Raw genomic sequence first — 144179 nt, 5'->3', positions numbered from 1 at the left:
TATTAAGAATGTCCATATAATATACCACTGGATCTGGGAGCTCAGAAACTTTTTCAACTATCTTTTCCAGTTCAACCTTGTCAAACTTTGCAGTATAGCTGCAAAAGAAATGTGAACTTCACTAAGTCAAACTCATGAAAAGAGAAGCTTCATGGTGAAGTGAAGCCTTCCAAAATAATACGCAAAACATATAAAATTTATAAAGGGAAGTAAAAGAGCACCAACTCTTTAACCGCAGCATCGCCTCTTTTATGAACATCATCAACAATGGGCTGGACCTGATAGTATATATAAACGAATCTATCTAAGCACCTCATATGAACACAAAACCAAAATCAATATTCAGGATTATTAAAGAAAAAGCCAAAAAAGCTTACTGTGGTGAAAATGGAAGAGAAATCTATACGAGGACGAGCCTTCAGGCTTTCAACCTCAGTTTGAGTAAGTTCTGATAACCTGTACGACTTCATTGAACACTTTAAACCTTTACAAAGAAATCCTGTCACAACAAACAACCAATGAAAATCAAGAAAAAGAAGAAACTATTAGGAAGACATATCTTACATTAATTAAAATGAGAATGAATTTTTTTTTCCCTGTTTGAGCCGGGGGTCTGTAAAATAGAGTAAGGAATTCAAAGACACAATTTCCTCACAAAAACCAAAATCTACATGAACCACAAATACGCAATATGTGAATTTTGTCCGACACAGGTGCTGTGAGATGCAAAATCACACAGAGATACTACTTTAGCAGGCACAAGAACCAAGTTACATGAAATGTTTACCAATCAAAGGATGATGATTGATCCCACAGCCACAAGCATCAATATTGATAATCAAAAAAAAAAAAATGAAACTAATAAAAAATTTCATACTCATTTGATGGATGTTTAGAACCTCTAGTCACTTACTAACACTTGAATTAATATGCCATTAGCAGAAATAATCACAGAAGAACCGAAAAATGTTATTTTCAGTCACATAGCATACCCATGTTCCCACACTCAACAACCATCCACCTTATCAAATTAAGACCCATTCCCCACTTTCCCAAACTCATATATCACTAAAAACAAAAATCACCATTACTCAAATTCCCATATTTTTCCAAAGTGAAATCCTAAACAATATTTGGGGCCGGGCACTATAATAAAAGTCTATACTAGGATTCCAAACCAGTTTTCAAGTCAGCACTGCAGCACTATAGTAATAGTAATAGTAATAGTAATAGGACCATAAAATCACTAAAAGTTTGAACATGTACCTGAAGGGAAGCGACAAGAGCGGCTTGAAATTGGTTTGGGGGCACCGAATGGGTGAAGAATTAACCGGGTCAGGTAGGGTTTAAGGAAAGTGGGTTTGGTCGGGTTAGAGCAAAGAAGCTGAAGCTGTCTGTCCATTACCACCACCTTCATTTAATCAAAAGTATTATATGTAATAATATTCTACCATTACCATCACACACACACACTGACACTGACACCAACTCGCTCAAGCATATTATTAAAATCAAAATTAAAAGGGTAAATTCCAGTACACCACCTGAGGTTTGGGCTAATACCAACTAAGTCCTAAACTTTTCAAAAGTGACCATCTTGGTCCCTAAACGCTGTTAGGGACCGTTACTTTACTCTCAGCCTTTCTTCTCCCTCAGAATGTTTATGTTCAATTCTAATATCTCTTGAGTCTTGAGTTCTATTCAAAGTGATTATACAAACATATACACTTAGCCATATAAAACCTTAAACCCCCAAAAATCTCTGATCACAAAGCATACAAACATATCCATAATCATTCATACTCCAACAAAAACACTATTTTAGATCAATTTTCAGACAAAATCCAAATAAAATAAAAAAATACCCACAGATGACCATACCCAAACCCCATCTTTCAAACCCAAATCAAAAATCACCAAATCTTTGTCACCCAATCCCTAAACCAACCAAGACCTGAACCAACAAACGAGGAGGAGAACGATCGGTGGCGTTTCCGGTGTGATTCGTTACCTGTGGTAGTTGCAGGGGCCGTGGGTCTCGTTCCCTTGACGTTTGGCACACAAACCTAGACTCAAACCCAAATCCAAACAGAAGCACAAATGCAAACTCTCTCTTCCATGGCTGTGGAGCACCAAAGCTAGCGTCCGTAGCACCCGATCGGAGCCTGCAGTGAGGAACTCGCAGCAGCGGTGGTGAGGATATGAGAGGGAGAGAATAGAAAGCGTTTAGGGTTTTGAGAGGAGAAGCTGAGAATGAGTAACGGGCCTAAACGCCGTTTAGGGACCAATTGTATTCAGGACCAACTTGGTCTACTTTGAAAAGTTTTGAACTTGGTATTAACCCAAACCGAACTTTACCCTCGTTATATATATATATATATAACCGAAACTTTTGAAACTCCCACAATTTTTTATATCAGTATTATTTAAATAAAAAAACAAAAATTATAATTTTGTCAGCATTATTTAAATAAAAAAACAAAAATTATAATTTTACTATAAAATCGGAAAAAAAATTCTCTGCCACTTAAAAACAAAACCTGATAATACTTCTTCTTCTTCCCCTTCTTCTTCCCCATTCCATTTCTCTATCATCCAATACATGCCTCACGGTCAAACCTTCGTCGTCATCCAAAACGGACCCTGCGGCCAAAGCCCTTCTCCATCATCCAAAACCCAGACCCATATTAGCTCCAACAAAACCCGATCCCATTCCCCTTCTCCGTCATCCAAAACACCTCTGAAGTGATTCACTCCAATCGCAGATACAGGTCGACCAAACCCCTTCTCCGTATCAGACCATTCTCTTTGTATTTCTCAATTAATCTTTTTCTGTCAATTTAGGGATTTTGTCTTTAATTAGGTTTTTCTATCATTTTAGGGATTTCACTTCCTAATCCTTGTGTTGGGTTTTGGCCGTCAACTGCAACTGAAGCCAATCTCCTCTGTAAAGGAAGTCCAAACCCGAGGTAAGAATTCTGATTTGCTCTTCAATTGAAAACCTACATGCCAAGTTATTCTTCCAATATACTATTCTTTCTCCACTTCAATTGTTCATTGAATTTTGTTTGTGGTTTTGACTTACTAATGGTTGTATTTATTAAATAGTTGTAAATCCTTTGTCTTGTAACTGTGTTACTGATTCTTGGGGGAAATGTTTTGATGATCCATGTTTAGTTTATCAATTTATCGGTAAAAATGTATTTGGTACTCCAAGAACCTAGTTTTGGTCTGTACAAAACACCCGTATCTTGAATGTGTTTGGCTTTTGATTAGGAAGCTTCTATACAAAAAAATTAGATGGTTCTAATGTGAAATGAGTCTGCCATCATGATATGTTAGATACTTGATGCAGAATCTGTTTTATAACTTATATTTATGACAATGATGGTTAATATCTTAGACATTGTTACCTGACCGAGGTGTAGTTATATGCAAAATGGGACTTGACCTTTTTTGAAGGCTAGGTTATTTCTGTTAGTATGCTAGATTATTTTTATGTGTGTTGTTTCAAGTCCACCCTTTGGAAACTATGTAGATATTTATGTGTGCTGTTATCTATATTTGTTAGTGGGAGTGAAACTGTGGAGCACTTTGGTTTACTAATCTCTTTAAATTGTGTTATTTTAATTCAAAACTTTTGAATAAGGTTCTAAATGATGTATTATAAATTTTTGGGTGTCAATGTCAGTTAGTTACTATTTTGTTATATTAGATGTTACCCATATGATAATTTTAGACAAGCTATGAGTTTTCCGTGTTTGAAAAACTGAATCTTTATCCAAATATACAGAGGCTTAAAAAGTAAAATTCCATTTTAAATTTGGGGATTTAAAAGGATTTAGTTTTTTGTATTTTGATCAGTTGGTTTTGAATTACGTGATTGGGTTAGATTTTGTTTTAATTAAGGTTTTGATTTAGACTTATTCTTCTTCATCTACTGTAATTTCAAAAGGTTGTTTATTCATTTGAATGAAATTGATACCTCTTTTTGGTTGTTTAATTGTTCTGATAATGATTGATTTTGTTTATTTGTTTGGTGTTTTCAGGTTCCCAAAGCGGTTTATTTAGGCTATTATCGAATCAGCCTCAACCTCTAACTCATGGTTTGAGTTTTTCACAAAGACAGTGCTCAGTAAAGGCGTTACACGCTAAGCCAAAACGTAATGATTTAATGGCCCCTAGTGAGTGCAAAAGTTTGAGTTTGAATTTTTTTTACAAAGTCATTATCTTTTTCCATCATTTGTTATTATTTTAATGATTTAATTTAAAATAGATTTCTTTAAACAACTTCATTTCAAGCAGTATCATCCTTATTAGTTTATGTACTTTGATGACGTGCTTCCTTATGCTCTGAAGAGTGAAGGAGGTTGTGTATGGGGCTTGCAAAAAATATGATGGGGATGTGCAAAGTGATGTGTTAGTGTAAGATTTGTGTCTATATGAGAATAATTTGTGCTTGACATATTGTTCATTGTAGCTTTTGCTACTTTTGTTGTAAATGAATGGACCTAGGGTTGTATTTTAAAATTTTGTTATTTAAGATCCAAAAAAGGTCTCCATATGTTTTTTTTTTTTTTTTTTTTTTTTTTTTTTAAGGTATTGATATCTTGGATTTGTATAAAAATGTTTGCTTTCTTTGTAGGGTTTGGTGTTGTTGGCACACAAAAAGCTCATTAGGGAGAAGCTTGCAAAAGAGGCTAAACAGAACGTCAAGCAGGGGAGGCCAAGAGGGAATATTACTTGGTAACAAGTATTTCATACTGGACTGCATTGTTCAAGAGCTACTGTTGCATTAAGGTTGCATCAATTAAGTGCTACTGCATATTGAGACAAACAAATTTAATTCTATGCAACACTCAATCAAATTAAATCATTTTGAGTTCAAGCCTAAGGTAGACTTGGCAGTGTATGAAAATTGAGGAATAGATGTCTTGATTTGGTTGGATGAAAGTTTTTGAATTAGCAAAGTGAATGTATTTTTATATTGCTGATTTTTTTTTCCCATTTAGACTGGAGTCTCATGCATTCCTTTTTTTTCAACTCTTTTAAATAATAATATTATTACTCTGCTCTTTTTTCTTTGTTTGGTTGATGGGATGTTATTCAAAATATAAGTCAATTATTTTTTAAAATTGCACTTAATTTGGTTAGATGGTCCATACTCCTAAATTTCAGATTTCTATTTTTGTCCTCTTTGCTTGGTTAGTGTGGAAGTTCAAGAAGGTTAAGGAATTATGAAATGGGATTTTGGCAATTTTCTTTTGCTCAACGATTGGGATTTGCCAAATTGAAGCTAATGTTGAATTTGGCAAAATTAATTTTATTTTGGATTGGCGCAAGACACCATTATTTGATTGGAATATTTTTAGACTTAAAGTAATATCTTAAACTACAAATGAAAAATGCATTCAACAGAAGAAGAAAAATAAATCAAGATGATTATTTTATAATCAATAGCTTTCCCGTGCATCGCACGGGTTGGCGACCAGTTAAAATTAACCTCTGAGCACATATGTAAGCGCGGGTTCATCTTCTATTTTTTAAGATAAAAAATTAATAATTTATATTTATTATGATTTAAAATATCTAAGCATGTGATGAGTGTTATTCATTTGTGGGTGAAATAATTTTTTTAGCATATGCCTAGATATTTTTGTTATTGAAAAATGTAGTAATCCAAAATTATAATGAATGTAAATTATTAACTTTTTTCTCAAAAAAAATAGAAAAGCGTATGAGCACGAGCATAAGTGCGTGCTCAAAAGCCAGTATGCACTTAAATATAATCACAATCTTTCATAAAAATAAATAAACACAATTGCATTTGGTGGTAATGATTATTCTTTTACATTAGACTTTGGAACCCCCTCTTTTACATTTGACTATGGAACCCCCAATGTAAAAGAGGAATGTATACATCCAAAACAAATTAACTGAAAAATGGAAAATATAATCTAAATTGAGAGAGAGAGAGAAAAAAAATAGAAAAAAGTAGATAAGAAATTGACCCTACAATCTCATGTTTACTCCCCCTATAAAGTGTATTAGACTCCAATTGCAAAATTAATTTAAAAAAAGAAGAAGGAAGGAAAAAAACCCCACAATTGTTAACACAGTAAACTAAATACCACAACCATAAAAGAACACTCCCTGTTTAAAGGGTATTGGACTTTAATGGTGTTGTTATCAATATGGAATTTCTATTGATCCTCGAAGTTACATATTTATAAGGGAAATTGCAGCATTAAAAATAGAAAAGAAAAAAAATGGTATTCATAATCTTATAATATTCATTAAAAAATTAATAAAATTATAACAATTAAATTTAAGCTTCGTGTAATGACTTGCTAAAAAAAAAAAAAAAAAAGAAGCAAGTCTTTACATATTGTAACACCTATGCTAACTATCTTAAATAATAATAATAATAATAATAATAATAATAATATTAATACGCACTTGTGATGAGGCTCTTTTTTTTTTTGGGTTTAGTGTCACGATTTTTCATTGTCCCAATTTTTGGAATATGACACTAAACCCCCAACAAATACGAAAATCATGTTGCTTTGAACTGGAAAAAAAAAAATTAAAAATAAAAAATTTAGCACCCCCAAACCAATCTTCCCAACCTTATTCCTCAAAGTTTTAATCAATTCGGCAAGATCAACTCTCATGATCACCACCAGTTGATCATTCTCCTTTTTGAGTTTCATAGAGTTCACGTCTGCATAGCAAATGAAAGATATATAAAAGTCTAGAATTTGACATATTAATGATTTAGTTTTTAATATGTGATTTTCCAAGAAAATATTCAATGTAGTGGGCATATTTTATAAAAACTTTTTAAAAATTCAATAAACTTCTTCTTTTTTTTTTTTTTTTTTTTTGGAGAAGCAAAAGATTCAATAACTTGGTGACCTAGCATGCAAGTGAATTTAAACAGAAACTTTGTGTTAATCTTATGAGTCACTTTGAAAAACAAAATGAATGAATGAAATTTCTAGACTGGCATTAATAGAAGCCAAGATGAAGAAGTATAAATGAAGGGAACAAAAAAAAAAACTCATTTGCCATATTTTTCACAAAAAATTACATGCAAAATTATTGAATTAAAAAAAATAAATAAAATAAATAAACAGTTTGACATCAAAGAAGAGAAATAAGTACCAAATAAATAGAAAATTGTCATGTGGCAAGAGACAAACAAATACAATATTTTAAAACAACAACTAAATGTAAGAAATAGAAAACTAAAAAACAGGAGAAGTAAAAGAAGAATATTTGCTTATATACTTATCCAGATAATCTTGGAAGTCAAGTAATCAAGTCTTTTGTTATTCCAGTGCAGTAATATTCTATTCAGTTTTTTTTTTTTTTTTTTTTTTTTTTATATATATTTCCAGAAGAAGAAGAAGATGAAGAGGAAGGAGGATATAGCATGCAACTTAAATAAAAAAAAAATAAAATAAAAACCGGATAAGCAAAAGAGGTTAAAGAGAAGTTTAAAATTTTAAATTTGATAGTAAAGCAGTTTCTTAGGAGTAAAACATGGGAGAGTAGAATTCAAGCAATTTGTTAGGAGTAAAATGTGGGAGTGGAATTCAAACATGTTAAGGGTTTTATTTTTTTTTTTTTTTTTATTTTAATTTGAAAAAAAAGAAAAAGGGGTGGCTGGGGTAGTTTTTTTTTTTTTTTTTTACAAAATGTAGGTTTTTTTTTTTTTCAAAATAGAAATGTGGTAGATAATTTTTTTGATACAACATGGCTTTTTTTCATTAGTTTTTTTTTTTTAATTTTTATCAATTTAAGATTTTAAACCATTTCTTATGATTTAGAGATAAAGATAAGTTTATTAAATTAAGGTATTTCATTAGTTGTGTTTTTCTTTTTCTTTTTTAATGAACATAAGGTTTTTTTTAAAAATAAAATAAAATATTAGAAACGTGTGTTAGAATAAGTGGGTTAGTGAGAGTGTTCCTATTTTGTAGGTAATGTTTTTTTTTTTTTTTTTTTTTTTTTTTTTTTTTTTTTTTTAATTTATCTGAATGTGGGGACCGGCCCAGAATAACAAGTTGGCTGGGCCTTAGGCCCGTCCGAGGACGATTCTGTCTGAGGAGACGTCGCAGCCCATAATCCCTGCCCAAGCCAACTGGGGCGAAGAAAACACGTCCGAGGAGCAACTCCTCCTTGGACATTCCAAAGTCCGGATCAATGATGCATCCCAATTACTGTAGCCCTCACTCCAAACACGTAAAAAGAAAGAAGACTCAAAATATCCCAGTAAAGGCTGTCACCACCACATTAAATGCACCACAACTACTCTCCTGGCCGCATTAATGAAGAGAAGACCCCTGAACAGTGTTACCTTGGTCACTGCAACTCACAAAGAACTGGTAAGGGCGTCTGATGGGACAGGTGCTCAAATGGGGGCTTGGATGATCAACAAGTGTAGGACCCAGATGATAAAAGAGGGCCTATATCATATGTAAGAGTCCCCCAGAAAGGGGGACGGAGAAAAAAGGGAGGAGAGAGGAGAGAAACGCAAGAAGTCATTGTATGAAAGCCTGTCCATGAATAAACCTTCCACTTTTACATCCATTTTCTTGATTTACGTTTCTACATCCACTAAGGACATGCAACGAACCGTCTGAGCCAACTGGAACCGAGTTCTTCAGCCCATACTCTACAAATTTCATTGTGTGGGACTTCTTGGGCCAGGGCCTAATCGTCCAGGACTGGGTTAACGAAAATCGTGTCCCTACAATTGGCGCTGTCTGTGGGAAGAACTAGGGTATTAGCTAGCACAACGGTCAAGCATGGCAGAACTAGGTCCACACCAGGAGAATCCTCACCAGGCTAACTCCCAACAGACACAACCCATTGAGTCCCAGAGGCAAAATAACCCTGCCAACCCAGGCGACAGAGGGAATCGTGAAGGAAGTGTGCATACTATCCAGACGAGCCAGAGTCACACCCAGATAGGTAGTCACGTATCCCAGAGGCGAAATAGTCATCAGGTCATGCAGCGAGAGATAGATGACCTGAAGAGGAAGTTACGACATGTGCAGCGAAAACGATCTCCCTCTAGCTCAGGTGAGTCCTCTAATGGGGAGGATGCGAGTTACCGACGGAGGTTAAAGACCCCCCCAAGTGAAACCTTTTCTTACGAAAGAGAACCACGCCCTGTACGGAAGTATGAGAGCCCATCCAGCAAGGGTTCGGGAAATGATGCTATGAAGAGGGCGCTAGACCAGATTTCAAGGTCACCCTTCATGTATAGAATCGAAGAGGCAAGCTGCCTCGACACTTCAACCAACCAGCGTTCGCCGTCTATAATGGCCGAGCAGATCCGGTAGAGCACGTTAGTCAGTTCAACCAAAAAATGACTATCTACTTGCAAAATGAAGCCCTGATGTGCAAAGTCTTCCCATCCAGCTTGGGACCAATGGCGATGAGGTGGTTCAATAGCCTGAAGACAAATTCCATAGGCTCGTACAAGCAGCTCACTCAGGCTTTCTGCTCTCGCTTTATTACAAATACCAGAGTCCCTCGACCCCTCAGTTCGCTATTGTCCTTATCCATGCACAAAGGAGAGACCCTGAAAGCATATTCGGATAGATATTGGGAGGTATATAACGAATTAGATGACAACCATGATAATGTCGCTATCAGCACATTCAAAAACGGTCTCCCCACCGAGCATGGCTTAAGGAAATCTCTTACTGGTAAACCAGTTGCCAACGTTCATCAGTTGAGGGATAGGATCGACAAGTACAAAAGGGTGGAGGAAGATCAGCTGCAAGGAGGGGGAAAGGAGAAGGTCGTTCCCCCCAAAGCAAATGATTTTAGGTCGGAACGATATAACCATAACCAGCCGATGAGAGATTTTTCGCGACAGGCTGGACAGAGTAACATGCAAACGGTGAATGCCGTGTTCAGGGAGCCAGTACAACAGGTGCTGGAGAAAGTAAGGAACAAGCCCTATTTCAGATGGCCAGGAAAGATGGCTGGAGACCCTTCCAAACGTAACCAGAACCTGTACTGCCACTATCATCAGGACCATGGGCATACCACTGAGGATTGCAGGAATCTATGGAATTACCTAGATCAGTTGGTCCGAGAAGGGAAGTTACGTCATCTTCTGCACCCCTCGAGCGGCTATCCTGGTCAAGCAATGCAAGAGCCTCGAAAGGATGTGTCATTAAGACCCCCCACCGGAACGATACATGTCATCCTCGCCGCACCAGGAAGAACTGGGCCACCCCTCTCCAGGGTACTGGCTATTGATCGGCTCCCCTCCGAAGACGGGCAAAGGGAACCCAAAAGGTCAAAAAAGGGAAGCTCTTTGATACTAGGATTCTCGGACGAGGATAAGAGAGGAAATATCCAACCTCACGACGATGACTTAGTGGTTACGTTAAGAATTGGAGGCTTCGATGTGAAAAGGGTGTTAGTAGACCCAAGGAGTGCGGTAGAGATAATGTACCCTGATTTATACAAAGGGCTGAACCTGAAGCCGGAGGATTTGACAGCTTATGACTCCCCCCTTATCAACTTCGAAGGGAAGACTGTTACGCCAAAGGGGCAGATCAGACTACCCATACAGACTGGATTAGAGGTGGTGGAGGTGAATTTTATCGTGGTCAACGCTTACTCACCCTACACCGCGATAGTTGCCAGGCCATAGATCCACGCCCTGGAAGCCGTATCCTCCACACTTCACCAAAAAGTAAAATACCCATCTAGAGGACAAGTAGAAGAGATTCGTGGAGATCAGGCCATGGCCAAGCAGTGTATGGTGGCCGCCATCTTACATCGGTCCCATGCCGAGTCCTCGGCCCCTAAGAGCTTATAGCAACCAGCCGCCTCGGCAAGGCAAGACGATGGGCTAGCCGAGGAGATAAGGTGTGAAAATTTAGATAAATTCACTGTCAACAACGATCCGGAGAAATTTTTCCAGATCGGCTCCGAGTTGCCTTCTCAAGAAAAAGAGGAACTGGTTAGATTTCTCAGAGGAAATGTCGATGTGTTTGCATGGGACGCCTACGACGCCCCGGGAGTTGATCCTAGCCTTATTTGTCACCACCTGAACGTTAACCCATCTTCCACTCCGAAGAAGCAACCACCCCGACGCCCCTCAAAGGAACATGCTAGTGCTGTAAGAGACGAAGTGGCAAAACTGAAAAAAGCAGGGGCTATTAGAGAGGTCTTTTACCCCGAATGGCTGGCAAACATGGTGGTGGTAAGGAAGAAAACAAGGAAGTGGAGAGTCTGCGTGGACTTCACGGACCTAAACAAGGCGTGCCCAAAGGACCCATTTCCCTTACCTCGAATCGACCGATTGGTGGATGCAACCGTGGGTCACCCTCGAATGAGTTTCCTAGACGCCTTCCAGGGCTATCATCAGATACCCCTTGTGTTAGAAGACTAGGAGAAGACGGCTTTCATGACGCCCATCGGAAACTATCACTATAAGGTGATGCCGTTTGGACTAAAGAACGCAGGGTCAACCTACCAAAGGATGATGACCAGGATGTTCGAGCCACAGCTGGGCAAAATCATTGAGGTTTACATAGACGATATGGTTGTAAAGAGTAAAGTGGTGTCTGAGCACGTGAAAGACCTTGAAATAATCTTTGCTATCTTAAGGGAGCACAAGTTGCAGCTCAATGCTTCCAAATGTTCATTCGGGGTCAGGTCGGAGAAATTCTTGGGGTATATGGTAACCCACAGGGGAATAGAAGTAAGTCCCGATCAAATCAAAGCAATTAACAGCCTACAGGCTCCTCGGAATCCGAAAGAAGTGCAGAAGCTCACTAGCATGATCGCAGCATTGAACAGGTTCATATCACGATCAGCGAATCGATGTCGACCTTTCTACCTCTTGATAAATAAGTGGAAAGGGTTTGAATGGTCGGAGGATTGTGTTCGGGCCTTCCAGCAACTTAAGGAATACCTATCACGACCACCCATCATGTCCAGCCCTGAGGCAGACGAGGTACTGTTTGCATACATCGCTGTAGCTCCCCATGCTGTAAGCCTGGTACTGATACGGGATGATAATGGGGTGCAGCGACCGGTTTACTATGTGAGCAAATCATTACATGAGGCTGAGGTGCGATACCTACCTTTGGAAAAGGCAATTCTGGCAATAGTACATGCCACCCGGAAGCTCTCTCACTACTTTCAGGCGCATACGGTTATCGTTCTAACTCAGCTTCCCCTTCGAGCGGTGCTTCAAAGCGCCGACTACACAAGAAGGATCGCCATGTGGAGTGCGCTTTTGGGGGCCTTTGATATTAAATATATGGCCAGATCCTCCATTAAAGGTCAGGTCCTTACAGACCTGGTCGCGGAGTTTGCTGAGCCCTCTATAGAAACAATAACCGAGAAGAAAGACATGGATGGAAAATCGGTTGGTACAATTTCAGCAAGGGGGACCTTGCATTGGAAGGTCTACGTGGATGGCGCGGCCAACCAGAGAGGATTTGGAGTTGGGATAGTTTTAATATTGTCGGACGGTGCTACCATTGAGAAATCACTGAGACTCGAGTTCTCGGCTAGGAACAACGAGGCCGAGTACGAAGCCTTACTTCAAGGGATGACGATGGCTCAAAGATTGGGCGGAAGGGTAATAGAAGCATTCTCGGACTCTAAATTGGTCGTCGGCCAAGTGATGGGTGAGCTGGAAGCTAGAGATGCTAGGATGCAAGAGTATTTAGGACAAGTCAAACGCCTACAGTCGAGTTTTGAATCCTTCAATCTGACACACGTTTCCAGGAGCGTAAACACCCATGCAGACTCACTGGCCACTCTCGCCACGTCCTCGGCGCATAATCTGCCGCGAATGATCCTTGTCGAAGATCTAGTCCAAGCGAGTCCCATTAGAAGAGACCCGGCCCAGATCCATCAGATCAGAAAGAATCCTAGCTAGATGGATCCCATAAAAAACTTCCTCCAAAACGACATCCTACCGGAGGGAAAATTGGAGGCCGAGAAGATACGGAGGAATGCTCCTAGGTTCTGGCTATCGGAGGACCACAAACTGTATCGGCGCTCCTACTCTGGGCCATACCTACTCTGCATACATCCAGAAGAATCCGAGCCTTTACTTAAAGAGTTACATGAGGGAATTTGTGGAAGTCACACCGGAGGGAGGTCGCTAGCACACAAGGCGCTCACCCAAGGATACTGGTGGCCGAACATGCAAAGAGAAGCCCAAGAATACGCCAAGAAGTGTGATCAGTGCCAGAGGTTCGCCCCAAATATCCACCAGCTCGGAGGGCTCCTCAACCCCCTCTCCAGCCCCTGGCCGTTCGCGCAATGGGGTCTTGATATTGTCGGTCCTTTCCCCAAAGCTGCAGGGAACAAGCGATACATAATGGTTGGAACCGACTACTTCACCAAATGGGTGGAGGCCGAACCTTTGGTCAACATTAGGGACGTGGATGCCTAGAAATTCATTTGGAAGAACATCATTACCCGCTTCGGAACTCCACACACACTCATTTCGGACAACGGTCTCCAATTCAACAGCAAGAACTTTAGGGAGTATTGCCGCGAGTTTGGGATCATTAACCGATACTCCACTCCCGCCTACCCCCAAGGAAATGGGCAGGTTGAGGCCGTGAACAAGGTCATAGTGAATGGACGGAAGAAAAGACTGGATAAGGCAAAGGGGAGATGGGTAGAAGAGCTCCCACACGTCTTATGGACCTATCGGACAACGCCGCGACGGTCAACCGATGAAACCCCCTTTTCGATGACTTATGGGGCTGAGGTCGTGCTCCCAATCGAGAACAACTTTCCCACATTGAGGTCTAACTCATTTACCCCAAACAGTAACGACGAGCTGTTGGGAAGGAGTCTAGACTTAGCCGAGGAAAGAAGGGAAAAAGTAACGATCCATATGGCCTATTATCATCAGAAGCTGAGACAAGGATATGATGCCAATGTTAAACTGCAACCTTTAGGTCCGGGTGATCTCGTGATGAGAAAGATTCTCGGCAGCGCAAAAAATCCCTATTGGGGCAAGCTGGGGCCCAATTGGGAAGGACCGTATCGCATCACGTCCGTGGCCGGGATAGGCGCTTATTATCTAGAAGATTTGGATGAAAAAACTATACCTCGACCGTGGAATGTAAATAACTTAAGAAGATACTATTATTAATGAAAATGGCTTTGCCCATGTTTTGTTTCGTGATTATCCTGTGCCCACTGGTCTATTTACAACTATTCATAGTTTTAAACAGAACCTAAGTCCTGCATGGCTCCTCGGACCACAGACTTAGGGGAAATTATTATTTATGACAATTTATCCAAGTTTTAAACAGAACCTAAGTCCTGCATGGCTCTTCGGACCACATACTTAGGGGAAATTATTACTTATGGCAACTATTCATAGTTTTAAACAGAACCTAAGTCCTGCATGGCTCCTCGGACCACAGACTTAGGGGAAATTATTACTTATGACAATTTATCCAAGTTTTAAACAGAACCTAAGTCCTGCATGGCTCTTTGGACCACAGACTTAGGGGAAATTATTACTTATGGCAACTATTCATAGTTTTAAACAGAACCTAAGTCCTGCATGGCTCCTCGGACCACAGACTTAAGAGAAATTATTACTTATGACAATTTATCCAAGTTTTAAACAGAACCTAAGTCCTGCATGGCTCCTCGGACCACAGACTTAGGGGAAATTATTACTTATGGCAACTATTCATAGTTTTAAACAGAACCTAAGTCTTGCATGGCTCTTCGGACCACAGACTTAGGGGAAATTATTACTTATGACAACTATTCATAGTTTTAAACAGAACCTAAGTCCTGCATGGCTCCTCGGACCACAGACTTAGGGGAAATTACTACTTATGACAATTTATCCAAGTTTTAAACAGAACCTAAGTCCTGTATGGCTCTTCGGACCACAGACTTAGGGGAAATTATTACTTATGGCAACTATTCATAGTTTTAAACAGAACCTAAGTCCTGCATGGCTCCTCGGACCACAGACTTAGGGGAAATTATTACTTATGACAATTTATCCAAGTTTTAAACAGAACCTAAGTCCTACATGACTCCTCGGACCACAGACTTAGGAGAAATTATTACTTATGGCAACTATTCATAGTTTTAAACAGAACCTAAGTCTTGCATGGCTTTTCGGACCACAGACTTAGGGGAAATTATTACTTATGGCAACTATTCATAGTTTTAAACAGAACCTAAGTCCTGCATGGCTCCTCAGACCACAGACTTAGGGGAAATTATTACTTATGACAATTTATCCAAGTTTTAAACAGAACCTAAGTCCTACATGACTCCTTGGACCACAGACTTAGGGGAAATTATTACTTATGGCAACTATTCATAGTTTTAAACAGAACCTAAGTCTTGCATGGCTCTTCGGACCACAGACTTAGGGGAAATTATTACTTATGGCAACTATTCATAGTTTTAAACAGAACCTAAGTCCTGCATGGCTCCTCAGACCACAGACTTAGGGGAAATTATTACTTATGACAATTTATCCAAGTTTTAAATAGAATCTAAGTCCTGCATGGCTCTTCGGACCACAGACTTAGGGGAAATTATTACTTATGACAACTATTCATAGTTTTAAACAGAACCTAAGTCCTACATGGCTCCTCGGACCACAGACTTAGGGGAAATTATTACTTATGGCAACTATTCATAGTTTTAAACAGAACCTAAGTCCTGCATGGCTCATCGGACCACAAACTTAGGGGAAATTATTACTTATGGCAACTATTCATAGTTTTAAACAGAACCTAAGTCCTGCGTGGCTCCTCGGGCCACAGACTTAAGGGAAATTATTACTTTTGGCAGCTATTCATAGTTTTAAACAGAACCTAAGTCCTGTATGGCTCCTCGGACCACAGACTTAGGGGAAATTATTACTTATGGCAACTATTCATAGTTTTAAACAGAACCTAAGTCCTGTATGGCTCCTCGGACCACAGACTTAGGGGAAATTATTACTTATGACAATTTATCCAAGTTTTAAACAGAACCTAAGTCCTGCATGGCTCCTCGGACCACAGACTTAGGGGAAATTATTACTTAAGGGAAATCATTTTAAGGTGTGCGCGCGGTCTAGCATCATTACAACCCTTATTCAAATTCGCTGCACGGCATCCTTTCTATCTCGACCGTTTATATTTATTTATATCGTCGCAAACGTTAAATAAAGGGATGGTACTAGTATACATCCATAAAAAACAGAGAGAACATTCTATATTAATATTCTGAGGTCAATACAAAGAGAGGTCCTTACAAAAGAACACAAAAACAGGACGACTCTCATTCAAAAAAAAAAAAAAAGAGAAGTACAAAAATTAAAAGCCTAAAAGTTAAGCCTTGGCAAGAGGATCCTTCTTCTGCTCTGGCTGAGGAGGAGGAGCCTCGGAGATAGAGTCCATGGCAGGATCCTTCGCTTTATCAAGCACAGGGAGGGCATTAGGCGCCGCCAAGTCCTGCTCGCAAGCTGCTTGAGCGCCATCAGGATTCTCTCGGATCTCCTGAGGATAGAAGACGTTCTCAGGCAGTCTCAGCGCCGAATCCGCAGGAATTCCTACAGCATCAAGGGCGTGAGCCCATGAGATGCTGCAATAGTCCCTACACACCTCGGGAATCTCCTCGGATAGCCTGGCCTCCGTTTCTTGGATCCCGAGCTGATGAGAAACTTTCTTTTTAGCCTCTACGGCCTCTCGAATCAGCTGGGCCTCTTCTTTAACCCTCCGTATCTCGTCCCCAGCTTTCTGTAGGGCGGCCTTAAGTTCCAGTACATTCTGCTTCTCAGTAGCAAGATTGGTTTCAGTTACGTATAATTTCTGGCGCAGATCCTCGGCTTGGGTTTCAGCATTCTTTAGGCCAGCCTCCGCGCTCTTGCGCTGTTTCTCCGATTCTTTGAACTTCTCCGTCAGTTCAAGGATCTCTTGCTTAAGGGACCCCACGGTCTTCTCCACCTCAGTCCGAGATTGAACCTCAGCTTCAGCCAAGCTGCGGTTGATGCGGCAGAACTCCTCAGCCACAAACACCTGCTGGGTGATCTGCCAACAAAACAAAACCAAAGTTAGGAGAGAATGCAACAACGTTGATGGCTTAATAAAAGGGTGCAAGAATGGCTTACCATCGCAAGGTCCCTCTTAAGGGACAGAAAAAGCTCGGGCTGGGAGAACCGCTTGTAGGCCTCCATATCCCGAGGAAGGAGCATTGGCTGCTCCAGGGTCTCAGCTATGTAGCCCACTCTGCCCCTGTTGTACTCTCGAACCGAGGCAGTGTAGGGGATAGCAACCCCGTCTAGCTCCATCTTCGGACTCCATTCGCAGGGATTAACGCGCACCTCAGCCCGATTCTCCTCATCTCGGCTCTCCGTGGAGTTAGCCCTTTTACTCCTCTGCCCCCGAGTGGCTTTCTGCTGCTTGGCCGGGCGGGGGGGCACTTCACCTTCCTCAAGAACGTCAACCGGCCTTTTCTTTTTTAGGTCAGGGTTAACCTTGAGGCCAGGGTCGGAAGGAACCTGAGGGGCGGTCGGGGGAGGGTCCTGGGCTTGTGACTTAGCAGGCGCCTTTGAAGACTGACCCTTTCCTCGGCTGGACATCAGTTCTCGTAAAGATTTTCCCTTGCCAGCCATATTGCTTACTTCCTCGTCTGAAGAATTGTCCGAGCAAGTTATAATGATTGGAGCGCCAACCACGGAGTTTTGATCCTGCTCTCCTTCAGGATTCGAGAGCTCGACTACAGGGGCTTTGTCAACCTCCTCTTCAAAATAAAACTCGTCTATTTCCTCCTCAAGGGAAAGATGAGATGATTCGGCCTCTTCCGCAACTGGCACGGCGGCTTCGAGGTCTTCTGGAAGCAGTTGCACGACCGGTGGAGGATCCCGAACTCCAGGTAGCACGACTGGCTTAAGATCTACTCGGGCCAAACACCCAGGCTTGGACACATCAATCCTAGCTAACCGGGGGCTACCAGCTCTAATGGCATGGCCAATGGGTTGGAAAGCACGGGTTAGTGGTTGATAGCCCAAAACCAAATGACACGCCCGCAACTGCCCGTCCTTGTGGACGTAGATTTCTGACCTTAAAAGATAATTTAGGGCCGGAACGTTCACGTGGCTCAGCCTGGGAGGAACCAAAGCTCTATCTGCAATACAGCCGAGAAGAAAATTAGAACTAAACTAAAAGATTTATGACAAGCGGAAAAGAGAGTAAGTCCGAGGAGCTAAGCCCCTTCCCTAAAGGATTGGGCCAAAGGCGCCGCACCTGGGGTTCCTGCCTGAGTTGGACAATGAAGACCATCGCTCCATTCTCCTGAGGCAATGAGGAAGTCATCCCTCATAGTCTTATTGGATATGGGGAGACAGGAGATTAGCCTAACCACCTCGGATCGAGATTTAAGGTAATACCCTCCATTCTCGACGTAGTGGCACTCGTACATGCGTACCACGTCATGCCAGGTCAGACCCAGACCCATTCGCTCGTTCAAGACATCTATGTAGCCTAATACCCTGAACATGTTTGGAGCGCACTGGTGTGGCGTCAACCTATAGTGGAACAAGTAGTCCCAGGTAATCCTACGCATGGGGAGCGTCATTCCCCTTTGAATAAAGGCAATCATGGGAATGACCACTTCACCCACGCCTCTATCTAACAGTACTCCTTCTGGGGGACAGTACTGCAGAACCACCCCCAGCGGGATATGGTATTTTGCCCTAAAAGCCTCCATAGTAGCCGGAGTGTCTACTAGTTTTTTGAATCTACCCATCTAAGCTGGACTGGAGAAATGGAAATAAAGACCGAGGAGAAAAATAAAATCCGAGGAGAAAATCGAAGCGACGAAGCGAACGGAACTTACGGATATCTCCACAAATGACCAGTGAGGTGATCGGAAATATCTTCTAGGGAGGGCGCTTCGCAGAGACGATTGTGGAGATTTGAAGGAAGGAGGTGCTCAAGGATTTCTGGACGCTGGAGTTCTCTGGAGCTCTCTGTTCTGATGTGCGGATAAAAAAGAAAAAATGAGCCTCTCAGGCGCTTTATATAGCAGGAGGGAGAGAGAAAAAATCCCTCCCGCTCGCGAATTCAAGGAGCAATGCTGGCCGTTAGATCCACATCTCGCCGTTGGATGAAGGAGACATAAAGCTGTCTGGAGTAAATGGCCGCGCCTCGTAAATTGTGGCGTATCAAAAGTAACCGCCCACGCGCGTGGACCAAGAGTTCATCCGTTCCATCCTTCATAAATGTCAAAACCCCGCTTTTCTCCTCGAAGGGAGATCAAAACCGGAGTTTTGAGGGGCTATTGTGAGGACCGGCCCAGAATAACAAGTTGGCTGGGCCTTAGGCCCGTCCGAGGACGATTCTGTCCAAGGAGACGTCGCGGCCCATAATCCCTGCCCAAGCCAACTGGGGCAAAGAAAACACGTCCGAGGAGCAACTCCTCCTCGGACATTCCAAAGTCCAGATCAATGATGCATCCTAGTTACTGTAGCCCTCACTCCAAATACTTAAAAAGAAAGAAGGCTCAAAATATCCCAGCAAAGGCTGTCACCACCACATTAAATGCACCACAACTACTCTCCTGGCCGCATTAATGAAGAGAAGACCCCTGAACAGTGTTACCTTGGTCACTGCAACTCACAAAGAACTGGTAAGGGCGTTTGATGGGACAGGTGCTCAAGTGGGGGCTTGGATGATCAACAAGTGTAGGGCCCAGATGATAAAAGAGGGCCTATATCATATGTAAGAGTCCCCCAGAAAGGGGGACGGAGAAAAAAGGGAGGAGAGAGGAGAGAAACGCAAGAAGTCATTGTATGAAAGCCTGTCCATGAATAAAACTTCCACTTTCACATCCATTTTCTTGATTTACGTTTCTACATCCACTAAGGACATGCAACGAACCGTCTGAGCCAACTGGAACCGAGTTCTTCAGCCCATACTCTACAAATTTCATTGTGTGGGACTTCTTGGGCTAGGGCCTGATCGTCCAGGACTGAGTTAACGAAAATCGTGTCCCTACACTAAATTTTAGGACTTTTTAAATTAATAATTTTACATGTCTAACCCTACTATTTAAGCATTACAAACTAGTAACTTTGAGGATATTTTGGGCATCAAAATTAAGGAATCCAAACAGGTGAAGCACTTTAAATAATAGTATAGATAATATTATTAGTGAATTCCATTCCAGAAGTGTTACTGTTTGATGATGCCGTAAATATCACCAGTGAGCTACATGATCATTGCACACTTGTAACGATACCTACAAAGAAAAGAGAGAAGACCTAACAGAGAGCACCGGTGTGGTGCTGGCCAAACACCCTCTGAAGGTCAAGTTAGAACTATTCTCACAACTCTAGAGTGCTAGAGAAGGGTAAATTATGCGTACCTTGATTTGTGAGGGTATTGGGGCTTTTATAGTAGTAGAAGGTTGGCCTCTCTTCCTTGGTGTAAAAGTCTTTTCCTTATAGGAATCCTCTTGAATAGTCCCAAACGTGATGGACAACACTTTCCTTGTAGAGAAGATCTTTATTTACGTGTGTATCTTCCAGAATCCTTCTCATGCTAGAATTCCATTTACCTAGGGATTCTATAGTGATTAAATGTGTGTTGCAAGTAATTTCCATCTGGGGTTTCTATTGTATGGGCCTCTGCACAAGTTTGGGCTTGCCTTCTATCAGCCCATAGACATGGATTCGTCAGGCCCATTTAAAGAAGGCCCGTCAAACCATATTTTTACCCTTATCAGTTGCCCCCTTCACCCCATGGGTCCGTCATCCTTTAGTGGATGGACTCGGGGGGTGACGATTCAAGACTTTGGGGGGTGACGGTTCAAAGGTAAGTGGGTCGACAGTTTAAATACAAACGCCGTTAACTGCGCCAACTCCTGACAGGTTGTCCAAAAGCCATTATGATACATGGCACATGTCGTTTTTTGACTGGATTTTACCTCGAATCAAAGCATCGCTTCGACTTTTGTGCACTCCCTCTATAAATATCGATGCCTTTATTTCTTATTTCTCTATTTTTAGCTGAAACACACTGTCAGAGCGCAACCGTCATCCTTGTCAGAGACCACTCTGTCCAGTCGCTATATCCGTCATTAACACTCTTCCTCCGTTCATTTTTAAAAATTGGTAAGTGCTCTCTTTTCACAAGTCCCTTTCACCAACAAATATACATTTATACTTTATTTTCCTAGACTTTATAAAGCCGTCATCACTTCTAGATCCGTCAGAGTCTTAGGTTTTGCCGTCACGTGTAGGCAATGTCTAGTGCGTCAAGTAACCAGTCATTTGTTTGTGATGGGGCGGATTACGAAGAAGTATACCCGTCTAGTCAAAAAGACCAAGAGAGTCCGGGCAAAGAGAGGAGTCTGTCTGCCTCTTCCTCGTCCTCAACAAATGAGGATTTGGAGATGGTTGACCAAGAAAAGGTTTCTGATGACGGCGAGGAACCAACATTAAAATCTGTCATAGGTGCTGATGGACTTAGGGAGTTCATCATTCTACCGGAGTGGACGATAAACAATTTTGTGTCCACCATCAAGGAGAATCACTTCAAAACTCTTAGGGATAATTTCCAGATTCCTAATAACATCTTTATTCGTCTCCCCTATAAGTCAAAGAAATGTTACTATGAGGGGGTACAAGGTGTTGGAATGTATGAACAAATGCTGAAGGCTGGACTTAGGTTTCCGCTAAGCTCCCTTCACCGTGAGCTCTTCAAATATTTGGGCCTATCCGTCAACCAAGTGTCTCCAAACGCCTGAAGGGTCTTTATAGCAATGGAGGTCTTGTACGGTGCTATGACTGACGATGCCAGGAGGCTGACAGTGAGGGAATTCCTTCACTACTACCGTCCGGATGAGATAGACAAGTCACGGGGGATATATAGTTTCGCTTCCAGGAGTTCATTGTTGAAGGTTATATTTGAAACACCAAACTCAAATAGGGATTGGAAAAGCCATTATTTCTTCTTGGAAGGTGACGAGTGGATGTGTCGTCCAGGGGAGACGGAACACATGCCCGTCGACACGACTTGGGGCATATTGCATCCATCCTGTATGCACCCGTCCTAGTGTGTGAATTTTTACAATCGTTTAGTTTATTATACTTGAACAGTTTTAACCGTTCACTTTCTTTGCAGTCAAATGGCGTCCTCAAGTTAATCTCGAGGAGTTCACTTTTCTTGAGAAGATTTTTTCCAAGACCAAGCCGGAGGAAAGGACTTGGGCAAAATTGGTCACACTCAATACCATCCATTGGTATTGCGACGGTCCTGAGCCAACTCCAGCAGCCGTCAGATACGAAGAAAAAATCCATAGACGTAAGTCCGTCACCCTTATTTTATCTGAACGGTCTTCAATTTTATCTTTGTAGTTTAACTTCACTCGTTCACCTTTTCAGAAATGGACAACGCCAAGAGGAGAGCACTGATTAGGTCGCAGGCTTCAAAGAAGAAGGAGATCGGTGACGTGGCTCCCAAGGGGACGGGCATAGGCAACCCGTCCATAAAGAGGAAGCAACCAACAAAAGGGGACCATCCTGCTAAAAAGGTTAAAGTCCATTTGGAACCCGTTGTGGGTTTAATGGCTAAGGGTGTGAAGACGGTCACCCCAGTGAAGCATGGGGCTAGTAAGGGAATGATGAAGGCCCCGTTCAATAGCCAGGAGAAACCGCCTGTCCTCCTCCGCGAAGACTCCAAATATGCCTTGGAGCAGCTTTTGTCTATCATAACATCTGAGGACTATGAGGACTTAGGCAATCATTCCACGGAGGCGATGGGGGAGACGAGTCTCTTTGCAATTGCTCAGGTAATTATTTTCGTCGTCTTTCCATCCGTCCATTCTACTTATCTTCCAATCTAACCACTCTTTCTCTTTTGAATTCAGTCTATGATTATGATGAAAGGGCTGATGGAACGGTGTCTTAACCGTGAGACGACCTTGAAACGTGTACGAGCAAAGGTGGAGCAGACGGAGGACGAATTGGGTCAACTCAACAAATGGAAATCCACTATGGAGCAAAAGTTTAACCTCTCAGAAAAGGTGAGGAAGGAGCTTGAACAGAGGACGGAGGGGGCGAGGAAGGCCATGGAGAAAAAAGAAAAGGAGATTCAAGACCTAAAGGATAAGCTCCGTCAAGCTAAGAAGGTGGCGATACGTGAGTACCGTGACTCTGACGCCCTACTGTCAGAGCTGGGAGACTCTTTCCTTCGGGGTTTTGATGATGCCCTCCGTCAGGTCAAGAAGGTTTACCCTGACCTAGATGTGTCAAACGTTAAGGTTGAGGATCCAATTCAGACCTTTGTCATGCCCATCGCCTTAGAGGACACGAAAGATCTTTTTGCTGAGGATGCAACTAAAGGTGACGGAGAGTCGGCCCAGGCACAGGACGTTCAAGTTCAAACCAATCTTGTAGATGACAACACCCGTCATGAAGAGGATGCAAGCCCACAAGAATAGGTTTTTTTTTTTTTTTTTTTTTTTTTTTTTTTTTTTTTTTTTTAATTTGAGAACAATCCGTTATTTGTATATTGAACAATTGCCCCTTGAGGGTTTTACGTAACTTTGTCTGTCAATGGTATTTTCTTTACTTGTTTCATTGTTGCTATGAACGTAGTAGTTTATTTGATCCGTCCACTATGGGAGGCCTTTTAATATTTCATTCCTTACTGTGTCCGTCCACATTGTGCTATAATGTGTCCGTCTTAATGTCTCTGGGGGCCGTTCACGAATTGGTCCGTCGTTTTGATCACTCTAGGTGGTCCGTCTATTTCGGATAAAAGTTATATCCTTTACTCACCGTCCTTTATATGGACTAGCTAGTATTTTCATCCTTTATGCATGAACTTTCTACTTTGCAAGTTTCCATGTATACCCGTCCACTTTTTGGGACTTTGGAATTTTCATGGAATGACCCGTCCAGTTTAATTCATATCCGTCCACTTTTTGGACTGTCAGTTTATGTCCGTCCATTTTTTGGACTAATTTTCATCCTTCTAGGGATGATCCGTCCAGTTTGTGGACTCTATATCCGTCCACTTGTTGGACTTAGAATTTTCATCCCGCTTGGGATGATCCGTCCAGTTTATGGACTTTATATCCATCCACTTTTTGGATTTTTAGTTTATGTCCATCCATTTTTTGGACTATAATTTTCATCCTTCTAGGGATGATCCGTCCAGTTTATGGACTCTATGTTCGTCCACTTGTTGGACTTAGAATTTTCATCTCGATTGGGATGATCCGTCCAGTTTATGGACTTTATATCCGTCCACTTTTTGGATTTTTAGTTTATGTCCATCCATTTTTTGGACTATAATTTTCATCCTTCTAGGGATGACCCATCCAGCTTGTGGACTTTAAGTTTTATCCTTCCACTTTTATGGACTCTGAATTTCACCCGTCTAGGATGATCCGTCCAGCTTGTGGACTTTGTTTGTGTCCGTCCACATTTATGGACTTAAGAGATTTCACCCGTCTTGGATGATCCGTTCAGCTTGTGGACTTTATTTATCATCCGTCCACTTTTATGGACTTTGAATTTCACCCGTCTAGGATGATCCGTCCAGCTTATGGACTCTGCTTATTATCCGTCCACTTTTATGGGCTTTGAATCTCACCCGTCTAGGATGATCCGTCCAGCTTGTGGACTTTGTTTGTGTCCATCCACATTTATGGACTTAAGAAATTTCATCCTTCTTGGGATGATCCGTCCAGTTTGTGGACTATATAAGAATTCAGGTTGAAAAGACAGTTATGTCTGAATATTCAATCGTGTATTTGTAGAAAAGTACCTGCCCCCTTGGGCTTAAAAAGATACTCGAAGTATTGTAGCAAGTAAAAAAGTACCTGCCCCCTTGGGCTTAAAAAGATACTTGAAGTATTGTAGCAAAAAGTTAAAGTAAAACTAATAATTGTAGTAAAAACTAGGAAGAAAAACTGGAAATAGCGTCGTTACTCTTCATACTGTCTCTACTGATAGTACTTCCGCAGGTACTCCGTGTTCCATGGGTGCTGAAGCTTTTGTCCGTCTAGAGTTTCGAGGTGGTAGGTACCCTTCCTCTGCCATGATGCGATCCTGTAGGGTCCTTCCTAGTTGGGGCATAGTTTTCCTTGCGAAGGATCTCTAGTAGCGCCCATTACCTTTCACAGTACAAGATCTCCGACCTGAAAGTCTCTACGCCTGACATTGGAGTTGTAGTGTTTCGTCATAAGATTCTGATACCGCGCCATCCTTTGCTCCGCTGTTATTCGTACCTCATCCACTAGGTCAAGCTGAAGTTGCATGGCTTCTTTGTTCTTATTCTCGTCGTAGCTCTCTACTTGAAAGCTTGTGATGATCCTACTTCTGCTTCTGCTAGGATGACAGCTTCACTTCTGTATGCTAGTCGAAATGGTGTTTCTCTAGTGGGCGTTCTTGCTGTAATTCTGTATGCCCACAGAATGCTTGGCAGCTCATCCGGCCTGAAACCCTTTGCCCCCTCAAGCCGGGTCTTGATAATCTTGAACAAGGACCTGTTTGTGACTTCAACTTGCCCGTTGGCCTGTGGGTGTGCTGGCGACGAGTAGTGATTCTTGATACCTAGCTCCGAGTAGAAGTCCCTAAACGCGCTGTTGTCGAATTGCTTTCCGTTGTCGGAGACAAGCATTCTAGGTATCCCGTACCTGCATATGATATTCCTCCAAACAAAGCTCTGAATATTTCTCTCCGCAATAGTGGCTAGGGCTTCTACTTCTACCCACTTAGTGAAGTAGTCGATACCAACTACCAGAAATTTTAACTGCCTAACTGCTGCTAGGAAGGGGCCCATGATATCTAGACCCCATTAAGCGAAGGGCCAAGGGGCCGTCATGGGGGTTAGTTCCTCGGATGGTTGCCTGATTAGATTACTGAACTTTTGACACTTGTCACAGGCCTTGACATAGGTCTGTGCGTCCTTCATCATTGTAGGCCAGTAGTATCCTGGTCGGATCAATTTGTGCACTAATGACCGTGCTCCCGAGTGGTTTCCGCAGATACCCTCGTGGACTTCTCTCATTACGTAATCTGCTTCTTCGTGGCATAGACACCTCAGGTACGGCTGAGAGAACTCTCCTTTGTACAAAACATCTTTTATCAGCACGAATCGTGATGATTGGACCTACACCTTTCTAGCAGCGTCATTACCGTCTGGTAAAACACCAGTCTTTAGGTATGATATCAAAGGCGTAGTCCAATTGGTTTTAGAATTTAGTTCCTGCACATTTGTTCCGTCATCAATAAGTGAGGAGACTTGGACAAATGACAATACCTGTTCGGGGACAAGCATAAATTCTGCCGAGGCTGCTTTTGCTAGTCGGTCGGCGCATTCATTTTCCCCCCTCGGGACTTGAACGAACCTGACTTCGAGGCTGCTGATTCGATTCTTTACCTCTTCTAAATACCTCTTCATCCTTTCATTCTTACACTCGTAGCCGCCATTAATCTGACTTGTTACTACCTGTGAGTCGCAATGTACGACCACGTTTTCAGCACCTGCAGCCTTTGCGAAGTCTAGCCCTGCCACCAAGGCTTCACATTCTGCCTCATTATTGGTTGTGGGGAAATCTAGTCGGATCATGCACTCGATCTTATCTCTCTTCAGGGTTTGGATCACTACGCCAGCCCCTCCTACTCATCTATTTGAAAATCCGTCCGTATAAATATTCCACTGTCGCGTATCCTTTGCCCCCTGGCCATCTCCAAGAGTGAATTCGGCGATAAAATCAACCACCACTTGCCCTTTTACAACCGTTCACGGACGGTACTGTATGTCAAACTCGCTGAGTTCTACTGCCCATAAAGCCATTCTCCCTGCTACCTCGGGGCTACTCATAGCTCTTCTCAAGGGCTTGTCCGTCAAGACAACGATGGTGTGTGCTTGGAAGTATGGTTTGAGTTTTTGCGCAGCAGTTATCAACGCGAAAGCTAACTTCTCCATCTGAGGGTACCGCTCTTCCGCTCCCCGGAGCACTCGGCTTATGAAGTAGACTGGTTTCTGAGATCCGTCTTCCTCTCTCACCAAAGCTGCGCTAACAGCGGCTTGTGAAACAGCTAAATATAGGTAAAGCTCTTCTCCTAGCTTGGATGGACTGAGCAATGGTGGAGATGAAAGATATGCCTTCAAGTTGTTAAACGCCATCTAGCATTCCTCCGTCCATTCAAATGATTTTTTCAGGGTGTGGAAGAAAGGTAGACATTTGTCCGTCGCTTTCGAGACGAACCTGTTAAAGACCGCGATTTTGCCATTTAAACTTTGCACTTCCTTGACCGTCCTCGGCGGTTCTAACTCTATTATGGCCCGTACTTTCTCCGGGTTGACCTTTATACCTCTTTAGGATACCATGAAGCCCAAGAATTTCCCCGCCGTCACTCCGAACACGCACTTGCCTGGGTTCAACTTCATGTTATATAACCGGAGGGTGTCGAATGTCTCCCGGAGGTCGCCTAGATAATCATCTTCGTGTAGGCTCTTCACCAGCAAGTTATCAACATAAACTTGTACGTTCCTCCCAATCTGGTGCGCGAACATCATGTTCATTAATCTTTGGTATATCGCTCCAGCATTTTTGAGTCTGAATGGCATCACCTTGTAGCAGAATAGTCCCTAGCTAGTGACAAAAGAGGTCTTCTCTTGATCGGCTTCTTCCATCTTAATCTGGTTATAGCTCGAGAAAGCGTCCATGAAGCTCAAAAGCTCGTGTCTTGCGGTTGAGTCTACCAAAGTATCTATCCGAGGGAGTGGATAGTTGTCTTTGGGGGAAGCTTTATTGAGGTCCATGAAGTCTACGCACATCCTCCATTTTTCGTTGGCCTTCTTAACCATGACGACATTTGCCAACCAATCAGGGTAGTACACTTCTCGGATGAAATTTGCCTCAAGCAACTTTCTTACTTCCTTGGCAATGGCTTTGTCCCGCTCCTAAGCGAATACTTGTTTCTTTTGCCGGATTGGGGAGAATGTGGGTGATACATTCAGTTTGTGAACCATGATTTTGGGGTCGATCCCTAGCATATCCTCGTGACTCTAGACGAACATGTCTTAATTGTCTCTTAAGAATGCCGTGAGCTCCTGGCACACTAGCCAACTTGCCAATGTACCCACTCTAATCGTCCGTTCTGGCCTTGAGTCATCAAAGATTATTTCTTCTAACACTTCAACTAGCTCTGCTACTGTCCGTCGTTCCTCTATGCATATTGTTTGCTGTTGATCATCCATTTCTAGCATAGCAATGTAGCATTCTCGTGCTGCCACCTGATTTCCACGCAGTTCTCCTACTCCATAATCCGTTGGGAACTTGATCATTAAATGGTATGTTAAAGTTACAGCCTTCCATGAGTTGAGTGTGGGTCGTCCGAGAATGGCATTGTAAGCGGACAAATAGTCGACCACTAGGAATGTTACTTCCTTAGTGATCTGCTGGGGGTAATCTCCCACCGTTACTGTCAATATGACGGTACCAATGGGGAACACTCTCATCCCTCCGAAGCCAACTAGAGGGGCATTAACCAGGACCAATTGTTCTCTGTCAACTCTCATCTGCTGAAAAGTCGAGTAATACAAGATGTCTATCGAGCTGCCGTTGTCAACCAGAACCCGGTGCATGTTGTAGTCTCCTACCCTTAGGCTGACAACAAGCGCGTCGTCATGTGGGTGGTGCAGCTTTCGAGCATCTTCTTCTGAAAATCCAATGACGGGGTTGTCGATCCGTGCCATCTTGGGTACAGTACCCGTGAGCTGGACGTTCTGGACCATTCTTAGGTAGGTTTTCCTGGCTTTTTTGGACGATCTAGAGGTTGCCGTGCCCCCTACGATCATTCTTATGTCTACAATGGGCGGCCTTGGGCACTCATTCTCCCGTCACAGGGTTTGCTCTTGGGGCGGATCCGCTTTCTCCTTGCTCACGAACCTCTGTAGTTTCCTTTGTCTTATAAGGGCCTCTATCTGTTGTTTTAGATTGTAGCAATCAGTTGTGTCGTACCCGTGGTCTCGATGGAAGCGGCAATACTTATCCCTTGGTCTCTTGTTGGGATCTCCCTTCAACTTGCCGTGGAACGTCAGAGTTCCTTCGTCTTTGATATGCATCAAGACCTGATCTTTTGGGACAGTTAACGGGGTGAAGCTTGTGAACCTCCCAGTGGGGGGTTTGGAGCGTCTATCATCTCGTCGATCTCTGGTCCTAGCCATTTTGTGCCCCCTATCCTGTCGTGTATCCGCCCGTCTTTCTCTTTTCCTGGGCTTATCTTCGCGGGCCAACAATGCGTCCCTGCGTTCATATACTTGGTAGCCCTATAAAGCACTTCCGACATGGTTTTTGGATCATTCTTGTATAGAGAAAATAGGAACTTACCCTTTCGTAGCCCATTGGTGAATGTTGCCACAAGCATCTCGTCGTCCGCCTCGTCAATTGAGAGGGCCTCCTTGTTGAAATGAGTTATGTAGGACCTCAGTGTCTCGTCCTCTCGCTGCTTAATGTTCATCAGGCATGCAGTTGAATTTTTGTATTTGTGTCCTCCGATGAAGTGCAAAGTGAACTAAGCGCTCAGCTCCTTGAAAGTACTGATAGAGCCAGGTGTTAACCGACTGAACCAAATTCTCGCAGCACCCTTCAGCATTGTAGGGAAGGCCCTACACATGATCTCATCTACAACTCCTTGAAGGTGCATCAAGGTCTTGAAGGTCTCCAGGTGATCTAGAGGATCCTTGACTTCGTCGTAACTGTCTATATGTGGCATGCGAAATTTATGTGGTAGAGGGAAGCAATTGATGGAGGCAGTGAACGGTGAGTCGGTTCGATTGACTAGGTCGTCAAGATCGCTGGATACTCTTCCCTTGAGGGCGTTCATCATAACTTTCATCTGCTCCTTCATTGCCTGCATCTCCGCAACAACAGGCGGAGTCACATCCATGAGGGTTGGGAGGCTTAGGTTTTGTCGCTCCAATCTGCTTGGGGTGTTACTACCCTCCGGTCTCTCCTCGTTCCTACGATCAGCACTGGCACCTTCTTGATTTTCTTCTTGGTTTCCCGTCGTCGCGTTCTTCTGTCGCAACTGTTCTTCTAGAGTCTAGTTTTGTTTGGTGAAGCGCTCCACTGTCGCTGTGAGGGCTAGGATCTGTCTCTCCAGGGCAGTAGATTGTGGCTCGTCTTCCTGAACATTGTTGGTGGTCTCCATCGAGCGTGTAAGTACCATGCAACCCTTTGTCCGAGTAGCGTTTGTATGGCCTACAAGATGTAGTTGTGATGCTACTCTTCCCCACAGACAGCGCCAACTGATGATGTCGTAAATATCACCAGTGAGCTACACGATCCTTGCACGCTTGTAACGATACCTACAAAGAAAAGAGAGAAGACCTAACAGAGAGCACTGGTGTGGTGCCGGCCAAACACCCTCCGAAGGTCAAGTTAAAACTATTCTCACAACTCTAGAGTGCTAGAGAAGGGTAAATTATGCGTACCTTGATTTGTGAAGGTATTGGGGCTTTTATAGTAGTAGAAAGTTGGCCTCTCTTCCTTAGTGTAGAAGTCTTTTCCTTATAGGAATTCTCTTGAATAGTCCCAAACGTGATGGACAAGACACTTTCCTTATAGAGAAGATCTTTATTTACGTGTGTATCTTCCGGAATCCTCCTCACGCTAGGATTCCATTTACCTAGGGATTCTATAGTGATTAAATGTGTCGCAAGTAATTTCCATCTGGGGTTTCTATTGTATGGGCCTCTGCACAAGTTTAGGCTTGCCTTCTATCGGCCCACAGACATGGATCCGTCGGGCCCATTTAAAGGAGGCCCGTCAGACCATATTTTTACCCTTATCATTGTTAGTTAGGACTTATTACGACAGAAGAAGAGAAAAATGGACGATTCAGATTAAGCAAATGAGACTCAACATCTACGGTTCAACGCGAATAATAATCAAATGAAACACAGATACATATGTAACTGTTATGGAATGTGAAAAAGACTGAAAGGACCTTTGAATTTCGAGAGGAACAATGGTCACGTGACCGGCAACGGCATGTTGGGGGTGTTGGTGTAGTAGGTAGGTCACGTGGCAAACTAGAGAGTAGAGACACAGCGGTGGACGGGACTTGGGACTTGGGGAGGAGACAACATACAAGATTTTAAGCCCAACAAATATTTTAGTTAATTTCTTCTTTTCTTTTCTTTTCTTTTCTTTTTTTAATGAAAAAAAAAAAAGAGAGAGAGAGAGAGAATGACCTGAGTTGGTAGCTATATTTAAATATACTTTTTTTTTTTTAAACTAAAAATGGTATTTCTAACATTTGAAACAGTTTTCTACACATTTTTTGTTACACTGTTTTGGGGAAAAAAAATTTCTACCTACCAAATAAATCCTTACTAATTTTATTTGGGGCAATTTACAATTTACCCACTTGTAGTTTAATCAAAATTTAAATTACCTACCTGTGGTTTGAAATTTGACACTTTATTCACCTGAGGTTAACTTAGTTAAGGTTTTGTAAGTCACCTCCGTTAAAAACAAGGCTAAATATGTAATTTTGCTCCACTTTTATATCTCTCTCCTCCAATAACACAAAAAACATAATAAATATATAAGAACAAAAAGATGTTGGTAAAGATCTTTTTTTCTTTTTTTTTTTTTTCAATTGGTTTTCTTTTCTTAATATCGTGGGTTCCTTTAACTAGGGCTGTCCACAGGTCGGGTTGAGTCAGGGTTGTGCCCAACCCATACTTGACCCGAAACTTTCGAGTGGGTGAAAACGAAACCCGAAATTGACCTGAAATGCTAGTCAGATTGTTTGGTTCGAGTCTCGTTAGGTTTTGAGTTGTACCGGTCAGTTTCAAGTTTTGTTGTCGATGCTGTTATTTGGCCAAATCTATCAAGATCTGGCCAATATTTGGCTAAATCTGTTGAGATCTAGCCAAATCACAACAAGATCTCGCTGGATCTCATCGGATCTGATGGTATTTCAAGTAGTTCTTCGTCGAGGAACTCCAAATATCATCGATTTTTGTAAGTTTCCATAAAAAAACCTTCAAATATCACCGGAAGATTTTGGTTTTATGATCGGGTTGGGTGGCTCAGGTTTTGGGGAGGAAACCCACCAACCAACCCAAAGGTGTCGAGTTCTGTGGGCAATGACTCGCCACCAACCGTTAGAATGGTCGGTTCGGGTGGTTTTCGGTTCGGTTTCGAGCGGGTTGCTCGGGTTGGTTAGGTTTTCAGATTGGGTGGACAACCCTACCTTTAACACTCGTCTTAAGCCTAATTAATTAGAAAAATGAAGAACAAGGTTTCTGTTATCATCCAAGAAATTATGGCTACGTTGAGTTCTGTAGCTAAAGCCAAGTTAATAGCTATTGATAAAACGCAATTTCGTCTCGCCAGTATGCTCCTTATCAGTACAATGGACGACCTTGAGATCCTGTATCAAAGAAAGCAATAAGCAAATAATGACACTAGTTTGGGGCCTGCCAAGGACCCTCTGATGCTTAAATTAGCTTAGACTCTTTAGAAATCTGTAATTTGTAGAGTAATTTGTGTGTGTTCCATATATCACTTACTTGCCTCTCTTGACTTTATATAGACTTTGTGTGAGTAAATGCCCAATCTGTTGGCCTCTCTAACATTGTACCACAACTGAAGGATTTATGGCTCAATAATGACCACTTAATCCCAACCCTTTAATGTCTGTAACGGCCATTAAATGCATAACATTAGATGGCAGGAATGACTCTGTGCTCATTTATCATTTGGTCATTGAATGCTGTCTGGAATTAATGCGTTTACGCTTGTCCATACTTTTACTCGTCATTAACATGGATGGTTTGCAAATTCGGACGATCATTTATCGCAATCTGTCAGCTATCATGAACAAAATAAGCGCATTCAAAGCTCACCTTATAATGTTCTCTTTGTTAAAGCAAAAGAAGGTTATAATGGATTCACTCTCCCACAAGATCCATAGACTTCTTTGACAGAATAACAACGAAAACAACGACGAGGTAAAGAAGACTTAGCAAATGTTATCAGATGGAGATGGGTAAACATGTTTTGACAGATGCACTATAACTTCTGCTAGTTTTCTGTTTCCTTCAATTACATTAATCAGAGACTAATGGATTGCATAATTTTAATTTAAAAGGACATATCTTAAGACATGTACACCAGATCAATAGTATGAAATGGAGAGGATAAACAAAAGAATCATTCTCAAAATCCTCTTAAGAGAGAAACTGATGGAGAGAGATAAGGTGAAAGCATTTTTGCTCTATTTTTTTTTATTATTGTTTGTTTCTCTAGAAGAAATGACTATAGTCTCTAACAGAGAGATCCAACATCTTTTTTATCTTATTTAATCTTATATTTTTATGTTTTTTTGTGTTATTGGAGGAAAGAGACATAAAAGTAGAGCAAAATTACATATTTAGCACTTTTTAATAGAGGTGGGCTATGAAACCTTAACTAAGCTAACCTCAGGTAAGTAAAGTGTCAAATTTCAAACCATAGGTAGAGAAGTTGTAATTTGCCCTTTTATTTAATAGAGCTTGGCATTTTAAATAATTGGAAGTTGCCTTTAGAAGTATTAGAACACTATCATCTAAGGATGCAAAAAAATACCTATTTTACATCCTCAAACACCATTTTATCTATTTTACCAACCTAATTCACAACTCACAACTCACCCCACATCCCAATTCTTATTTTTACATGCAACCCAATTAAATAATATAACTACCCAATAAAATAATATTAAAGAAAAAACTCATTTCTCTTTCTTCTCCCATTTCTCTCTTTCCTCTCTTCCTCTGTCTATATCTCTCCAACCTGTCTCTATCTCTCTAGCAAACTAGCAACAACTACCACTACCCCACCACCACACACACCCCAACAACCACCAACAAAACAACAACAAAAAAACCCAGCACCCAAACAGCAATCACTAATCACCAATCACAACCACCACCCAAACACCAAACCACCACCAATCCGGCCACCCAAACACGAAACTAACACTGATTCAGCAATCCAAACACCAACCCACAGCCCATCCCACACCTACCAAAACCCACAACCCATCTGACCCTCAATCCCCATGCCACCACCATCGCATCACCTATGACCACCAGAGATCCACAACCCTCATCTCCACCACAACCCTATTTAACCCACAACCCACGTCTCCACCATAGCCCCACCCAACCCACAACCAACAAAAAAAAATACCACCAAATCGAGAGAGAAAGACGAAGAAAGAATAGAGAAAAGAGAAGAGTTGGAGAGAGAGAGAAGAGTCGGAGACAAAGAGTGAGAGAAAAGAAAAGAAGAAGAGAGAAGAGTGAAAGAGAAGAGAGAGGAAAGAATAAACATTTTTTTTATAAATTTGCTGTAGTGTGGTTCTATATACCCATACTTACTGTAGCGAGGATGTAAAAAAATTCAAGTTTACACACCCGGATGATGCTTGTTTTTATGAGTTTGGTGGGTAAAATAGCAACTTGGGGGGTTTTACACCCCCAATACTAATGCTCTTAGAAGACATGAGATGCTTGACGAATTAATGTGATTTGTGCTTTTTAAAAGTGGTGACTCAAATGAAAATGTCATTACTCTAATCACAACAAAATATTCATATTAGTGACAAAAATTGTAACAAATTTTAACATCATTAACAACTTTAAATTTTCACATCCATTCATTTCAAACCCAATGCAAATAGCAAGTATTGTTCACAAAATACTACAAAATTAACTCCTTTTTTTTAAAGGTGTTAACCAATTGAACTATAAGACTCATAGCTATAAAATCACTATTCAAATTTTTACAAATGGTTAGAATATCATCTTTATATAAGCATTGTAACTTATTGATTTTAAAATATTTAAAAAAAAAAAGCATTGTAACTTGTGTTAGCCAATCTCTCTCTCTCTCTCTCTCTCTCTCAACATCATTGTTTTAAAAAATCGGACTGCCTGATTCAATCAAGAATCAAACCCAAAACTGGTCTAGTAAAAATTGGCAAAAACTCGATCAAAATCGGTGAAAAACTAGTCAATAATCAGGAACACTTAGGAACCGGTCCATTGGTTCCTCAAAAAAAAAAAAAAAAGGAACCGGTCCATTTTCTGGCTCTTTGACCATACCAATTTTTAAAACCATGCTCAACATAACTTCTTTGTATTTGGTACAACTTTGTAAAAACAAACAAAGAAAACAAGCATCGAAAATTAGAATGGGGATACACATGGAAAATGAAAGTGCACATATTATCATCATTTGTGAGCCCAATTTTGTTACCCTTTTTCTTACACAAATAATTCTCTTGTTTTCTTCACAAAAAATTATTTTATAAATTTTCTTATGCCTAATTTTAGCCTTATTTCTCAAAATCAAAACTGATAGAGCTATAATCTCTATCCTAGTAAACCTCAATTTCTAGTGTTGTTAATAAAGTCTTTTAGCATATTCTTATTTATCGTGATACAATCCAAATGATGGATTTTTACTCGTGATGGCGGATGATTTCATAAAGAGAAATGTTACATCCACAATATTTTCATAACACTTTCACAATAAAATCATACGTGGTAAGTTGTTATTGGTTCTAATTAATTGGAACATATCACTGAAATTACATTTTTACCCTCCAATAACAACTCGTAACAACCTGCCACTTAGAATTTGTTGTAGATATAAAATTTCTTTTTTTTCTTTTTCTTTTTTAGAAAAGAACATAGAATTTCTCTTCCACAAGTAAGTCCTTAATCATAGGGAAGGCATACATATTACAAAAGATTTTTTTTTTTTAAATTTATGTATGGCTTTTTTTTTTTTTTTAATTATCCCAATTCCTTTTTTTTTTTTTTGACCGATTATTGTTATCCCAATTGATACGCTTTACAAAAGGAATTTTCTTGAATTAAAGGGCACATCATCAATAATAATTCCGTTTAAATGAACCAAGATGAAAAACCATACCCCCTCAAAAAAGAAGAAGAAGAAAAACCATAGGATATAAGCATTAAAATAAATGTGATAAAAAAGATTTAACAAGAAACAAAAGGAGGAAAAAGAAAAGAAAAAAAAGGGTAGGATCGGGCAAAGAAAATAAAATAAAATGGGCCTCAACTCAACACCTGAATTAGAGAGTGAAAGGTTCCTCAAAAAAAAAAAAAAAAGAATTAGAGAGTGAGTGAGAAGGGCTGAACACAAAATCTTATACCCTAACTACTGCTATATCTTCGGTTTCTTTCTTCTTCTACAAGAAACACCCAACTCTTCTGCACATAAAATCTGTCTCTCACCCACACTGTGCTTGAAAAGCCTGAACTCATCAATGATTACCAAAAAAAGCACAATGGTACTGCCTCTTTTCAAGCTTGGAACACTAGCCCTAAGAACTATCTCCAAACCCATTGCTAATAGGCTCAAAAAAGAGGCTGGCTTGCACCCCACGTTCCGCCAGTTCATCATCAATATTGCCCAGGTTTTTTTTTTTTTTTTTTTCACCCTTTTCTTTTGTTTTTAAAATTTTTCTTTCATACATAATCCTCATTGGCCTGCACCCTTTTGTTTTTTTTAGTGATTGACTTTGCATGGATTGTAGAAAGGCATGTCTAAGATATATCTGAAAGCATTTTTTTTTTTAAATGACCAAACCAACAAAATCATAGGGTCGGTTTTAATTCCTCATACAGTGATGTTAATATCTTGATTAAGGATCTCACACTACAATAGTGGGGGTTTTGTACACGGTCTTTTTTTATAAATACAACCTAATTGTGCTACAGTAATTGACTATGTCACGGACAATAATTTACTTCATCTCCTTGATTTGATCTTTAGTCATAACATATATAGAATGGTCTCAATGTCTGTCTCAGACCACTTAGACCTGTCTGACTTAGAAAAAAGATAGGCCATGGCCAATTTGATAGAATTCGAATTATGTGATTTTTGAATATTCAAGACTATTGAATTGTGTCTTAATTTTTAGAATCTGCATGATCTCACAAATGTTAATTGCAGTATTAGTCTAAGGTTGGTATGACATCTTCAGGGTTTCAAGAAGAATATTGAATTTCAGTTTTTTATGAGTAATGGAGTTAAGCTTACTGCCCAACTCATTAGACTTTTATAGTTTTATTACTACTCAAACAACCTCACGCGGATTAATTTGTGGCTTTGTTCATCCTTTTTCTCCTACATAGTTCCTGTAATTCTTTCTGCACACATACAACAAACTGAGCATCTTGGATATCCATTGAAATGGAATGTTTTCAATTTGTTGGGATAACACATCTGAAGCCATAATACGTGGTCCATAAATTCATGGAGTGGGGGAATAGGGAAGATGTATTATTTCACAAGTTGGTGTTAATAATTCAAACAATAAAATTCGTGACAACCTTAACATGACAATTGGGCCTCAACAAAATAAACCGATGCCAAAAATTAATAGAATCCTTGTTACTTATTGGCATGTCTGCGCCTTTAATAAAGAGTGGTCTTGGATTCAATCCATAGAGAGAAGGCTGCCCCTACTATATAGCCTATACATGTTGACTAAAAACTTTTTTTTTTTTTTTTTAATCTCAAGAAAATACATGTTGACTAATTTGCCATGTTATTTCCAAATACACTTTTTTTTTGGAGTTCACGATTACACCTTCCAATTTCATGGTTATACTATTTGGAATCAGGCAAACCATCGCTTCACAACGACAGTGCAAAGACGCTTATATGGACATGCAACTAATGCATTGATCCGCCCTCTGGATGAAGGAAGAGCTGTTCAACTTGCTTCTGAACTTTTTGGGGAACTTTTTGTGTTCACGGTAATTACTATACCCTCTCTCATACTCTATCCTCATTATCTGCTTCAAAAAATAATTTATGTTATGCAAAGACAAATATATGCAAGCTTTCACCATCACTTACAGAGTGAGACCTAATATAAATTCTATACCATTCATCCTGATGTGGGATGCAGAAGCGTTAAGAAACAAAACACGTCTACTTCTAGAAAACAAGAAACAAAACACATTTGCTTCTGAAAATAACCTCGAATCCACAAAAGTTCCTTGAATCCACAAGGAAAAAGGGTCTGGAATTCACCAGAAAATAGAAAAATTCTGAATTTTATTGATTGAATAATTGTTTAAAAAAATGTTTATAGATTTAAGGGCCTATTTGAGGGCTTCGTAAGACTTGACAAACAAGAAAATATATTATAAAATAACTCCTAATTGATACCTAATTATAACAAGAACCAAATTTGACCTAAAAAGCATTAAAAACACCTAAAAACAAGAAAATAAATGCCCTAAACCTAAATAACGAAAATTACAAAAAAAAATACCAAAAATAATAAATTACAATAATTAAATAGTAAATTGTGTCATACATCAGACCCCTCCACTTGAAAGTTGAAACAAACTCGTACTCGAGTTCATCTTTGAAATCTAAAATCTTCTTTTCTAAATAAACAAATACTTTGAATACTTGAGCCCCTTGATCTTCTTTCTATACTTGCAACTCATCAATGGAATCAACAAATCAACTTGAATTTCTTTTTCCTTGGTCTTCATGTAATTGTAGAGATTTATCAAATAAGAACTGACAATTGAATCAAATCTACCAACCCCAATAAAATCAATAAACTTCGGTGTATCGCTTACAACCAAAGTAAAAGGATCTTAAGTTTGATAATCATATGATTTGATTTCATTGAGACCCCTGAAACTTTACTCTTCAATTTCTTTTTATATGGTTTCTACCATCTCAACTTCAAGATCTTTCTCTATAATAGGATCTTCATTATTCTCTTCCACAAGAATCTTGATTTTAGGATCTTCTTCCAAAACAAGTTCTTCATTAATTTCCTCACAAATCTCTATATTTTGTTCTTTGACTTCTACATAATCTTCAAGAACATTATTTTCTTCAACATGCAATTCTTCCTTTAATTGTGGAATATATGGCTCTTCAAAATAATTCAAGTACGAGCTTCTTGGCTAATGATAATCTTGTTTTGTATACGACAAAAGTTCATCACAATCCAAAGAATAAAAGTTTATAGCAAGCATCTTTTTCATCTTTGGCCATGAACGAATTTTGTCTTTACTTCGTCTAATTCTATCAGTATTTGTTCCCACCAACATAAGGCATATTCATTAAGTTTATATAAAGCAAGTTTAACTTTTCTCATCTCACAAATATTCTCATAGTCAAATAAATCCTCTAGATCCAGTAACCAATCAAGAAAATTTTCTTTATAAAAATAACCATTAAAACTTGCAATTCTTCTATAAGGTCTATATGAAATTTGCTTACCAATAGTTTGCCCATGAGTTATGTCTCTGCAACAATTATCCCTATTGTTTCCATGCCCCAACGACGGCATTCTAGTAAAGATATTTGTGAGTGCTAGTTGTACATCACATAATACTTGCTAAGTTTTTTTTGTCACCGGAATTGCTACCGTTTCATACATCAACCACCAGACCAGGTAAGTCAAGGCTCTGATATCAACTGATGCAGAATGCGAAAGTGTCAAGAAGCAAAACTCATCTACTTCTAGAAAACAAGAAACAAAACACGTTTTCTTCTTAAAATAACCTCAAATCCATGAGGATTCCTTGAATCCACAAGTGGGGGTGTCCACGAGTCGATCCGGGTCGGGTTTGTGCCCAACCCAGAACCGACCCGACGACATCGTATTTCCGACGAGAAAACCCACCGCCGACCGCAAAAACTAACAGGTCAGGTCGGATCGGAGTTGTTTGATCGGCGGTCGGATCGGTCAAAGTCGACAATGATGCTGCCAGAGATTCCATTTTGATGGCGATCTGTATTTTTCACTGCATCTTCGCTGGATTTGTACAAAAATCACTAGATCTAAGCAAAAAAACATCAAATCGTCACCTAATTTTTGTAAAACTCACAAGATCTAAGCAAAAATACACCAAATTGTCACCGAATTTGAGCAAAAACCATCGGAGTTTTGCCGGATTTGAGCAAAATCCATCATATTTTTAACGGATTTGAGCCTTATTTAAGCAAAACCCACTAGATTGTAGCCGGATCTAAGCGTAAACAACGAGATCTCGCCAAATCCAGTGGAGATTTCATGGATCTAGCTGAAATCTCGCCGGATCTAAAAAATCTCACCGAAAAATGCTATATATCTTGGTCGGTTCGAGTTTCTTTGGGTTTTGGGGAGAAGATCTGAGACCGAACCCGACCAAATCGAATTCTGGAGAAGAAAACCCACCACCCACCACCGGAGTAGTCAGATCAGCCGGTGGTCGGCCTGGGTTCGATCGGATTTTCCAGGTGGGTTGGGCCACTGGTTGAGTTGGACACCCCTATCCAGAAGGGTCCCTGAATCCACAAGAAGAAAGAGTCTAGAATCCACCAAAAAATAAAAAGACAAAAGTCTGAATTTTATTAATTGAATAATTTTTAAAAAAAGTTTACAGACTTAAAGGCTTATTTAAGGGCTCTATAAAATTTGACAGATAAGAAAATATATTTTAAAATAACTCCTAATTGATACCTAGTCATAATAGGAATCAAATTTGACCTAAAAAATATTAAAAGCACCTAAAAACAAATAAATAAATACTACCCTAAACCTAAAATAATGAAAATTACAAAAAAAATTACCAAAAATAATAAATTACAATAATTAAATAGTAAACTGTGTCCTAGCTACATCACATCCCCCAAAAAAAAAAAGGTTGTATGTAACGGTGGGAAAATTAGGTTCTTTTAAGTTGATAAAGTTCCCCTGCTTGTCTACTTAGGTTGCAGGTATTTTATTGATATATGAGGTGCATAGAAGTTCTAGAGCAGAAGCTAGAAAGGAAGAAAAAAGGAAGCAAGAAATGGAGGTAAGTGACATGGCAACTGTTTCTCCGTCACACTACTTGATGCTTAAATTATGAGTTCCTAGTCAAGATTTTAGTAACTCTGGTATAATAATAAAAAAGTAACGACTGTACTTTTTTATATGCTTTCCAATATGTTTTAACTGTTTTTTGTAGAGAGTGCATGTTGAATTGGCTGTGTTGCGAAGTATATTTTGATTTTTGAATTTATCTGTAATCAAATGCGAATATACTGATCACAAAAGTTCCAATCTAATGGTAAGCTACATTTTATTTAGTATGTGCAGTGAGTACAAATTCAATCAGTCAAAAGAAAAACGAAAGAAGAAAAAAGATGTTACAACTCAGATGGCTGTCTATTCATCCGTAGAACTATGTCTGATTAACATAATGTTCAAAAGGGTTTCACCAAAAAACCATTATGACAGCAGTAAAAACCAAAAATCTTTATAGCCCTTCTTGGAAAATCCAGTATAGTCTTGTAGGTTGCATCTGTTTGTCAGTTTGTTGGAAGTCAGCTAAAAGCTCTATCAATGTTGTTATCGATGTCGTTATCTTTATCAATTTTCTCGAGATTACTCTATTTTCCTGTTGTCATCGTTTTGTGACAAATTGAAAGAAATGCAACGTGCAACTTTTGTTTCTTAATGTCATATTCAACACCATGAGAGTTGGTTAAGATTATCCATTATGCTCCCTTAGATATAAACTGTAACCACTTTTTACACTTTACTAGGCACTGAAGCAAAAGAACAAAGATTTAGAAAGAGAATTGGAAGTTCTAAAGTACAGACAATCTGCGCGAGGAAGAGGCTATTTAGATTTTGTCAAACTCTGGCAGGCCGGTACATTGGAAGGACATAAGTGGGGAAGACCTAGTTATATGAATGCAATGTGACTCTTACACCATTATGTATTTTTTCTTTTGGTTCCATGAATTAGAAGCTTTGGCTCTTCCTTGGCTTTAGATATTTTTTGGCCAAATTGAGTTCTATTGCTAAAAAGTTCATAAATGAAACCAACACTGAACTGATATTAATTAAAGTTTTCGAATATTCTATTGTGGTTTTTTGAAAATGCAGAATTAGGAAGGCTGTTCTTAATAAACTAGTTTCGGAAGTAAGAGCATTAATGCTGTTAGATGATGTATCATATGTTTCATCTTGGTGACATGCAACTATCAAATTAATATCGGCGTCTAAAAAAAGTAGGCCTTTTTGTTCTCCATATTGATCTATGGGAAATTTTAAAATATTCTGGTTGTACTCATTCATCTCACATAAATAGTGTATTTCACCATAAATTAAATTAATGAGATCTAATATTATGTGAGAGGAAGGAGTAAGACATTTACTGTATCCTATAATAAAAACACCACAACTTATTTAACACACGGGGCATTGGAAGTCTCAGTAGGCACTAAGCCCGTTTGGGAATGCTATAGCAATTAGAGTTTGCTAGGGGTGTCAAATGGGTGGGTTTGGGTCAGTTTAGGGTGGGCATAATTGGGTTGGGTATATAAAACTCATTTACCCATTAAAACCCATTTAACTAATTTGTTTCTAACCCAAACCCAACCCAACCCAATTATTGTGAGTAAACCCCAACCCACCCAATTACCCAATTATCAAAATTACCAAAATGCCTCCTAAAGTGAAAAACTCAAATCTCACTGCTCCACCCAGCCTAATGACCTTCTCTAGTTCAAAAAGTGAGTTTGGAAAATTTCATCAAATCTCCCAAAAAAAAAAAAATCACAGTAATCCAAAACTCTAATTTTCATCAAATCTCAAACTCCAATTTTCTCAGCAACCAAACACTCCCCAAGCCCCAAGAAATAGAAGTGGAAAGTATAATGCCAGAGACTCAAACTCCCACCAAAAAAATCTCTACACTCCTCTCACAGTAATCCATGCGCCGGCGCATGTCAGAGATCTCGGTGATTCGCTCCTCGTCCCTGGGGATCAGCTCGTGCACGTTGATCCACGCGCCGGTGTGCTGCCTAATCGTCTTGATGATGCTCCCGGACTTCCCGATCACCCCTCCGGCCTTCAAGTCATTGCACAGAATCCGGAATGACGTCGTCACAGTCAACAACGGGTCCGGCTGGGGCTTCACGGCTCGACCCGACTCGCCTCTGTGGCGGTGGTGAGGCGGGCCTGGTGGAGCTGGAGCCGCCGCGTTGTGGTGGTTGTACCGATTTTTTTGCCTTGCTTTGTCTCTTTGTTCTCTATTTGTTTCTTGGGAAAATGGGATTTTTTTTCAAACTTGGAAACCTTAGAAAATGGAAGAAGAGAAGAGAGGCTGAAAGAGGAGCAGGGGATGAGTTTTTTATTTTTATTTTGGATGGGAAGGGATGGGTTGAATTTAGATTAATTGTTTTTGGGTTAAATGGGGTTCAATGGGTTTTTACTTAAAACCCAATAATTAATGGGTCTAATTAGGTTGATACCCATTTAACCCAAATAATAATTGGGTGGGTTTGGGTTCAATTAGAGTGGGTGGGTTTGGGCGAGTAAATGGGTTTGGGCTTATTTTACCACCCTTAGAGTTTGCTAGCAAATGGAGAACACCAGCACCCATCCTATTAAAGATACTAACAACCTAGAGAACGACTTTTTGAAGGAAAATTTGAGGAAGAAAATGTATGCAGAGGTTATCTCGGATGCCACCATGCAGGAATTAGAGGGAGGTGAAGACAAAGATTTAGCGGATGAGGGTTCTGAGGACGACGTCGAAAGGACTGACCGGGAACAAACGAGCGAGGAGCAACACCGCGATGAGGATGACGTGAACACAAAAGCATGGGAAATCATAATCACAGCAGAAATGAAGCGTAAGATGGTAGGGCCCTGGCAAACTAGTGTCATCCTCAAACTTATGGGTAAACAATTAGGTTATCATGCTCTTCAATCCAGGTTAGTCAGTATATGGAGACCAACAGGTAACATGCAATTTATTGATATTGGTTACGAATTCTATATTATGAAATTTGAAGCTCTCAAAGATTATCATCATGCACTCATGGATGGTCCCTGGTTTGTGGGAGATCAATACCTCCATGTCCAGGCATGGGAGGCTGACTTTCATCCATGCACAGCCAAAGTGACGACTACGGCTGTTTGGATTCGGTTGGAACAACTGTCCATAGAATATTACCATCCGGATTTTTTTAAAACATGTGGTATTAAACTAGGAAAACTTCTTAAGATAGATGCTATAACCAGCTCCGCCATTCACAGACGTTTTGCCTAATGGCAGCGCCACGTGCAACTCAAGATGTTCCCAGGAACACCTTGACCTGAAAAAAAAATAAAACTTTTTTTTATAAATTTTTTTTATATTTGCTCTGTATTAGGAACACCCTCAATCACAAAATTAGGAACACCCTCAGATTAAAAAAAAAAAATTATTTGTTCTACTTTCAAGCCAAAAAAAAAAAAGCCAAAAAAAAAAATTTTGTAACAGAGCCAAGACCACGGCAAGCCCAACAGATTACAGAGGTAGCAAACCCATGGATTCTACCCAAAAAAAAAACCACTAAAGGCCTAAAGCAAACCTAAACTCAGTCCCTCAGAGCAATGCCACTTAAGCCTCAAGCCAACAAACGAAGATCGGATCGGTCATAGCTTGCTCGTTCGCCCCTCCGCGTTGTCGTCGCTCATTGCTAACCCTCATCGGAGGACGGAGATCAACAGATCACTCGTCACCTCGTCATTGCCTCAGCAGCCTCAGCCTTCAGGCCTCCCTGCTCGACTGCTCCGGTGCTTCCTCCCTCAAGGTATTTCATTTTCTCTCTCTTTTTCTATTTGACTCTCTCTGTCTCTGTCTCTGTCTCTGTCTCTCTCTCTCTCTCTCTCTCTCTCTCTCTCTCTCTCTCTCTCTCTCTCTCTCTCTCTTTGTGAACTGAAATGAAAATTATGAAATGAATGAAACTCTCTCTCTTTTTATTCTTTAATAAGACTAACTCTCTCTCTTTTTTGAACTAAGTCTGTGATTGGCCAAACTTTAGCTTTATTAATTTTTTTTATCTGTTTTTGACTTTTTGAATTTGGCTTTACCAATTTATCTTATCCGTTGGTGTTGGTGTGTGTAGTGTGCTGGTGTTGGTGTTGGTGAGATATTTATTGTCTTTAGTGTAATGTGTGATTGTGAAATTTTCTATTGGCAGGGGCATCAGGCATGAGGCGTGCTTGTGTGTTGAGTAGGGTGGGGGTAGATGGGCACATAGGGCCGGGTTGCACATTACACTGCCTTAGTGCTTTAATTATTGTGCTACACAGCAGCACATGGGATGTGTAATGTGCACATAAGTGGCTCTTTTAGTGTAATGTGCACATAAGTGGCTCTTTTAGTGTAATGTGCACATGGGGCAAGGGCTAAACAATATAACAAATTAAAGTAGTATAATTAATCATTAATGACAAACAAATTAAAGCAATATAGTTTATTGTTAGGCTAAACAACAATAATTAAAGCAGTATAATTAACCAATACATTATAAAAGACAAACAAATTAAATTATGTTAACCTAAACAATAATTAATAATTTTATAATTAATGAAACAACAATATAACAAATTATAGTTTATAAAAGACAAACAAATTAATGAAACAACTAAACAACAATAATTAATAATTTTATTAATATTTCAGATGAACTTATAGTTTATTGTTTATTCTTTTGCTAGAATTATGGACAAAATATTTGATAAGAAAACCACGTACCCAAGATTCATCTCCTATGCAAGATTCATCTTCATTTTCTAAGCGAGTTCATGTTGACTTTAACTTAGAAAATCTTCCTTCAGATCCTGGGCTACGAGAAAAGATATCATCTTATCATCATAATCATCATGATGAAATAAGAAGATATTATTTAACAAAAGACTCTTGTCAACCTGTTTTACACTGTGATGATTACACTATATCATATTTTTCTGGAAAGCCCCGTCGATTTATATCTAAATGGTATAAAAATAGATACTGGTTGGAATATAGTATAGACAAGGATGCAATATTTTGTTTTTATTGCTACCTATTTGAGCAAGATGTTGGTAAGTAAGGAGGAGGTGACACTTTTGTAACGAAGGGATTTAAACTTTGGAATCAGAAAGATAAGTTAAATTCCCATGTTGGAGGAGTTAATAGTGCTCATAACCAAGCTGTCCAGAAGAGTGAAGATCTATTGAAGGAAAAGCAACACATTCAAAGTGTTTTGGTTACGCAATCAAATCAAGATAAAATTGAATATCGGATTCAATTAAATGCAATAGTTGATTGCATAAGATTCCTTTTATGCCGAGGATTAGCTTTTCGTAGTCACGATGAATCTCAACGTTCAAGTGATAAAATAAATTTTCTTGAGCTTCTACAATTTTTGGGGGATCACAATGAAGTGTTGCAAAAAGCTCCAAAAATTTGCAAGCTTACCCACCCTGATATTCAAAAAGACATTATGAATGCAATTGCACGTGAAACACTCAAAGCCATCATCAAGGATCTTGACAATGGGTTCTTTTCAATATTAGTCGATGAGTCACGTGATATCTCAATGAAAGAACAAATGGCCCTCGTTCTTCGTTATGTGAACAAAAAAGGAATTATTATAGAGCAGTTCCTTGGTATTGTACATGTAGCAAGTACCACCGCTTTGTCACTCAAACATGCGATTGAATGTTTACTTTGTGAACATAATTTGAGTTTATCAAACCTACATGGGCAAGGTTATGACGGGGCTAGTAATATGCAAGGTGATATCGATGGTCTCAAAACTTTAAATTTGAAAGAGAATAAGTCAGCATTTTATGTCCATTGTTTTGCTCATCAACTTCAATTGACACTTGTTGTCATTACTAAAAATCACATTAACATTGCTGAATTTTTTTATGTGGTTAGTAATTTAGTAACTGTTGTTGGAGGCTCTTGTAAGAGACAAGATGCTCTTCAAGATGGACAATTTGCCAAAATTAAAGAAGATTTAGAGAATGGTGTATGTAGAAGTGGGCAAGGTTTGAATCAAGAGACAAATCTTAAACGTCCTGGTGATACACATTGGGGATCATATTATGGGACTATTCTCAACTTGATTTTGATGTTCTCTGCTGTTGTTGATGTACTTGAGATTATTGAAGAAGATGGCATCTCCGATCAAGAAGTTGAAGCTCGATTTATTATGAGGTCAATTTTATCTTTTGAATTTTTCTTTGCTCTACACTTGATGAAAAACATTTTAGGGATCACAAATGAGTTGTCAATAGCATTGCAAAAAAAAAAAAATTCAAGATATAGTAAATGCTATGGATCTTGTTAAAGTGTCTAAGCAACGATTGCAAGTGATAAGAGATGATGAATGGATATCTTTATTGACTGAAGTGTCTTCGTTTTGTACCACACATGATATTCCTATCTTCAACATGGATGAAATATTTGTAGTTAGTGGGAGGCCACGACGCAACACCCAACAAAATACAAATTTACATTATTATCGTGTTGAGCTATTCTACACAATCATAGATATGTAACTTCAAGAGCTTAACAACCATTTTTCAAAGGCGAATACTGATTTGCTACTTTGTATGGCTTGCTTGAATCCAAGTAATTCATTTGTGGCTTTTGATAAGGAAAAGTTGATTCGTCTAGCAAAGTTCTATTCATCTGATTTTCTTAGGACAAATATCTTGGCACTTGACTCTCAACTACAGAATTACATTTTTGAAATGCGCAGCAATGACTTGTTTTTAGAGCTTCAAGGAGTTAGTGAACTTACCGAAAAGTTAGTGAACACAAGGAAGCATAAGACTTATCCATTAGTTTATTTGCTTGTGAAGTTAGCTTTGACACTTTCTGTCGCTACTACAACAGTTGAAAGAAGTTTTTCAGCAATGAAATATATAAAGAATGAACTGCGCAATTGAATGGGAGATCAGTAGATGAATGATTACTTGGTTGTGTATATTGAAAAATATTTAGCTTGTAGCATTGATAATGAGACTATCATGCAACGATTTTAAAATATGAAAACTCGTAGAAGGCAATTGTAAACTTTATGTATTTGCATGTTTTTTTATTGTTGCTGTTGTCAATATATAAAATTTTCTTTTTATTAGATTGTGTAATTTATGCTTGTTAAGGAACACCTTGGAAAAAATTCCTGGAGTTGCCACTGGTTTTGCCTGACTATGCGTTCAGATAGACATTAATAAGTTGTTGCCAAAATGTATTAAAATTGGTACATTTTGGCAAGATATTGTATATGAAAATGTACCTATTTTATGCTATTGATTGGCCTAATAAATGCCATTGTCCAAACGAACCCATTAGATACCATCATCCACCCAGACTCAACATGGACAATGGAAGAGAAGCCATAAAGAGAACATTCAATATCCCGAACGATTATGAATCAGCAAGAAGACCATTGGGAGACCCATCAAAGCCCACATTGAATGAGCCCAAAGGCGTTACAAAAGAGGCACTTATGCCACCATAAATAGGGTACAATGGCTAGAAGAAAAAGAGATATATATATATATATATATATATGCACTTTAGAACTAAACAAGGTACATACACACAAAAATACTGATACTTTTACTATTCATTCTAGCCTCACAAGCCCTCTCTGCCGATTTCATTCACTGACTTTATCATCGGAGACTCTGTGGCCGGCACCACACCGATGACCACTCAGAGAGGACTCTGTTCTTAACCTTGTAGGTACAAAGACGAAACTCGTGCTAACCTATCTAAACGAACCTAATCAACTGACAATCTCAGCATCATCAGTTTGACGCTGTTTGTGGGACAACAATTTTGTACTTAGATTCGAAAGTGTAGTTCCATTCAAATCGGAATGACGATGAAGACAACTATAGAAGGAATGACCACCGACGACCAAATACCCCTGAGGAAGCGAATTCAGACCTCCTCAGGGAAATGAGAAGAGAGATGGATGAGCTAAGAAGTGCAATAAGGGAGAAAACAGATCGAACTTAGACAGAATGGTTAGGAGGACGGACTTGCCTTTCATAACGAGGGTCCTGGAATGCCCAATGCCGTCAAAGTTTCATCTCCTATAGCTCAAATCATTCGAAGGTCTAAAAGATCCGCTGGATCACATCACCATCTTTAAGACAACTCTGGGTCTTCAACAGTCCCCTGACAAGATACTGTGTCGTTCCTTCCTCACCACTCTCAAAGGAGCAACGCGAATGTGGTTCAGTAAGCTACCAACCTCGTCCATTGACAGCTTCGAGCAATAAGGCAATTCTTTCGTACACCATTTTGTTAGTGGACAACACATAAAAAGGCCAGCAGACCATCTGCTCACCATCAGGCAAGGGGAGAAGAAAACCTTGAGGTCAAATATGAAGCGTTTCACCAGAGAAATCTTGGAGATAGATGAAGCGGACAACAAAGTATAGCTAATGACCTTCAAAGTTGGATTGAAATCTAGAGAATTCGTGGTTGCACTCGCGAAAAGCCCTCCTCAGACGATGGCGGAAATGCTGTTGAAAGCTCAGAAGTGCATGAACGCCGAAGACGCCCTAGCAACAATAGGGGATGAGGAGAAGCCCAAAGAGAGAGAAGGAAAGGGAGAAGACCGGAGGGGACGTAAAAGAGCCAGGGGAGACCGTTATGGTACTGATGGAAACAAGTGGAGAGATGATAAAACTCCTCAGACGATAAAATTTACCCCTTTGGTTATGTCTGTTGACAAAATTTCAATGTAGATTAAGGACGAGAATTACCTTAAGTGGCCAAGGCCACTGCATTCATCACCCAATGTGTGCAACAAGAAGAGATATTGTCATTTTCACAAAGACCACGGTCATTACACTGAAAATTGCAGAGACCTGAAAGAGCAAATAGAAGAACTCATTCGGAAGAGGAAGCTGTAGAAGTTTGTGAAGAGGGGGGAATCCAGCAAATTATGAAATGATAACAAGAAGAAGCATGAAGCTGTTCCCAAGGATGAGGACAACACGTTCAACCGTCCACAAAGTGCGATAGGAGAAATAAAAATGATCACAGGAGGACCGTCCATAGGTGGATCTTTTAAATTCCTCAAGAAGTCACAACAGAGGCAGGTAAATAGTGTCCATAGGATACCACCCCTTAAGTAGAGAAGGACGGATAGGGACATCTTGTTTTTAGGAGAAGATGCCAAAGGGTTGAAGCAGCCGCATGATGACCCCTTAGTTATCATGCTCATGATAGAAGGATTTAACACCAGGAAAGTCCTTATAGACAATGGCAGCTCTGTAGACATTATCTACCTCTTCGCTTTTCAGCAACTGAAGGTAGACCCTAAAAGGTTACGGCTTTTTGAGTCCCTCCTCGTCAGCTTTAGTGGAGATCAGGTGTACCCCAAAGGTATAGTGGTATTGATGGTCACGGTGGGGTCTTACCCCCAACAATTAACTCGTCAGCTCGACTTCTTGGTCGTAGATTACCCCTCCTTGTACAACGTGATAATTGGAAGCCCCACACTCAACCGCTAGAAGGCAGCAACGTCCACCTACTACCTGAAGGTAAAATTCCTAATGAAGAATGGCATGGACGAAGTAAAAGGAAATCAAGTGCTAGCCAGGGAATGCTACCAAGCAATGTTAGCTGCAAAGGAGAACCATACATGGATGATTGAGGAGAAGGAAGAAGAGAAAGTGGAAGCCTTGGAAACTATGGAACTAATAGATGGAGAACCAACGAAGACCACGAGGATAGGGACGACTTTGAGTGATCAGATGAAGAAAAGGCTAGTCTAATTCCTTAAATGGCAATTTGGATATTTTTGCATGGAGTCATGAGGATATGCCAGGCATAGCAACTGAGGTCATCCAACACTGCCTGAATGTAGATCCAGAAAGGAAGCCTGTCCAACAAAGACAACAAGTCTTTACCCCTGAACTAAATAAAGTAATCATGGACAAGGTAAACAAATTGCTGGCGGCAGAGTTTATTCGTGAGGTCTACAATCAAGACTGGCTGGCCAATGTTATCCTAGTAAAGAAAGCAAATGGAAAATGAAGGATGTGCGTAGACTTCACAGACTTGAATAAGGCCTGCCCGAAAGATAGTTTCCTCCTACCAAAAATAGATCAACTTATAGATTCCACAACAAGACACAAGCTCCTCACATTTATGGACACATTCTTGAGGTACAACCAGATCAAGATGTCAGAAGAAGACCAGGAGAAGACTGCTTTCATCACTAGCTAGGGGCTGTACTACTATAAGGTTATGTCCTTCGGACTGAAAAATGCAAGAGCGACCTACCAGAGATTAGTCAACAAAATGTTCAGTAAGCAGATCAGAAGAAACATAGAGGTATACATGGATGACATGCTCGTCAATAGTAAGGAAGAATCTGCACACTTGGACGACCTTAAGGAGACCTTCACTATGCTCAGACAATACTAGATAAAGTTGAATCCCAGCAAGTGCACATTCGAGGTTACATATGGGAAGTTCCTAGGGTTTATGATGTCCCAGAGGGGAATAGAAGCTAACCCAGAAAAGGTGTGAGCCATATTAAAGATGACATTGCCAAGAATGGTGAAAGAAGTTCAAAAATTAACAGGGAGGATTGCAGCACTCAACAAGTTCTTCTCTAAAGTGATAGACAAGTGTTACCCTTCTTCAAGACTCTGAAACAAGCTTTGACCTGGATAGAGGAGTGAAAGAAGGCCTTCCAGGAGCTGAAACACTACCTGAGCAATCCACCACTCTTGAGCCAATCAAAAGAAGGAGAAAACCTATAACTGTATTTAGCAGTATCAACTATAGCCGTGAGTACAGCCTTGATTTGAGAAGAGAATGCAACATAGCTCCCGGTCTACTATGTCAGTCAAGCATTCCAAGGAGCTAGGGCAAAATACCCACGGATCGAAAAGGTTGCATTCGCCCTGATTGTAGCCTCTCGTAAGCTGCGCCCCTACTTCCAGGCAAATACTATTCTAGTAATGACAGATCAGCCCATAAGGAAGTCGATGAACAAGCCCGAAGATGCAGGAAGAATGGTGCAATGGGCAATCAAACTTTGCCAGCAATTAAGGCACAAGCGTTAGCCGACTTTGTCACCAAGTTCACAACCCCTGACTAAGAAAGAGCACAGGACGAGGCAGAGAGATGGACGATCAGGGCCAATGGGTCGTTAGCCCGTAAAAGAGGCGGAGTAAGAGTTATCATCATTACTCCCGAAGGAGATACGCTTAGATATGGAGTTCAACTTTAGTTCCCCGCCACCAAAAAAATGAGGCGAAATACGAGGCAATACTGATGGGATTAAGGATCAGAAAGGCATTGGGAGCCAAAAACCTGCCCTTCCAGAGTGATTCTAAGCCAGTTGTAGGGCAGATAAAAGAGGAATACGAGGCAAAGGAGGATAGGACACAGAAATACCTTAGGCTGATAAACCATCTGGCCCAAGAATTTGATCAGGTAGAGTTTGTACAGGTCCCCAGGAGCCAATATATAAAAGCAGGCGTCGTCAGAAGTGGGGTCGACGATCATAGACTTGAAGATGGAAGTCCAAAAGTGTCCCAGCATTGAAGAATTTCACACTTTCATAGTTCAAAGCGAAAACCGCTAGATGACCCCAATCTTGTCTTTCCTCCGAGACGGATGACTTCCAGTAGATGTCGAAAAGGCCAAGAAAGTCAAGAAGTGAGTAGCCAGGTTCACCATCCTGAACGATGCCCTGTACAAAATGGGGTTCTCTATGCCTTACTTAAAGTGTATCAAAGAAAGTGAAGCTTAGTACATCCTAGAGGAGATTCACGAAGAAGTATGTAGAGACCATGCAGGCCTAAGATCCCTGGTAAGTAAGATCGTTAGAACAGGTTATTTCTGACCTACCATGCAGAGAGACGCAAAGGAGTTCGTTGAACAATGCAACAAGTGTCAAAGGTTTGGGAATGTTCAGCGTATCCCAAGAGAGAAGTTGACGCCCATAACCTCCCCGTGGCCATTCACCCAGTAGGGGATTAACATCATGGGCCCACTACCCCAAGATAAGAGACAGGTTAAATTCCTATTAGTCGCAATTGACTATTTTACTAAATGGGTCAAAGCAAAAGCACTACCAATTATCACAGAAGTGAAGATCCAGAACTTCGTGTGGAAGAATATAGTTTGCAGGTTCAAGATGCCACGGATGATAATATCAAATCATGGATGACAATTCGACAGTCAAGACTTCAAGAACTTTTGCTCAAGACTGGGAATCAAGAACAAATTCTCATCTCCAGGGCACCCTCAAGCCAACAGTCAGACAGAAGTGACAAATCAAACATTGCTGAAGATCATCAAAGTTAGGCTAGAGGAAGCGAAGGGCGTGTGGCTGGAGGAGCTGCCTAATGTCTTATGGGCATACAGAACTACATCGAGGACCCCGATAGGAGAGACGCCCTTCAAACTTACTTACGGCATAGAGGCAGTGATTCCAATCGAAGTAGAAGTCACCAGCATGAGAAGAAAGGCCTTCAACAAAGAAAGTAATGACAATCAATTGAGAGTCAACCTAGACTATTTGGACGAAGTAAGAGATGAAGCATCCCAGAATATGGCAAGATATCAGCAGAAAATGGCAGAGTACTACAACAAAAGAGTGAAGCTCAAAAGACTCAATATAGAAGACCTCATCTTGCGCAGAGTTACACCAGCAACCAAGGATCCAACCCAAGGAAAGCTTGGACCTACTTGGGAAGGACCCTATAAGGTCATCCACTACTCGACACAAGGCAGCTACCACCTTGAGACAATGGATGAGAAGAAGTTACCCCGGCCATGGAACATGGAGCATTTGAAGAAATATCATCAATAGATGTAAAGTACCATTGTATTCATGAAAATAACATCTTCATTTGAAATAAATCAATAAAAGTACCATTCAGCCAATATTCCAACGGATTGTATGCAAGTATAGAGCACTGAAAGTAGCCAAAGTGATAAGATTCCTTAAGTGGATGTAAATCACCTAAAAAGGCTGATAAGATTCCTTAAATGGATGTAAATCACTGACGAAGCCCAAGTGATAAGGTTCCTTAAGTGGATGTAAATCACCTAAAAATGGCTAAGTGATAAAATTCCCTTAGACGGATGTAAATCACTGACAAAGCCAAAGTGATAAGATTCCTAAAATGGATGTAAATCACCTAAAATGGCTAAGTGATAAGATTCCTTAAATGGATGTAAATCACTGATGAAGCCAAAGTAATAAAATTCCTTAAGTGGATGTAAGTCACCCAAAAATGGCTAAGTGATAAAATTCCCTTAGACGGATGTAAATCACTGACAAAACCAAAGTGATAAGATTCCTTAAATGGATGTAAATCACCTAAAAATGGCTAAGTGATAAAATTCCCTTAAACGGATGTAAATCACTGACGAAGCCAAAGTGATAAGATTCCTCAAATGGATATAAATCACCTAAAAAGGAATAAGAGCTAAAATTCCTTAGACGGATACAAGTCATGAACAAAAGCAGATGAGGATTCTCGCAAAAACGCAAGTCACATGCAAATCACCAAGAATGTCAACATGACGACCATAAAAAGAATAGAAGAAGAACCATCAAAGGTATGAAAATAAACCATAGCATAAACATATTTTTTCCATGATCAGCTATTGAAGGCCAAAAACACTGGGCAAAGGACATTATCTTGAAAGCAGTAATTTAAGCCCAAAAAACACTGGGCAAAATGCATTGTCTTGAAAGTAGAATGTAAAGCCCAAAAAACACACTGGGCACCCAAAAACAAAATAAAAACAAAAAATATACTAGATAGATTTTTTAAGTAGCAGCCTCGTCACCACCAGCCACGTCATTAGGAGTGCTCTCTGGAGCATTCCCTTCAGGAGCAACAGCTGCAAACTGAGAAGCCTCGTCCATCTCCATCTCTTTGTCCACCTCCTCGAGGTCCAGACCCTCCAAGTCCACGCTAGTAGGGTGCTTGATGAGATATTGTCGGAGGAGTTCAAAACCTTTGTAATACCAATTGAAAAGAACAGTGTTGTACTCCTCAGTTTGTTGAACGGCCTTGGCAACATTGGTCTTGATTCTCTGATTCACAACTTGGAGTTGCTCGTCCTTCTTCATAGTCAACTACTTCTCAGCCCTCAAGTCGTTGGCCAAAGCCTTAGCCTTCTCCTTGGCGATATTAGCTTCGTCCATGGCGGAAATAAGTTCCCTCCTTAACTTAGCATTCTCTACCTCTAAAGCCTCCACTTTGGACCCTACTGACGTCGCCTTTGCCTCATGACTCAAGTACTCCAACATGATGTGGATCATCTCTCCCAGCACCTGAAAAGGAGATTATGTAAAACACCAAATCTTCAGACCCATGCGCAAGATCAGAAAAGGAAAAAATGAGTAATACAAGTACATCACCTAGACGAGCTTGTGGATATGATGACCCACGATCTCATTGGAGTGTATACCCGAGAGTACCTTGAGATTGTCAGCAATAAAAGCATCATGCGCCCTCATTAGAGCCAGGCCGGCGTTATCCCAAACACTAGACGACCGTGAGTCAGCCTTCTCCTTGCCCTTGTCCGCCACACGCTGCCTCTTAGGACGAAGGGTGATTTCTTCCACAGAGGCAGCAGGAGACGCAACCCTCGTGGCCTTAGGGACGGAAACAACGAGGGTGACGAGAGTTCCCTTCTCAACCACCCGTACCACCATTTTCCCGATGTTCGAGAGAGGCTCATTCTTTTTGGCCCTCATCTTAGTGTACGTACATCTCTTAGTTGAACTTCGTTGTAATCTCTATAAAAGAGAAACATTTTTTGTTAAAAAAAAAAAAAAAAAAAAAAAAGGAATGAAGGGTTTTCTCTAGGCGAACCAAACAAACACTTACTCTTTTCTTCAATTTCAATAGCACGTAGAACAAAAGAGGAAGGCTTTAGACCAAGGCAGTGACAAGCCAAAGTTCTAGGATCGACCAGGTCGTCAAATTCATCAATCGTTTTAACATATTTAGTAGCAGCTTTGACGCACTCCTTGTACTTGCTCTTAAGCTTTGGACACTTCTTAACTGCACAGACGCAACAAATAGAAAGGTTAGTAACAAACCAAAGAAAAAGAAGAAGGAAAAAGGACTTGCTGAAAGACGACACACCTAGACTCGAGACTCTCCAACGACGAAGCAACCTAGGAACTTCGCCCCAAAATTTTTCAGAATGAGTCTCCCATCCATCCCCAGACACGAGAACCTCGATTTCTAGTATTAGAAGGACGATGGTAGATCAGTAATGATCCTAGCCTTCCTGACCCAAGGCACAAGTTCGTAGTACCTGTACTCCTTTGACTCCTTTAAATGATACAAGTATATGAATTCGTCCACCCTAATCATGTCCCCTTCAGTAATGACCATCCATATTTCCATACAACTAATTACGATTCTCCACGAGTTCAGAATAAGTTGCCTAAGAGCAATGTTGAAATGATTCAGGAGCTCCATGATGAAGGGGTGGACGGGAAATCTAAGACCACAATGGAAAGTATCTTCATAAAAGCACACTTCCCTGGGCGAGAAATGACCAGCCTTTTCCTCTTCGTGGGGAAGACGAATTCTAACCCTCTTGGGAAATTGGAACCTATCCCTAAACCTAGAGAGGGTGTCAGAGTCCAGAGCACACACCTCCCCAAGGGCATGGAAAGCCCTAACCTTTCTTCAGCCAGAAGCAGCAGTATTCACCTCCGCCTCAACAGGTTTGTCGCTAGACAAAAAACTAGTCTCCAGTTCACTAGACCTCACCTCAGACATGACTCCTTGGTTACCCACCGACTCCTCAAACCAATTTACAAACTGACGCAATAAAGGATACAAATCGGTCAGTACCAAACCCAAACTGTTGCCCCCAAATATGAACTCTTCAATTGGAGGGCAATAGGTATGGAAAGAACCTAAAGACGCCCCTAAGCACGCAAAGAGAAACAAAACAGAGGGACAGAGTTGCCTAATTTCAGAACTCCCAAGCATGGAAACTAAAGAAAAGAAGGAACGGATTTCTAAACAGAATGAGAAAAGGCAAAAGAATGTTGCTATAGAAAGGAAAAAGGAAAGGGAGAGAAAATCGTACCTCAAAAACTCCAATGCTCAGAAATCCAAGCTCTGAAAAATAAATAAATAAAATAAAATAAAATAAAATTACACCAAAGGTTGGGAAGCTTAGAAAAAGGTGCGAAAATGGCAAGAAGTGAGAAGGTGGAGAAGAAAGCAAAGAGTTTTTAAAAAACCGAGCCTAGAAAATTAAAAACCAACAGGAAAACCAAAAGCCCCTCAAACCAAACAAATGCATCTACCACTAGGAGCACACCACGCATGGCACCGCCATTACGCATTAAATGCGAATGGAACGGAATCCTAAGGGTCACATCTAAACAAAAAACCTTCCATATTCTTGTGGTCGTCATTACATGTAAGGACGACCACAGAATTGGGGGGGAGGGGCAGCTCATAAGCCCAATAAATGCCATTGTCCAGACAAACCCATCAGATACCATCATCCACCCAGACTCAACATGGACGATGGAAGAGAAGCCATAAAGAGAGCATTCAATATCTCGAACGGTTACGAATCAGCAAGAAGACTGTTGGGAGACCCATCAAAGCCCACATTGAATGAGCCCAAAGACGTTACAAAAGAGGCACTTATGCCACCATAAATAGGGTACAACGGCTAGAAGAAAAAGATATATATATATATATATATATATGCACTTTAGAACTAAACAAGGTACATACACACAAAAATAATGATAATTTTACCATTCAATCTAGCTCTTACAACCCTTTCTGCCAATTTCATTCACTGACTTTATCATCGAAGACTCTATGGCTGGCATCACACCGGTGACCACTCAAAGAGAATTCTATTCTTAACCTTGCAGGAACAAAGACGAAGCATGTGCTGACCTATCCGGACGAACCTAATCAACTGACAATCTCAACATCATCCGCTATACTTGTAGGCATATAGGACACAAAGAAACACACTGTTCGGAGGCCACGGGGAGGGAGGGGTCGTTGTTGCCCATACCAAATTCAAATGGGACGGACGGAGGGAAGGTAGTGCTAGACACTTCCCAAACTCCATGGAAAACTATCCACATGCATAAACCACGTGCATGACCCACATACGCTGACACTCAGCGCACTCGTCCACGTACACGTGACCTCTCTCCACCGAGTATGCAACGTGGACAATTTAAAAATGAGTCATGTAGGGTCCGTTTGGATTGAGCTTATTTTTGCTGAAACTGAAAACTGAAACTGAAAACACTGTAGCAAAATATTTTTTAAATGTGTGAATAGTACCGTGGGACTCATTTTTAATAAAAAAATTGTGAAAAGTGGAATTTGTGGGTCCGTGAACAGTGCACAAATGCACTGTTCACAGTTGAAAAGTCAACATATACGGCTGAACAGTAGTGAAACGCGAGAAAACAAAAAAAAACAAAAAAAAAAGGGGACGCGTTTACTGTGTTACTGTAGCATGGGTCCCATGCCCAAAACGCAGACGCACTTCAGCAACAAAACGTCCAAAGCAAACGGGCACGTAATTTCACCGTGTTGCTCTATGAGGCTTCCGATACCATGACAACGCATGCTCCAATCTCAGCCAAGGTGGCATCAAGTAGTGAAAATGAAAATTTATTGATGCCACCTGGGAGTAACTTGGATAACATGCAAGATGCATGCATGGATGGGGGCACTTCAAGCCGTGAGATAGTGCCACGTCTGGGTTCACCAAGTGCCAACCCAAGGGGTAAATATCCCTTTGTTTTACCTGCGCCAAAACAGAGTACCCACCAGCCCAAACGGCCCCTTCTTCGAACCAACATTCGTCCACCCAAACACCCACGGATCCAGACCTCCAATTCACTCCCCTCCATCCAGGCAACCCGAGTCACTTAACCCAAACTCCCATGCACATGCAAAACCAAGTTCCTCATGACCCAATAGTGGAGATGAACAACCTCGAGCAACTCTAGGGCTGGTTATCCCTCGAACACAATACCAACGAGAACATGAGTTATGTGTGCATTCCGGTGCACACACGGGCAACGATAGCATGGAACCCGATCACCCAGTCACCAAGTCTGCCACTCCATCTCGAACCACCACTACAAAACAATCCTCGGTGGTTGGACAGGAGCCACATCTGGGTGAGGCATGCAGTACATCCATACCGAGCCCCGATGGCATCCCATGCAGCACCACCAGTTCGACAAAGGAATGTCCAGGAGAGCTCAGCCAGTGTGGACTGTGGAGTCTCTGGAACGACAGCCCGTAGCCATTTTTCACTTTCTCGATTTAAGCAAAATAAACATTGTGCTAAGGAAGTAGGAGCAAAAGCTGTACATCGTCATGTTCTCCAACCCAAGCCTACCATACATCATGTCCGTCATGCATTGGGCAAGGCTAGGAGAGCTAGAGCCAATGTACCGGATAAAGACAACGACAACGAGGCATCAATGCAGTATTCGGTCAACAGTGAGGACTCCGAGGACCGTGGGGGTCCCCAATGATTACCTAAACCCTAACTGTTCCTCAATGAAGCTAATAGCATGGAATTGTCAAGGAGCAAGAAGTCTTGCTTTTAGGAACCACGCACACGAGATATACCGTAGGCATCGTCCCCAAATCTTGATCATAGTTGAACCCCGCATTGCTGAAAAGCGGGCACAGGTAGTCATTGATAACCTCCCCTATTCCCACTCTCGGAGAGTTGATCTAGTTGGCTTCTCGGGTGATATTTGGATGCTGTGGAATGAGTGTAGCCAATTCCGAGTGGAAATTCTCACTACGAGTGACTACAGTATCCACGCGTTGGTTAAGGTACCACCCTTTTTTCTTAACAGCTATTTATGCCTCGCCTTGTTTTAGTAAGCGGAAAATTTTGTGGAATCATTTAAAAAATCTTGCTATATCGGTTGATTTACCTTGGATCTTGCTAGGTGGTTTTAATGACATGCTAGATGAAACTGATAAAATGGGGGGCTTGCCTTTAAATAGAAATAGGATAGCTGCCTTTAGGGAGTGTGTTGACCAATATGGCCTTCTAGATTTAGGTTTCCTGGGACCTAGGTTTACTTGGCCTAATAAAAATCCGGTTTGGCATTGGAATATTAAAGAACGTTTGGATAGGGGGCTAGGCAATGCAGAATGGAAATTCCAGTTTTCAAAGACAGAAATAAATCACTTACCTCGTATTAAATCGGATCATTGTCCTATTTTGGTAGATACTGACCCTAAGATAGGCAAAGTTCAGAAGCCTTTTAAGTTTTAAGTTTGAACAAATGTGGCTCATGGACCCATCTTTTTCTACTCTCGTAAAAGACAGTTAAGTTGCCTCAAAAGCTTTTCCGTCATCCTCTTCGTCTATGTCTCTCGCTTTCACTAACGTCTAACTTTCCTTACGAGTCATATTAACAAAGTCCACTTCGGAAACTTATTCCAAAGTAAGAACCGTCTGGTAGCTAGGCTTTGAGGCATCCAGATTGCCCTAGCTAGGAAACCATCTGCTTTCCTTTATTCCCTGAAGCAACAGCTGATCCAAGAATACAACCATACTCTACATCAAGAGTATTTGTTCTAGCAATTAAAATCTCGTATCATATGGTTAAACCATGGAGACACAAATACCAAGTTTTTTCACTTAAAAACTCTACAACGCAGAAGCCAATCCTAGATTGTTACCCTAAAAGATGAAACTGGCCTCTGGCTCTCAAGAGACGCGTTAAATAATCATATAAACCATGCATTTAAAAGTCTCTTTACATCCACGGTGTCTCATCCGCGATCATCTGTTAGTCTAGGTCAAACCCGGATACCCAACAGTCCCTTTCCGAGTCAAGACCACTTGCTCTTGGCTATCCCTTTGGCTGATGAAATTACTAAGAATGTCCTAGCCCTTCATCCGTTGAAAGCTCCAGAGCCGAATGGTTACCACGCCATTTTCTTTCAAAAGAATTGGCACATTATTAGTCCTAGTGTGATTCAGGTCATTCAAAAGATTTTTGAAAATCAAGTTCTCGCACCAGATTGGGGTGTTACGAATCTCATTTTGATACCAAAAGTAGCTTCCCCGGATATGATCACTCAATTCCAACTGATTAGCTTATGTAATTCTCTCTATAAAGTTGTCTCTCGTATTATCTTGCATCGGCTTAAGCCTTTTATTGCTACGATTATCAATCTGTGCCAAGTAGGATTTGTGCCAGGCCACCAAACTAGTGATAATATATATTATCCTTGCATAGGAAATTATATGCACTCTAGTGCGAAAACGGGGACAAGTTAGGTACGTAGCTCTCAAATTTAGATCTTGAGAAAGCTTATGATAAGTTAAAGTGGACTTTTATCCAGAAATCTTTAGAATTTTTTCAAGTTCCATCGGGTTTGATTAAATTAATCATGAACATGATCAGATCAACAAAATACCATATTCAGTGGAATGGAGTGCCTTTGCCGGAAGTGAGTCCGAGCAGGGGAGTGCGTCAGGGGGACCCCTTATCCCCATATCTCTTTATTCTTTGTTTGGAACGCCTTTCTAGACTCTTGGAAGAGGCAGTTCGAGACAAGAGAGTTCACCCTATAGGATTTCGAGGGCAAGTTCGTATATCCCATCTTTTTTTCGCCGACAATATATTTTTGTTCACCAAAGCTAAAGTCAGTAACTGTCAGAACCTCTAGGGTCTTTTGCAAAAATTCTACCATGCTTCGGGCCAAATTATTAGCATTCATAAGTCTTGTATCTGGTTTTCTCCCACCACCCCCAGGAGAATAAAAACCCTTCTTGCTGGCATATTTGATATACCTACCACGACCCAGATCGATACCTACCTAAGGACCCCTATATTTTCCACATGACGTACGGCCACCGCTTGCCAATATTTAATAGACAAAATCAAGAAGCGCCTTGAAGGATGGCAAGCTAAGTACCTCACCATGGCTAGTTAGGCCACATTAATTAAATCTTCGGTGGCATCTATCCCTCTCTATGCCATGCAAACCACTATGCTTCCCAAAAAAGTGAGTAGGACTCTTGATAGACTTAGCTGCAGATTCTTATGGGGAGATGCGAATCAATAGCGAAAACATCACACAGTGAGTTGGGACAACGTAACGACTCCTAAAGAGGCCGGAGGGCTGAGACTACGAACAACACGTCATATGAATCTGGCAATCCTAATGCACCAAGCCTTGCGCCTTCAAGAGAATCCTACTATGCTTTGGACACAAGTTATAAAAGACAAATACTTCTCAACCACGAGTTTTTTTGAAAGCGTCTGTAATCCCTGCAGCTCACATAATTGGACTGCTCTGCATGAGGGCATGCAACAGCTCCATAGTGGGATGCAATGGATTGTAGGCGATGGACAGACCTTTCTTGTTTGGCAGGATAATTGGCTTTCAGGGGGTACCTTCCAAAGTCGCCTTGCTTGGCCAATTTCGCCAAATGAAGAACAACGTTTAGTAGCATCTATGCATCATAATCATACCTAGATGTTTGACTGTCTTCAAGTTCCTCTCCCAAAACACTTAGAGCAGATTATCCAAGGTATACCTATGCTCCAGGTCACGAGCATCCCTGATGCGTTGGTGTGGCCCCACAACAATGGTATTTGTACGGTCAAGCCAGCCTTGCAATACATTTTCCAAAGCAAGAAAGTGCCCAATGATAAACCTCTGTGGAATTGGATTTGGAAGCTTTTGTGCCCTAAAAAGATTCAATTTTTCATCTGGAAAGCCATGCGAAATAGGATTCCTACTAGACAATATCCTGCTTTTTCTCAACCATATATAAGTGACCAATGTCCTTAATGCAACTCTCCTGAAACAACACTCCACATCTTGAGCTCGCCCATGGGCTAAGGAGGTCTGGGTTCATTCACCGAGTATCCTATCCCTTAATTTTTTCCAACTGCCATTACAAACATGGTTAAAGACCAATTCAATGGGTAATGCTGTTATCTTGCCCCTAAACCTTCCCTGGAAGATCTATTTTCCTATTTTGTGTTGGAATCTATGGCTAGCACGCAATGAGCGTATATTCCACAATCAATCGAGCTCCCAGAATAGACTTGTTTATAAAACATTTTAGGCAACTATTGAATTTTATTATTTGGTAGGCCCCGAAAAAACTGTCCTAGGTACAGTATATCACCCTGTTATATGGACTGTGCTGATTGGCCCTTTTATTAAACTTAATATAGATGGAAGCGCTTTAGGAAATCCAGGAAGGGCAAGAGCTGGAGGCCTTTTATGAGATAGTTCAGGAAAATGGATTTCGGGTTTTTCTTTGAATCTGGGCATTACGTCCAATAATGCTGCAGAACTGGGCACAATTCGACAGGGACTTCAATTGGCTTGGGATTTGGGATTTAAATCTATCCACCTTGAAGTAGATTCTATGATAGTCGTAGATTGGTTAACTGATGAGAATCTTATTTTCCCTCCTAATGTGTTTCCTTTATTATGTGATTGCAGGAGCCTTATGGCGCAGGATTGGGAGATTCGGGAGTGCGCCGATGGACTTGCGAAATGGGGAAACCACCAATAGCAAGTTTTGATAATGTATGACGTCTACCCTACTTTTGTGTACTCATGTTATATAAGGGACGTGCTAGGCCTAGGGACTAATAGATGCTGTACCCGACGGCCGACTTTAACTATTGTTGTATGAACAATATTTATTAAAGAAATAAAGTCTCCGTTTCTACCCAAAAAAACAAAAAAAAAAAGAATTAGAGTTTCAAACTGTACAATTTTTGCAGTAAGGAGTTTTAACTGATTTTATATATATATATATAAATATTTGGAACTTTTGAGAAATTACAATGTGCTTGTGTCTTGAAAATTACAATGTGTTGGTGTCTTGAAATTTGAAAAAAAAAAAAAATGGAAGCGTTGTGCCCCATACATATAAGCCGACAAGCCCTTTTCCGAATTCAGGTAGTACTTCCAAGTTTCCAACCGACTTATAGTTAGATTTGGCAAACATATATATAAGCTCTTATTAAGACAACTAATTGAGAAACACAAGGCACCACATAGAAAAGACTGAAAATTCTCTTACTGTGCGTGAGAAAATTTTTAGGCTGCAGTAAGCTCGCACCTACCTGTTTTTGTTGGAGAAATATTAGGTATATTACCTTTTCTTTTTCTTTTTTCATTAATATATGTTATTTTATTGTTATTGTGAATTAATGTGGTGGCATATATATATATTGATAATTAGTAAAGTGGTAATAAGTCTAATATGTGATAACGATTGATCTCTGATGGTTGAATAAGAGAAAAAAAAAATCATGAAGAGTAGCATCATGTTATATGTGCATAGCTTTAAATAAGAAAAAAGAAAATTGTAACGTAAAATTTGTGGCATGCAGCGCAAATGTGTATCAAAATTACGTACAGTGGCACTTTTCCTATAACTCAACTTTATTGGCTGCTTGTAATATCGCAAATCATATTTGATTTAGGATACCCAAATTGTAAGATTTCATTCAGGGGCTTACCCCACCCAAAAAAAAAAAATTCAGGGGCTTACAAGGGTGGCGTTTGGCTATTGCGTTTCTTGCGTTGTGTTTTTTGCCTTTTTTTTTTTTTTTTTCCTGGACACGCGTCTAGCACGGTTCATTGTCCATGAATAGTGATTTTAAGTTTATGAACAGTGCCAAACGCGTGAACAGTAACTTTTTTATTGTTTTCAGTTTTCAATAAAATAAGCGATATCCAAACAGACCCAAGTCTATACCTTTGCCCACACATATTCCCTCAAGCAAGGCAGAATTTCTTAAAGGTAGTCCCTAAGATCCTAGTTAGTAAGTTTGCAATACAGCAATTACCAATATTAAAAGCAAATAAGAAATATGATGATATCAACTAGTTAATTTTAGTTGCCTCCTATATATATACATAAACACTAGAACTCAAATTTTTCCATTCTCCTCACTACAACAAAGTTCAGTTATTTCAACCCTCTTTTATCAAGGGTTTACTAAAATCTGTCGATACAACCTATAAATACAAATGCGGTAGGATATATTACTTAACTTTATTTCAAAAGTTATTTAGACCTTCAAAATAAATTAAAACACCCTTGAAATAGATGTGGAAAAAAAAAAACGCGTCAGTTTTTTCAGCCCACAGCCCTTGATAAAAAATTACAAATTTTTCAGCCCTTGAAAAAAACCCACAACAAAATTGTCATCCCTTGAAAAAGCCCAACAAAATTTATAAATATAGCCCAAACATAACCAAGAAACACAGATCTTTCGTTGAAAGCCTGAAACTGAGAAATCTCACAGAGCGCATGGAGATCTCACAGAGCGCATGGAGATCTCATCGAGCTCGACGATCATGGAGATCTCATAGAGCTCGACGATCATCGATTGGGTACGTAATCGCACAGCTCCGATTAGGTACGATCTCAATTTTGTGACTCTTCCTCTCTCTTGGCGTTGTGTTTCTCAGCTCCGGTTAGGTACGAATCACAAACCCTAATTTCGTCTTTGATTTTTTTGTTTTTTTGGTTTACCCACACTTTTTCATTGATTTCCCCATGATTTTCATTTCACATTTCTCAGAAAACTGAGCTCATCATCGATTTCCCTATTTCGATTTCTAATTGTTCGACCTTTGCAATTTCATTATTTGATTTCAAATCATAATCTCTGTTTCCTTTACAGTTTTCATACAAATATTGATTGAGTTTTTTTAGACACTCTCTAAGACTTGATTTATTGTGTTTGTGTATTCAAATTTAGTTTTCTTTCTCTCCGTGTGTGTGTGTGTGTGTGTTTATTTCAATCTGCATCGTCCAACTTGTTGGCTTTGGTGGTGAGTGTTGACTTTGAAATGTACGGATCTACTGGGTATCATTGTTAGCTATTGGGAATTTGTGTTTAGTAGTAGAGGAATATTAGTAGTGCTTAAAGCTTACTTGGGTTTATAGTGAAATAGTAGTATTTTAACAATTCCAGAGTGGAGTTACCCTAAAACTTTGGAGACTCAGAGGACCTTAATTCGTAATTTACTATTTTAAACATTGTGTTTGGGATGATGGGTTTATTGAAATGCTATCGGTTTTTCTTTTGATGGTAATTTGGAATGGACACAGGTTTTTGTTTAGATAACAGAATGGTTAAGGCAAATTTAGTTTTATTTCTTGTTTATTTATTTTTCTCCAGTGCTTTGGTTCATATTTTATGGTTGAAAAGGATGGGCTCCAATAGAATTATAAATATTTTTGTTTGACAGGCTATTCGGACGCTGATCTCAAAGGGTGCTAGATCTGGTTCCAATCCAGGTAGTTAATTGAATGAGTTTTGTCTTGCTAATCCTCATTTCTTTTTTACTTAGCAAAAATAAAAGATCTATATTTTTTCTTGTCATTTATTAGGCCCCAATAAGTTGTTTCTATTGGTTAAGGCTCCCTGTTCTTTCAACCTGCCTCTGCATTTTCTTCCCAAATGATTTTAAATATAGCAAAAAGGTAACAATTCTCCTTTATTTATTTATTTATTTTGGGTTAAGTAAAAAGTGCAACAGCAAAGCTATATAAATAGCATGCCTTTTTATCAATTTTTTTTTTTTTTTTTCTGTTGTATGGTGAGTCTGCTTGCTTTTATGTGCATAAGATAGTTGTATTCCTGACATGATAGTGGATAGTCTTGATAAACTATTGTTCTCACTTTTCATTAATTGTAAATTTACTAGAGAGATTGCTATGTGCTATTGCTATGGTTGCTTCTAGCCAAATTCACTTATAGATTGCAGTAGAGTGTCCTATTTGAAGTAGGAAATAGGACACTGTTATTGTCTCATATAAAATGTCTCTTTTACCTTCCTGAAATTATGATTGTGCTGTAGAATGGACTGAATAAGTCTACAGAGTGGGTTAGACAGCGGATCGTCTTTCCACTTAATATTATGGATGCTTATCACTCTTTTAATAATAGTTGGGTGAATTCATTATGTGTTACCTTTACTTACTGAAAGCATTAGACTGTTACCTTTTTGTTCGCTCTTTTGGCAGTTGACTAGATTCTATTATTTCTTCTTTTGCAGCTTACTTGGACTTGCTACAACTTCTATCAGTGCATTTTTTGGGCAGGTGAGTTATCCCAACAATTTAAAATGATCAATTTGACAATCTGAGTTCTTGCTGACATAAGGTTTTAATCATTGGAAAAATATTAGTTGATAAAGTTCTTGGTGATGATAGAGTAGAGACTGAATATTAGCTTGTGTTTGTTTATAAGATGTGTTGATGCAACATAACTTTTCTTCTATTGGGAATGTATTTCCAGTGCAAAATGAATGAAGTCAAAATCTAAATTTGGAAATCGTTTTAGGTGTATTGAGATTGATAAATAAAAGCTGCAGAGTGCTGAGAAATTATATTAAATAATGATTAATGCAACTAAGTTGGTGCCTCAAATATTAACCATCTTGTTTTTGTCTAGTTTTCAAATTTCTTAGAATTTTGGCCCTATTTCTGAATCAATGCAAACATATACGTTGGATTAGTTTGTTGTATGAGCTTATTTGTCTGGTTGGATAGGGTACATGCCAAGTTCCCAAGCCTCTGTTTCTTTTTTTTCTTTCTCATTTTGTTCATAAATACCTGTTTTAGGACATGACTGTGGGCTTCTACACAAGTAAATGAATGCACTTTGGATGTTTGTTGTTAGAATCCCCTTGATCTCCCATTATTTGATATTTACTTATACTATTTTTGGGCTGTTCTTGTTGTCTAGTTTCTGACAGTTCTTAGCAATCACTTCTTGAAAAGTTTCTGCTCAGCTTGCCAATGAGTTTCTGATTTGCTGCATTAACACGTATATGCACTAAATAGTAAATACACTTTCTAAATGGCCAAATAAATTTTTCACCAAAAAAAAAAAAAAAAAAAAAAACTGTTTCTAGTCATAGAAACAGTGGGTTGGTAGATTGTTTCTGGTTCCTCTTGTATCATATCCTTAGAACTTAAGATCATCAAGTACTTTGAAATATAATGTCTACTGGATTTATATAATGTCTCAAAATCTACATTGAAATATTCTTTTATGTAGGCTTTTCCACTAGATTTAGTACTCTTTTCCGGTTGAGGACAACTTAAGGTGTGTCCCTCATTGAAGATTTAAAAAAAAAAATTAATCCAACTTTAGATGGAACGGAATTGGGTAAAGCTCAGGAATAGAGCTCTTCTTGAGTATAGACAAGGAATTAAAGACTTCCTTGATTTTGCGTTTGAGCATACAATAATGGGGGATAAAATTTATTGTCCGTGTAAGAAATGCAATAACTACTTTGCAAAGACCAGAGATGATGTTGAGGCTGATTTGCTTACTATTGGTATTCTCCCAAGTTATACTCATTGGTTTAGACATGGTGAGGAGAGACATTTTCAAACATGTGATAGTTTGGATAGTGATGATGAGTCAGACGGGGATGACTTGAGTGAGATGGTAGAAGATTATTGTGCAGCCTTTAATGCAGCCAGTTGTGTAGCTGGAGATTCCAGTGGTGACAGTACTCCTGAAAAGCCTAATGATGATGCAGCTAACTTTTTTCTGAAACTAGGAGATAACGAGCAGAAACTTTTTCTAGATTACAAGTATACAAAACTGTCTTTCATTGTGAAGTTACTTCATATTAAATGCCTTAGTGGTTGAAAAATCATAAGATAGTACAAGATTATACATAATAGTAAGCTATGAGATTTAACATGCATGTTTGTCCTTCAGAAGAAAGTATGTTTCAGCTTGATTTACAAGTGTTCACCTTGGAATATATATATATATATGTTGTTATATCTAAATTGACTAATTTTTTTTAAATGTTCACGTTAATGTACACTTTTGTACACACAAGTGTCCATAATTTCAAACGCGTTGTCCACGTTTTTTAAGTATGTCCACACTTAACACATGAAAGGATGTGTATAGACGATGTACAATAACGAGTGTTTTGCTTATTTATTTATTGGGGGATTGATAAATGAAATGGGATTTTTGTTTGCTTTCTGTTATTCAAATGTGACAGATAAAGTTTTTAGTCCTACGTGCTCGGCTCAGAAGGTTTATGAAGAAGGTGCTAAGGATGTGGCTCTATCTGCACTTACTGGAATTAATGGTTAGCTGCAGCTTATTTTTAGCATGCAACTTGTAATTTTAATTATGTTTCTCGAGTGATAACTGGTTCTTTTGGCCGATTCTAAGTACTTCCCCACCTTTTTTTGCAGCAACAATTTTCGCATATGGGCAGACTAGCAATGGCAAGACTTATACCATGAGAGGAATCACAGAAAATGCTATTAAGGATATCTATGAACATATCAGAAATGTAAGTTCTTCTAGGACCCCCCCTTTTCATTGAAAAATATCATAAATAATTACACACTTGTAAATCAAGCTGAAACATACTATCTTCTGAAGGACAAACATGCATGTTAAATCTCATAGCTTACTATTATGTATAATCTTGTACTATCTTATGATTTTTCAAGTTGAGTTTATATCTGTTCCCCCTTGTGTAAAATTATTTCAATCTCGCAGCACCAGGAGAGGGATTTTGTTGTGAGGGTTTCTGCTTTAGAGATCTAAAATGAGACTGTTGTTGACCTTTTGAATCGCGAATCTGGTTCCCTTCGGCTTTTGGATGATCATGAGGTACCTGCCCATGAAGAAGTTTTTAGATAGATTCATTATGTGTTTACTGTAACCCTTAATTTCTGTCTTTTTTTTGTTTTTCTATTGAAAGTTCAATGTTGTGATATTCTGTTCCTTTAGTCTGATTGTGAAATTTCCATTTTTGTTTTTTTCAGGTGGCTTTGCTGTTAATTTGGGTTGCTAATATAAGGAAACATGTGAAGAATTTAGAATTTGGGAAGGGACACGTATATAAAGCTGTGCATGTAACCGATTTTTATTTCCTTTCATTACCTTTGGCCTTATATATGATGTATTAGGATTTGTTCTATTCACCTACTATCATGTCAGATTGTGCAAAGAACCTTGTTTTTACAATTTAAAACTCTTGCCCCTGTTGACTATTGAATTAGATCATATAAATATTGATGGGTTAATCTGACTTTTGGTATCATAAATTCATACAATTATGAATTTTTGTGTGTATATATATATATATATATATTTGTGCATGATTGTGTTTTTCTTTTTAATAAAATAAAATCTTGTTTTGAGGGTCAAGACACCCCTTAAATAACCATATTTATCAAGGGTTGTAGATATAATTTTTTTAAACCTTGGTAAAAGGTTATTTAAGGGTCTTTTGACCCTCAAAATAAGATTAGAGCACTTATTTTAAGGGCCATGAAGGCCGTTAAAATTTCTTTTTCGACGGTATATATTTCGAAGGTTATCAAGGGTCAATTGGACTCTTAAAATAAATTTTTTCAAGGGTGTTTAATACTTTTTTTAAGGGTTTTGACCCTTGAAAAAAGTCAAATTTGTTGTAGTGCCTGTTGATATTTCGGTTCTCTTGGGAAGTTAGGGTTATCAATTTTTAGGCCAAAATGGCCAAATGGCCATAAAATTCTAACTATGTAGTTAGTAGTTCTGGTTTCCAAACTATATTTTTTATTAGCATCTCGAGTCTAAGAGACTCGATTTAGGGTCTATAAATCGAGTTTTTGGGACTCGATTTTCATGGGTTGTTCACGTCTGATGTGGCACTTTTTCCAGGTGGCGTCTACATGGAAATCGAGTCTCTAAGACTCGATTTCTAACCCAAAAATAATATTATTAATGACCCAAAATGCAGAAACAGCGAAAAAAGCGCGGAAAGAAAGAAAAAAAAGAAAGAAAGAGAAGAAGAAGAAGAAGAAGAAATGGAGATCAGCTCAATCCAGGCCGCGCCAGATCCAAGCCGGCAACCCAAGCCGCGCGCGACCCAGGTCGCAGTGCGACTGTTCTTGGGTTTTTTTTTTTTCTTTCTTCTCTGATGAACACATTCTTCTCTGGGTTTTTTTTTTTTTTTTTTTCTTTCTTCTCTAATGAACACATATTTTCTGTTGTTGTGGTTTTCTTTTCCTGTTGTCCTTGTGGTTTTTTTTGTTTTCTTTTTAAATGTAAATCGAGTCTTAGAAACTCGATTTCCATGTAGATGCCACGTGGAAAAAGTGTCACATTAGACGTGAACAACCCATGAAAATCAAGTCTCAAAAACTCAATTTATAGACCCTAAATCGAGTCTCGTAGACTCGAAATGCTAGTAAAAAATATAGTTTGAAAACCAGAACTACTAATTGCATAGTTAGAATTTTATGGCCATTTGGCCATTTTGACCCAATTTTCAAGTTCTTCCGATTACAAGGTGCGCCACAAAATCGGTTGTCTAATCCTTGATGCAGTACCAAGCGCGTCTAGTTATCCAGGTAACTCTAAGAAAGACCATAGTACGAAAACATTAGACCAAAACCTAATCAATTGGTGTTTCATCCTTTAAAATTTAATTACCCTAACTAATTTTAAATTCATCCCTAAAATATGTTGCATCTCAAGTTGGTCCCTGTGTTCGTCATCTTCCCTTGCACCATCAAGTGGAGTAATAGAATTGGTTCATGTGTCAGTGTCAATCTCTTTTGAAGTTGGGGATTCCATTAAATTTTTTTTTTTTTAAATGATAAATAATCCTCTAGTCTCTACTCAACAACTCCGTCTACGTGAGCAACCATGCTACCTCTCCACCAGGACCACCACGAACTATGCTTTGTAACTCAATCAACCACCCCACACCATAGTTTTCAACTAAGCATTGCAAGTGAATTACTCCCAGTTGTTCAATCATTTAACATTTAGGGTCATTTATTGTAAATTGATGATGCCAAAAAAATCACCAATGAGCTACACAATTCTCGCACGCTCGCAATAACACCTGCACAATAATAAGAAAGGACCAAACAGAGAGCACCAGTGTGGTGCCGGCCAAATACCTGCAAAAGTCAAGTTAGAATGTTTTCACAACTCTAGAGTGTCAGAGCTGGGGTGAATTATGCGAACCTTTTACTTAAGGGTCTTTGGGTTTTTATAGTCGCGTAGAGCCAGACTCCTTTACTTGCGTAACAAGTCTTTTCCTTATGGAGAATATCCTCATTAATGTGCGTATATTCCAGAACTTTCCTCGTGTTAGAATTTTATTCAAGTTGGGACTCTATGAACTAGGGCTAATCGTGTGTTGCAAGTATTTTCCATTTAGAGTTTCTTGGAAACCACATAAAGACAAGTTGGATGGCACATGGTCGTTTGATCCATCCACTCTATGCCCGTTCATATATGATCTGTTTACCACAAGCCCACTCGTCTAACATCGTCAGGTCCATCTAAGTCAATCCGTCATCTCTAATTTTTTCCTCTTCATAAATGATCACTATGAGTTAGGCCAATAAAAGTTGATTGATCATTTTTTTACCATTGAGAATTGAACCAAGAATTCTCTTTCTTCAATCAAATTAATGTTTGAGACTCAATATTCATTATTCTTCAATCCAATCGCTAGCTGTTCACATTTTTTTTTTCTTTCATTTTTCTTACAATGAATAAATCTCTTACTTATGTACTTAGATATCCTGTATTTCTCGAAAAAAAAAAAATAACAGTATGATTGAGGGGATTTGCAATGACTTCGCAGTAGAATTCCCAAATTTCTACCTCATTTAATTTACACAGTATCTTATTATTTCATAACCAAAGCAAATGGGCACAATAAGAAATTGGCACACATGAAAGATGAAAAAGGCCTCCTTGTGTTTGTGTCACAGCAATGCAAAGCCATGCAGAGCCACATTCTGCAAATGGGCCTTCTAGCAAATATCATCAAGATAAGTAATCTCTGAAGGTTATGTGACAATCAGTAATTCATCACAAATTATGCAATCACTAACATAACTCACGTAAAAACACAACAAATAATTTCCATACGGTCATTCTCCAACTGGTGCACAAATTGGCTTTGTTGGAAGAAGATATAAACTACAAAAAATTTCATTTTTGTAATTATCATTGATATTTGTGCATAAATTATTATAGTTAAAAAGCTATAGAGAAGAAGAGAGAGGTGACTCACTCTGGTATTGGGCTCGAGATCAGAACCTGACTCGGACTATCCTTTGTAAGTCGGCAAGCCTTTGTTCCTAATTCAGCTAGTATTCTGTATTCCTCCAAACCGACTTATACTTAGCGCTCTCTCTCTCTCTCTCTCTCTCTCTCTCTCTCTCTCTCTCTCTCTCTCTCTCTCTCTCTCACACACACACACACATATATATATACATATATATATATATATATATATATAAACTCTTACAATAGACAAACACAATTCAAATTCTCTTGCAGTGCGTCAGAAAATTTTAAGCTCGCTCCCACCCGTTTTTGTTGGAGAAATATTAGGTATATTACATTAATTATTTTTCTGTTCTTGTATTTTTTTTTTTTTCATTAATATGTTATTTTATTGTTGTTGAGAGTCATTTTTGAGAATCCAAATAGAAAGAAGAAAGCCCAACAATAAGGGCAGCAAAGAATTGGCAAACAGATAGCAAAACCATTAGGCTCAAGCGGCAAAAATAATGGATCACAAGCCCATGAAATAAATAAATGGGCCTTGAAGAGGCAAGTAGGCTTAAAGGAGCCCAGAAAGAGAGAAATAGCATACCCATGGGCAGTATATGATATAGAAAAGTAAAAAATGACAACCGCAAACCCAAAATAATGCAAACAAAGAAAGTAAGGGGTCAATGACGGCCCATGAACCCCAAGGATGAGAATAAGGTAATTGGGCCAAGGAAGCCCAATGAAGTTTGTAAAAGCCCATGGGAATGCAGAGTTAGTAAAAGGGCCAAGAAAGCCCAAAGAAAGCAAATGGGCCAAGAATGCCCAAGAGAAAGACAAAAGGGACATAGGAGCCCATAAGTAGGAAAACCAATGGCCATACCAAGCCACTAGGGGAAAGAGTAAACGGCTGGCCTAAAGAGGCCCAGCAGGATTGAGTTATTACAACAGGAATGACAGAGTAATATGGCAGGAAATGAGGGTAATTAAGAAATGGGCCGAAAGAAATGTAAGGCCCAGTATCAAATAAAGCCCAACTCCTAAGGGGAGCGGGGAATCGAAAAGTAGTTCACATAAAAGGTCAAAAAGAACGGACGGCAGATTATGCAGGCAAGCCTCCAGACCACGGCAGGCAAATGACCAGCAGGCAGATTTTGGACACACATGGAAGGGAGGCACGCGCAAGGCCCAGGCACCACCAGCCTGTACCCAGCCAATGCAGGGCATGGTGAGGTTGTGGGTCAGAGGTAAGAGGGCATGGTTTGGTGGTGGGAAGAAGGGAAAAATCTATTTTTGAGGTTCCGGCTCAAGCTCTTTTGGGGGAAGTGTTCTGTTGGGATGACATACTACCCAAAAGAAGCAAGCTAAGTTGGAACCACTAGGTGCATGCTATAAGGGATAAGGAAAGAGAAAGAACCCAGACCATAGCAGGAAAGGGTGCCACGGCAGACAAACGAACAAAATACCCTTCTTTGTCTAGTGATGGGGGGTGGCACACAAACGGACCAGTGGTGGTCGGCCAGTACACCCAAACCAGATAAAGGAGGTTAAGGGCTAAAACAGTAAAATCCGATCACGGTAGGCAGTATAAAAAGAGAACCTTGCTGTGAACAAAAAACAGAGTAACAAGGGGAACCATAACTAAGGACTAGGAAATTCGAAAAGATATACCAGTGTAAGGGGGTGGGCTGTGCTAGTGGTGTTGGCTGCCTCCTGCTGCACTAAGCCCAAGTTTTCTAGATAAGAGAGTCGGGACCGGCCCAACTTCAACTTAAGTTGGTCCGGCTTGTGCGCAAATTAGGTCAAATCTACCAGGAACGTGTTCACGGCAGGCAAAACTGTTTCAGACAAATCGTGACAGGCAGACATAATAATAATAAAATAAACAGAAAATATCTAGCCACTTTAATGGGGAATTGACCAAATAGCCCTTAAAATCAATTATAATAACAATACTATTTGTTTATAAGCATGGGTTAGTCGGAATATTAGAGGAAATCGACTGGAAAATTCAATCCGCAGGAGCAGAACCACAAAGGGGAGTACGTTCCTCCTCAAAGCAGTCAATCTCTCAAGAAAGAGTCCTGCCGTAGAGGTTAACCACCCTGAGGGAAATGGGTCTAAGTGGTTTTCTGCGTAAGTACTCTCGAGTTTTCTTATAGAGGGCTGGATTTCATGAGGGAGAGAAGGGACTAATCTACCGGTGCATACCCACCTTTCTAATTCTCACTAATTCTCACTAATTCTTTCTTTTCTTCTCACTTCGTTTTCTTTGCTATTTCTTTTAGGTTTTCTATTTCTTAGTCAAAGTTCCGTTGTCTCTCCCCCCTTTTGTTCACGGTAAGACCCTCCTTTTATAGTGCCTGTCGTGACCCGATTTTACTGTTTTAACCCTTAACTCCCTTTGTCTGGTCTGGGTGTATTGGCCGACCATCACTGTTCCGTCTGTATGTCGTCCTCCCATCACCAGACAAAGAAGAGCATTTTGTTTGCTAGTCTGTCGTGGCACCCTTTCCTGCTACGGTCTGGATTATTTCTCTCTCCCTATCCCTCATGGCATGCACCTAATGGTTCCAACTCAGCTTGCCTCTTTTGGGTAGTAAGCCATCCCAACAAGACACCTCCCCGAAAGAGCCTAAGCCGGAACCATAAAAATAGATTTTTCCCCTCTCCCCACCACCAAACCATGCCCTCTGATCCTCTGACCCCCCGACCTCACCATGCTCTGTATTGGCTGAGTACAGGCTGGTGGTGTCTGGGCCTTGCGCGTGCCTTCATTCCATATGTGTTCAAAACTTGCATGCTGCCCATTCGTCTGCCATGGTCAAGAGGCTCGTCGTCCGTGTTTTTTGACCTATTGTGTGGGCTGCTCTTTGTTTTCCCGCTCCACTCAGGAGCTGGGCTTTATTTGATGATGGGTCTTACATTTCTTTGGCCCATTCCTTGGTTTCCTTTATTTCTTACAATGTCGTTCTGTTATTCCTGTCGTAATAACTTAATCCTACTGGGCCTCTTTTAGGCCAGCCGTTTATTCCTTCTCTCAGTGGCTTGGCATGGCCACTGGTTTGCTTTTATTTATGAGTTCCTATGTCCCTTTTGGCTTTCCTTTGGGCATCCTTGGCCCGTTTGCTTTCTTTGGGCTTCCTCGGTCCTTTTGCTAATTCTACATTCTCATGCATTGGGCTTCCCTGGCCCAATAACCTTATTCTCATCCTTGGATTTTATGGGCCTGTCATAAACCCCTTACTTTCTTAGTTTGCATTACCTTGGGCCTGCGGCGGCCCTTTCTTGCTTTTCTACCTCATACACTGCCCATGGGATGCTATTTCTCTATTTCCAGGTTTCTTTGGGCCCACTTGCCTCTTCAAGACCCATTTGTTTATTTCTTGGGCCTGTGATCCATTATTCTTACCGCTTGGGCCTAATGGTTTTACTATCTGCTTTGTCAATTCTTTTTTGCCCTTGTTATTGGGCTTTCTTTCTTTCCACCTGGATTCTCACAAATGGCCCTCAACAACCAGTAAATAGAAAAGAAACGAGTGTGAGGGAAAGAAAGAAAAGAAAACAACCAGAAAGAAAATAGATGGAGAGTTAGAACAGCAGGCATGCACCAATAGATTGATTCCCTCTCTCCCTCACAAAGTCATGCTCTCTGTCAAAATCAAAAGGAGTCCTTCGTGCATCAACCATTCAGGTCCGTTTCCCTCAAGGTAGTTAATTTCCACGGCAAGACTTTCCTGGGAGATTAATTGCGTTGAGAAGAAATGTTCTTTCCTCTCTGGTTTTGCTCCTGCAGACCAGATTCAATCTGGCCTCTTTATCTTTTGATTCACCCATATATATATATATATATATATATTACCATTTGTTCCCTTTATTCTTTTCTAAAAGTAACTATTATTACTGTGATTATGTTTCTTGAATAGGGATCATTTGGTCATTTTACTATTAAGTAGCCAGGATATTTTTATTTTGTTATTATTATGTTTGTCTGTCACAACTTATCTGAAACAGCTCTGCCTGCCGCAAGCACGTTCCTGGCAAATAAGACATAGTTTGCGCGCAAGCCGGACCAAATTGAGTTGCAGTTGGACCAGTCCTAACTTCTGTATCCAAAAAACTTGGGCCTAGTGCAGTAGGAAGCAGCCCAAAACTATTAGTAAAACCCATCACCTTACAATTGTTATTGTGAATTTATGTGGGTAATAACTGTCTATATATATATATATAATCAGTAAAGTGGTACCACCGCACACTCTTGGTGTGATAGTCACTCCACAAGTATAATTGCTTGTGGGATGTAGGGGGTGTAGTGGGCCTTGGGCTAGGCTGTCTTCTGCGGTACTGGGCCCAAATATTCTGAGTAAAAGAGTTGAGACCGGTCCAACTGCAACTCAATTTGGTCCAGCTTGTGTGCAAACTATGCCTCGTTCGCCAAGAGCGCGTTTATAGCAAGCAGAGCTGTTTTAGATGAGTCGTGGCAGGCAGATATGATAATAATAAGACAAAAGAAAGTACTTTGACTTCTTAATTAAAGTGAATAAATAATCCCTAATTAAGAAAAGATAATCACAGTTTAACAACAATTACTTTTATAAAGAATGTAAGGAGAATAAGTGGGTAGTATATGGGTTAATTAAAAGAAGAAAGAAATCAGATTAGATCTGATCCGCAGGACCAAAACCAGAGAAGAGTGGCTTTGCTGTAAGGTGGTAATTGCTGCGACAGGCAAGGTCGGATTCTCCTCCTCATCCTCTCCTGCGTCTGCACATATTACCACTGCTGCTACACCCTTCCCCTTATGATTCGGGAGTCGGTTTCTCTGAACCTCCTACTGGGACAACTCCAGAGTCCCTTCTTTGATCCTGCGGTGTACCAATCTGCGGAGTGCCTAGCATACTGCAGTGGGATGTTGTACATAATTGTGCAAACAGCAAAAGTGCGGGTCTCTTCTCTCTTCCTCTGTGGGTTCTCTAGGAACTTGGTTGGGCTTAAAGACTCCGTCTGCTATCCACTTGTCTAGCAACACATCCAGCTCTTTTAGGGTACACGGTATGGGTGGGGGAGTATCATATTCCCTCCCCTCAGTTTTCCTTCTCCGTTCTCCGGTGGACACTGTCATAGCCTGCGGGGCGTTTCTTTTGTTAGAGCTTGGTTTTACGAATTGGGCCGTCTTCTTGGCCTTTTGCAACAGTTGTGCAAACTGGGAGATTTCTAAATTTTCCAAGACAGCTCTGTACTCCTAGATCATGTTCGTCATACACATTTCTACCAAGGTCTTTTCTTCATAATGGTCATAGCAGTCAAGTGTTATGTCCCTGAACCTCTTGATGTATTCCATCAAATCCTCACCATTTCTTTGCTCGGTTGCTTGCAGGGTTGCAAGTGTCACTGTTTCCTCCCCGTGGAAGTATTTAGTACAAAATACGTCAACCATGTCATCCCAGGTTGGGATTGATCCTAGCTTTAGGCCGATGTACCAGGTGTATGCCCGGTCACATAATGATTTGGAAAACTACCGAAGACATAAGTCTTCGTCTGCAGCGTAAGAGTCAAAAGTATCAATAAACTTGCTCACGTGCTCCACGGCACTTCCTTTCCTGCCATCGTACTGCACAAAGGCCCGTGGCTCATACCTCTCAGGGTATGGTTTACTAAGTACCCTTAGTGGGTATGGAGGTCTTCGTGCATAGAATCTTTCCTTAGGTGCTCTGGCCCTCTCTTGTTCTAGGAGGGCTGCTACTTCGGCCATAGTGATGAAACATTGGTCCGTATTCTGCGGGACACCTCCTACTAGTGTCTCCTCTTTGTCTGCCGCATGCTCTGGGTCATGCTGGCTCCCTTTCTCTTTTGTCTTGTCTATTTTCAGCTGACGGATTTCTTTCATCATTTACTGCTGTGAGTGCTGCAATGACTGCAACACTTCTATGAAGACGTTGGCATTGTCTGCGGGGATTCTTGGCGGTGGTTGGGGTTCAGCCCCCGTTCTGTTGGCACCCTCCGTCTGGTTGGGTTGTTGTTGGTGGGGCGTTGTTAGCCTAGATTCTGCTTGTGAGGGCACAGCGCTCATGTTTCACGTCATCCTGGATTTTGATGGCATTGTTTATGAGGGATTCTGTGTTCTGTCCTTATCTGTTTCCCAACTCCCTAGTGGAGTCGCCAATTATAAGGTAGTGGGCCTTGTTTGTAATGTTGGGCTGCTTCCTGCTGCACTAAGCCCAAGTTTTCTGGATAAGGGAGTTGGGACAGGTCCAACTAGAACCCACCTTGGTCCAGTTTCTGCACAAATTACACCACGTCTGCCAGGCTTCGATTACATGCCCATGGCGAGCAGAGCCGCTATAAAGAAGTTATGGCAGGCAAATATAATACGGATAACACAAGAGAATATAGTCACTACTTTTAGCCATAATAAATAAAAATAAGCAACAAAAGGCTCTCCGTACACAGAGTAATCTAAGTGAAGGATAAACAGAGTTAGCAAAATCAAAGTGTTAGTCTGCCGTGCCAAGTAATACACGGGATTGGAACCAAGAAAAGGACAACCGTTCCCTCAACATGAGTAATCTCAAAAATTTTGAGAGAACAGGCCTAAATGGTCTATACCCAAATACAAATCTTTTGCCTTTTGTAGAGAGCAAGGCTATTGAGGGAGAGAGGAAATCAACCTATTGATGCATATCTGTCGTTTTAAACTCTGCTTTTCTTTTCCTCTCGTTACTACTTCTTAGTTTTCTTTTTCTTTTGTTTTACTTCCTTTTCTTCTCAATATTTACTTCTGGGTTATGTTTTTTTTTTTTTTTCTAGAAATTCCTATTATTGTGATTTTTTGAATCCCCTTCTCAGTGCACAGCAAGGGGTCCTTTATAGAGCCTGTCGTGACTGGTATTTACTGTTTTAGCCCTTAACTGCCTTTGTCTGGTGTGGATGTCCTTGCCAACCACTTACTAGTCGTCAGTGGTTCAGCCACCACCACTTACATGTGCTAGCTGTGCCACTCCCCTCTGCCAGACAAAGAAGACTATTTTGTTTGTTTGCTTGCTATGGGTTTTCTACCCGTTATAGTGTGTGTGCTCTCTCTCTCTCTATCCCTCATGGCATGCACCTGGTGGTTCCAACTCATCCTTACTTCTTTTGAGTGGCATGTCATCCCAGCAGAACATTTCTCCCAAAAGAGCCTGAGCAAGAACCCTAGAATAGGTTTTTTCTCTCTCCCCACCGCCAGACCATGCCCTCTGACCCATGACCCACCATTTCCTATATTGGCTGGTGGTGCCGGGTCTTGCACGTGCTTCACCTTCTTCACCTGCTGCTCATGCATTTGCCGTGATCTGGAGATTGGTCTGTATGTTCTGCCATGCGCTTTTGGCTTCTTATGGCGTGGATTGTTTTCCGACCTGCCATTCTTTGTGACTTGCTTCTTTTGGGGGTTGGGCCTTGTTGGATGATAGGCCTTCCTTCCCCTAGCCTACTCTGTGTTCACTCTGTGGCCTTGTTAGCATTTTCCTATCGTACCACTCTGCTATTCCTACTGTAATATTGTTTAACTAAATCCTGCTGGGCCTCTTTAGGCCTGCTGTTTATTTCCCTCCCAGTGACTCAATGCGTTCACTAGGCCTTTTCTTACATTGTTTGCAGGCACCTGTGTCCCATTTCCCTCTTGGGCATCCTTGGCCTATTTGCTTTCCTTAGGCTTCCTCAGCCCTTTTCTAATCCTGTTTTCCCATGGGGCCTTTACTAACTCTCTTGGGCTTCTCTGGCCCAATTACTTTATACCTCATCCTTGAGGCTAATGGGTCTTCCATTAGCCCCTTACTTTCTTTGCTTGCATTACTTTAGGCCTACTGTGGCCCCTTCTTGCTTTTCTACATACTGCCCATGGGTTTGCTTCTTCTCTATTTCCGGGCCCATTCAAGCATGTTTGCCTCCTCAAGACCCATTTTATGAGCCTGTAAGCCATTCATTCCTGCCACTTGAGTTTAATGGTTTTTTCTTGTTTGCTAACTTTGGTCTACCCGTGTTGCTGGACCTTTTCTCTTATTGGGCTTGTCAAAAATGAGCCTCAACAGATGTTTCTAGAAAAGAAGAGCTAGAAAGACATTGCCCTCCACTTGAGAAACGATTATTCTGCTTGATTCCACACCAAAAGATTATAAGATACCAATACGATGGCCAACAAGCCAGGATTTTCTGTGGCGGAGCAATGTGAATCATACACGACTTGTTGAAGTCAAAGGAGGACAAAATTAGGTACATGAGAAGCATCAACTCTGGTGGTTCCCAGGTGGTGGTGGTACCCATTTCAAACACAGAGCCCCTGAGTTTATTCAAAGGTGCACATGTAAATTTATTTTGTAATTTTTTTAATTAAAAAATGTCACATCATTTAAAAATATGTCAACTCATTGTTCCGTTAGCCACGTAAGTAACACCACTAACAGCAATTAGTAAAAAACTAATAGAACTCAATTTTAAAACTTTGAGAGACTAATTGTGCTCGCTTGAAACTTGAGGGATCAATTGCACACACATAGTAAACTTAAGGGACCAATATTGTAATTTCGCCTTTTAGAAATGTATGATTTTAAAAAAGTATAAACTAATACCATGTATAATTTAAACATCTTCTAAAAAAAATGTATAATTTTAACTATATAATTGTAATTGTTTTTAATTGTACCCTTGCATATGCACAGGGCTACACACTAGTAGAACATAGTGGGGATTAAGTTTTCCAATCATGATAGTTAGAAATTAATGAGAAAAATTGAGTTTTCTCACCATTCATAGAACTTCAACTTGTAACCTACTATTGCAATGTTATCTTTAAGACAAAAATACCATTTTAGTCACTACATTTTGGGATCACAATCAATTTGGACCTTATATTTTTGTAGCTGTCAATTTGATTCCTAGATTTTTGTAGCCTTCAATTTGGTCCATGTTATTTTCAACTTACTGTCAATTTTGTCATTACAGTTAACTCACTAATGGAAAATGCTTATGTAACAAACAATGTGTATTGTTGACACACGTGAATACATGACCCTTATATATGACTTCTAAAAATAATATTAAAAAATTTTAGTTAACATAAAATTTTTTTTTTTTTTTAAAAGCCACATCAAATCCCAATGAAACCTAAAAAATGTCTGCATTGTTGAAACTTTTGATTTTAATTCTTCAAATCCCAATGAAACCTAAAAGTTGGAAATTCGGATTATTACGGAATAAGATAATAAATATTTGGCAGAGCAGAGCATTCTGAGACATTTACAGATTGGCAACCACTTCTTGATAGTTTCCGCCCACAAAACTTTGAACTCCTATACAAAATCCAATAATTTATTTTACAGGAAGGACCTATAATGCAGTATCCACGAACCAAAATGAATGTTGAATGGAATGGTGCTTTAGTGAAGAAGATTCCAGTCAATAAGAAATCATGGAAAATTCTTCAGTCAAGTTCCAGCACTATTTTACCGTGAATGTACCTCTTGTCTTTAGCCTCGTGAGCCTCTCTCACCTGTACGATGGGAAATGTTTTCTCCACAGGTATTTTCAGCTTTCCAGCTTCAGTGAGGTTGCGGATCTCATCTAGGCCTTCTGAGTCAGCCCTCATGAATGTCCAACAATATTCTGCACCATAAAAAAAAATGGGGATATGTTATTTATATTATTTTTAAGCAGACAACTTACTACCTTCAACAATGCAGACATCGACACAAAAAGCGATCTTAAATAATGAAAAATAAATTTTGGAGGAAAATACCACCTGATACTAATATTTTATAAGTCAAAACATCAATTGTCACTCTCAGCTAGTGTAAAACTCAACATTGATGAAGTAACTTAAAGACCAGAGAGAACATTATCTATAAATTCCTTCTTAGAATAGTATTCAATATAGCATCCTACTGTCTACCCTTCAGAACTGATTATTCTTGAGCACTCTTTAGATTCCTAAGGGTAATCACAGATTTCCCCGCAGGCTTTTCAAAAATATATGTCACAAGCTAGCCTTTCAAACGCTCTGAAAGATGTACATCTATAAATCATGCTAGATTTTTTTTTTTTTTTTGTAAAAATAATTTTATTAAAGACTAATTCATAGAGTTTGTGCCTTCTACTAAAAGCAATAGGAAGTGGGTTCAAGTCCGGAGGTTCAAGTCTGTAAATCAGCCTCTCCAAAAACAATTGGGAGTAAGATTGTCCACCATGACCTCTCTTAGACCCTGCAAAAGTAAGAGCTTTGTGGATTGGGTACGAAACTTTTTTTAAATGACAAAATAAAGTTAGAAATATAAAATTTGAAACACAGTTTTTTATGCACAGAGGCTGTATAGACAATAAGGAGAGCTAAATAGACATTAGAAATTGTCAATGACAGGATTAGGGGCAGATCCCATGAAAGATGACATCAGAATTTTTCAAATATCATTCTGGAAATTAGACTACTGTTTTAACAAAGAACTAAATACAGTTTTAGATATCACACCACACATGGAGGATAAAAGAGAGTGGATGCATAGATTCCCTCATTTGGCAGGGAGCGTCATCAAGGTGGCACTAGAGTTGTAGCTTTCCCTCCATTGTAATATGTAACAAAAAAGGTCATACCCAGTACACAAAGCTTCCTTTTCTGTGACGTACAGGATAGGTGATTGGTAGGAACTAGGAAGTCTTATCCCCAAAGTTAATGAATTTCTTTTTATAACTCCAAAAAATTTCTTCAGCAAAAGCCCATTCTTCAAATATAATTTAGCAACCCAATTAGAGTCAAAGTTTATAATTTCCACCACAGTCACACACGAACATGCATGAAGGATAATTAGAGAGTGGATACCTAAACTCCCTCATCTAGAATGGAGTATTAATCAAGGATAATAATGAAGTTGTAGCATTCCTCAATTGTGATATTTAATGAATTTCTATTTAAACTCCAAAAGATTTATTTAGCGGAAGCTTGTTCTTCTGACAGAATTTAACAACCCAGTTAAGAGTAAGTTTATTTTTCACGCACATACCCACAGAAGATGTACTAAACTAGGGCTCTAGTGTGTCAAAGGGTGAAGCTACTCCTAAAGATTAATCCTCCAACTTGTGAATATAAGGTAATTTATACTTAGTAATTGGTTTACATTGATTCCCAGATCTTTTCATAAGCTTCAAACTATGTTTCATATTTATTGTTCCCCAAATTAGAGATGCATGTCACATCAGATCATCAATTAGGCACAATAACTATGAACCAAGTAATGGGAGTGCAAGAGTCACGATATTTTGTGAATGACTTATTATCATATTTTCCCTTTTAACTTGCCCCTTTTATTGCCCTTTACTTGATGTTATTTGGCATTTGGATTTGTTAATTGATCAAAAGTATAAGCAAGCTACCAATGAGCTATAGCTCAACTCGTACTTCCTCTTCCAATATAATAATGGGATGGAGGTTGAGGTTGTGGGTTCAAGACCCACCAAGTGTGTGTAATTTATCAATAGAAAAAATAAAAAGTATAAGCAAGCTAATCAGAAGGAGAAACATTAACTTTTTAAATTAACATTTAATGTCACTTCTAATGTCTCTCTCTCTCTCTATATATATATATATGCAACAAATTACTTTTTACCTATTCCATGAGAACAACGGTATTGAATTTGTTTCTTCAGTAAAACAGCTGTTGCTAATGGAAGCCCAACAGCTAGCCCATACCTATCAGTCAATGAAGCAGCCTCACCCTACAACAAAAGAAGCTAAAACCTTAAATGCTTATGTGGCAGCATTCAGGAAAGAAGCATCTTAAAATTCCTTTAAAGAAAAGCAGGCAATATCTCAAACCTGAAGGGTCATATAATGTCCACCTCTCTTCAAAAGATTGATGCCTACTCTTTCTGTTTCTGGTACACCAATGGTGTCCAAAACAGCATCAAAATTTCCCTTTATTGCCAATTCAAGGTCCTGTAAATAGAACATTTTATCTCAGACTTGGTCCCCAGCAAATAGTTCAAATCAAATCAACCATCTACATAAGTTGTCCGGATTTCAAACAGCTTGCATATGAGATGAAGCAAACTAAAAAAAGACCTCAGCAGTGTAGTCAACCGCCTGCTCAGCACCAGCTGCCAATAATCGATCAATGCTTTGACTTCCACAAGTAGTTGTAACATGGCAGCCTGCAGCAACCGAAAGCTGAATTGCAGCAAAACCTACTGCTCCACCACCACCAATTACTAATAGTCTTTGCCTGTGAAGAGTAGATGAGGATGCAATCATAAGGGAATACAGAATGATGACAATGCACCATAAAGAACAAATGGTAATTTTCAAGGGGTAAGTTAAAACATCATACATCCCATCCTCATTTGTAGAGTTGATGTAAAAGCATAACTGAAGCTAATACAAATTGCTTTCAAAATAAAAATGCAGTTTAAATGCAGCAATCCACCCAAAACAATAGGGTCATTTGCAATGTACATCCTATACTACAAATTTTTTTCCATTAACACCCTTTCAATAATATTTACAATGAGCATCCCATTATTTAAAATCAGTGTTAAAATTGACAAATTAGTAGGCTAATGGTGGTGAACATTGTAAACTAATGAGAACTAAATGGTTAATTTTGAAATATTAGTACACCTTACCACCCAACTCACCCACCAATTAACTAATTTTGGATGGTGGGGTGAATATACAAATTATTATTGACTATTTGCAAAATTAGTAGTTTAAGGTGGTGATGCAGCATAGGATTGCAAGGAGAAGAAAGAAAAGGAAAAACAGAACAACGCTAGAATTCACCACCTAAAGCTGCCCAAAACCCTAGGCTTCACTAGCTAAAGGAGCTTGGAATCACCACCAAACTGTAGAGAAACTCTTAACTCATAAAACATGATACTCTATTGCATGGCCTCAAACTATTGCTGGAGCCTCTTCTTAATAGGCATCAAGGATTTATCAATAAGGAGAGTCCTACTCAAGCCACAATCACATCCCATATAAATCCTCAAACACAATAAAGTCCAAATTAAAAATTAAAAATGAAGTAACAAATTTTAATATAAATGGTGTTAGGCATGAGAGAGTGAGACTCAACCCTGTCGAGTAAGGCTCTAGGTGGTCCTGTTGCAACTCAATGAGTGTCAAACAATTCTCCACCATCCAAGCAACGATGGTAGTGCTCCAATAGGCCAGGATCAAGCTACTGCAGATCCTACTTGGTGATCCAATAACAGTCCAAGCTTTCCCTTTTGGCTAGTCTTCAATCATGAGGAAAGCTGACCCCAGAAGTTGGGCTTTCCTGTGGACACCGTCCCCTGGTCATCCTTGCCATCGAACCAAAAGGAATTGAATGCCTCCATTCCCAGTGAAAACAATTTGCTCATCTAAAATAGCATCAAAGGATTCTTTATGTACCAGTGAATAGTCTAGTGGGAAGGGATGAGGGATATGATTGGTCATTGGATCAGGGGAAGTTTATCAGAAAAGGTAATCTAGTATGAGTCTGACCTTTGTAAGCAACAAAATCATCAAGATTAAAGGTGGTGCTAATACCACAGTCATAGTCAAGTGGGATATCAATGACATACACTATTGGTCCATTTCACTTTAGCACCGTGAATGGTCCAACATTACAAGCCTGTAGTTTCCTAACGGTTTTGGAGGGAAACCACTTGGGGCTAATTCAAACCATGACATGATCCCCTGCTATAACAAGTCTGATACCAAGTTGATGCAACACAAAATTGTAAGAAATTGAAAGAAAAGGAAAAAACATAACCCTAGGCTTCACCATTTGGAGCCACTTGAAAACCCAGGTCTAACCACCTAAGTGTGCTTGGAAATACCACCGGAAAATTTTTATTTAAAATGCATTGCCCCAAACTATAGTTGGAGCCTCTTTTTTATAGGCTTCAAGGATTACATCAATAAGGAGAGTCCTAATCAAGACACAATTTCATCCCAAAAAATCCTTTTCATTATCCCATGAAATTCTCAACCACAATAAAGCCTTCAAAATTCAAAACTGAAATCTGGTATCTCAGATGAGATGAGAGTGGGGAGACAGAGGCTAGAAGAATACTTGTTATACATGCAGGTCCATATTGAAACAATCAACTCAATGAAGCTACATTCTGACAAGTGGCTAAAGAACAATCAGATGTCTTTCATTGTAAAATGATCATTCCAAATTTCTTAAATACTGTCTTCTCAGCTTTTGGCCAGTGTGTGCCTGTGGTAATTGGTGAATACTCCAATATACAGCTTTATGCCTTCAGACTATGGAAAAAATAAAATAAAAACAAAACATCTAATGACCATCAAAGCAACTTATTGTTAATACAACTTGATAAAATAAGTTGCTAGTAAATACATGTCAAAAACAGAATTTTTTTTAAAAAAAAGGCAGATCATACCCCTCACTTATCCTAGCAGTGCTTTTTATAGCACGCCATGCCGTCAGTGCAGCAAAAGGAATGGCACTCGCCTCCTAGGAGCACAAAAATAATAAGTCTGGTCAATCTCTGAAGTCAACAGGAATTATACAAAATTCAATATTTCACAATTAAGGGCATGTTTGGTAAACTGTAATAGGCGCTGTAATATAATAGTTATTCCTATAGTTTAGTTATTCTTTAGTTTGGTTATGTTTTTATTACAAGGAATAATCATTCCTTATGAATAGCTATTCTTCAAAACGAGGAATAATCATTCCTCTTTAAAATGTTGTATTAACTATTCCTTAGTAAGTACAATAATTTCAAAACTTAATATATTTTAAAAAAAAAAAACTTAATATATTTCCAAATAAACAAACTTTCCATATACATCTAACAATTATAAAAATAAAAAATCATAAAAAATAACACATATCTCTCTTAAATTTAAAAATGACAATTTTTAAGGAGATATAATTGTATGAGTAAGAAATTTCCTAAAATAAATGTTAAATTTCATTCTAATGTTATAACTCATAACCAAATTAATGAATAGATTTAGTTAATACATTACAACACATTTTATTCCTAGTAATAAAGATTAGAATTCCTGTCGTAATCCCCATTCAATGTACCAAGCATACTCTAAGTAATAGATCATATATTGAGAGCTGAGGCACACCACATGGGATACCCAAAATGAAAATCTGGCCCACTATGGTAATTGTTTCATTAGTTCTATTACAACTGCTTAAAAGGTTTCACACATGAAAGTATCGAAAGACATGCTAAACCAAGGTGTGGAAGCAGCAACTGAAGTTTTTGCAACAACCATTCTGAAGAGGCCTGAGCTCAGGTTCTAGGTGCTAGGTTTCCAATCTACCTTTTGAAGTACTTGGGGCTCCCTTTGGGATCTATATTCAAATCTAGAGAAATTTGAAATCCTATTCTTGAGAAGATGGAAAAAAATTTAGTGGGGTGGAAGAAATTCTATTTTTCTCAAGGAGGTAGGCTCACTTTAATAAAGAGCACTCTTTTGAGTTTGTCGACATCCTTAACCTTTTTCCTATCCCTTCAACATTTCTATGCATATTGAGAAGTTGCAGATGGATTTTCTATGAGGTGGCATAGGAAACAAATTTAAATTCCACCTTGTCAATCAGAAGAAGGTTTGTGAACCAATTCAGCATGGGCTTGGGAGTAAGAAATTTGAAGTCATTGAATCAGTCTCTATCAGTAAATTCCACACACACCAATGGTTCTTGAACCCATGACTGCACCCACCCTTAGAAGTTAGAACTTATAAAAAAAGAGTGGGGGGGGGGGGGTGGGGGTGCCACTTAAGCTAGACCTCATTGGCACCGAAAAGTAAAAAATAAAGTTAACTCTCATAATTCAAAATATTGCTCTCTTTTTTATCTAATGTGCAAAAGTAAACTTTTTGTAATTTTAACTTCTTTTTTTCCTTGTGTCTCTTGACTGCCCAAGCCAATAGCCAGTGAATCTTAAGACATCAGATTTCAATAAGTTGGTCAAAAGGACACCGTATACCAATTTTGATTAGTAATTCTGCAGCTAAAAACACAAAACACTCTAATATTTACCACATGTGTAATTGCTACAGGTTTTGGAGCAAGCTCATCTTCAGAAAGAATTGCATAATCAGCATAAGTACCCCTAATGGCAGTTGGATGCAATGCACCAAAAACTTCTTGCCCAACAATCAGAGACCGAACAGAAGCTCCAAGTGCTGCAACTTCACCACTAATATCACGACCCAAAATGAGAGGTAGAAGTGGTTCAAATATTGAACGACCATAGCCTGATCGCATCTGAAAACATTAAAATCTAAATCATTCAATATGTACTTAAAATCCAATGCATTGCGAAGTGTTTAAGCACAAAGTGAAAGAAATGTCGGTAGAAATAGATTGAAATGTTTAAGTGTTGAACAAAGTTAATCTATATTTTGTGCACATAAAGGGGCTGCAGTGATAAATTTTATCCTAATTCCAAGAGTATAAATGCAGGCTTTTTAGTTACTTAAAACAGACAACAGTCCATTAATAACCTTCAAAGTTAATGCTAGATATTTTTTATAATATTCCTCTCCAATTTAAGTTTACCCAAATAACAGTAGAAGTTCCCAACACTTTTAGGTACGTTAGTCAAGTTTGGAAAATAGCTCTCCAACTGCAGTTAATGTTGTGGCATACTTGACAGACATTACTTTGCCAGTTTCCCACTCAACAGTAAATGAAGCCAACCAAAGAATGCATTGGGTTTGGCCTTTGCCCCATGGCACTACAGGAAAGACCAATGTTACTAAATCCAATGTATTGTGAAGTGTTTAAGCACAAAGTGAAAGAAAAGTCGGTGGAAATAGATTGAAATGTTTAAGCGTTGTACAAAGTTAATCTATATTTTGTGCATGTAAAGGGGTCACAGTGATAAATATTATCCTAATTCCAAGAGTACGAAATTGGCAGGCATTTTAGTTACTTAAAACAGACAACAGTCCATCAAATAACCTTCAAAGTTAATGCTAGATATTTTTTATAATATTCTTCTCCGGTTTAAGTTTACCCAATAACAGTAGAAGTTCCCAACACTTTTAGGTACGTTAGTCAAGTTAGAAAATAGCTCTCCAACTGCAGTTAATGTTGTGGCATGCTTGACAGAAATTACTTTGCCAAGCTGCAAGTGCCAGTTTCCCGCTCAACAGCAAATGAAGCCAGCTGAAGAACGCATTGGGTTTGCCCTTTGCCCCATGGCACTACAGGAAAGACCAATGTTACTGATACACAGTATGGTACATGAGCAAAATACAATACTTTGCCCGTTATGTGGCACAATGGGGGTCAACTTAACTGGTTTGCCCAGGGACGGAACTAGGATTCGTACCTGGGGGGGGGCCAAAGCTTAAAACCAAAAAATAATTATGAAAATAAAAACTAACATATATTTCATATTCAACAAAATACTACATACAAAATAAGTATTTTTTAAACATTTCATATTATAAAACACATCAACAAAGTATAACATATAAAATGAGTGTTTCTTATTTTGTGCGCGATTTTTGTTTAGTCTATATTTATTTTTTTATTTTTTTTTTGTAGTTAAAGGGGCATGAATTTTACTTATTTATTTCTTTTCTTGTAGGTCAATATCTAAATATTTTAGAGGAGGAGAGACAAATATATATATATATAAGGGCAAATCTTAATATTTTTTATACTTTTTTTTTTTTTGGGGGGTGGGGGGGGGGGGGGGGGTAGTGGGGGAGGGGGATTCAACCTAGTATCCTCTGCTTTAGGAGGCAATGCCTGTGTATGTATTTATACATATAAATACAAATACATTTATATATACTTTTTTTTTTTTATAGATAATAAGAGTTTTATTGATGAAAAAGAACAATGTGTTTACGATTGTAAACACACTGCCCTTGAAACAGATACAGTCAAATCATAAGGAAAGACTAATAGAGTTACGGAAATCAGACAGGGCACTACAATGCGTAAACCCCCAAATACGAGACCACTCAAATAAAGTCCTAACAAGCAAGGTCTTCAACTTATCTATAGAACTCTCAACGTCCTCAAAAGTTCGGGCATTGCGTTCCTTCCATACTAACCACAAAAGGCAAGCTGGTACCAAATTCCAAACCTTTGAAGAGTAAGTTCCCAACCAATTCCTCCAAGCAAAAAGAAGAGAAACAATAGTGTCCGGCATTACCCACTGAACCCCAAACATACTAAGGACCTCACTCCACAAAGCAGATGCAAACTTACAATGGATCAAAAGGTGATCCACAGTCTCCTCATCACACCTACATAAACAACACCAGTTGACAAGGGGCAAGGTCTTCTTAACCAGATTATCAATAGTAAGAATCCCACCCCTAGCAGCAGTCCATAAAAAGAAAGAGACCTTTTTAGGTACCTTTACACACCAAATGCTCTGCCAAGGGAAAGAAACAGAAGGGGCTTTCAATAAAGCAATATAAAAGGATCGCACATCAAAAACACCATTACGATTCAATTGCCAGATCAAAATGTCCTCCCCCTCCCCACTAGGAATCCTGGCAGAAACATGCCCATAGAAAGAACAAAACCTCCTCAACTCCCCTTCATTAAAATTACGTCGGAAATGGAAGTTCCAACTCCTACCTCCCCCGTCTGGTGCAAAGATTAACATGTCAGAAATCAGAGCTTCCTTAACCACAGCACATGCAAACAATTCCGGGTATAATTCCTTTAAAGGAGTAGGACCGCTCCAAGGGTCGTGCCAAAACCGAATACGATTGCCCTCTCCCGCTTCATATACCACATGACTAAAAAAATTGCCTGCACCTTTCCTGATATTCTTCCATAACCCACAACCATAAGTCCCTCTCACAAGTCTAGTGCACCAACCTCCACTATCCTCTCCATATTTGGTGGCTATTACCTGACGCCATAAATGAGTAACTTCCTTCCCAAATCGCCAAAGCCATTTCCCAAGTAGAGCTTGATTGAAAAGCCCAATCTTCCGAATCCCCAAACCCCCTATCTCTACCGGCCAAACAACCTTATCCCAAGTAACAAGCGGATATCTGAAAACATCATCAGAACTCCCCCACAAGAAATTCCTCTGAATCCTCTCCAATCTATTTGCTATGTGTTGCGGAATTGTAAACAGCGATAGATAATAAGATGGGAGACTCGACAAAGTACTCTTCTATAAAGTAAGCCTACCTCCTTTTGACAAATACAACCTCTTCCAACCAGCAAGCTTTTTCTCCACCCTCTCTAAAATAGGATTTCAGATCGAAGCATCCTTAAAATGAGCCCCAAGAGGTATTCCCAAATAAGACATAGGCAGACGCCCAACCTTACAACATAAAATGCGAGCCAAAGCACTCAAATTCCCAACCTCACCAACTGGCACAATTTCACTCTTGCCAACGTTTACTTTTAAGCCTGTAATACCTTCAAAAAAGATCAACACCATCCTTATATATAATAATTGTTCCCTTGACGCGTCACAAAAAATAATAGTATCATCAGCAAACAATAGATGAGAGATATGCAAACCTCCTCTTGCACTGGGCCTTGCCTGAAACCCTCTAAGAAAGTCACCCTCTTCTGTCCTCCTCAATAACCTGCTCAACACTTCCATCACCAACAAGAACAAAAGAGGAGATAAAAGATCTCCTTGACGAAGACCACGAGAGCTACCAAAAAAGCCAGCCGGGGACCCATTAATAAGCACTGAGAAACGAACTGAAGTGATACAAGCCTTCATCCACCTCCCCCATTTCTCCCCAAAACCCATCCTCTCCATTAAGTAAAACAAAGCATTCCAATTTACATGATCATAAGCCTTCTCTATATCCAACTTAATGATCACACCCGGAACACCACTCTTCAATCTACTATCCAAACATTCATTTGCTATAAGAACAGAATCCAGAATCTGTCTTCCCCCTACAAATGCATTCTGGGAGTTGGAAATAAGTTTGTCCAAAACTCTTCGAAGCCTAGAAGCCAACACTTTACACAGAAGTTTGTACAAACTTCCCACAAGGCTAATGGGCTGAAAATCTTTAATATTGACAGCTTTAAACTTCTTAGGTATCAAACAAAGAAAAGTAGCATTCAAAGATTTTTCAAAGATGCATTGGCTATGAAAGTCTGCAAAAAATGCCATAACATCCTCTTCTATCACACCCCAACACTTTTGGAAGAAAGCTATGGTAAAGCCATTAGGACCAGGAGCCTTATCACCCTCAGCCTCCTGAAGAGCAGCAATAATCTCCTCCCTATCAAACTCCCTTTCAAGAGAAAGCCTATCAAACTCATCCAAGCTAGCAAAATCTAACCCATTAACAGTGGGTCTCCAATCCTCCGGTTCCTGATAAAGACTCTTATAAAACCCCACCACCTGATCCTGAATATCTGATTCATCTTCATACATAATGCCATCAACCTCCATACCCCTCAAGGTATTGGCTCGTCTATGTGAATTAGCAAGCCTGTGGAAAAACCTAGTGTTATTGTCCCCCTCCTTTAAGAACAAAGCCCTTGATTTTTGCCTCCAAGAAATCTCCTCCAAAGAAGCTAAAGATTCGATCTCCGCCTTAATCTCACTTTTTTTTGCTTTATCTGCCATAGTCAGCACTTGCATTCCTTCTCTCAAATCCAGATTCAACAGCTTAGACAACAAACATTTTTTTCTAAAATGCACATCCCCAAAAATATTTTTATTCCAATGCTTCAAGCCTTTTTTAAGAGCCTTGAATTTACAGGCAAGAACGTAACTAGGGGATCCCACAAAATGATAACTGTTCCACCAGCCCCTAACTCGATCCACAAAACCCTCCACTTTTAGCCACATGTTCTCAAATTTAAAGGGACTTTTCCCCCTCGCCAAGCCTCTTGCCTCCAATAGAATAGGACAATGATCGGAAACCACCCGAGGAAAAGGCCTTTGAATTACATCCAAGAAGTGTTCCTCCCAATCAGCTGAAACCAAAACTCTATCTATGCGAGACATAGCAGGGTTTGCTGAATCTCTAAACCACGTATACTCACCCCCAACCAAAGGAAGATCAACCAAAAAATTCCTCTCAATAAAGTCCGAAAAATTAAACATGGCTGGACTAAACGAATTACACCCAAGACGCTCTGCCGAGTATCTAATAATATTGAAATCATCCAAAACACACCACGCTGAACTCCACCTCACACTCACACTATCAAGTTCTGCCCAAAAAGCATCCCTCAAACCGGCATCATTTGGGCCATAAACTCCCGTGCAAATCCAAACAAAACCATTTGCCACCCCTTTCAACAAGGTCGAAACAAAAAAGCTACCCACCACACAATCAATTTTTTCATACACCCTTGTGTCCCAGACCACAAGAATACCTCCCGCTGTGTGAATGGCATCTAAAGCCACCTAGTCCACAAAAGAGCTGCCCCAAAGACTTTTCACAGCAGCAGAATTAGTACAGTCCAGTTTGGTTTCCTGAAAACACACTATCTCACACTTCCATTCTTTTAGTAAGTTCTTCACAGTATCCCTCTTATGAGGATTGTTAAATCCTCTCACATTCCAAGATAGAAGTCTCAGATTCATGGACAACCAACAGAGCCCAACCCACTGAATTTCACAATCTCCCTGTTTCGTTTACCAGCTTGACCATCATAATTAACTGTAGAAATTAAATTCCGTAATTCCCTCATACCTTTTGTAGAGGAAGAAGCAGTGCGACGAAGACTGCCTGCCTCAGCCTGTTTCTCCCATACTTTCTCAAGTCGTTGAAAAAATTCAACACACTGCCTCTCACAAGAATCTATAGGGAAGCCCACCCACTTACCGAAGCCCTTGACCTTCTTACTTACCCAAGCCGAAGGTTCCAAATCATCCTCCACAGAGATGTCAACTGGGACAACTTCCTCAGTCATTTACGCTAAACCCCCATTAGGATCCCATTGAGCCAACGGTACATATTCCATCAACTGTAGCTCCTCCTCATCCCTATCCGACTCCATGGGATTGACCCAATTCAACACCAGCGTCTCTTCATCAAAAGAATCCGAAACCATCTCAGAAATATGAGAAAACCTGTTATGTTCTAGTAAAGGCTGATGGCAAGACACCTCAGTCCTCGTTTCTGGTATCGTCAAACACTCCGACACAGCCTCAGTGAATCTGAGGTGATCACCGGAGCTCGAAACAAGCGAAACCTCCACAACCCCACTTATCGGACCCCCCGTCATTGGATCGCCGGCAACTGATACACCGGAAGTAGCCCCCACCTCGGCGCCACTACCTGAACGGCCCGTTGGAGCAACCACCTTCTGCACTGCCCTATCAGGTTCGCCGGGAATTAATGAAGCCCCTCCCATCTCGCCGGAAACACCCCTCTGAACAAAACCCAACTGCACCACCGTGTCGGAACCTCCATCGGAGGTTGAAAACTCCTCTCCCACCTCGGCACCACTACTTGAACAGCCCGTTGGAGCAACCACCTTCTGCACTGCCCTATCGGGTTCGCCGGGAATTAATGAAGCCCCCCCCCCATCTCGCCGGAAACACCCCTCTGAACAAAACCCAACTGCACCACCGTGTCGGAACCTCCATCGGAGGTTGAAAACTCCTCACCCATCTCGCCGGAACCTAAGTTTGACTTCTCGATGCTGACTGGTAAGCCCGATACCTCACCACTCTCACAATGTCGTGACAATCCTTGTGATTTCTGCTGGGTTAAGTCACCAAAATGGGCCTCCTCGGCCTGTTTAAAAGAGCCACCATCTGCTTGCTTAATAGGCCCAAGTTCAGTAGATGTTTTATCATTTAAACCAGACTTGGGCTGAACAAAATTGGCCCACTTCACCTCACGTTGACCCCTTCCATCAAGATCCACTGATATGTGTAGAGAAAAATGGGCTCTAGTCCACTTCAAAGTAGACACACATGTTGGCCTTCCAGAAACAAGGTGAGTTGAGATATTTGTTTTTGGGATAAAATCAAATCCCCCAAATCCCTCCTTCTGGTTTAACGTACCAGCTAGTTTAGGAAACTGCTTCTCCAAATCTAAATCACTTCCTAATTTCACGTGACCATTAAAGTCCTTCCAAACTTGGTTTCTTGGATTACCGGTAGGTTTTGCAAACCTACCACCGCCGGCAACCACCTCCTTCCCCGGCCTAGAAACAAGTTTACCAAGGAAAAATTCACATAACTTCCTTTCAAGAAAAGCCCAGCCACCCTTATGAAAACCTTCTGGAACACACAAGCAGCCACGTCGAGCCCCATTGTGATACTCAGAGATTTCCACAAAACAGCCACCCTTATTCAACCTACTAGAGCACTCCAAAATTTTATAATTCTCATGAAACCGTTTGAAAAAATGTTGCTTGCTAAAATCCCAACTGCGTAACTCAACCAAGCATACAATGATCCAGTCCAATCCCGATCTACCTACCCGGATAGAACCATGGTACCTTCCCCGTCTTTCTGTAATGGAATAAGAATCCATACGTCCTCCATCAAAAGCCAAGAAGAAGGCCTTTGTGTCAATGCGAAAAAAAGCAGAATTTCCCCTTTCCCCTTGTGAAGGTGAAGGCTTGGATTGTGAAGAAGGTGGCGGCTTAGGAGGATTAGGGTTCAGAGGGGGTAAGGATGTTTGGGTCGGCGTGTGGTGTGGTATGTATTGACCAAACTGACTAGGCCAAAAACAAGGCTGTGGGAAAGGGATTTGAGGAGGAGGGAAGAAAAAGGGAAGGTTAGGGAAGGTTATGATATTGAAACCAACCATAGCTCAGTTGGTAGAGAAAAGGACTATAGTGGGAAAATTCCCAAGAGACATCCTTAGGTCATGGGTCCAGTATTTTTTTTTTTTATAGGTTAATGTGGGTCCACTACTTATCAAAAGAAAATATTATGCTATGAGGCTGCAAACACAATATTAGAACCGCAACAATTTAGAAAACAGAAACTAGCAAGTTTGCAATACATAAATTACCGATATTATGAGCAAAGGAGAAAGTTTTTTTTTTTTTGGTAAGTAATAAGGATTTATTGATAACGAAAAGAGAAAGACACCCAAGTACACAGGAAGTATATAGGGGTGTACATATCAAATAAGAAAGATGATGACATCAAATAGTTAAATTTAGTTTCCTCTATTTATTATATATAAGATGGGTTCAAGTTACACCTGGTTATCTTTAAAAAAGTTACACACTTACACCTTTTCTACACCATTGATTTCTAATAGATCCAAGGGTGGAAAAGCACTCATGCCAAATCATTATTGTCCTAGCATCTACTCTCTAGCCTTTATCTTAAAATATATATATAATAACTCTCATTGACGTCATCATCATCTCTCTCTTTTCCTGAAGCTTCATCTCTCTCTCATAAGCACAAATGGCTTCTTACCACCATCGTCTCTCTCTCTCTCTCTCTAGCAAAAATAAAAATAGCAGCTGGTACCTATCTTAAGGTCTTTCCTGGTCAAAGGCCCACAACCTTGAGAGATACAATATGAATATACGATAAGCATCCTTGAGAAGATTTATGGCCTTATAAACAGGGCCGAGATATGGATTCAATTTGAAAATGCTATTGTCAGTACCTCGAATGAAACTGTTGAGGTTAATGCAGTTAATCACTAAGTATCTTTTTGAGGTTAATTTGAGAATACAATTGAAGCATGACAAATTGCAAAGTGTAACATTAAGTTAAGAAACATCTATAAAAGGTGCTACAATAGTTGAGATTTTTAGTTTGGTAATCTTTGCTAGTTGTAAAGTTTTTCAGTTTTTTTGTCCTTCATTGTCTTTCTGTCCTCTATGCACCACGAGTAGTACCAACTACCAAAAGACCCCAATCTCTCCATGGTCAATTCTTGTTCTAGAACTTATCTCTCACGGCTTGCTCTGCCTGGACATCAACAAAAACTTCCCTCTCTGCTTTCTTGCCATTGGTGCCATCACCACCACTACTTACCCCATTTTCACTGTCCCAAATTTTGTCAAGCAAGTCAAATTTGAACCCAAAATTGGTGTGAGAGAGACATTGGTGGATGGAAGCAGCTTATGAGAGAGATGAAGATTCAAAAAAAAAAACTTAAAAGAGAGAGATATGAAGAAAACGATGATGAGGCTAGAGAGATTTTATATATATGTTATTATTTTTTATGAATACTACAGATAATTAATGCAGTTAATCACTAATTTTTAGGATAATGATGATACGACCGTTAGTGTTTTTTCACCCTTGACTCTCATAGAAATCAGTGGTGTAGAAAAGGTGTAACTCTTTTAAAGTAACACCAGGTGTAACTTGAACCTCTCTCTCTCTCTCTCTCTCTCTCTCTCTCTATATATATATATATATTTAGGTTCTCTTGAGAAGTTAGGGTTATCAATTTTTCAAGATTCTTACAAGGTGCACCACAAAAGTGGTTGTCTAATCCATAATGCAGTTCCAAGGGGCATAAAGTTATCCAAGTAACTCTAAGAAAGACCATAATACCAAAACATTAGGCCAAACTTAATCAATTGGTGTTTCGTCCTTGAAAATTTACCCAAATTTTAAGTTCATCCTTAAAATATATTGCATGTCAAGTCGGCCCCTATCTTTTCAAAACTTAGTCATTTTTACAGTATCTTATTATTTCATAACCAAAAAAAAAAAATGGGCACAATAAGGAATTGGCACACATGAAAGACAAAGTTGAAAAAGGCCTCCTTGTGTCACTGCAATGCAAAGCCATGCAGAGCCACATTTTGCAAAGAGATTTCTAGCAAATATCATCAAGACTAGTAATCTCTATTTCCTATTTACCAACCTTCAATTTCTCTCAATTCTTTTCTTTTAAGGCAATTGGTTTTATTGGTGACTTTTTTTGGTGTTTTCACGGGGATATGATGGATTTTAACACCAATCAGTTGTAGGCTTGCGCCTGTGTAGAAATGGATAGTCTGCAATGATTTTGGTAGTTGGGGGCATGAGTGGGGGGTTAGGCTGTGGTCATGGTGACTGCCAGTGATAGATGGAAAAAAAATTACCAAAATGAAGTTTTATGAAAATCACAAGAACCAACTTGACAAAAGAAATTTTCTTTCTAACGGCCAAGCTCGAAGTTTATGTGATTTTTCTTGACAAAACATATGCTTTAACCTAATGTTTTTCCAGTGACTATCAGACAGCCTGTTTTTGGCTTTGGATGAACATTAAGGAGGATCAATAAAGTCCTCCATAGGACATCATACCACCTCCAAAATTTAAATGGCTAATAGATTAGTTATAAAAAGTAAGTCAATACAACCATCCACAGTAGCAAAGTCAAATCCTTTATAGAATTTAGGAGAATGTGTGTGCAAAAAGTTTTATATAGCTCAGTTGTCATTCAACCACCAATATTTATTTGAATGCCCACAAAAAAAATAAATAAATAAAATCACTCTAATTGCAATATCAAATTTTTTTTATTAAAGCCACACCATTTCCTAACAAATTAAGCTTTTGGGACAATCAATAATTTATCACAGTATCAAAGCAATAGGTCCTGGGTTTAAACCATGTTTCCACCTTACACTCACACATTAACAATCAACAATAATAATTTATCACAAATTATGCAGTCTAAGTAATAAAAGTAGAAATTCCATCACGTAAAGTACAAAATTTTGAACAAATTAAATTAAATTATAGCATAAAAGAGAGAAGTGACTGACTCTGGTATCGAGTGGATTAACAGAGACAGCACGAGCGCGAACGAGGACCTCATTGGGCTTGAGATCGGGTACTTCCACATTGGGCCGGACCTCCAGCACCTCCGGCCCACCGAACCGAGGCAGCACCACCGCTCTGCAACTCGTTACGATGCCTCTCTGACTCTGACTCACCTTTGATTTCCATTCCCAACCTACTGAGATTCTTCTTCTCATGCTCACAATTCGCATTTTTCTTCTTTCTTTCTTTCTTTCTTCTTTGTTTATTAGTTGGTTTGTTAGGCTTCAATTTCAAATGACCGAAAGATTGCTCATTGCAGAGTTAGTGTTGTTTTGAGAGACGTGTCACTGGTTTGGGCCGCATTCTGCTGACCTTCTTCCACGCGCCAACTCATATGCTTTTCTTTCTTCTTCTCCCAACCAATTATAAGCTTTTTTTTTTTTTTTTCTTTTTCTAAAAAAAATAATAATAAGCTTTTTTTTTCCCTTAATTTTTTTTTATGGGCCCTTAAATTATTTATTGTTCTTAAATCTCACACGGTTTACTTTTTTTACTTTAGTTTTATTTTAAATAGTTTAACTTTCATTTTTATTTGATTCTGAAAAAAAAAAAAAAAAAAACTTTCATTTTTATTTTGAAATAATTTTGCTTTTACATTTTTATTTAACATTATATTTAAATAATTTATCAAAAATAAACAATTCTCAAACAGACTTTTTTCTTTTTCTTTTTTTTATATTATTTATTAGGGTTTCTTAATTTAAAATAAATAAAATAAAAAAGCACCTTACTATGAGCAATACCACACACAAAAAAATTCACATTATTTTGCATAACAATTGACTTGTCAAGCTTTTACTCAATCATATATGAACTCATTACTGGCTATTTTTTTTACCTACCAATAATAATCTACTACATCAACAAGATGTGAAATTTTTTGTCAATTTTTTTGTATGAGACTTTCTCCCTTACTATTCCCCCGAATTTGAGTAGTCTACTTGTCCCACACATATACCATGTTATATAGGGACGAAACCTTTAGGAATAACCCCAAGATGCTGACTAAAAGTTTCAAGCGCATAAGTCATAACCATATAAAAGTTGTGCTTTTCTTACTATTTAAACGATATCCAACATATCCAACATAAAATGTAATCATGGTTTTAAAAATCAAACCGGTCAATTGAACTAATTCAATCAAGAACTAGACATGGAACTGGTCCGATAAAAACCAGTGGTTGAATAGAAAAAATCATTAATTCAACCAATAAAAACCGGGAATTGAACTTTCTTTTGGTTCTTTGACTGTTCTGATTTTTAAGACCATGATTGTAATACAACTACTGATATTTGTGGGTTGGATTATGATCCTTTAAAGTTCCTAGTGTACCTTTACTATTTATTTTCTAAAATTCTATATATTCATTTTGAAAAAAGTGGATTGAATTTTGCAACATCATCAATAATTTAAATAAATACCAAAATAGTAATGTTTAATTTGTTTTAAAATGTTAATAACGTAGTAAAATCAAATTCACTAATTTCATAATAAATTTATGGGATTTTAGGAACTTCGTCACAAAAGATACACTGAGAATTCTAAAGAATCATTTTTATCATCAATAGTTTTATTGTCCATCAGTTATAACTTGTCATCTTAATAAATTGTGAACAACAAATATGTTCATAATGCATGTGCAGAAGCAATTGGAAAACAACAAAACTACCATTTTATGTACCCAAAAACCATAGTTGCATTTTAGTCATTAACTCATTCATAACATATCATGAAAATAATCTTGAGATTCTAACGATCACAATAGCGTGTTTGGTTTCTAAATAGGACAGTCGAATCGAAATATATCACAATATCAAGTTTTAACGGTCTACATGCATTCATTTAGGTGAAACTAATCACGCGTGATTAATTGAAATTAATTTTGATTGGTTAACAATTAAAATTAATTAAATGAGTCATTGTGATTGGGAATGTTTTTATTAAAATATGATTGGTTGCATGGGAATAAAAGAAATAGGCTGATAATGTCAAAATTAGATTGATAATTAGGTTTTTAGGGTAATTATCCCTAAAATAATTATTTGAAAGGTTTAATTATCAAGTCAGGATGAGTTTTATCAAAAATATAAGTCCAAGACATGTATAAATTCAATTATCAACTAAAAAAAAAACCACTAAAAAGAGTCCAAAACGTGTAAGAAAACGAAAGTTAGACGAAACTGCTGAAAGTGCTAATAGGCACTTCAACATTGCCGATTGACACAAACTCTAGAATAGGCCCAAATACGTTATGTTTGGGGGGGGGGGGGGGGGAATGGGCTTTTGCCCTTATTTTGTAAAAAATCTAGCACAATGTTCATGTTTTCAAACTATTAAGCATTGTGTCCCTGTTTTGAAACTTGATTTCAAAAAATCGAGTTACAGGTGGAACTCGACATTAGCAATGTAGAGTTTTATGCATATTTTGCCATTTAATTTTAAAAAAATAATATAAAATTAAGTGAAACTTGACTTTGCTAAAGTCAAGTTTCAATTAAAAATTTACATATAACTCAATTTTGAGGATATCAAGTTTTATGCATAACTCAATTTTGTTAAAATCAAGTTTCAAAAATAAGGACACGGTGCTTAATAGTTTCAAAACATTGATATTGTGCTAGATTTTTTACAAAATAAGGGTAAAAGCCTATTTTCCCCTATGTTTGGGTCAAAACTCGTCAGGTCCAATTTTCGTTAGGGATAAAACCTAACCCATCTGTTGATTTTCAAAGCAATCTTAACTTATTTTTTTACGTAAATACCACATCTTTAAATAGAGGAGACCACCCAAAATTCAACACCCTTCTTCCCCTTAACGTTAAAGAAACTTTGGAAGTTGTCCTATAGGATTTATTTTTATTTTTTTTTAAGTGACAATTCTTTAGATCTAGAGAGATCTTTCTCTCTGATTTCTAAAGCAATTCCCCCTTTTAGAATTCTTTCATGCATGTATATTTTTGTATTGTTTTGCATAACATGTGTTTCTTTATTCCACTCTTTACATAGTCATGTCTATGGTTTGTTCACTGCATGCTTTCTTTTCCAAATTTTAATTCACATGATTAGTCTAGGATTTTATTTGTTGTTGATTAACATGCATACAGTGGTGGCTCTAGAATTTTTTTCTAAGGGGTTCAATAAGAAGATAAATCTTAGATAGAAAATGAATCTTGTAGTCTACAATGTTTCTTTATTACAAAATTGTTCATAATTCTAGCAAGAAAATAAAATATAAACTATTAGTTCAATTGGCATATAGTTTCATAATACAATGAACATAGTAATTATTATTACTAAGATAAAATCTTGAAAATCATCCATAGTTTTCAAATACAATAAAATTATTAATTATTATTGCTAAGTGAACTTTAATTATCATTGCTCAGAATACTTCTATCTATTAGTTTGTTTTAACTCTTTACAATTCTTGTATTTAACAATTCAACTCAACTTTGATAACTATTGTTCTTTGTAACTATATTAAGTGTGTTTGAGTCGTAAACCAACTTATTACTTCATCTTTTTTCCTACTATTTGCGGGTCTTATATGATTTCCTACCTATTTTATACTTTAAGCAAAAAGTTAGATAAACTATTCCCAAATAGATGTTAAGAAAATTTTTGTTGTGTTAACATTTGCTTGTTTTCATTCAATCACTCTCTGCCTGTCCCACACCCCTAATCCCTACTCAACAAATAACAAATTAAAAGCACTTCAGATTCAGTTACTAATTTTTATTTTCAAGGTTTTAGATTAAATTAGCTTGTTGTTGGACTCTTTTTTTTTGGTTTAAAAATGCCAAAATATTGGTAAAAGGATTATATTTAAGGTTATTTTAGTTGTGATTAAAATAAATTAGGGCTAAAGTGTTCAAAATTTTATTTTAGAGGGTCAAAATAAAATATATATATATATATATATATTATATATTATATATTATATATTATATATTATGTATTATATATTATATATATTCTTTCTTGCCAAGTCAGGGGGTTCATTTGAACCCCCTGGACCATGGCTAGCGTCGCCCATGCATGCATAGATCTAACATTAAATCATTGTTTGAAATTCTAGATTTGGAAGAAATTTCATGCATAAAAACACTCTTTTATTTTCCATACAAAATAGATCTGAATGTTTTTATAAAATCTCTTCTTTGTTTTTGTCTTACAAAAGTAGATCTAAATGTTTTTATAAAATCTCTTTTTTGTTTTTGTCTTATAGATCTGTATTTTTTTATAAAAAAATTCATTCTTTTATATCATAAAACTAGATCTATATGTTTTTATTTAAAATTCACAACCTTCATCAAAAAAATCAGATCTTAATTTTTTAATCATGATTCTCATTAAACTTTTTGTTGGCGTAAAATAATATTGCAGATCTAGGATTTTAAAATAATGTTTTAACCCTAGATCTAGGAACATTAACATGGCATTTTTGTTTGCATCTCATTAATCTCTTGCATATAGGTACTTAGTTGATTATTTAGAGTGTAGAAGACTGAACTTTGTTTGGGCAGGATGGTTGCCTAACACATTCTCATCCTGTAACCCAGCCCCCCGAGTCTAGATCTTAGGTTCGTAGATTGTGTTTTATCAGTACCCCAAAAAAGAGGTACTGATACACTTTTTTTTTTTTTTAGAGGCAGTCTCTCACGTCAATAAGAAGCAGAACATGTCTACTTTAAGAAAATAGAAACAAAACATTTTTGTTTTTGAATGATAACTTTGAATCTAGGAGGGGTTCCTCATATCCTCACGAGGAGATAGTCAGGAATCCTCTAGAGAAACAATAGATAAAACTTTATAATTTTTTTAAATTGAATATGAAACTATTCCAAAAACATTTACAAACTTGAAGGCATACTTAAAGGCTCCATAAAACCTGACTAACAATAAAATATATTCTAAAATAAATCCTAATTAATATCTAACAATAATAAAAATCAAATTTAACCTAAAAACATTGAAGCACCTAAAAATAATGAAATAATAACCCTAAACCTAAAATAATGAAAAATTACATAAAAATAACTTAATTAAAGAATTAAAAAAAATTAAATCGTAGATTTTGTCCTACATCAAACCCTTCCAATTGAAAAAAAAAATCTTATCCTCGAGTTAATAGTTGGGATCTAAAATCTTCCATGCCAAGCAAACAAATATTTGAAATACTTGAGACCCTTGACCTTCTTTCCATACCTGCAACTAATCAATGAAACAAACAAATAAACTTGAATTACTTTTACCTTAATCTTCATGCAATTATATAGATTTACCAAACAAGAGGCAACGATTACATCAAATCTTTCAACCCCAGTAAAATAAATAAACTTTGGTGTATTGCTTACCGCTAAAATAATAGAATCTTGAGATTGACAATCATCTGATTTGATTTCATCAAGCTCCTTGACATTTTGCTTTTCGATTTATTTTTCAATGGTCTATGCCATCTCGACTTCAAGATCTTTCTCTATAATAGGATCTTCATTAATTTCCTCCCCAATCTTGATTTCATGTTCTTCTTCTATAATTGTGAATGATGCTCTTCAATTAGGATCAGCAGCAGGGAGGCTCACCACTATTTCAACCCAAGCCAATTGTTCTGCATTCAACACCACTCTAGGCAGCAAGAAAGAAATCAACAGTTAGGAAAAAAAAAACCGAAATGAGTTGTAACTAAGTCAGAAAGACGAGTGACAGATGACTCACCTAATTTCGACATCAGGCCCTAAGTACAATCAATGGACTTCACCTTGCCAACCTCTTCAGGCCTACACACCCAGTCAGCACCACCAACAAAAAAGTACCTCTCCTTCCATCTTCTGTTGGATGAAGGGATTTCGGTAACTAACATAAACTTTTCCTCCTTACATTTAGGATCTGTTTGGTTAGAAGAGTAGAAAAGTTGGAGGATGGAAAATTAGTGAAAGGATGAAAAAGTGGGAGGATATAAAAGTTTTGATTTTCCCTCCTGTGTGTTTGGTTGGAGGGGTGAAAAAGTGAGAGGGTGGAAAAATTTTTTGTTTGGTTGGAGAGAAAAAGGGAAGAATGGAAAATGTAGTTTATATAAATTGACTATTATGTCCTTGTTATATAATAGTGGAAAAGTAAGAATGGTAGGTGAGTGTAATAAAATGGAGGTATTTGTGTAAAATGCATTTCTCATCACTTTTCCCTCCTTATTTTCCTCCCAATTTGGGAGGATAAAAAAAGTGGGCCCAGGAGGGAAAACTTTCTCCCCTATTTTTTGTCTATCCTATTTTCTTTCTTCAACCAAACAGTGGAAAACAACATTTTCCACCATATTTTCCATCCTCCCTATTTTCACCCCAACCAAACACACCCTCAATGTAGTACGTCCCTTTAGTTGACAGGGTAGGTAGGGGTTGGTAACAAAATAAAAATTTATCTAAAGTCAAGCTCTTTTGATCATCACTCATGATCCCCTGTAACACTTGAGCCCCTATAAAAGTGCACCAAGTGTTGGGTGTCAGCTGGGAGATTGCTATGCCTAGTCTTCTTAGTAACTTCCTAGTGAGACAATTCAAAGGGAATCTCAATCCACTAATGAAGGAGGCCTTGTAAAAACCAGTCCCCTAGCCATCAAGAAAGTAACATTTTTCTCCTACCTCAGTTAGCTTATTGGGCACGTTGTTAGGGATTTGAAATCTAAATTGAATGTTCATTAACCCTTTCTTGAAAAATGGGAAGAGTAATGTTGGTTCACTTCCTACTCCTCAAGCAATATGAAAGGACAATCAGAACCCTTGGATAAAGAGGAACAAAAAGTTTCATTGACGAGTATAGGGCCTGATGACTCAGCATCAGACAAGTACTCTCTAAATTCAATGTCAGACAAATCTTCTCTTGAATTAGCCCTCGACAAGTTTGTTATTGACGACTCTAAGGATAATATGTTGGCTATTGAATTCGTGCTGATGCTTGGGGCAACCCTTAGTCGTCCATCACTTTATGGTTAGACAACCCAAGACCACTTGTGGACTTGCACTCACTCATCTTACACCTACAATGACAAAATTAATACTAATATCACTTGTTCAACTCTGTAAGACCTGTTTGTCTAAGAATGTGATAAAAGGAAAAAAATTAAAAGAATTTTAGTCATGCACAAAATTATCAGAATTGGAAGTATATGAGAAGTTTTATATTTTTTGATTTGTTTGTTATTTTCCCTTCACGTGTATAATAGTAACAAAAATAGTCTAATAATAGTAGGTGCCCACTTAATGAAAAAAAAGAAAAAAGAGAAGGTATCATGTGCAATTTGTTTCCTTGATTGATTTGATTTATTCTCTCTAGAAATTTGTCATTTCTTTGTTTTTTTCAAAAACTTATTATTATTATTATTTTCATGTGAAAATACGGGGTTGACCCGAACCTGTTCATAGACCGATTGGCCCAACCCATTAAAAATGGTTAGTTTTTGAACCTGGCTCATTTGACCTGCAACTCAATTGATTGACCTGACTGTTTTCCATTTTTACTTACCACTGTCAATCTACCACATCAACAGGTGTGAACAAAGTTGTCAAATTTTCTATGTTTATAGACTTTCAAAAACTTTTTTTTATGTAGTTCATGTTAATTACTAATAATTTTGCATCTAAAACAGGATAACAGAGTTTAAGTAATATTTAAATATATAAAAAACTTCAATTTTAGTTTTCGCTTTAGACCCTCAAATACATTAAGTCGCCCCTGGTGATAGGTGGTTAATTTGAGTGGTGGTTGGTTTGTAGTACTGGTGGCTTGTGGTGGATTTGGTGGGGGTTTCGATTTGTTAGGGTGGGCTGTGGTGGCGTTGGTGGTTGCTGTCGTGAGTGGTTATGTGGATTTTGTATTTGTTTACTTTTTTGTTTTTTTTTAGGTTATTTTAATATGTTGTTTCTATATATTAAGAGGATTTAGAAAGTTAGTTATGTCTTCAAAAAATGTAAAAAAATACCCCTTATCTAATTAGATAATCTTTATTTTTAAAAAATAAAAAATTGGGTTAAAATTGTAATTCAACAAAATTAAAAAAAAAAACTACTAGATAAACCTTTAAAAAAAAATTAGCACACTTTCTATTTAAATATGAGAAGTACTACGTCCACAATATTTTTATAACATATCATAAGTGGTTAGTTATTATTGGTTATAATTTGAATTTATCACTAAAATTGCTTTTTTACCCCACTGATACCTACCACTTAGGATTTGTTGTGAAAATATTGTGAAAATAACATTTCTCATTTAAATATACCTCACACACATTTGATACATTTTTTTCCTAAAAACTAGTACACACTAAACCTAGCAGTTTACACTATTGCAAAACCTAAAATTTAGTTTCTTAAAAATTCATTCCTATGTAATTTCACTAACAATAGGTAAATTCAAATTGAAAAATTATAGTTGTTTTTGGCACTGGCTTAAAAAGCCTTTAAAAAAAAAAACTATTTAGCTTATTTTTGCTACTATTCATAGGTCCCTATGCACTTTTTGATACTATTTATAAGTCCCACTGTATTATTTCAACTACCTTTTAGTTTTATTTACGGTACATTTAGTAAAAAATTTTCAGTTTCAGCTAAATAAGCCGTTCCTAAACGGACACGTTAAACTCAAAATAAAAAAAGAGTCTCATCGTACATGCAGACCACGTGTGACGAGGCTAGTATATCTATACTATTATTTAAGAGATTTCCCCTATTTGGACTGGACATTTTTTTTGTTCCAAAATACCCCTACATCCTACGTTTAAATAGGGGCAAAATTACTGCCCACCCTTGGTGCGGTGGTCACTCTACAAGTATTAATACTTGTGGGGTGGGGGGGGTAAGGACCAGGGTTCAAGTCTCCAGGAGGGAGCTTTACACACATATACACTTAAATTATGTTAGAATAGAAATTCTATCTTGTATAAAAAAAAAAAAAAAGTAGGGGCAAAATTTCAAGATAACACTGTAAAAATACATCGCTAACTCTCACTTAAAATATTTTCTACAAAATAGAATCACTCTCAAACTAACCCACTTTTTCAAAGCAACTATACATTTACTGTTTAAAAAAAAAAAAAATAGAAAAACAAGTTAAACAACCTCACATTGCTATTATTTTTTCATTACACCCTTAGATTTTTTGTGATTGAAAAATATAATAATCCCAAATTATAATGGATACAAATTATTAAATTTGATCCATAATATAGAAGAGCATCTAAGTAAGTGTATGTTAAGAGGTTAGAAATATTTTAAATTGTTGTATGGAATAATAGAATATGAATAATGCTAGAGATACAAAATATTTTACAAATTTTTTTACAAACTGCTGATATGGTGAGTGATTATTAGTGAATGAAAAAGTAATATTAATGATGGGCTTAAATGAAAACCAATAAAAAGTTGGTCACATTAATATTTTGTAAAAATATTGTAAAATAGTCTGTGATTGTAGTATTACTCATAAAATATTTGATAATGTGGATGAATAAAATAGTGTGTTAAAAATAGGGGTGTGCATGGGTTGAGTTGGGTCGGGTTAAGGAAATTTTTTGACCCAACCCACCATGGTGGGTTAAAAAAAATTCAATTCAACCCAACCCATCATATAAGTCTAACCTAACCCAACCCAACCCACATGGGTAGGGTTGAACCTATGGGTTGGACAAAATTTTTTTTTATTACTATTATTATTAAATTGAGCAGGAAAAAATATATCATACCTGCCACCTAAGTTGATAAACAAAATATACATTAATATATGAACTAATATTGCAACTCAGTTATACATCAATATATAAACTAATATGCATTAATATTGACTTTTATATAGGATAGGAGTAAGAGCTACTTATTTAAAAAAATTTATTAATTATATAATATATTTTAAATATATTAAATATATTGGTGGGTCGGGTTGGCTTTGGTGGGTTTGAAATTTTATGACTCAAATCCAACTCGACCCATTATCAAAAAAAATTTGTAACCCAACCCAACCCACCAAACCCTAAAAACTGACCCAATCTAACGGGTTGGGTTAAGTCGGGTCGAGTTAGTTTTAGTGGATTGACGAGTTAGCGGGTTGGCTGCACACCTTATTACCCCTCGTTAAAATAGATAAAGTAACCGAACCGTCGATCCAAAAGATATAGAAAATAATGACTTCCGCGAACGTGAGATTTTGAAAATTACAAAACAATCAACCTTGCCCTATTCTCTTGAAATTTGGCGCTTGTTTTCTGCCTTTTGAGTTTGACACCTTCTCTCTCTAGAATAGTGGAGGAAGAGAGACAGTAGAGAAACGAAGCAGAATTGAAGTCTGAAGATGGTGTTTCTTAACAATAAAGTCCCTTCTCGTAAAAGACCATCCTCTTCTTCCTCAACCGTTCCCCCTTTCCCTCCTCCCAAAATCCCCAAAGCCACAGTAACAACACCAACACCAACACCAACATTTGACAAAATGGCGTCGATTCTTGCGGAGGCCGGCTGTACTCTCCTCAACCCCGCTGGTCCACCATGTCTCCCCTCCCAACCCCACAAGTTCCGCAGCCACCTCCACCGCCTCTTCTCTTCTCCCGATGTCCGCTCCGATTTCCTCTCCGCTTTCTCTTCCTACATTCATTCTCCTCATCATCTTCGCAGGTTTAATTTCATCACTTCATGAACAGAATTTATGGCTTACATTCAACTTCTTAGTGTTAGAATTATTGTTAAATGATTAATTCATCATTTTTTAATTGATTAAGTTTGATCTCTATCTTCACTCTACTTCTTGTTTAACAATTCCACACACTCAACACATATATTTGTGTTAAAATTTAGGTTAGACTATTTATTCAACATTTCTTAACAACTTATACTTTTGGTAATTTATCGTGGTGTCAGAGTAAGTGGTTCTAAGTTCGAATTCTGTCTTCATTTAGTTAAAAATCCCACTTATGCTTAAATGATTAAATTTACAATTTTCTAACGGTTTAAGCTTTTGAGGGGGTAATTTATAACTTAGCAATCAAACAGTCCAATCGTCCGCTAACCTAATTTGATTAAATATGTTTTATGTATGAAAATTTCTCAACATTTTGCAACATTTTCTGACTTGCAGGGTTCTCACCCCTACGAATAATTATGATGGTTTTGGTTCGACCAGAAGCAAGAGTTTAGTCCAGCATCTCTTGCTGGTCCCCTCTATCCAGCTAGACCTTCAAAGCATGCTTCTCGAGAAGCTTCCGGAATATTTTGATTTGAATGCAGAACATTCTGGAACACTTGTAGATGATATTGCTAGGCTTATTGTTAATCAGTTTCGGTGGCTTGATTTCATTGTTGATTCCAATGCCTTTGCTAACAAATTGATGCAAATCCTTTCGATTTGCCCTCCAAATTTAAAGAAAGAGATCATTGGATCATTGCCAGAGATTATTGGCGATCAAAACAATAAGACTGTGGTTGATTGCCTGGAACAAATGCTTCAAGAGGATTCGGCTATCATTGTGCCAGTGCTTGACTCTCTTTCGAACCTTAATTTGGATGAACAGTTGCAAGAACAGGTATATATATATATATATATTTTTGGAGACTTTGTTGTCGAGAAAAAATTTGGGAAACAAATGTTCCAAGTATTTTGAATCCTACATTTAATGTTGTTTAGGTTCCCAAGACAACTTGCCACATGGCTGAATTGAGCTCAATGAACTGAAGGTTTCTGCCTTTTCATTTCCTAGAAATAATAAGATTCAGAAACTTAATTTCTGTTCTTTGCTTTAAATTTACAGCCACCAAAGAGTGCATTAGGCATTGTTTGGTGGCCAATGAAATATGGAGTCTCAAACTTTTGTTCTTTGGTACTGGAAAAACATGACAATTCACTTAGTCGAGTTGGATGTGACTGATTTTTATTTAGTTGATTATTTCATTTCTTGATAAGCCATGAATACTGGGACTATGATTTGTACTATCCCTATTTTGCTTCATTTGATCAGCAGTCAAATATGAGTAAAGCTACCATTTTGTGTTCAATAGCTCGAATCTAAATAGTTTTTATTTATTTATTTAAATTCCAAGGTCATCAGCATTGCATTATCATGCGTCAGAGTGATTGATGCGGAGCACATGCCATATCTGCTTAGATTTCTGCTGCTATCAGCGACACCAGTAAATGTTTGGAGGATAATCTCGCAGATTCGTGAGCAGTTAAAATTTGTTGGTGTATCAAATTCTCGTGCATCACAACACAGTAAAATCAAAGGAAAGTCGCTTGTAAACAACACAGAGGCTTCAATTCTTGATGCCCTAAGATCAAGTCTCCGATTCAAGAATGTATTGCCCTTTTCTTTTGCTGCATAGGAATATATGGCCTTTGCTCTGTTGTAGTCTGGAGAATCTTTTATACTCATTTTATTAGATTTTTGTATTTGTTTCTATCCACAGTTACTCTGTCAGGAGATTTTGAAACAACTGAACTGCCTTGAGAAACCTCAGGATCACAAAGTCATTGACATATGGCTGCTTATGCTCATTTATAGTAACGGTGAGTCCCTGCAGAAGAGCATAGTAAAAATGTTCAAGAAAAAAATTATTGAAGATTGCATTCAGACAGTTATGCTTGATCTGTGCATTTGTGGAAACAAGGAATTAGTGAAGGTATCTATAACAATTACTTGGAATCACTTAACTTTGATTTTATAGCTTTTTTTATTCTATCTGCTTGTCTCATTGATTTTCATTAGGATTATTTCCCGTTGTTTCTTTCGTTGTCCGAGTGCCTGTTGGCTTGCAAAGAACAAAAAGCAAGGGAGTTTGGAATTCACATGTATACTTGTCTGTTTGAAGAGTTCATAGATATTTACTCAAGGCAGGAAGTAAGCAATTTCAAAATAAACTAGTTTGTTTATAAATGATGAAAAAGATCCTGGGAACTGTTTGTTGTGGTTTCTTTGCAGGTTTTAGGTGCACTAGTTACTCATGTTGGATCTGGTGTTACTTCCGAAGTTCAGTCTGCTTTGGAGACTATGACTCTGCTGGCCTCCAAATTTGCACAAGATTTGATTCCTCTTTCTTCTCATATAACTGGTGCCTTGTTTTTTCTAGATTCATGTGCATTTTCTGAAGTGATCTGTTTCCAAGATTTCTTGATGTCTTCTTTGTTCTGAAATTTAGGTATTTTGGACTACTTGGATGGATTTAGTGTTGAAAATCTGCACAAGGTATTTCATAGTATTGTGTGCTTTCTTATATAAGTGGTCTACATGGCATTGTTTCATGGGCTTTCTTGTTTGTGTAGGTTTATGAGGCTTTTAGCCATTTGGCACTTTCAGCTCGATCAAGTGCAAATTCATATGGATCTTCTATTGCAAATAAACTATTGATGATAATAAGGAAGCAGGTACTGTAAAATCCTTTTTGGTATGGAATGTATACATTAATTTTTTGGATCATTTTGTTGAATTTTGGTATCTTTGTTTTGGTTGTATTCATTGTCTTTATACTGTTACTGTTATGTGTAAAGTAATTTGATTTGTTCTGCCCCTCCCATTGGGTAGGTAAGCAATCCAGATCTGAAGTACAAGAAGATGGGCTTAATCGGAACTCTACAGATAGTTTCCTGCTTTGGAGATGCAAATAGTGTTTGTCGTGCATCTGCATCTCAGGTTGGACCTATTAGTCATTCAATTAGAGATATAGAGAGTGTTTGCATCCAATTAATGTTGTTTTCAGTGCTAAAATATTTCAATGAGCTAATGATATTTTAATGTTTTTGTTTGTGAATGATTTCTTTGAGATGCAATCAGCATTAGTTTCTTTGGTTTTGTCATGTTCTGTATCTTACCAATATATTCTAGATTATGCATTCACCATTCCTGAACATCATTTCGCACAGAAGTCAAACTGTGAAGAGGCTTTGGAACTCTTGAATACATCTCTGGACTCTTGCAAACAGTCGCCCTTACCTTTGATTTTGTTTTATGATGAATTGAATGTAATGTTGGCCAATAGAACTCTTCATCCATCAATTATGGAATGGTAAGTTTAAGTTTAACAACCTGATGCTGGTAATTTAATGCTACATAGCAATATGGGAAAATAATATTGTAATTTTGTTTTACTTTTTAAAACTTGTTTGTATGTTGTAGGGTTGGGAAACAAGTAGGAGAGTTCGAATCTGTTTTTTTGTCTGATCTTGAAAGTGGAAAATTGCCTTTTAAGGAACCATATTTTGGTTTAGAAGGTGAGTTTTATGTTGTGATGCAGTGTAATCCTGTTTAACCTGTAAAAAAATTGTGCTGGGCTACTGATTAAAGTATCTTTTCTTGTTCTTTTTTGCAGGTGAATTGTGGATGAATTTGGATGGTGATATATCTCCTGTTTGTTTGAACATTTTGCCACTGGCTTCCTCTTTGATGCAGTAATATTTTGGCCATATTCTTCCATGTATTGTACCATTCAAAACTTGTTTAAATGATTGAATGCTAAAGTTGAAATATTGTTGAATGCAGGTCATCTTCTTTACAGATTCTTCCTGCTAACTTCCTTATACTATCCACTGTAAGTGCATGGTCCTTTTGGAAGTGAGAAGAGTAACAAAATGGGATAAATAATTGGGATTTTATGTCAATCTTCAGATTGAGAGGTTGACAAATCAAGGATCCCTTGGAGGAATTGATGCATTACTTGGCTGCCCTTTGCACCTTCCTTCCTCAAAGGTTAGAACCAACAAATTATTATTATTTTTTTTCTAACATCATCAGATTTAGAATACTCTTCTTCAGAGATTCAATTGCTTTTGTCTTGATCAAGGATTCAAAAATAGTAATTCATAAAAGTTATTGAAGGGTTTAAAAGCCTAAAAATAATGGGATGAAGCCTTTGAAGCTGTTCTTGAAGTCATAAATTCTCATATCTTTCTTTTTTATAACTCAACAAAATTTATTTGTTATAGGAAGACTTGCCAAATTGAAACTTTTGTTTTACATAAAATTGCCTATACAAGAAGTAGAGCGTGTGCTAAGTATCGCTAGGGTAGTAACTTTGACCCAGGAAAAGGTACATCCTAGATGATAATGTTAGAGACTTGCAATTGCTGGCTAGGGTGACAGACCTTGACAAATCTAGGTACTAAGCAAAGCAGAGTTTTTTATTTATTTATTTTATTTTAAGAATTACATTTAATATAAACAACAACAACAATGCCTTAGTGCCAAATATTTTGGGGCTTGCTGATGGATTCTCCATAGATTAGTTTGGGTCAGCCACTTGTATTCTTTTCTGCCATTTTATTCTATCCAAAGTCATACCCACTGTTACTTCCAATTGACATATCATTTTTTACTACTTCTAGTAATGTTTATATTTGGACTTAACTTTTTTTGTTCCCTCAACTTGAAAGAATTATTTTTAATATAGTTGTAAATATTTTCCAAAAACAAGAAGATTATGGAAGTAACTTTTCATGCTTGGAAAGTTAATATTGCAATCGAAGGCTGCATAAATGCTTTGGAACAAACCCAATTGCCAACTTTTAGAGTTAACTTTCTGCCAATACCAGAAAGAGCCCTTATATATATTTTTACTCAATGTACTCAAAAGAATAGATGTAGTGATGAATAAAATATTTAGTTATGTTGGCCTTCTTTTTCTTTTCTCATTCCATCTCTCTTTCCTCCTCTTTGATATTTTGTCAGTATTCATGGTATTGTTCACAAAGGACTAACTGAGTGTATATTAAATTTCAAGAACTAAATAGACACTGAACCAAAATTTAGGGACCAAATGTATATTTTTGCGTTTTATGTTTTTCTTTCATGTTCTTGGACTTGGCAATTAAAGATTTAGAAGCAAGTTTGAGAGGCTTTAGCAGAGTGAAACTTTGGAGGAAAGAAGAAGGGTATCAAAACGCTTTGTTTGTTTCCCTCAGCATTTTCTTTTTTGTCTGGAAGGTCCTGCAATGGTAGACATAGCCATGTTTGTGCCTTCAAATGAGCTTTTCTCATACAAGTTCTTGAATTCATCTTTCATGTGACCCAGCTGCATGACACACCTGCTTTGCTTGTTCACAACATGGGTGAATATTGCAAGATTGAAAAATATGTTGTTGTTAAGTCCTGTAATTCTTAAAATTTTGAAGGGGGCTGGGGGGGTGGTGGAGTTGGTATTGTTTGAGGTGTTCAATGGTGCTTTAATAAATTTAGACAGACAACAGGCCACTTCATCATTCTCATTTGAAGAGCTTCAGTTGCAGTTTTCTTTTTGGTTTTTTTATATTATTTTTATAGTTATGATTTGTCCTCTACATTAGAAGTTTAGAACATTTCATTCCTTTAATATCGTTTTTTCAATAATTAAAATTGGATTGGTCCATTATTTAACTTACATTTATTCTTCTATAGCTTGATCCAAATTAATTCATTCATGAAAAAGAAAAAAACAAGAAAATTTTATTTATTAATTTCATTATACGAGGGAATTCTTCCTTGCTAGTAGAGCTTTGAATTTGACCCCTCAATTTCATTAATTTTATGCTCCCAATCTGCATATCAAATTGTTATTTTTAATTATTCTACGTAGCTTTTGATATTTTTAGTTTTATCTTGATTTATAACTTTTATTTGTTATTGTGATTTGGTTTGGCTTCTACATTCAAGTAGTCTGTGAATACTGCTGGGTTTGCCTATTGCATTGATAAATTTTTGGCTTGTGCAATACCAGTACTTCTCTGGAGCTGGTTGGAAGTCTTTGGCAGAGAAGCAAAAACAAATTGTTTGTCTATCTCTCTATTATGCAGCAAATTGGATACGGGAACTGGTAAAGTCATTAACTTTATAAATTTTGCTTTCATGTTTCAAAGGACAGATTATTAACATTGTAGTTTGTTACACTCCTGCTGCCACATGAAGCTCAATGCCTTCTGTACACAAGTAGAGGGAAGAATTACATGTACAAGTCAAGCTACAAAAGAGGATACTGTTTTCAAGCTATTGAAGCGTTTGAGGAACCTCGTGTATGTTCTTGTGCTCTTGACAATGTTTACACAAATGGTCAGTTTTTATTATTGATGAATTGCAACTGTGGAGTGATTCACTGAGTAGTGCTTAACTGAAATTTTGGATAGGCTCGGCCAGGCCTAATCAGTCTGCACCTTTCATTTCCCATCCTACATTAGCCAATGGCTCTAGCTTTAATGGCACTTCTCCCCTAGTAAGCACAAGGTGGAAGATGATGTTGTTTGAGACCTACTAGGTGTGTTTGTAACTTATCAATTAAAAAAATAAAAAAAATCCCAACATACATTCTGTAGACTCCAAACTAGCCCAAGCACAGATCTGGTCCAAAATTTTTTTAACTTATTGATTTCTGTTTGACAATTTTTATAATTATCACATAGCCAGAATGGAGTGATAAATATTTATTTTTGTTAATAGGGTATTTATAGAAGAATATCTTTAGAAAGAGGAGCTGAAATTCATGTGTCAACACTCACCATTTGTATTCCAAATATGTAAGGAAGTTTGTTATAAGAGAGAAGGGAATATTCTTTGAAAATCATAGTTGGTGAGGATGCCTTACCACAATGACAGCTGATGAGGAAACCTCAATAGATATACCTCACAACTGTACTATTGTAGTGTTTTCTTGATTCTTATCACCCAATGATATCACTCACACAACACTTATGCAACAATGTTAGCTCTCTAATACTCTCGCTCAAGGTGGAGCATATACGTCATATAAGCCCATCTTGCAACTTATTATTGACTCTGACTCCTATACAATGATTTTGTGAAGATATCTGCTAGTTGCTCTTTTGACACATATGGTGTAGTGACTTCTCCACTTAGTAACTTATCTCCTTCAAAGTAGCAATCCACTATAATGTGCTTATTTCTATCATGGAACACAAGATTGGAGGCTATGTATATAGCGTCTTAATTATCACACTACAGTGGAATGAGATTAGGTACTGAGAAGCCCAACTCTTCAAGAAATGTTGTAACAAAGTCAACCCACTAGTTTGTGCCATCACTCCATATTCTACTTCAACACTTGACTGGGCGATTACATTTTGTTTCTTACTTTCGAATGTGATGATATTTTGATGGGGAATGTAACTAGCAGCCCCCTTTTAAAGACTTATAAGAGGTGAGGGAAAGTTGGTTCTAGTGTTCACACATTAATTTGATGGAGAGCTATTTTGGGACCTTGCTTAGTCATCTATTTGTTGTTGGATTAGTTTTAATAAAGTTTTACTAGAATAAGGGCAATTTGGTAATTTCAAAAATATGGAATAACTTTTAAGTCCTTTTCCTATCTAGTTTAGAATAACTTTTTTTAAACATGATACACTTCATACTTATGCTGATCGTAAGTAATCTATTGAGGATCCATAGCCGACTCCAAAACAATTTTGGAGTCTAAGGCTATTTTGTTGTAGCATTAGTGTTCTAGATTTTTTTTTTTTTTTTTTTTCTCGTTTTTAATTTTTGAGATTTTAGTTTAATATAAATTTTATCTCTATGCTCCAATTAGTGTTTTTCAATAGTCGAAGCCTTTTATCTCTAATTGTTATCTTTGTCCTTAGACATTGATTTACATATGGACACTTATTTTTGGCCATATTAATGGATTTTACACACTAATACACATGTAATTTCATTTTGCACTCACAAATACACATATATTGTAAATGCTTTCTACAAAAATATTTTATGTTGAAACAAACAGGACATAAAAAGGAATTGAAACTGTAAAAAGACAAATACAAATTGAGAAAAAGGGACGAACGAGTGTAAAACTGTTTGATAAAAATTCCTGAAATGAAGTTGTTAGAGGTATTAGGTTTATATGAGTAGGCCCAAAAGGCCCAATTCTATTGTAAGCCCATGTATGTCTAATCCTAGCTCTCTCTTCCTATATAAACTCATTTAGGGTTCATTGTAACTGGGTGAATTGAGATTATAGTAAAGATGTAGCCATTAAGGCTTTCTCTCTATGGACGTATGCCGTTAGGCCAAATTATGTAAACCTTGTGTTCTCTCTCTTCTTTTATACTCTTTCTCCACTCTTATAAAGTCTACATGGTATTAAAGCCACCTTCTTGTCACCATGGTTTTCTGTCCTTACGGTGTTTTCAAGAGCAATCTTTGTCTTCCTTAGTGTTTCTTTGTGTTTGATCTCTTTGGCCTCACACTACTACCATCAAAACTCTCTAGTATAGTCCAGCTGCCGTCAGAAATCGCATCACACTGTAGGATTACTGCCTTCCACAAACCATTGTCACAGAGCGTCCTTTCAACCACCACCATCAAGATCGTTGATGCCGTCAAGATCCGAAGTCCTCTCTATCTCTACAGAGTTAGACTGCACCCTACCTTTGTCAAAACCTTGCCGCACTATCCTTGCCTTAGTCTTTACACTACTATGAAGTACTCAAGTTGGGTCATGCACTCATGCTTGAAGCTCTTGGTGCGATAAGTTATTGTTGAATGTAATTGTAGTCTCTCATGCTACTTGCGTTGAATATTTATTTTGAGGCATCCTCCTCTCCTTTAATGTTGGGTAGATTAATGATATTCCTTAAAGTTAAAGCCTTATTCTTCATGAACTTCTCAAAAGTCTTTTTGACTTATTCTTCATAAACTTCTCAGAAGTCTTTTTGACTTTGACAGTAAGTGATAAAGTGATGGTGTTTATACAACTTGCTGCCACACATTATTTACTACAACAATCAATCTTGTAGATTGCTCCATGTGGCATTGCTGGATATGTAGGTGGCTAGTGAAATTTGGTCTTCAACTTTTGGTAAAGGTAATCTTGTTGTGGACATTGGCTGAGTGACTTTCATATTTTATAGCAATATGGGCTCAATGGATTGTAGTCAAGGTTTTCTCTTGCCATTGCTTCTAGCCACTATACAGGATCATCCTAATTTATTTCCTGTCGTGGACAGCATATGGACAACCTTGACAATTTTGGTGATTTTGGCAATATTCAATGCGCACATGCATACTTGATTTTATTGGCTTTCTTTCTATGGTCATGCGCACATGCATACTGATGTAGCCTTTTTAGGACCTTATCATCTTCTGGCAGTCTTTTATAGTCGTTGTTTGTTGTCATCATTAGGGGCGTCCAGACCCGACCTAGACTCGTCGGACCGACCAACCCGCCCGATCTCCACCTGATTTTAGCCCGAACCAATGCTCCCGTCGGTCGGTGACAGGTTTCCGCGCCCAAGACCCAACGCCGGCGGGTCGAGTGGCGGGTTTTCTTCTCCAAAACCTGAGCCACCCGACCCGACCGACATTATATACAAATCCGGCAATATTCGGGGAGATCCAAGCGAGATTTGGTGAGATCCGGCGACATTCGAGGAGATCCAAGCGAGATTTGGTGAGATCCGGCGACATTTGAGGTGATCCAAGCGAGATCTCGACCATATTTGGTGAGATCTAGCGAGATTTGAGGAGATCCAAGTTGATTTCGGCGATTTTTGGTGTAGATCTACTAGGTTTTTGCAGATTCTGCCGAATTTTTGAAGATTCCGGTGACGTTTGTAGGATCCGGCGACTCTCTCCATTGACCCAAACACCACCCGAACCCAAAACCGACTCGACTGAGTGACGCCGGTGGTCGGTTTTGGGTCCCTCCGCCTTCCACCCGATGCCGGCGGGTCGGGTTCGGGTTGGGTCCAAAACCAACCCGGCCCGACCTGCAGATAGCCCTGGTCATCATCAACAATTCACTTGTTCATTATCTGATCTATTTATAGTTGTCTTCATGGTCATCTTCAAGGCATCTTCGAGTGATCTTTCTTCATCTTCAAGGCTTCTTCATCTTTGCAAGTTACATTCCAACCTCAAGCTTTTGTCAAGCCTCCACCCTGAGTTTGAGGGGGGTGTTAGAGGTATTAGGTTTATATGAGTAGGTCCAAGAAGCCCAATTCTATTGTAAGCCCATGTATCCCTAACCCTAGCTCTCTCTCCCAACATAAACCCGTTTAGGGTTCATTTTAACTAGGTAAATTGATATTATAGTGAACATGTAGTTGTCAAGACTTTCTCCTTTCTCTCTGTGGACGTTGGTTGTTAGGTTGAACCACATAAACCTCGTGTTCTCTCTTCTTTTTACACTCTTTCTCCACTCTCATAAAATCTACAAAAGTAAATATGTTGCAAAGAAAAAGAATCAAAACTAAATTTAGAGATTTTTGGCCTTCTGATGGTAGAGATAAGACAAACGAAACCTTGAAACATAAATGTGGATTGAATTATTGCATACAACTAAGTGATATTACTTGATAAGTATTACTTACAAAAAATAAAAAATAATAGTCTCACATCTCTTAAAAATTGGGTAGTTAATTCTTATTACTTTTCTCTTTATCTTGATAATTTTAAACATTGACATGGACATGGGCCCTCCCTTATTCAAAGATGAAAAAATATGGTTTGAGACCCCTATGTGTTTAACCTTGCAAAATCAATTCTCCTTACGTATTTTTGAACGAGGCAAACATTTCATGAAGTCAGTATTCATGGGCAAGAATGCAGCATTATGGTTGATGAAGAATATAGAACACACGGTGGTCGGAATCAATCCCAAACAGTTTTTTACGCTTAGGGAAGGAGATACCGCGTACACTTTGCAGCGCGGATCAAACTCCTTTGGTCAGTTCCTTTTAGTGTCTGAACTCAAAGTTGGTAGGCATTAAAGATGGTGGATTTCACGCTGAGAAGTCACCGGCGCCAGCAATTTAGGTGCGAAATCAAACATCAGCGACGGCGACGGGTGTTGGTGATTGTGAGATCGTGGTTGGTCAAATCGAGACGATGGGTAGTCTCGCGAAGCCCTCGGTGGTAGCTAAGTGTACTATTTCCGATGGATTTAGTGTCGAGGAGTCATTGACGATATTGGACAAACCCGATGCAGATTTAACCCACTCCATGAGGACGATGATGAACCCTAATGGTGATTATGAGAAGTCTGCTCCTTAATCCGAGACAGTGGGTTGCCTTGTGGTGTCATCGGTGGAGGTTGAGTGTCCTGTTTTCGATGACTCTCGCGTTGAGAAGCCTTTAATCACATTGGGTAAGGCAGAAACAGAGGGTGTCAGGGCATCAGTTGGACTTGTATTGTCTAATTCTGTTCTGAGTCTATCGGGAGCTTAGATTGGGGGGTTTTGGTGTTCAAGATGGAGATAAAGGTAGTCAGGCTGATTGTGCAAATGATGTTCAGGGGATAGATACTTCCCATCAGGTTAGGCAATTATCGGTGCTGGCAGACCACGGTTATTCTGTACCAGGAGTATTGACTGAGGTAGAAGCACTTAGTGCAGACCTAGATTTGGGTGATGTGGATAGCTTCTCCCCTTTGATGACTATAAATCCTATGGGGTTGGTTGTGTTGGCGGAGTTGCATAATAATATCGAGGTGATGGGGGTGGAAAATCCATTGAATATTTCTAATTGGGTGAAACATAGAATCCCTAGTTTTAGTAAAATGATGGGGTTTTCTTTGGGACGACATGAGAAGATGTGCATCATGCTTTTACAAAGGCTTGAGAGGGAGATTGAGGCTGCTAATCTGTAGCATAGGAAAGATGCAGCCCATTGGAAAGTTGTGTCCAAGGATAAAGGGAAGAGGAAGTTGAGGAATCTGATTTCCTTGGTTAATTATGATGGTAGATAGTCTTCGTTGACTGCAACACTGAGATTGGAGTAGGGAATTAACAGTTTTTATGACGTTGAAAATGGTGTTATGGAATGTTCGAGGATTGAATGACTTCGGAAACGTTTGGTAGTTAGAAATTTACTAAGAGATTGGAATTGTGATGTAGTTTGTATTCAAGAAACTAAGCTTGCTGGTTGGACAAACAGTTGGTTTGCAGCTTGTGGAGTTGTCCTTATGTAGATTGGGTGGCTTTGGATGCGGATCAGACAGTTGGTGAGGTTTTGATGATGTGGGATAGGAGGGCTTTAGAAAAGTTGGAGGTAATGGTGGGTTACTTTTCAGTATCGGTTCGATGGTAGGATGTGGGGGATGGTTTTATTTGGGCATGTTCTGGGGTTTATGGCCCAAATGATAATAACTTAAGGGGGCAGATGTGGGATGAGCTGATTGGAATTCAGCAACTTTGGGATGTTCCATGGTGTTACATAGGGGATTTCAATATCATTCGCTTCCCAAGTGAACGGTTGGGGGGATCGCGCCTTACTCCGGCTATGGAGAATTTTTCTGAGTTCATTGAGGAGCTTAATTTGATAGATTTGCTGTTGGAAGGAGGGAGTTATACTCGGTCTATTGGCTCGGATCAGCCTTCGATGTCCAGGATAGACAGGGCTCTGGTTTCTCATGATTGGGAGGACCACTATCTGAATGTGATCCAGCGGGTTTTACCTCGTCCTATTTCAGACCACTTCCTTATATTAGTGAAGGTTAGGAGGATATTGAGGGGGAAGAGTTTGTTTAGGTTTGAGAACATGTGGTTAAAGACAGATGGGTTCACAGAAAGGGTTTCATTCTTGGTGGAATCAATACTCCTTCTCAAGTACTCCCAGTTTTGTGCTTGCCAAGAAGTTGAAGGCTCTGAAAGGAGACATTATTCAATGGAACCGTAGTGTGTTTGGAAATGTAGGTCGTCAAAAGAAAGAATTGTTGGAAGCCTTGAAATTATTGGATGCTAAGGAAGGGGAGTATGGCCTTTCTGAAGTGGAGATAAGTGAGAGGGTTGTGATGAGATCTCAAATACAGAACCTTCTTTCTTTGGAAGAAGTTTCGTGGAGACAGAAATCGAGGATGCTTTGCATTAAGGAAGGAGATAACAATACCAAATTCTTCCATAAGGTGGCTAATTCTCAAAGAAGGTTTAATCATATTAGTATGCTGGAGGTGGATGGAGTTATTTATGAGGACGAATCAGAGATGACAGACCAAGTAGTACAATTTTGTAAAAACTTGTATAAGGAGACAGAGGAGTGGAAGTCTTTTGTGGAAGGTTTGGAGTTTAATCAAATTGAGGGGCTGGAGAGGGATTGGCTTGAACGAAGGTTTGAAAAGGAGGAGATTTTTTGAGTTGTCAAAGAGTTGGAAGGAGATAAAGCTCTAGGTTTTGATGGTTTTTCTATGGCCTTCTATCGCCATTGTAGGGGAGTTGTGGAAAGGATGTTTTAGCTGTGTTTGAAGAGTTTTATCAACACAGTAAGTTTGAAAAATCTCTTAATGCAACTTTTATAACCCTAATCCCCAAGAAGAATGGTGCCTCCAATAATTGAGATTTCAGACCTATTAGCTTGGTGGGGAGTGTATACAAGATCTTAGCTAAGGCTTTGACAAATTGCTTGAAAGAGGTTTTAGATCAACTGATATCTGAGACTCAGAATAGTTTTGTGGGTGGTAGACAGATACTTAATTCAGTTCTTATTGCTGATGAGTGTGTTGATAGTAGGGTGAAGAGTAAGATTCCGGGGGTTATTTGTAAGCTAGACATTGAGAAAGCCTATGATCATGTGAATTGGGAGGCTCTTCTAGATTTGTTGAAGAGAATGGGATTTGGGGTGAGGTGGCGTAGGTGGATCCGTACATGTATATCTACGATTCAGTTCTCTGTCTTGTTTAATGGGTTTGTAGCTGATTTTTTTGGGAGTTCGAGGGGATTAAGACAAGGGGACTTGCTATCTCCTATGTTGTTTTTAGTTATGATGGAAGTTTTCAATAAGATGATGAAAAGAGTTGAAGGTGCTGGTCTACTTCGAGGTTTCAGGGCTGATGGTAGACGGGGTGGAGGGGTATGGGTCTCACATCTTTTGTTTGCAGATGATATGATTCTATTTTGTGATGCAGATGAGGAGCAGATTTTACATGTTCGGATGCTCCTTCTTTGTTTCCAAGCTGTGACAGGATTAGAGGTTAATGCCTTGAAGAGTGAGATGGTTCCTATTGGAGAGGTTCCTAATAACCATGTCTTGGCAGAGATTTTGGGTTGCCGGATTGGGTCTTTGCCTATGACCTATCTTGGTATGCCATTGGGGGTGTCCCACAAATCCCTTACTATTTGGAATCCTATCTTGGAGAAAATTGAGTGTAAGTTGGCTGGGTGGAAAAAGATGTATTTGTCAAAAGGTAGAAGATTGACATTGCTTAAAAGCACATTATCTAGTCTTTTGACTTACTTTTTATCTCTTTTTACTATCCCTACGCATGTGGCCAATAAAATCGAGAGGTTGCAAATGGATTTCTTATGGGGGGATTCCAAGACACATTTGGTGGGATGGGATAAGGTGTGTGCACCTTTGGAAAATGGTGGGTTAGGAGTAAGGGAATTAACTACTTTTAATAAAGCCTTACTAGGGAAATGGCTATGGCGGTTTGGGGTTGAGAAGACAAGGCTTTGGAGAAGGGTTGTAGTTCTAAAGTTTGAGGAAGAATGGGGGGGATGGACCTCTAAGCTAGATAGAGGAGTATATGGATGTGGTTTGTGGAGAAGCATCCAAATGGGTTGGGAGGTTTTTAGTAAAAATATTCGGTTTGAGGTAGGGTTGGGGGATATAGTGAAGCTTTGGACAGATCAATGGTGTGGGGATTCTCCACTTCAATTGACCTTTCCGGTTGTGTATGGAATTGCCTCCAATAAAGAGGCATCATTGGCCTCTTCTCTTGATCGGTTGGGGATAGGAGAATGGAGAAGCCGGGATGTCCGTTTCATTTAGAGACCAAATGATTGGGAAATGGGTGTTGTGGATGAATTTCTCCGTACTTTGGGTTCCAATTTACCTCCAACTGAGAATGGAGACCGTATGCGATGGAAGTTGATGAAGAATGAGGATTTTGATATCCGATCGTTTTATAATAAGTTAAGAGATCCATTGCCCATTATCTTTCCTTGGAAAGGTGTTTGGAAGGTTAAGGCCCCTCGGCGTGTTTCTTTTTTTGTGTGGATTGCTGTATGGGATAAGATACTTACAGGTGACAATTTGAGGGGTAGAGGGATGGACTTTGTTGATTGGTGCATTATGTGCCGTAATGGGGAGACGGTGGATCATTTGCTATTGCATTGTGGTAAGGCTCACCGGTTGTGGAGTTTGGTGTTTAGATCATTTGGGATTGCATGGGTCTTGCCAAGATCAATTGCAGATACTCTCTTTGGTTGGTGGAATTGGCTTGGAAAGCATTCGTCTAGAATTTGGAATTTAGCTCTGCTGTGCTTAATGTGGTGTCTTTGGAGGGAACGAAATTGGAGGATGTTTGAGGACATGGAAAGTTCCTATGACTAGCTATTGGCTTCGTTCAATGGCTCCCTTTTTGACTGGTCTAGGGCTTGGGGACTCACCTCTTGATTCTCTACCTATGTTCCTTAGCTCACTCCTTTGTAATTAGTATCTTTTCTTTTTGTTTTTTATCTTCTTTCTCTGTATTTTTTAAACTCTGCCTTATGGCTTTTTGCATGAGGAAGTGTTCTTGAATATACATCTTTATTGCTTATCAAAAAAAAAAAAAAAAAAAAATAACAATAAGTCAATAAGCACAACAATTAAAAAAAAAAAAAAAAATCCCACACACATATACCAATAAAACAATATAGTTAAAGTAATAAAGATAGTGATATAGAGAATTAATTACAAAGTGGAAAACCTTTCCAATTGAAAAACCATTATGGGGACACAAATAGTCCCATAGAAAATCCACTAAATAAGGAATAATTACAATAGTCAATGACTCACAAAACCGTTGTAGCCAAGACTCTCTATGCAGCCTCTGCAAACGCGTTGCTTGCCTTCATACTGCAGTAGTCCCAAAACCTTTGGAATCCTCATCTAATTCACCACGAACTCCTTGCCCGCAAAAGCTAGAACCTTTGGCACTCCAAGGTTTGACTGCAGTGAACCTCACTGGATATATAGCTCGGTGGTTTTAGTCTCAAGCAATCTCTTTGGGATTGAAAGATGAATGGGCTAAATAAAATATGTATTTCTATAAAGCACTAAGTAAGGGTCTTTTATGATCTGGGCTATATCATGGGGATTTGAGGAATAAGTGCACAAGATTGAGAAACTCAAAATATTAAGAGAGATAGGAGAATTTTTCATTCTCAAAGGAAATTACTCTCTATATGGGTTGAGCAAACAAACCAAATGGCTGATGGCTTTATAGAATAAAATCTTCCTGTTTATGTAGATTTTCAGCTTGGAAGCATGGGGAGCTCAGCCCTCTCTTTTCTTGAACAAAAATAGCTCTCTAACAAACATCCAAAGCTTGCTCAAGTTGAAAATGGCTGCTGCAAGGTGCTGAGCAAGTTGTGCATTCGGAATTGTGCAGAGATAACTCAAGATGCTGGGCCCTTTTTTAAAAACATAATCTGATGAGCTCACTCGAGTGGGCTTTTTCTCACTCAAGTGAGCTTGCCAATGAGCTAGAGGCTACAAAAGCTGATGCTGAATATCTCACTTGAGTGGGCTTGCGCTTGCTTGAGCAAATATCTCTTGCTTGAGTTAGATTGCTTGAGCACGAATATCTCTTGCTTGAGCAAGATCTTTTTTATGGCAGATCTGAGCAGCTTCAAGACATATTTTTTGACTTTGCAAATTCACCACGAATTACAACTCTTTCAAGTAATGCATTTTCACAGATATTTGCCAATCCAACTCCTAATGAAAAAATTTTAATTTTTTAAAGAAAGATTAAGAATGGAGCCCCACTTCTTAATTCAGTTTCAGTGTTGGAGTTCTGTATGCTTTAATCTGTGAAAAACAGTGCCTTTTCCATTAATGTTAACTTTGAATAGAACTGATTGAAAAACACAAATGGTGTTTTATATATGAGTGTGTGTGTGCGTGCACGTACCCGCATGCGCACTTCTTTATTTTTTCCCCCTTTTTTGAGGTCAGCAAGGGTAGACACTCTTTGCTTTGTTATGCTGCAACTATTTTATTCTGATACTGTTTTACTTCCTATTTGATTCTGAATCTGAGGTTCTAAGAGTTAGAAGGGATGAAATGCCTTACCTCCTACTTAAATGTGAAATCATGGTTTTAAGAGTTATGAAGAAATGAAAATGTTTTGGATGGAAAGTTTTGATTATTATAAAAAAGATGGTGAAAATTGGGTTTTATTTATGAGAATTGACGATATGTTACAAAGTATTTACTTCTGGGATTTTGGTATAAATCATTTCTAGTTTCATCTGTCCAAGAGTTGGTTTTTCCTTCAAATTGTCATTTCTGTCATGATATTTTGATCTGTCTGTCTTGATAATGCAGATTTCTGGAGATCTTGTTGAACAATTCCATTGAAGGGTGCTCTATATCTCTACCTGAGCTTCATTTTTATGTTGATCATTTTGGATCTCCACTCCCAAACCAACATATGGGGCACATTGAAAAGAGTAAGCATCAGAAAGCCCAAGACAGCAACATGCAAAAAAACAGGAGACATAAAAAGACATCGAAGGCCTCAAGTTCAGATGCTAATGAAAAACTCAGGCAGCCAACAATATTGGATGCTTTTAAGAAAGTGGGAGTTGTGACTAGCCAAGAGGTGCCAAATAAGGAGTCTTTGGCTTCAAATTCACAAGGAAGGACATCTAATTCAGCAAATCAAAACTTCTGTGACTCTAGTGAGCCTGATATTATAGAAGTTTCTGCAGTTGCCAAGGCTCTGGAAGTGCAGAGATTCAAATTCAGGCCCCTTCTGGTTCAATGCTTTTCCATTTTGGCATTTTCAGAGGTGTGTGGGTGTAGATAGTATTGGCTTGAGTATTCATTGCATTTTCAAAGCATTACCTGCAGGATCTTGTGAATTAGTGTGACTATAGTTTTCTGAAACTAATTTTTTAAGTAGTTATATTTTCTTTAATGAATAGCAAAATAAAATAATTTTATTAATTTTACTAATGAACTGTAATGCATGGTTTTAAAAACCAACACGGTCAAAGAACCGTTTTTACTCCCAGTCCCCAGTTTTGACTGGTTTTACCAGACCGGATTGGTTCCCTGTTGAACTGGTTCAACTGTCCGGTCCGGTTTTTAAACTATGCTGTAATGTAGAAATTAGAACGCATTATTTCTCCTACAATTCAGACAAAATCTCACATTTAGGATCCTTTGATTTTATTTACCATCAATCCATTTTCTAGGAGGCTGAGTAATTTTCTGTTCTTGACCTAGAAATTCACATACTCCCATATTTAGGTTTTTTTTTTCTTTAAATTATGATGTAACTCATCTCCATTTGGTTCCTTGTTGAACTGGTTCAACTGTCTGGTCCGGTTTTTAAACTATGCTGTAATGTAGAAATTAGAATGCATTATTTCTCCTACAATTCAGACAAAATCTCACATTTAGGATCCTTTGATTTTATTTACCATCAATCCATTTTCTAGGAGGCTGAGTAATTTTCTGTTCTTGACCTAAAAATTCACATACTCCCATATTTAGTTTTTTTTTTTTTTCCCTTAAATTATGATGTAACTCATCTCCATCGCATTGGATTCTGAGAGTGCTTAAGAAAGTGATTAGGAGTAGGGTTGTATTGTCTTGTTTTAACATAGATGCATGAAGTTCATATGACAAAGTTATGTGAAATATCTGCTTCCTTTGAATATGTTTTCCAAATGCTAATTTAATTGTAGAACTAGAGATAGTATGGAGACTGAGCACAAATAAATTCTATGACCTCATTAAACTGTTCTTGACCTAAAAATTCACATACTCCCATATTTAGTTTTTTTTTTTTTCCTTAAATTATGATGTAACTCATCTCCATTGCATTGGATTCTGAGAGTGCTTAAGAAAGTGATTAGGAGTAGGGTTGTATTGCCTTGTTTTAACATAGATGCATGAAGTTCATATGACAAAGTTATGTGAAATATCTGCTTCCTTTGAATATGTTTTCCAAATGCTAATTTAATTGTGGAACTAGAGATAGTATGGAGACTGAGCACAAATAAATTCTATGACCTCATTAAAATCTAACTTGTGCATGACATGAAGTAGTTTTTCCAGTAAAACTTGTTTATTTGTAATAAAAACACTTAGTAACCTGATAAATAGTTACTTTTTTAAGTTTACTTATCCATGCTACAAATATACTCTCTAAAAGGAAGTGATAACACTATTAAAGGCACTCAGAATGTGTATTGCACATGGCTACAGCTTGGACATGGTTGGGATTGTGTTCACAAATTAACATATAAATTTAAAATCAGATACTTTCTGGACACATTCGGATACTGTTCTAACTGAGAAAGAGAGAGGAGAGTAGTACCTAAAGATTGATTGCATGGATTGGAAGTGAGAAGGTTTCAAAGTGTTTTGAGTGCTGATTCTAGCTCTTCCACATTTGACTTTTGATTTCTCTCTAGGTTTTGTTTAATGTGGAGAGAGAGAGAGAGAGAGAGATGCCTTTAAAACTGAGGAGTAAGTGGAGTAATATGTATAGGGCTGACGGGAGCAGTGGTATATAGGAGTCATAAATGGGCAGATTAGATTTATTTTTGGTTGGTTTATGAGCTTCTTAAAGAGTAGTTATTGAAATTATCATCTAAAATTTTTAGGTAGGAATCTATTATCAGGTAGGAAGCTATTATCAGCATTTATACACACACACACAAAAAAAACTGGTTGCCTTGGTTATAATTGCTTAGTTTTTCTCAAAAAAAAAAAAGTTACAATTGCTTAGTTAAAAAATCCAGCATTTGTTACTGATCAGTAATTAGTAGATGAAGCTGACAATTATAACTCACTTCGCAAAAGGCCATGAAGCTCAAATGCCAATTCTGAAACTGGTGCTTGTTTCTTATTATTGAATCTGATTGCTGTTAGTCTGTGCACCTAACAATTTTAAGCTTAGTGAGATTTTGAAGAATAACTGTTTACTTGCAGTTTTGGTAATGGAAAGCTTCTGTGCACTGGGCTTAGAAGTATAACTATAATTGTCTAGTCCTAGATAGGTTAGGCTTAGCAGTTGGAACTTGCAAGTTGTGAGAGAAAATATTTTATGCAAGTATACGTCCCCTCAAATTTTGTGTTCTATTTTACATATAGAAAACAGGACCATTGATTGCCACAATGTGTAGATTGTCAAATAGAACTTCCAGAAAACTACGCTGTGTTGAACTACTTCTAATTTATATGTTTCATTGCTTAATGACATAGATTTCCTGTAAGTGCATCATAGAGTTAAAAATCATGCTGCTTAGTCTTGGATTTGTCCATTATAGATGAATGGAAGAGTGTGGAGTTATATAATGTGTCTTTTCAAATGCAGAATCAAGGTTCCTGTTGCTCTGATCCTGCTGCAGAGGTACCATTTTAATTTTACACTGATAATGGTTTACAGGTTCTTATTTTCCTTAACCCCCTTATAGATAACAGAAACCATATATTGTCTGCTAGTTTCCCCTATATCTATACCTCCTCCGGGATCTTCACTACAAGCTAAATTGTTTCACTCCGGGCAAACAATTCTTGGCTAGAAGCTTGAGTCCATCAGCTGGTTTCACCAGGATGACGGTGGATGAATTCATGAGCAAAATTAGACCACTTTTTCCAAGTATTAAGAAGCATTTTAAACGTGTAGTTTGTTCACTGAAAGAAAGTAAGATGATAGTATTCAACTTGGTTGGACAAATAGTATACCAGAGCTTCGATATTCTTTTAATCTTAGATCGGATACTTTATAGGTGATGAAACTTGTCAAGAACATTGGAAAGTTCAATCTGCTTCTGCTAAGAACCCAGATGTATCCAATCTTGTGCTTTCAAGATCCGCAGTTTCTACATTGGTTTTCAAGGAAACACTTTGTTGTTTCAGTAAGGTGAACTTTTTTACTCACTGTGTGTGTGTCTTTGTACCAAATCTGATACTTGATCTTGCTGATTCATTACAGAAAAGTTGTGGTATCTAAAACTATTAAACACCTGTTCTAATATTTAAGTGCAGATGCTAAATCTTCCTGCTATTCAGAGAGAAAAGCCAGTTCTCTCTGATCTTCTTGAAGCCTTCCAGCCCAACAAAATACCGGATAGTGTTTTATCAGACATACAGCCCAACATTTTGCCTGGGACTTTAGAATATTTATATCTAGGCGCTTATTCATATATAGAAAGTGTCTTGAACACAGGTATAAACTCTGATATGTTTCCTTTTGTCGGTGTTCTTTAATTATTTCTGTTATTATTTTTAACCATATTGGTATTGGCATCTGGTTCCTGCAGTGTGCTCTTTTTCCTTTACTCTGGCATCAGAATCTCTTCTTACTCTAGAATCTATTGTAAACTCATTCCAGAATATTCTGGATAAGTTGGAGGAAAATGGTAAAATCACACACTCAGAATGTATCCAGGGGGTTCTTCCTGCATTGCGCAGCAGACTTGGAGCATCTGCTCGGAAGCTTTTAAGGCATAACTGGGATAACAGCCAACTTGAGAGTGGTTGGAAGAGCAGAGTAAGAATGTCTATGTTATGTTTCCTAGCTCTTTTTCTCCATATTTGTAATTTAGCCATGATTAGGGAATGATCTTGGAACTTATTGCAGTATGTGTGTTTGCATATATGTTGTTAAAACCTTCTGCTGTTTGCAGGGAGAAATTATACAGAAAATGTTGCACATTTACTTGGAAAACAGTGAATCAACTTCTGATTTGCTGGATGAACTAGCCTGCGATATCTTGCCTCAGGTGCTTGAATTTGTTCCATACTTTTTGAATTGGGTTGGACATTTTACCTTCCAGACTAATGGTGATATTTTGTCCTTATGCTATGTGTCAATTATAAGGGGGCCATTTTGAAACTAGAAAGTGATCACCCTAATACCACCTATGTCTAGATTTTTGAGATTGTGTCCTTTGTTAAGGAGATGAGAGTGTACTGTACACAAAGGAACTTAATGAGTATGGATTTATGAAAATGAAAACAATAACACTGACTTGGTTCAAACTTGGATATATCGTCCATATATAATTAGAACCTGTCAACCCATTATGCATTGTTTCCTGTCCTTACCTTCATAATATAGAGTTCTCTCTCTGTAACAGGTTTCCCAAACTAAGGAAGGGGCTGATCATCATGGTTTCCCAACTTTATGTTCTGCAACATTTGTTTTATGGTACCGGGTACTGGTAAGGCATCTCCATTTTCCTATTATGATTGGTTTATTCTATTTCTTGATTGAGATGTTACAGAAGATGGTGTTATGTGCAGCATGAAGTAAATCTTACTATTCTTAACAAATTGGTAAGCTGTAGATTCTATCTTTGAATCTGTGATCAGATGAGCTAGTAAAATTCACTATTTGTCAAAGAATAAGAATTTTTGTCCTTCCCTTTCTTATTATTAGGTCAAGGAAGTCATTCTTTTAGAGAAACCCAGAGCTGGTGTTCAAGTTCAAACCGTTGAAAAACTATTGATCAAACTACGACAGTCTGTGAACGTAGTTGTATCATTAGTTAACATGTGCAGAACTCACCATAAGGTAAAGAAACAGAACTCGGGGGTTTCTTTGTTAACATTTGTTTTGTGTTTCATGGTCACCTTCTGAAGCACAGAAGCCATAGGGTAGAAAAATATTCACATTTTAAAATGATGGTACAGGTAACTGTGCATGCCATGGCTGTCAAGTATGGTGGGAAGTTTGTCGACTCTTTTCTGAAAGGTATAGGTGTGACACTTTTGATAACAATGATCTGAGGTGCAATTTTTTGGGTACTAAAATCAGAATGCTTTCCAGTTTTTGACTTCTTGCAGGCCCACTTCAATATGTTCAATGAGCTTATAATCCAATTGGTATGATAAGGTGCACCAAATCTCTTGTGGCATGATTAATTGAAATACACATTCTAGAGATTTGAGCCTTTTTTTTTTGAATCAGGTGAGAGATCTTCAAAAGGCCACAAGAACAATTCAAGCCCTATGTTCTGAAGCAAAGGTTTAACCTATATTCCTACTTTTTTTGTTTTAATATAATTTTATTAGGAAAAGAATCTGATATTAAATGACCTACATCCATCACTTTGTTTTGGTTTTATTCTTTTCAAAAGGGCTTGAAACAAACGGTTATCACCAGCAAAATCCCTGCTACAAAGAGATCTATGGAACGTTTCTTGTTCTGTGTGAAGGCTCTTCTCCATACAACATCAAGTGGATGCTCTTTCTGGATGGGTATGCAATATACATCATTGGTTTTCTTGTGGTTTTTTTTTTTTGGGTGGGGGTGGGGGGGGGGGGGGGGGGGAGGGGAGCCTTGAATTATGTCTACTCTAATATAAATGTGTAGATATGTGTGCAGATTTGGATTGTGAATGTATTGTGCAGGTGTGTTTGTTAAGTCCTGCAAAAAAAAAAAAAAAATTGAGTTGAAATTAGAAAACAAATACATACTTTTAATCCTTTATAATTATGCTCTGCTTTGGTTTTATTCATCAAACGTCTTATTTATCCTTTTCTGTAGATTGAGGTGGTTAGTCAGTCCAAGGTGTCCTCATTATCTGTGTGTGTGTGTGTTTCAATGCTAAGTCCTAACCATTCATTTCTGTTTTGATAGGGAATCTAAAGCATAAAGACTTGATGGGTCAGGTGGTGAGCTCCCAGGCATATGCAGACGATCAAGATAATAATGAAGAAAATTCAACAGAAGCTGCTGATGATGATCTACCTGCCACAGTTGCCAGTGAAGAGGAAGGAGAAGCCGAGTGAACGTGACAAGTGCTTGATTGAAGCTAAAACAAACTGAATCTGGGGTAGTATAACACTAATGAATTAATCATGCAATCCTGGTGTTGTCTTAATGCAACATGACTTGGGAAAAAAGGGCTATAGTAAAATACGGTAGGGGCAAAGTATGATAAGTGTACAGATGCATATTATTCAGCTTCTTTTAACAAAAGCATATGTGAAAATATGGAAACGACAAAGATTGGAAATGAGTATATATTATTATAATATGATTGTTTTGGAAAATTTTGACAAGCAAAAATATGGCAATTTTTTGTCAATATCTCTTTTGGATATATATAAATATGTAATGATCAGTGTGTTATGGTCATGAATACTCAGAATTCAGAAATTGACTCAGGAATTCTATTTGAAATAATCATGTCCAGTAAAAGAAATTTATTTCAACCATCATCATATGTTAACATGACTGCCAAAATCTATCGGTAAAGTGACGATGAAATTACATACCTAAACAAAATAATGTTCAAACATCTATAATAATTGATCTTAGGGAATCAATCATTACAATAGAAATTGTGAAAGAGGAAAAAACATCTTACATCTAACCGCAAAGGATATATGCATCGTCATTCACATCATTATTAATATTTACATCCATTTCACCAAACGAGACATCATTGCAATTTTGTTCGCTATAACATGTTTAGAAAGTTTATTAAGCTTAAGGTTATACTAAGTATTCGGCTCAAGTTTCTAGCTTCTAAAATGTATGGAATTTAAAATTAAATTTTTTTTTTAAATTTTTTTTGAAGGCATTGACTTTCCTGGTGGATCTATAAAAGCATGGTGCGTATTTGATTTAACCCAAGTTTCATTACATTTGTTTTGTTCTTAAAGATGTGGCATTAGGTATCGTGCAAAGAGGGAAGAGTTGATTGTGTGACACTAGTTTCATTTCACTTGTATCACTCTTGATGCATACCATGGGATGCTTGATCAAAATAGGATAGTTGTTGTATGATATATGTCATGGAATGCAAATCACCTTCCCACTCATAATTGAACCTCAGAATCTATATCTTTGATTTTAGGGGAACACTAGAACCCTTAATGACTTTAGTGTTATAAAAATCAATTAAAGAAAGGTTAATAATCAACGATGTTCACTTATGATTTAAGCATTATGTGCTCTCGTGGCAATTTGACCAAATATAATACTTGGAACTACTCAAGTTTGACAAATTGAAGTTCCAAAAAAGTGCTACATAACTAAATAAGTTTGGCCGGATGTGTTTCTTTTAAATTTTTCCTAAAATTATTCTATTTGAATTAAAAAAAAAGGGGGAGAAAGCAACTCTACAGCTGTCACTAATACATGACTTTGAAAGTACAATAGAAAGCAGCTATACAACTAATCAAATAACCTCATACAAGGGCTGGACCGGTGCGGTGGCAGCCTCCACGTGTGGGATTAGTGAAAGCGAATTTTGACGGGGCGGTGTTTAGGGAGGAGCAGGAGGGCGGCATTGGGGTGGTTATTCGCAGCAATGAGGGGCAGGTGTTAGCTGCTCTGTCTGAGAAAGCCCATGCCAACATCAGTGGAGATCTTGGAAATGTTGGCGGCCAGTAGAGCTGCTCTCTTTGCCCGGGAACTCGGCTTTCGCAAGGTGTGCTTTGAAGGAGATGCAGACCTTGTGGTGAAGAGTAACTGCAAGAGGGGAAGGCTTCAAATGCGCTGGTTGGACACTTGGTAAAAGACTTCACGTCTATAGGGGGTTATTTTCAATCCTACTCTATCATCCATGTGAGGCGGCAGGGTAATTATGTTGCTCATGCATTAGCTAGGGATACTAGGTTCTCTTTTCCGTTAAGAGTTTGGGGGGAGGTTGTTCCTCCAAACATTTTGAATTATGTTGTAAAAGACTTGGTTTAGTTATATATTTTCAGCCTGCGTTGGGTTGTTCAAAAAAAAAAAAAAAAAAAAAAAAAAAAAACTAATCAAATAACCAGTGAAAGTTCATAATTTTAGTTTTTTGATGAATGTTGACTTTTGCTGGAATATATTCATGTTACTGAACAGTCCCTAGGCCCCACTGCATTTTAGTTACTTCAGTCTTCCACAATTTATTTATATTTTTAGGGAAGTATACCTTAAAATACACTTTGATTTAATAAACTGAGCGCGCGCGCGCACATATATATATATATATATATATATAAAAGAATAATATGAGGAAAAAAAAGGGCAAAGGTCAGGCTAGCAGCTAAAGGCTTTACTCAAATATATGAGATAAGAAATAAACAAGGTATCCAAGATGAAGTCTGTGCGGCTCCTGCTCTGTAGAGAGTAGAGACTAGCCTATGTTCCAATTATACGTTCAAAATGCCTTCCTAATTCCCTCCTCCACGGGACGTGAACAAAGACGAAGAGTGGAGAGATGGCCATGCCCCATAATAGGATTGGAGAAGCCAGGAGCCAAGCCAGAAGAGAAGGAGAAGATATTATAGAGAAGGGGACAGATCGGATCACGTTGAATATGGAAAGATTTTCTTTCCATGTGAATCTGAATCAATAGTTGATCTCATCTGAGTAAGGCCTTAGCAGCGAAAGCAGTCTCCTGCCCTTCTCTTTTGGATGAATGGGGTTGGGTGGCTTAGAAGGTGATTTAATGAGCTGCGTATAAATTAAGAGTGATATGAGTGTAAAAAAAAAATGTATTAATCATTTTTATGTAATAAATAATAAATGTAAATACTTTTTTTATGAAACTTTTTTTTAATGTTTAAAATTTAAACTATAATGGTGAAGCTTTGTTGTAATTAATTTGGACAATTTAATATAATAGATGTCTCTTAGGGTCTATTTGGTTGGAAAGGTGGATAAGTGGAGGGATGAAAAAAACAGGTTTGTATAAATTTACTCATATACCATTGCTAAAAAATGATGCCCAATTAAAACAAAAAAAATGACAAAAAAAAAAAAAAAATATATATATATATATATATATATAATCAACCAAATTTATTAAAAAATAAAAATCATGTTTAGAAAAAAAATCACATCTAAAAAAAAAATTGGAATGAGAACAAAAAAAACACTTAACAAGGGTACTGAAGCTTGGAAAAGCAAATGACAAAAAAAGAAAAAGAATGAGAATAAAAATCAAATAGTTATTAAAATTGGAATTAAAAAAAAAAAAAAAAAACACCTACTAAAGTCCATGTGTAACTTGCACATGAGAATTTTTGTCCTTCACTCATAAGATTTTCTCCTACCAAGTTTTCTTCCCCATTTTGGGGAGAAAACTTTTTAATGGCCCAAGTGGGCTCCATCATTATTTTTCTCTCCTCCTCTCAATTAAACACCCTCCAAAAAGTTTTTCCTCCTTTTTTTTTTTTTTTTTTTTATAATTTTTTTTTCATCCTCTCTAAAATCCACTCCAAGTGGAAATAGGTGAAGTGGTCTACATGAATAAAACTTCTATTCCTAATGTAATTAGGAGAGTGACAAGCGGTGGCAGGAGCTTTTATATAAAGCTTGGGACGTGTGTTTCAGATATAGAGATATAGTGAAAAGAAGAAAATAAGTGTGCCGCACAGTGAAAAAAAAGGTGGGTGCCGCATAGTGAAAAAGAAAAGAAAAAGGATTGTCGCCTTTGAGAAAGATAATTTGTGTGTGAGAGTAAAGAAAAATAAGAGAGATTTTTTTCTTTAGCCGTGAGGCATACACAAGAATTATTGTAATTGATTTGATAATAGTGAAATTATTCGGAATTTGTCCCATGGGTTTTCCCTTCAAAGAGAAAGGGTTTTCCACGTAAATATTTTGTGTTCTTGTGTGTGATTACTATTTTGGATTGCTAATATTTGTGATAATATTATTTATGACCCAACAAGTGGTATCAGAGCTAAGGTTAGAGTGGAAGCGATGGTCGAAGAAGAAGGCAGGGGTACAGGAATTGAGAAATTTGATGGAACAAACTTCGCATATTGGAGGATGCAGATTGAAGATTATCTCTATGGAAAGAAATTGCATCTGCCTCTTTTGGAGACGAAATTTGAAACTATGAAGGATGAAGATTGGAACCTTCTTGATAGACAGGTATTGGGAGTTATTCGATTAACTCTGTCAAGATCAGTTGCGCACAATGTTGTGAAAGAAAAGACCACAGTGGATTTGATGAAGGCTTTGTCTAGCATGTATGAAAAGCCTTCGGCTAACAACAAGGTGTATCTGATGAAGAAGTTATTTAATCTGAAGAAGGCAAAAGACACTCCTATAGCGCAGCATCTGAATGAGTTCAATACAATCACAAATCAATTATCCACGGTGGGAATTGAATTTGATGATGAGGTTCATGTGTTGATACTTTTGGCTTCTTTACCAAACAGTTGGGAAGCCATGAGAATGGCGGTGAGTAATTTTGCAGGGAAAAGCAAACTCAAATATGATGATATTCGAGATTTGATTTTAAGTGAAGAAGTTCGCAAGAGAGATGCAAATATAGACAATGCAGAAGATCAAGCTTTTGTCACGGAGAACAAGAGTAGAGGTAGAAGCAGAGGACCTAATGATCGGAAATTCAATGGTAGGTTACAATCAAGAGATAGATCTCTATCACGCCCCAAACCCAAAAGGGTCCACGGCATGAGAAATCACATCTCAAAGTACCTGTAGATTTTTTTTTTTCTTTCTTTCCTTTTTGACAATTCAATCCACAAAAATTATATCAAATTCTAATATCAAGAATTATCATTATAATTTCATTGAATATACTCTCAGAGTAAGTCAGAGCTCTAAGCATTAATTACAATGACCACTGGCCACAAAATAATAGAGGTCTGAATAAATAATTACATATCAACAGTTTGTCCCATTAGTGGAAATAAAGTCACAACCACTATAATATACAAAAGAATGAGTCAAGCCTATTCTAAGATGTACAACATCTAATATCTCCATTACAAAAGTTCAGCCTCCATCAGTAGTTAGTCTAACTACTATTAGCCACCAAAAAGCTGTCTCAAAAGATTGTTGCCTACTCTAAAAAGTTTATAAAATAATGGGATGAGATAGAGCCCAGTAAGTAGCACAATTGATGGGGGTGGGGGAAATGCAAGTTTCATGATAATGGACATTTTACAAAACATTTCATAATCTAGAAATTACCATAAAAATCCAGCAAATCCATTTTTCTTAATAAAATGACAAGAATGATTAAAAGAACATAGCACCAAGCTTTTTTTTTCAAAGTATTCCAACATGTAACTACGTACTATTTATTATGAGCTATCAAAACACCCTTTTTAAAACCTGAAAATCCAACCTAAGGCCACATGATAAGCCGCCATAAAGACGTTAGGTATGCCACAAAGACATCAAGTTATGCCAGGAAGACATCAATTATGTCACAAAGACTCAGTTATGCCACGAGGACATCAATTATGCCACAAAGACATCAATCCGCCACAAAGACGGGGTGCCAAGATACCAATGTCACAAAGACTACGACATCTGGCTGGGTAATCACTGGGTAGTCACGTGTCACCGCTCAAGGGTAAAAGCATAAAGAGCTCACAGTTTACATGAAATCAAAGCACTGTTCAATTTCAAGTAGTTTCACAAAAACCCTTGAAATACCCAATACAAGGTTCTCAAATTTCCCAAAATCATTTCTTGTCAATAACATTTTCTATCAATTTCCCAAATATCACAAATCAAGATAAAACATCTTTAGAATTTCCACATAATGCAACAAATCCATAAAAGCCATTCTCAAGAATTATATAAAAGATGTTTATCTCTTCCATACTAACAAATCATACATTTTCCCATATGCAATATTAAACATGATGCGCTTTTCATATATATAATCATATATAATAGGGTCACAACACAATACTTTTTAAGAAATACATAGTTCCACAAATAATTTTCCAATATGTGTTTGACCCGAACAAAGTTTATGCAACATGATTATCTTCCAAAAAAATTCCCATTAAAAAGCTACTTACCTTGCAACCCGCAAAAAGCCTAACTCTCCAAGCTCCAAAGGAGATTAGTTAGAACCTAAACAATACCATGCAAACCTATCACAATAAGCATAAAGCTTGACATTGCATTTAATTATGAATTAGAGATTGCTAACTAAGCAGTTAATTAGGCAAGCCTAGTAATTAACCTCACAAATAATATATTCCACTTCCAAAGTTTCTCAACAAATTAACTCACAAGACATAGGCTCTAATTTATAAAATTTACCCATTCAATATCGTCTCCCTAATACTAAAATCTTAACAATTTATGAGTCGCTTCCATAAGATTTACACAACATCATTAAAGACCCATGAAACCAAAATCACAATATCCTCCAACACAACCATTTAAATCTTTTACTAGCTCCAAATAAACTCAATAAAATTATATTCACAATCTATTTCACATTAAAAAGCCAAAACTCCCAAATTTTCACCACTTAAATAACCACCATTGCAAAAATCATAAACCCACTCATCAAATACATCCACCAAGACCAAAATCCATACATAAAAACACATAAATATCACTTCTAATGCTCATAAATCACATGGGTATTATTATTAAAACTTAGATAGACATAACCTCAAGCAAAAGCATATAAACCCACCAAAAGATTAGGAATTTTCTACCGCAAATAAATAGAGATGAGTGAGCCTTACCTTATTCTTATGGAGTTTTCCGGTATACTTTGCCAGAAAAAGATGGTTGAGGTGATGAGAAGTGAAGGTGCCGGTGGGAGAGTGAGGGAGTGAGAGAGAGAGGTGTGTTGTGTTGAGAGAAAATGAAAAAGAAAAGAAGAGCAAAGAATGAGTGTGGCCGGCCAAAGAGAGAAAAGAGATATTTTACAAATGAGTGGCGGGGAGCAAATGGGTAGGTGGGGTCACATGTGTGGCCCCTTAAAATCTAATCCACCTTTTTTTTTTTTTTTTTGGCTGGGGCGTTACAATCTCAGTTCAAGGAAACTAGAGAATGCTTCCATTGTGGGAAAAATGGTCACTTAAGAAGAGATTGTTGGCATTGGAATAAGGAACAAAATAAAGGAAAATATCAAAAGAATGATAGTGAGAAAAATACTACAGTTGCTGTGATTGATGGGGATGTTGTGGTGTTCTCTATTGAAGAGCAAAAGTGTGAGCATGTTGCTAATAATGATGTTGAGTGGGTTGTTGATTCTGTAGCCCCCCACAATATTATCCTTACAAAGGGGCTGTTTACCACGTACAAAGCAGGAGACTTTGGTACAGTCAAGATGGTTAATTCTAGTTACTCAAAAATTGTGGGAATTGGTAATGTGTGCATTAAAACCAATGTTGGTAGCACTATGATGTTAAAGGATGTGCGACATGTTCCAAATTTAAGGATGAATGTGTTTTCTACATTGGCCATGAATCAAGCGGGTTATTGTAACTATCTTGGTAATGGAAGATGGAAACTTACTAAGGGGCCATTGGTTGTTGCAAGAGGACATGCATGTTGCGGTTTGTACATGACTCATGTGAAGACCTGTAAGAAGAAGAAGTTCAATGAGATTAAAAATTTTGAGAGGACTCCGAAGATGAATGTTGGGATTAATGGTGTTGAAACCAAGAGAGTAAAATTCTCATTGCCTAATAGTGCTTCAGAAGAGGAAGTGGTAGGTGATGAAGAATATGAAGATGCTAAGGCTACATTGGATGACGATGAAGTGAAAGATCCTAGAAGGCTTGAGCAGGGGAAGCAATATCCTCCACTAGAGATTGTTGAACCTCATGAGAAGAGGACTACTAGAGAACATCAAACTGTTATCTTCGAGAATAATTGGGCTTCTGATGAGAGGGAGCCAAGAGATTGGATTAAGGATATCCAAGATGAGATTAATTATTTGAGAATGAAAGGAATTGACGTTGGTGAGATGTTCTCAGTATTGGTGAAGATAATGAAGAAGATCAAGCCTTGTGTTGGCTTGGCTAACATAAAATTGAATTGAAGAGATGGAATGAAGATCTCCTCCCATTGGTGGGCTAGAGGGGGAGATTGTTGGATGCACATGCATCATAGTCCAGTCCACTTAGACTTCTATTGCAAGTGGAAATAGGTGAAGTGCTCTATATGAATAAAACTTCTATTCCTAATGTAATTAGGAGAGTGACAGGTGGTGGCAAGAGCTTTTATATAAAGCTTGGGATGTGTGTTTCAGATATAGAGATATAGTGAAAAAAAAAGGTGGGTGCCGCATAGTGAAAAAGAAAAGAAAAAGGATTGTTGCCTTTGAGAAAGATAATTTGTGTGTGTGAGAGTAAAGAAAAATAAGAGAGATTTTTTTCTTTAACCGTGAGATATACACAAGAATTATTGTAATTGATTTGATAATAGTGAAATTATTTGGAGTTTGTCCCGTGGTTTTTCCCTTCAAAGAGAAAGGGTTTTCCATGTAAATATTTGTGTTCTTGTGTGTGATTGCTATTTTGGATTGCTAATATTTGTGATAATATTATTTGGGACCCAACAATTTATAATTAATTTGATTATTATAGGTAAAAAATGGTATGGTCCCATCTACTTTCTTAGTTTCGCATTTCGTACATTATAACAATATCTGCATAATTTACTTCAACCTAAAATTTAAATGTATATGGATAGAAAGTCATTGGTTATGAAGTAGGTGAAATTATTAAGCACATGGGAGGATTGTTAAAGTAGTCCTCCCAACCAATGAAATAATGACACACATACAAATGTGTGAGTCCAATTCCTAATTAGCATAAGAATGAAAAATAAAAAATCACTAGGTGATGTCACATTTGCATAAATAATAATGTTTTATTGATAAGAAAGACTAGAATGACCACTTTAGCAGTCCTCGTAATAGACCTAATAATTTCTCATGAAGTAGAACTCATTTTATTATGTGTATAAGAAAGTCGTTGATTAGAAAGTAGAACTCTTTTTATTGTGTGTTAACAAGTCGAGGTAGCCCTCGAATTACCCAAAATTTTTTTTGTTGACATTAACTTCTTATTTTACCAGCATCATAGACAAGATCAGATAGATGATGGATATTATTGAATAATATTGAAAAGCTTGATCTCCAACACTACTTGACAAGGGGAGGGGGTAGAAAAACACCTAAGATGCACGGACACTTTATTTAAAGTGTTGTATCCATAAGCGAAACTAAGGGGGCGAGAGGGGCAATTACCCTCCCCACCTCCCCCAAAAACTCTTATATAATACACTTAACAAAGCATTTTGCCTCTGGCAAATTTTTTCTATCTGAAATTTGCCCCCTAGCATAAATAAGAAAACCTCTCTACTTCTAATTTAAAAAAAACACTATCTTATGTCCATCAGTTTGTACAAGTACTTAGCACATTTTATTTTCTAATGAAATCAAAGTTTAATGGGCCCCACTTAAAATTAAGAGTTTTGTTCTTTTGATAGGTTTTCACACTATGAACGGTAAATGATTTACGTATATAATTTTGTTCACAATAAATTTAACAATTGTCAAAATAATACTATATACATAATATTTTTTCCAACAAATTTCACAATTGTTGAACTATCAACTCTCATGTAGGCCCGTGGGTTCCAGTTAGCTCAATTAGTAAAGTTTTTGATGGTTGAATAAGAGATTTAGAGTTCAATACCTGACCACACCAAAAACCGATTGGTGTTTTGGTTTGATGATAAAGAACTATTATCAGAAGCGGACGCTATAA

The 144179-nt window shown here is 38.3% G+C and overlaps 4 protein-coding genes and 2 long non-coding RNA genes across 11 annotated transcripts in view; 3 read left to right on the top strand and 3 right to left on the bottom strand.

Moving 5' to 3' along the window:
* The window catches only part of LOC126695073 (histidinol dehydrogenase, chloroplastic), a 9210-nt gene extending 6870 nt beyond the window's left edge, over positions 1 to 2340 (bottom strand). The window contains exons 1-5 of one of the 3 annotated variants that reach the window (XM_050391685.1): positions 2012 to 2340; positions 1267 to 1411; positions 378 to 499; positions 226 to 278; positions 26 to 98 (exon numbers count right to left, since the gene is read on the bottom strand). In XM_050391685.1, the coding sequence (XP_050247642.1) occupies positions 26 to 98; positions 226 to 278; positions 378 to 499; positions 1267 to 1402 (384 nt within the window). In that variant the 5' untranslated portion in view covers positions 1403 to 1411; positions 2012 to 2340. Of the gene's footprint in view, positions 1 to 25; positions 99 to 221; positions 279 to 377; positions 506 to 1266; positions 1412 to 2011 lie in introns of those variants that run through there. The other 2 variants (XM_050391686.1, XM_050391687.1) reach the window with 2 other exon arrangements.
* Positions 2341 to 36391: 34051 nt separating this feature from the next.
* LOC126696075 (OPA3-like protein) lies at positions 36392 to 42098 on the top strand. Its single transcript, XM_050392857.1, has 5 exons — positions 36392 to 36520; positions 37737 to 37871; positions 40845 to 40931; positions 41665 to 41822; positions 42011 to 42098. The coding sequence occupies exons 1-5, from the start codon at positions 36392 to 36394 to the stop codon at positions 42096 to 42098; spliced, it is 597 nt and encodes a 198-aa protein (XP_050248814.1).
* Positions 42099 to 65273: 23175 nt separating this feature from the next.
* On the top strand, positions 65274 to 70048 carry LOC126695072 (uncharacterized). 2 transcript variants are annotated; one of them, XR_007645964.1, is made up of 8 exons: positions 65274 to 65435; positions 66212 to 66260; positions 66354 to 66446; positions 67022 to 67067; positions 69002 to 69091; positions 69201 to 69301; positions 69514 to 69627; positions 69783 to 70048. It is a non-coding gene; the product is annotated as an uncharacterized LOC126695072 (long non-coding RNA). The 2 variants fall into 2 exon arrangements; XR_007645963.1 differs by lacking the exon at positions 66354 to 66446.
* Positions 70049 to 82220: 12172 nt separating this feature from the next.
* LOC126695071 (uncharacterized) lies at positions 82221 to 100096 on the bottom strand. Its single transcript, XM_050391684.1, has 7 exons — positions 99708 to 100096; positions 89070 to 89297; positions 87445 to 87518; positions 85112 to 85271; positions 84866 to 84985; positions 84657 to 84765; positions 82221 to 82665 (listed from the first exon to the last, which is right to left on the bottom strand). Exons 1-7 carry the CDS (start codon positions 99933 to 99935, stop codon positions 82484 to 82486), a joined length of 1101 nt encoding a protein of 366 aa, XP_050247641.1. The 5' UTR covers positions 99936 to 100096; the 3' UTR covers positions 82221 to 82483.
* Positions 100097 to 109985: 9889 nt separating this feature from the next.
* Positions 109986 to 134720, top strand: LOC126695070 (uncharacterized). Of its 3 annotated transcripts, none has more exons than XM_050391683.1 (31): positions 109988 to 110421; positions 110882 to 111326; positions 111841 to 112095; positions 112207 to 112419; positions 112506 to 112637; positions 112719 to 112848; positions 112936 to 112982; positions 113060 to 113161; positions 113319 to 113426; positions 113660 to 113799; positions 113910 to 114004; positions 114103 to 114181; positions 114273 to 114321; positions 114399 to 114479; positions 116482 to 116577; positions 116670 to 116773; positions 128025 to 128490; positions 131032 to 131067; positions 131160 to 131361; positions 131447 to 131580; positions 131706 to 131886; positions 131981 to 132210; positions 132347 to 132442; positions 132800 to 132883; positions 132966 to 132998; positions 133102 to 133236; positions 133356 to 133416; positions 133492 to 133547; positions 133633 to 133689; positions 133802 to 133922; positions 134305 to 134720. In XM_050391683.1, the coding sequence occupies exons 1-31, from the start codon at positions 110105 to 110107 to the stop codon at positions 134454 to 134456; spliced, it is 4437 nt and encodes a 1478-aa protein (XP_050247640.1). In that variant the 5' UTR covers positions 109988 to 110104; the 3' UTR covers positions 134457 to 134720. The 3 variants fall into 3 exon arrangements, 2 of the variants coding, with proteins under 2 accessions (XP_050247640.1, XP_050247639.1); XM_050391682.1 differs by having other exon boundaries at positions 109989 to 110421; positions 113657 to 113799; XR_007645962.1 differs by lacking the exon at positions 134305 to 134720 and having other exon boundaries at positions 109986 to 110421; positions 113657 to 113799; positions 133492 to 133557; positions 133802 to 133862.
* A 4461-nt stretch (positions 134721 to 139181) lies between these two features.
* On the bottom strand, positions 139182 to 141282 carry LOC126695069 (uncharacterized). Its single transcript, XR_007645961.1, has 3 exons — positions 141138 to 141282; positions 140454 to 140508; positions 139182 to 139482 (listed from the first exon to the last, which is right to left on the bottom strand). It is a non-coding gene; the product is annotated as an uncharacterized LOC126695069 (long non-coding RNA).
* Positions 141283 to 144179: the final 2897 nt, after the last annotated feature.

The sequence above is a fragment of the Quercus robur genome, chromosome 8, assembly GCF_932294415.1.
Source record: "Quercus robur chromosome 8, dhQueRobu3.1, whole genome shotgun sequence".
NCBI lineage: Eukaryota > Viridiplantae > Streptophyta > Magnoliopsida > Fagales > Fagaceae > Quercus > Quercus robur.
This window is presented reverse-complemented; position numbering and strand designations above follow the sequence as displayed.

Coding starts and splice junctions, on each gene's coding strand:
- LOC126696075 (XM_050392857.1), top strand. CDS start 36,392: ATGGTACTGCCTCTTTTCAAGCTTGGAACACTAGCCCTAAGAACTATC. Junction 37,872..40,844: donor GGGAACTTTTTGTGTTCACG/GTAATTACTATA, acceptor TTGTCTACTTAG/GTTGCAGGTATTTTATTGAT. Junction 41,823..42,010: donor CCTAGTTATATGAATGCAAT/GTGACTCTTACA, acceptor TTGAAAATGCAG/AATTAGGAAGGCTGTTCTTA.
- LOC126695071 (XM_050391684.1), bottom strand. CDS start 99,935: ATGCGAATTGTGAGCATGAGAAGAAGAATCTCAGTAGGTTGGGAATGG. Junction 89,298..99,707: donor TTAATCCACTCGATACCAGA/GTCAGTCACTTC, acceptor TAATGTTTTCAG/ATGCGATCAGGCTATGGTCG. Junction 84,986..85,111: donor CGGTTGACTACACTGCTGAG/GTCTTTTTTTAG, acceptor TTCTATTTACAG/GACCTTGAATTGGCAATAAA.
- LOC126695070 (XM_050391682.1), top strand. CDS start 110,105: ATGGTGTTTCTTAACAATAAAGTCCCTTCTCGTAAAAGACCATCCTCT. Junction 114,322..114,398: donor ACTTCCTTATACTATCCACT/GTAAGTGCATGG, acceptor GTCAATCTTCAG/ATTGAGAGGTTGACAAATCA. Junction 131,068..131,159: donor GCTCTGATCCTGCTGCAGAG/GTACCATTTTAA, acceptor ATTGTCTGCTAG/TTTCCCCTATATCTATACCT.